This window comes from Curcuma longa, chromosome 3 (assembly GCF_044706935.1).
Source record: "Curcuma longa cultivar G26 ecotype Majalengka, Jawa Barat chromosome 3, ITB_CL_G26_1.1, whole genome shotgun sequence".
Lineage (NCBI taxonomy): Eukaryota > Viridiplantae > Streptophyta > Magnoliopsida > Zingiberales > Zingiberaceae > Curcuma > Curcuma longa.
In genome coordinates this window covers 2,875,679-3,017,013 of record NC_133863.1, presented here as the reverse complement: position 1 = coordinate 3,017,013, position 141,335 = coordinate 2,875,679, and the positions used below count along the sequence as shown (strand labels likewise).

The 141,335-nt window shown below is 37.4% G+C and overlaps 16 protein-coding genes, 1 long non-coding RNA gene, 1 other non-coding gene and 3 pseudogenes across 19 annotated transcripts; 9 read left to right on the top strand and 12 right to left on the bottom strand.

Moving 5' to 3' along the window:
• The first annotated feature begins 534 nt into the window (after positions 1-534).
• Positions 535-4,704, top strand: LOC141823038 (putative WRKY transcription factor 13). The gene is given in 4 exon segments (XM_074710316.1): positions 535-779; positions 782-852; positions 1,006-1,284; positions 4,408-4,704. Coding segments are annotated over 4 exon segments (666 nt in total). The 5' UTR covers positions 535-635; the 3' UTR covers positions 4,580-4,704.
• A 6,698-nt stretch (positions 4,705-11,402) lies between these two features.
• Positions 11,403-14,609, top strand: LOC141823952 (aldehyde dehydrogenase family 2 member C4-like). The gene is made up of 10 exons (XM_074711161.1): positions 11,403-11,591; positions 11,709-11,851; positions 11,963-12,346; positions 12,453-12,542; positions 12,699-12,872; positions 12,968-13,105; positions 13,182-13,319; positions 13,405-13,466; positions 13,605-13,898; positions 14,402-14,609. The coding sequence occupies exons 1-9, from the start codon at positions 11,513-11,515 to the stop codon at positions 13,876-13,878; spliced, it is 1,482 nt and encodes a 493-aa protein (XP_074567262.1). The 5' UTR covers positions 11,403-11,512; the 3' UTR covers positions 13,879-13,898; positions 14,402-14,609.
• A 458-nt stretch (positions 14,610-15,067) lies between these two features.
• LOC141825672 (DDT domain-containing protein DDR4-like) lies at positions 15,068-19,253 on the bottom strand. The gene is made up of 11 exons (XM_074713057.1): positions 19,095-19,253; positions 18,869-18,979; positions 18,005-18,091; positions 17,874-17,911; positions 17,678-17,759; positions 17,264-17,370; positions 17,008-17,155; positions 16,842-16,934; positions 16,608-16,731; positions 15,907-15,952; positions 15,068-15,666 (listed from the first exon to the last, which is right to left on the bottom strand). Exons 1-11 carry the CDS (start codon positions 19,251-19,253, stop codon positions 15,270-15,272), a joined length of 1,392 nt encoding a protein of 463 aa, XP_074569158.1. The 3' UTR covers positions 15,068-15,269.
• A 2,517-nt stretch (positions 19,254-21,770) lies between these two features.
• Positions 21,771-24,124, top strand: LOC141825464 (FCS-Like Zinc finger 10-like). Of its 2 annotated transcripts, none has more exons than XM_074712849.1 (3): positions 21,771-21,825; positions 22,512-23,592; positions 23,683-24,124. In XM_074712849.1, exons 2-3 carry the CDS (start codon positions 22,568-22,570, stop codon positions 23,843-23,845), a joined length of 1,188 nt encoding a protein of 395 aa, XP_074568950.1. In that variant the 5' UTR covers positions 21,771-21,825; positions 22,512-22,567; the 3' UTR covers positions 23,846-24,124. The 2 variants fall into 2 exon arrangements, with proteins under 2 accessions (XP_074568950.1, XP_074568951.1); XM_074712850.1 differs by lacking the exon at positions 21,771-21,825 and adding an exon at positions 22,258-22,329.
• Positions 24,125-27,922: 3,798 nt separating this feature from the next.
• LOC141824560 (3-hydroxyisobutyryl-CoA hydrolase-like protein 3, mitochondrial) lies at positions 27,923-36,270 on the top strand. Its single transcript, XM_074711868.1, has 10 exons — positions 27,923-28,266; positions 28,524-28,625; positions 29,717-29,769; positions 30,504-30,638; positions 30,738-30,834; positions 31,651-31,780; positions 32,343-32,518; positions 34,380-34,507; positions 34,601-34,702; positions 35,951-36,270. Exons 1-10 carry the CDS (start codon positions 28,008-28,010, stop codon positions 36,050-36,052), a joined length of 1,284 nt encoding a protein of 427 aa, XP_074567969.1. The 5' UTR covers positions 27,923-28,007; the 3' UTR covers positions 36,053-36,270.
• An 839-nt stretch (positions 36,271-37,109) lies between these two features.
• LOC141825669 (F-box/kelch-repeat protein At1g15670-like) lies at positions 37,110-38,217 on the bottom strand. The gene has a single exon (XM_074713054.1). The coding sequence runs from the start codon at positions 38,215-38,217 to the stop codon at positions 37,135-37,137; it is 1,083 nt and encodes a 360-aa protein (XP_074569155.1). The 3' UTR covers positions 37,110-37,134.
• A 2,830-nt stretch (positions 38,218-41,047) lies between these two features.
• Positions 41,048-41,120, bottom strand: TRNAK-UUU (transfer RNA lysine (anticodon UUU)). Its single transcript has one exon. It is a non-coding gene; the product is annotated as a tRNA-Lys (tRNA).
• Positions 41,121-43,955: 2,835 nt separating this feature from the next.
• Positions 43,956-55,931, bottom strand: LOC141824614 (threonine--tRNA ligase, mitochondrial 1). The gene is made up of 21 exons (XM_074711931.1): positions 55,584-55,931; positions 55,047-55,158; positions 54,145-54,270; positions 53,979-54,038; positions 53,756-53,845; positions 53,180-53,254; positions 52,824-52,952; positions 52,646-52,735; positions 51,769-51,857; positions 51,583-51,679; positions 51,409-51,495; positions 51,208-51,292; positions 50,313-50,407; positions 50,172-50,204; positions 48,807-48,893; positions 47,387-47,479; positions 46,818-46,910; positions 46,509-46,730; positions 45,786-45,857; positions 44,386-44,457; positions 43,956-44,242 (listed from the first exon to the last, which is right to left on the bottom strand). The coding sequence occupies exons 1-21, from the start codon at positions 55,883-55,885 to the stop codon at positions 44,147-44,149; spliced, it is 2,205 nt and encodes a 734-aa protein (XP_074568032.1). The 5' UTR covers positions 55,886-55,931; the 3' UTR covers positions 43,956-44,146.
• A 1,124-nt stretch (positions 55,932-57,055) lies between these two features.
• LOC141825693 (uncharacterized) lies at positions 57,056-59,378 on the top strand. The gene is made up of 4 exons (XM_074713079.1): positions 57,056-57,252; positions 57,821-57,889; positions 57,982-58,088; positions 59,013-59,378. Exons 1-4 carry the CDS (start codon positions 57,123-57,125, stop codon positions 59,133-59,135), a joined length of 429 nt encoding a protein of 142 aa, XP_074569180.1. The 5' UTR covers positions 57,056-57,122; the 3' UTR covers positions 59,136-59,378.
• A 2,507-nt stretch (positions 59,379-61,885) lies between these two features.
• LOC141823076 (polygalacturonase QRT3-like) lies at positions 61,886-63,731 on the bottom strand. Its single transcript, XM_074710347.1, has 3 exons — positions 63,483-63,731; positions 63,036-63,266; positions 61,886-62,959 (listed from the first exon to the last, which is right to left on the bottom strand). Exons 1-3 carry the CDS (start codon positions 63,729-63,731, stop codon positions 61,904-61,906), a joined length of 1,536 nt encoding a protein of 511 aa, XP_074566448.1. The 3' UTR covers positions 61,886-61,903.
• A 1,899-nt stretch (positions 63,732-65,630) lies between these two features.
• Positions 65,631-67,033, bottom strand: LOC141823077 (thiol protease SEN102-like). The gene is made up of 4 exons (XM_074710348.1): positions 66,583-67,033; positions 66,281-66,510; positions 66,060-66,200; positions 65,631-65,955 (listed from the first exon to the last, which is right to left on the bottom strand). Exons 1-4 carry the CDS (start codon positions 67,031-67,033, stop codon positions 65,695-65,697), a joined length of 1,083 nt encoding a protein of 360 aa, XP_074566449.1. The 3' UTR covers positions 65,631-65,694.
• Positions 67,034-70,682: 3,649 nt separating this feature from the next.
• On the top strand, positions 70,683-80,735 carry LOC141823032 (uncharacterized). The gene is made up of 7 exons (XM_074710310.1): positions 70,683-71,960; positions 72,027-72,119; positions 73,056-74,209; positions 79,672-79,780; positions 80,243-80,452; positions 80,533-80,628; positions 80,703-80,735. The coding sequence occupies exons 1-7, from the start codon at positions 70,683-70,685 to the stop codon at positions 80,733-80,735; spliced, it is 2,973 nt and encodes a 990-aa protein (XP_074566411.1).
• Positions 80,736-82,091: 1,356 nt separating this feature from the next.
• LOC141823031 (protein ELF4-LIKE 3-like) lies at positions 82,092-82,421 on the bottom strand. Its single transcript, XM_074710308.1, has one exon. It carries the CDS (start codon positions 82,419-82,421, stop codon positions 82,092-82,094), a length of 330 nt encoding a protein of 109 aa, XP_074566409.1.
• A 4-nt stretch (positions 82,422-82,425) lies between these two features.
• On the bottom strand, positions 82,426-83,076 carry LOC141824751 (uncharacterized). The gene is made up of 3 exons (XR_012601455.1): positions 83,025-83,076; positions 82,892-82,952; positions 82,426-82,443 (listed from the first exon to the last, which is right to left on the bottom strand). It is a non-coding gene; the product is annotated as an uncharacterized LOC141824751 (long non-coding RNA).
• A 2,235-nt stretch (positions 83,077-85,311) lies between these two features.
• Positions 85,312-89,391, bottom strand: LOC141823029 (putative adenylate kinase 7, mitochondrial; annotated as a pseudogene).
• A 253-nt stretch (positions 89,392-89,644) lies between these two features.
• On the bottom strand, positions 89,645-95,974 carry LOC141824519 (uncharacterized; annotated as a pseudogene).
• Positions 95,975-97,116: 1,142 nt separating this feature from the next.
• On the bottom strand, positions 97,117-98,036 carry LOC141824096 (uncharacterized). The gene is made up of 2 exons (XM_074711331.1): positions 97,514-98,036; positions 97,117-97,196 (listed from the first exon to the last, which is right to left on the bottom strand). Exons 1-2 carry the CDS (start codon positions 98,034-98,036, stop codon positions 97,117-97,119), a joined length of 603 nt encoding a protein of 200 aa, XP_074567432.1.
• A 7,750-nt stretch (positions 98,037-105,786) lies between these two features.
• Positions 105,787-106,708, top strand: LOC141824095 (uncharacterized; annotated as a pseudogene).
• Positions 106,709-107,962: 1,254 nt separating this feature from the next.
• On the top strand, positions 107,963-112,948 carry LOC141825245 (uncharacterized). Its single transcript, XM_074712630.1, has 6 exons — positions 107,963-108,053; positions 108,146-108,182; positions 108,520-108,560; positions 111,193-111,348; positions 111,924-112,064; positions 112,230-112,948. Exons 1-6 carry the CDS (start codon positions 108,051-108,053, stop codon positions 112,398-112,400), a joined length of 549 nt encoding a protein of 182 aa, XP_074568731.1. The 5' UTR covers positions 107,963-108,050; the 3' UTR covers positions 112,401-112,948.
• Positions 112,949-116,973: 4,025 nt separating this feature from the next.
• On the top strand, positions 116,974-119,228 carry LOC141825580 (karrikin insensitive 2 receptor CA-like). The gene is made up of 2 exons (XM_074712959.1): positions 116,974-117,368; positions 118,693-119,228. Exons 1-2 carry the CDS (start codon positions 116,974-116,976, stop codon positions 119,135-119,137), a joined length of 840 nt encoding a protein of 279 aa, XP_074569060.1. The 3' UTR covers positions 119,138-119,228.
• A 7,471-nt stretch (positions 119,229-126,699) lies between these two features.
• On the bottom strand, positions 126,700-127,790 carry LOC141823028 (uncharacterized). Its single transcript, XM_074710306.1, has 3 exons — positions 127,529-127,790; positions 127,021-127,449; positions 126,700-126,932 (listed from the first exon to the last, which is right to left on the bottom strand). Exons 1-3 carry the CDS (start codon positions 127,788-127,790, stop codon positions 126,700-126,702), a joined length of 924 nt encoding a protein of 307 aa, XP_074566407.1.
• Between the last annotated feature and the right edge of the window lie 13,545 nt (positions 127,791-141,335).

Below are 141,335 nucleotides of genomic sequence, written 5' to 3'. Positions count from 1 at the left end.
ATAGCTAGATTCGCATGAGATCGCATCTAAAACTGTGCATGTACTGAACCAAGCAAGTACCTCCAGCCAACATAATTAACTAGTGTTGATGTCAAATTGATTGTTTAAGTGCAAGTAATTAATTGAAATTGTGAATTGTGATTATGTTTAAGATTTTAATTCCAAAAAAAAATATCTGAAACGAAATAAAGGTGGAGTTGGTGTAGTTGATTACAAGTGGAATAGCTAAGTATGGGCAGCATGCAAGAGCCAAAAAGAGGAGGAATATAATCATCATCATATATATATATAAGCATATGCATGCCACATAATTTTATTCCCTTCCATATATAAATCTATTTCATATAGAAAATAACCAAGTGCTAACTGACATACAGCCATAACACAGTAGACAAAGGCGTAAAGAAGGATAAGGACTAATTACAACTGTTGGTAACACTGAAAACAGTACCAGATGCGTACTATAACTATTGGGTGATTGCTGTATAACTTCTTTTTCTCATTGACTTGGGTCTTCAGGCACCTTTCGCCAAATTCCTGTCCTTAGTTTGAGAGACACAAGTGACAGAGATCGAGCTAGAAAGAGAGAGGTGAAGCATATATCAAATTTGTGATTAATAAGGGAGAGAATCGATATGTTTCCTTCCACTTCAAGTGCAACGAAGATGAACCGGCAAATAGGTTTGGTGGAAGATCCTCCGATCAGAAGCTTCAACTTCCAACCTTCTCTTGTTCCTTTAAGCTCTTCTGCCTACGCTACGGTTGGAGGAGGAGGAGGAGAGATCTTGTTCCCATACATGGAGAAGATGATGGTCACCACTTTATTAGGTCTTCGAACAATACTGATTTACGGTAAAAAAAAACATTTTTCCTTTGTCATGAGTCTATGATTCTTTTTTTTTCCCTTCTTATACCTGTATATATAAAATCCCTACAAATACCAAAACTAATAAGATCAACTAAGCATTTTTAGTGTGTGTGTGTGTGATTCATAATTATAATTAGGTCAGAAGGTAGGTCATCAAAGGACAAGCTGGGATCATCGGAAGTTGGAATTGTGCAGATTCATGGCATGATGAGTAGCAAGAATGATAAGGTTAATAGCAGTTTGGGGGTCGGTTCGATGTCGATGAGGATGATGAAGAAGAAGGTAAAGGGGATGAGAAGGAAGATGAGGGCACCAAGGTTTAGCTTCAAGACGATGAGCGAGGTAGATGTGCTAGATGATGGCTACAAGTGGAGGAAGTATGGCCAGAAGGTTGTCAAGAACACACAACATCCAAGGTAACTACTGATTTATTTCCTGCAAGTAATTCTTTCTTTGAATCCTGTTAGCAAAGATCGAATTAGCTATAAATAGATTCACTCAGAAACCTGTGAGGAAATTGAAAAAGGAAGAGAGAGCAAAAGACACAAGTTAAGTATGATTAAGATAAATAATCACCCTAATTAATGATAAGATACTTCAACAGTCTTCTCGTATGAATTATAATGATCCTCTTACAATATTATGTCTTATTCAAATTGGTATTTGGACTAAAGCTATTTCTTTTTGGAACTCAACAAATCTAGAACGCGACAAACCATTAACTAAATTTATTTTGATGTACAATAAAACACTGAACTATGTATCCATAAAAAATACCAGCATGATTTAGCGGAATTCTCAAAATAACAGTACTTAGACACTTCACTTTCACTTTCATAATTACATTTCGTATATAATCAACTGCAGAATATTAACTTGCCTAGCTATCATTCTTTTTTTTCTCAAGAAAATGAGAAAGAGTAAGCAACAACATATGAAAATTAGTAACATTCTCATTTTAAGGGGCGGTAGATGAATGATTAAGCAATCACATGTGCCAAACAGAAAGGAATAAAGGTAAACTGTTAAGTGGTATGAAGTTTGAAGTGCTAGGGCAGGGATACCAGCAAATTGCATCAACCATCAGGATGTTACAATTAGAATGGAGTTCAGGTTTTTGGAAAGAGCTTCAAGTGTTTTGATCATTGCAAGCCAGAAAAGCTGGGTGGTAGGGCCCCCTTTGGATTGGGCAAGATCATGAGGAATGATGAGGATTGGAGACCCACAGTCAGAGACAAGTGAAACACCATTATTTACCTCTCAAAAAATTAGATTTTCCTTTGAGCCTTTGATTCAAGGGATTACATTTGCAACTAGATTAATAAACAGATAGATAGAGTCATGATATTGTGTGAGATAATGCTGCCAATATAATTAACCAGTAGATCATGATTTAATAGGTAGAGTTATATTACGAACTATTTAAATATATGCTAGCTTGGTCTTAATTTATGTTTAACTTGGCTCAAGAGGCATGCATGAGTTAATCAATTTATCTTTATTACATTGATCATGCTTTTTTTATTCTTCTATATTTTTTTTATTCTTTTCAATCACCTCTAATAATTTTAATATAACTATAAAATTGATTGTTTGTGTATGAATATAAACGTGCTAAATCTTTTTTTGTTCTTTCATATTTGTCATCTCTTGAGTTAGACGTACCAGCTTGATGAACAAATTAACTAAATCAATAAATTTGAGAAATATGCTACTTATGTGAAAATAACAAGCAATAAAAGAAAAGATCAAATAATCGGGTTTGATTAGATGGACATGACATTTGGTAGGTATACATATCTCATTTTTGATTTCCAGACTTTATTTTGATTTGAAATATAATGAAATTAGTATGGGCATAAACGCTAAGATTAAATTTCTCCAAAGAATATCGTTACATAGTTTGTTTGGCTTCACTTACTATTCTACTAAGTAATTTTTGATATATACTATGAACTTAAATTAAGGGCATATATATGGAAGATATATATATGTGTTTCTCTAATTTTTTCACGTGGTCAAATTTTTGACATAAATGATATTGTGTTTTTTTCTTAATATTAATGATCTCTTTTAAAATAATTTTATTCTTCTCATGTATCTCACATGTTTCAACTTGTTTTCTCTTATAATTAAATCTATAGAATGTTCTTCTCGATATGGTTTTTCTTTGTTAGTTCTATATACTAGACTGTAAACTTATTATCAACTAAAAACATATTTTTCTAAAATCATATTATCTCTTTTTTTATAAGTTTCAAAAGAAATTACTAATTCAGTCAACTACTCATATCAATTAAATCTATTGTTTCTTAATTATGAAAACAATGTTATTGTACTTTCAAAGAATGCAACTAAAATCTTATGAACAATTTCTTATATGAAATATCTCTTATTAACATTTCTACCCTTAAAACTTCAAATATTTCTTGTTTAAGAATCCACAGTTTCACAGAATATATCTTTGTTATCACTTGTAGTTTTTAGGATAATTGAAAAAATAGTGTTTTCCAAAGCTCATCACTGCTTGTTCATTCTTTTGCTATTATTGATCCCCTTCTTTATTAAACAAGAGATAGTAGTTGAGCCCTAGGGTTAAGAGATGTGAGACGGACTTTCTAGACAATGAAGGTTCAAATCTCATCCAAAACTTGTGACATTGAGTAGTCCGCTAGGAGAATATCATAGTTGAATGGAGAAACACTTGGTAAATTAAATTTGCTAGGCACTAGTGTCACTTTTTTTATATACAACAGATGTGGAAATAATTAGAAGAGTAGAAAAAAAATTTAATGTGGAGAAATGAATATTATTCACTGCTCTTATTAGCAAACACTTACCATGGTTACTCTAGGAAAAGTTCCTGAGAATCGATTCCATTTCTCTAGATGTCCTCAATCTTATTTTTCAATATATAATTTTCTAAGAAGTGCTTCTTGAGTATTTCTTTATACTTTCTAAAAAGTTTTTTTACACTCAATAACAAATAACACTTCTTTCTGATAGACCCACATGTTTTTTTTGGGTTTATCAAAACCTTACATTATTGATATGAACTGTCATTGTTGTTGAACCTCACATTTGATTTTCAGTTTATGTTCACACTTAATTTATAATTAAGGTGGTGGACCAAATATTGGATTGTGTTAACAGACGTCTGTGTGTAGCTTGATAGTGAGAAGCAAGCACAATTGTGTCAGCAAATAGGTTGTCCTAATCTGGTCTGCTCACTGACTGCTATTGCATGAGATTCCCACTCAGCCCCAGTTGTTCTCTTCCTCTCTCTCTCTCTCTCTCTCTCTCTCTCATTCCTCAGCTAGCTTGCACTGCTGCCAGTACTAATTCATGATCAAAAAGAACGATGATTGAAATTGCAATCATTCTCTTTTTCTCTGATGGTCGTGAGGCTGAATGCTTTGCCCTTTATGGCTTTGCCCTTTATGAATTAATATTGTATTATATATATATATATAGGTGGATTAATATCTATATATTATTTGAATAAAAACTAGTTACTGTATGTTGAAATTAATGTACAGGAGCTACTATAGATGCACACAGGAGAATTGCCGGGTGAAGAAGCGGATCGAACGGCTGGCCGAGGATCCGCGGATGGTGATCACGACGTACGAAGGCCGACACGTGCATTCTCCATCGCACGACGAGGAGGATTCGCAGGCCCCGTCGTTCAAAATCACACACTTTTGGTAGCTACGTACTTAAACATGGACCACCATCGTAATTAATTAATTACTTACAAAGTCTTGTGCGTCTGCGTGACAGATTATATATAATATATAATCTCTCTGTGATGTACCAGTATAAACATCTCAGTATGTGATCAAAATTTTTAATAATTATTAATCTAAATTAAAATTTGTTTTTTATGAAGGTATTGTTTTATATAAGATTATGTATCATGAATCATCGTGCATGTCGTCCATGACCATTCATTCCCACAATGCATGGTATGAAGCCATGCCAAGTAGCCCAACACTTCAATTACTCTCTCACCTCGCGGCCTCGCAGAAAGATTCGCTCCGAGAAGGGAGCCACCGCCTCGTTGCTTGCTTTTAACTTAAAATTTATTTTCACCCATATAAAATATGGAACCGAAATTTAATTAAAACCCATATAATGTTTGAAAATCGATAAAACAATTGGAACTATAATTTTTCTGGTTTGGTTGAGAAATAAAAACAAACAAAAATAAATTGAAAACAAAACTTTTAAAATTATCTAAATATAACAGTATAATGATATGTGTTCCAAGGCAAAGTTAGTACAGTAACAAGATGGATTTAGATTGTTTTTCTAACATTGGAAAACTAATATTAAATTTAATAATAAAATTTTCCATTAACCGTAGAAATGTGTAGTGTAGTGTAGTGATACGAGCCTAGCGTGGCATGTTATTTCCATTAACCGTTATATTCGCTGTTTTTCCTCAATCTGCCTCCCGTGCTCCATAGAGATGTTAATTTGAGTTAAGTCTGTCGTATTAGTATGCTCCATCGAACAATTTAAATAGGTTGTATTAAAATTTTATCAATTCATTTTAAGATGAGTTCAAGTGTCAGTCCGCGACCCGCGTGGATTGATCCGCGAGTTGAGAAATTTTTTTTTTTTTTAAATTTAACATTAAAAGAGAAAATTCAATAAATTAGTGGAGCTGATCCGTCTAAATCGCAATTCAAATTTAAAAATTTCAATTTGACGTGTTTAAATTATAATTCAAACTTAACAATTTTAATATTTTTTATATTTTTTTAATTTTTTGACAGGCTTATGGGTTAGTCCGCCTAACTTACAACCTACTTTAAATTGGATTGGATTAGAAATTTTTCAATTTGTTAAATTGGTGGGACAGTCCGACTCACTTCATTATATGATAAATTTATGATAGATTGATTACCCCGTCATAAGTTGATCCATTTGACATCTTAGTCCTCCATGTCTGTGTACATGTTCGCTGCCTTGAAATCAGAAGGAAGAGGCGGTTCGACAAAAAAAATAATAATAAGATGATGCTGAAATAATTATGTGGCCATTCATTGAGTACAAGCTATAGCTAGTTTGAAAATTTGAATTAGGGCGTTTGATGCGATTTTCATAAGCCTGCTTGAAACGTACGTTACTTCAATTGATGTTGTCAGAAATAAATTTCTATCAACTTCATTAATTTAAACCAAGGATTACAGCCATATATATAGATAGTTAGGATGGACCGGTTCATATGACCAGGTCTCATAATAATATTAATATATATTATATTAATATTCTAACACCCCCCCTCAAACTCAAGGTGGTAGAGTAGAGATCAACTTGAGTTTGCTTAATAACATAGAGAAGCGGCCCGGCAAGAGAGACTTGGTGAAGACATCTGCAATTTGATGTTCGGTAGACACAGACCGCAATTGCACAGTGCCAGCACTAACATGCTGCCGTACAAAATGACAATCGATCTCGATGTGCTTAGTGCGCTCATGAAACACATCATTTCGAGAAATCTGAATGGCACTCTGACTATCACAATGAAGATCGGTGGCAGGTGGTTGAGGAATGCCAAGATCAGAAAGAAGTCGTCGAATCCAAAGAAGCTCAGAAGTAGAATCAGCAAGCGCACGATACTCTGACTCAGCGCTGGAACGAGAAACGACAGTCTGTTTCTTGCTTCGCCAGGAAATAAGAGATTCACCCAAGAAGAAACAATAACCAGTGATGGAGCGTCGGTCAGTGGGATCGCCTGCCCAATCAGCATCAGAGTAACCAGTGAGTACCAATGATGAATCAGCAGAGAAGTGAAGACCATGTAGGAGAGTGCCCTTAACATAGCGGAGAATACGTAATACAGCAGAGTGATGAGCTGTACAGGGACTAGTCATGAACTGACTAACGATGTGAACTGCATAAGCTATGTCAGGACGAGTGACTGTCAAATAATAATCCTCGGATGAGGAGCGACGAATGAATAAAGCAGAGTCATAGCCTGGGACAAGTAGAGGCAGTAAACCCATACTGAATAAAATGCTGATGAAGATAGGTCTGAACTTGGCATCATCTCCAGTGATCACCATATCATCAACATATAATAATAGAATAATAATCCCGGATGAGGAGCGACGAATGAATAAAGCAGAGTCATAGTGCCTGCTTCAGACCATAAAGAGCACGACGTAGCTTACATACCTTCCCCGAAATGTCTGAACCCGGCGGCGGACTCATATAAACCTCCTCAGAAAGATCTCCATGAAGAAAAGCATTCTTCACATCCAACTGGTGAAGAGACCATCGACGAGCAGCAGCAATAGCCAAAAGACAACGTAGAGAAGTCAAACGGGCAACAGGAGCAAATGTCTCTTCATAGTCAATGCCATACTCCTGTAAGAAACCTCTGGCCACGAGACGAGCTTTGTAGCGCTCAACAGATCCATCAGAATTTGTTTTGATCTTGTAAACCCATTTGCAGTTAATAGGTTTCTTGCCAGGTGGTAGATCAACGATATCCCAAGTCTCAGTCTTCTCAAGAGCCTGCAGTTCCTCAGACATAGCCTCACGCCACAATGGATCACAGTTTGCCTCACGAAAGGTCCTAGGCTCATGATTAGATAGAATGGCAGAGAAACAATGGTAATCAAGGAGATGAGAAGGAGGACGACTTACACGGGTTGAACGTCGACCAGTGGCAGTAGGGACTTGAGATACTTGTTCAGGAGACGCAGATGAGTGACAGCATTGAGGTGACGGGGCAGAAGAAGGAGATGGATCCAAAACAAAGAAGGGGGAATCAGTTGGTGACAGGGAAGTCGATAGTGTCAACAGGAATCTGTGTGAGCTCGGGACCTGCAGAAGAAGGAGATGGATCCAAAACAAAGAAAGGAGAATCAGTCTGAAAAGGAATGGTAAACTTGGACTCAGAAGAGAACATCTTATGTTCCCAAAAGGTGACATGACGAGAAATACGAATTCGATTTGACACAGGATCCCAACAACGATAGCCCTTATGTTCTACCCCATATCCCAACAAACAACACAGACGATTCTGAGGCTCCAATTTGTTTCGTTCATGTGGGGGAAGGTGGACGAAACTGACACAGCCAAACGGACGAAGAATGGAGTAATCTGGTGGCTGACCAAAGAGCTTCTCGTAAGGAATGGCATCCTGAAGTACAGAAGAAGGCATCCGGTTGATTGTATAGACAGCAGTAAGGGCAGCTTCTCCCCAAAACCTATCAGGATACGAAGCAGAAAGGAGCATGGCACGAACAGTATCTAGAATGTGCCTATGTTTACGTTCAGCCCTACCATTTTGTTGTGAAGTGTAAGGACATGAGCGCTGAACAACAGTGCCCTGGACAGAAAGAAAATTGAGAAAGGTAGAATCATTATATTCCAAAGCATTGTCAGTGCGGAGTGTTTTAATAGAACATGAGAATTGTGTTTGAATCATTTTTGCAAAAGTGGAGTAAGTAGAGGCAAGTTCAGAGCGATTTTTCAAAAAATAAATCCAAGTAAATCGGGAATAATCATCAATAAAGATTACAAAATATCGATAATCTTTAAATGTACCAACAGGAGAGGGCCCTCAAATATCTGAGTGAACTAGGGAAAAAGGTTTATCAGCAATAGAATGATTATTTGAGAAAGAAAGTGCTGGCTGTTTGCCAAGCTTGCAATGTACACAATCAAAGGATTCAAATTTAATAGAACCAAAAAAGCCTTTAGCAGCAAGAGATCGGAGGTTATGTGATGAAGCATGCCCAAGTCTGAGATGCCACTGATAGATGGAAGAAGGAGAAACGACAGCAGAGATAGCTGGAAAAGGTTGAAGGGAGCAAAGCTCAAACAGGCGACCCGTCTTGCGCCCCGTCCCTAGAATCTGGCCTGTCTGCGAATCCTGAACCTGTACACCAGAAGACGTGAAAACAACAGTAAGTCCCTGCTCAACCAACTGACCAATAGAAACAAGATTTAATGTTAAATGGGGAATGTAGTAGACATCTTGGAGAGATGGTGAAGTGGCATGACCAGTGTGTGTGATGTGCATGGAGGCACCATTTGCAGTGTGAATGGGAGGCGAGGTGGTGAGAGGTTTTAGAGAATGTAACAGATTAATGTTAGAAGTCATATGGTTGCAACAAGCAGAATCTAAAAACCATTGTTGGTTACCTGATGTGGTGGCTAATGAAGGATTGACAGATAAAACCTGAGTGAGTAGTTTATGGATATCCATAAGGGTGGGAGTGGTGGACTGAGGCGACTGCAAAACATTTGTGACTGCGGCCATGGAGGAGGAAGAGCCAGCTGTAGTAGATGTGCGACCCAGTTTTGGGCAGTTCTGACGAACATGACCCTTTTGGTGACAATAACGACACTCAATATTGGGGCAATGAGTGTAAGCATGATCAGCATTCGGACAACGGCGACATCTAGCAGACTTATCTGATCGAGCATCCTTGCGAACATCCTTGCGAGGAAATGTGGGCACAGATGATGGAACAGCCAGAGCAGAATCAGTAGTAGAAGACCGAAGCATGGCAAAGCGAGTAGCCTCAAATGAGATCTCCTTCATAGCTGTATCTAACGAAGGAAGTGGATCACGATGGAGCAATGATCCACGAACAGATTCGTACTCAGGGCCGAGCTTCATCAGTAGCTGAATGACCCTAAGTTGTTCCTCATCAATGTTGGCTTCATCAATGCGATCCCAAAGTGACTGGATAGTAGAGAAGAAATCATCTATGGATTGTCCTGACTCATGTTTCAGTGCATATAGTGAACTCAACAACTGATAGTGGTGCATGCCTCCGGTAGCCTGGAAACGATTCTCCAGATAATCCCAGGCCTTCTTGGCGGTATCCATTCGCCGGAGCTGGATCTGAATATTCCTAGATGACGTGTTTCGAATCCAGGTAAGGATAGTATGATTCTTACTATCCCAATCATCAATAGCCATACGATAATCATCAATTTCCTTTGTAGTAGGCGGAGTAGTGGGAGTTCCAACAGGTCGTACTGGCACTGTGAAGTCACCAGTGACATATCTCCACAGCTTCTTACCAATTAGAAAACTCTTCATAGATTCGGACCATAAATCATAGTTGTCTCCTGACAACATAATAGTAATACCAGATGCTTCCACACGATCCATATTGTCCAAGAGAAGGAATCTAATGAACTGATTCAGATCCGAATATAGGAGGGCTGCACATAGGAGGGCTGCACAGTAACGAGAGTAATTGCTCTCTTCTGAGCGTCGACGCCGATGGACGCTAGCACGTGGGAGTACGGAGTGGTGCTGCAGTACGGCGCGATAGGGACGCCCGTGGCGGAGGACGCCGTGACTGCGGAGGCGTGCGCGGCCTGCGAGCCTCTGGTTTCTTCACGCGGCGGCGCGTGAAATGAGCAGAAGGGGCTTCGCCTCTACTGCTTTGCCTCTTCTCTCACCTCCACGTTGGGAAAAAGGAGATGAATGGATTGAAGAAGCTTTGCCTCTTCTCTCACCTCCACGTTGGGGAAAACAAGATGAGTGGATTGAAGAAGTCGACGAGCCTTTCGATGACGTCGACGTCGAAGCAGAACTCCAATATGTCACAGATTTCGAAGGTTGCGGTAAGTGGCAATAGGAGCGGCTGATCGCGGCGAAGAAGGATCGAGGCGCCGCCAGCTGCGCGAAAAAGAAAATCCACCCTAGGCCTCTGATACCATGTCAGAAATAAATTTCTATCAACTTCATTAATTTAAACCAAGGATTACAGCCATATATATAGATAGTTAGGATGGACCGGTTCATATGACCAGGTCTCATAATAATATTAATATATATTATATTAATATTCTAACAGATGTCACCCAACTTTCAGAAGCTACTACTTCACGAAAACCTTCAACTTTATACTAGTTACGTTCTTCTTGAATATAAACAATTTCGGGATAAAACTTCGGTTTAACTTCATAAACAAGATTGACCCTGTTATCTGAAAGGAAGGGATCGATGAAGCAGCTATTGTTAGGAGAAAATGGCCTATTGTGACCGACCGAGGAAAGCTTCGCTAGCTGCCGTTGAATGCAGCGCGATTCAATAATTCCATGCTTCTAGAATTAAACCTTATCCTTGACCCTGACCCGTCTAATATATATATAATTCACGTGGTTTGTTCGTGGAAAGAAAGAGCTGCATTTTAATTTTTTTTCCATATGATTGTCATTACATCATCCAATTGGTTGTCAATGAAGAAAGGATAAGGATAAAGAAAGGCAAGGGAGTGAACAAATAATTAAGCACTCTTCAAGCCACGATGCCATGGAAATTTCGAGCACAGAAGAAATTGAGATCGGCAAAAAGCGAATCCAAGAGGAAAATATCAATTATCTCTATCATCAATTATATTGCTTGAAGATCGATCGCTACAATTATATTGCTCTAGATCTAGAACGTCGTGATTGACCAACCACTTACGTAATTGACAATTATTTCCTGGCAGAGTCGATCTTGCATGGCGCATGGTCGCCTCGTCCATCGAAACCCATTCCGTCCCAGTTCCCACCTAGTTATTTAAGCAGGGAACTTGTACAAGCCGATCGACGGGCACTCTCCTTCCCACACTTGCTGCTCTGGACGGCCTTGTGCTCAGCGAATATACAATGGGCAGTGAACTCAAGAAGCCAGAGATAAAGTTTACGAAGCTCTTCATCAATGGCAACTTCGTCGATGCCGTCTCAGGTAATGAAGCTGGGAATACTGCAACATGCTCTAGCTCCGTATATCCTCCAAATTTGGTCATGGTAGTTTACATATGCAAGTATTTGAAATTGGACGTGAGATAGTCTCTGGATTCAGGGAGGACGTTTGAGACGATCGATCCACGCACAGGGGATGTGATAACCATGGTGGCCGAGGGTGACAAAGAGGACGTGGATTTAGCAGTGGATGCTGCAAGAGAAGCGTTTGACCACGGAAAGTGGCCTCGCCTCACTGGATTTGTAAGCAAATCTACAGACACATCCGAACAATTGCTGTTCCGGTTTTCTCACTACCAAGCAAATATTGGTTTACTGATCCAATCATTCAAACCTGAATCTTTTTCTTCTTAGGAACGAGGAAAGATTATGATGAAGTTTGCAGACCTGATCGAACAACACGTAGAGGAAATAGCGACGCTAGACGCCTTGGAGGTGGGGAAGTTGTTCCTCCTCAACAAGCTTTACGATGTTCCAGCTGCTGCCGATATGCTTCGCTACTTCGCCGGCGCTGCCGATAAGATCCACGGTCAAACGCTGAAGATGTCTGGTGCGATGCACGGATACACCCTCAAGGAGCCCATTGGGGTGGTCGGGCTCATAATTCCTTGGAATTTTCCGGCCGCCATATTCTTCTTCAAGGTCGCACCTGCTCTGGCTGCAGGTTGCACCATGGTCGTCAAGCCATCGGAGCAAAGCTCGCTATCTGCGCTCTACATCGCTCACTTAGCTAAACAGGTTAATAAACGTTTAACAGAGATTCATATTTCATCATATGAAGAAAAGACTAGGAAATTTTCGTTTAACAAAACTGAAATATATAATTCACATTTGACTATCACAGGCAGGAATTCCAGATGGTGTTCTGAACGTTGTGAGTGGTTTTGGCTCAACTGCGGGAGCTGCCATCGCTTCTCACATGGACATCAACCATGTAAGTTCCATGCAAATTAACTAGGAATGTAAAATTCTAGAGTGTCATATCTTCATTGATAGTAGAAAAGATATTAATAGTCAGCCCAATTTTTCCACCTTCCTGCAATAGCAGCCAGCATAGTTTTAATGGGAATAACATTCTCAATGATCGCAGGTTAGCTTCACAGGATCCACCGAAGTAGGACGTTCGATCATGGAAGCCGCAGCGCGAAGCAATTTGAAACCCGTATCACTTGAATTGGCAGGAAAATCGCCATTGATCATCTTTGACGACGCAGATATTAACAAGGCTGTTGAACTTGCCATGGGGGCAATATTCTACAACAAGGCAATTCCAGAATCTTCATAGTTTTTAGTTTTCAAAATTGTTCATTCAAGGAAATATCTACAAGCCAGTAACCATCGGTGTTCTGATGATTGTAGGGCGAAGTATGTGTAGCGGCATCGCGAGTCTATGTACAAGAAGGAATTTACGATGAGTTTGTGGAGAAGGCAGTGGCGAGTGCTAAATACTGGAAGATCGGCGACCCTTTTGATCCAGAGGTTCATCAAGGACCTCAGGTACCTTTTATAACTGTCATTCATAATCTCTTTTCCCCCCTTCAATTCATGCTAACCCAAGTATTCCTCTGCGAAGGCCGATAAGAAGCAATTTGAAAGGATCCTTGGCTCCATTGAGAAAGGTAAGAAAGAAGGAGCAACCATTCTTACAGGTGGCAAGGCCTGGGGTGAAAAAGGTTACTATATAGAACCCACAATATTTGCAGATGTCACGGTAAAACTCTCTTCTTGTGCCATCTACTTGACACTTTGTTAACCAGTGTATCTATCAAATTAAATGTGCCTCGACATGTTGACAGGAGGACATGGTGATCGCCAAGGAGGAAATATTTGGACCAGTCATGTCCCTCATGAAGTTCAAGTAAGTGTCGTCCAGTTAGCATGAGAAGCTTGCACAGATCTAAGTGATAAAGAATTGAGTGAAGTTGGATTTGTTGAATTGCATTGCATAAAGAAAGATGACAATTCCTGACAACATCGCTATACTTTTATGCATTAGGACGATTGAGGAGGCGATCCAGAAGGCGAATAATACACAATATGGATTGGCAGCGGGCGTCGTGACGAAGAACTTGGACATAGCAAACAGGATGTCGAGGTCAGTTCGTGCAGGCAACATCTGGATCAACTGCTATTCTGCTTTGGATAGGAACCTCCCTTTTGGTGGCTTCAAAATGAGTGGGTTTGGGAAGGACCTGGGAGTCGATTCAGTTGAGAAGTACATGCAAGTCAAGTCTGTTGTCACTCCCCTCTATGATTCCCCTTGGCTGTGAGATTAGCGTATGGACTCCTGGTATGTGTCATTCCTTCTATTGATCCATCATTCTATAAATTCAATTTGATAGAAATACAGTTTTAAAATATTTTGTTTGTGGAGAATATATACAACATCTCCTAAGTAAATACACTTAAATTTATCTTTCTAAGTATTGATAGATTGGTTAATTAGTAGATCTTAGTGTCTTAATCAGAAAACAGTTTGCCACAATTGGTTAGAATTATGCAACAAGAATAATAGATTGCTAACAGTGGGAAATTGAAGACGACTACTGTTATGTTAGCTGTAACTAATTAATAGCTTTGATATTAACATTAGATTAGGCGTTGAAATTATGAAATTTATAACAATTTTGTCCTCACAAGAACTATGATGAACTTGTTGCGACATGGGTGTGTGTGGAAAACTCATGAGTTTTCCAAATCAACCATTAGTTAATTTGTCTCAAGTGTACAATTATGCCATCCTCTTTAATTGCCTCTCTCAGTTAAATTTATTGGTGATTGTCATTTTTTCAGATTCAAATAAGCAGGCCCAAAGAACCGGTTGCCAAGAAGAATAATTATAATTGGAAGCCAGATCGTTCGTCTAATAAATTTTGTAGTCAGAATAGTTACGATATTGCAATTGGTTTATCATATTCTGTAATCGATGGCTGCGTTTAAAGGATTGGTTCAATGTGGAATGCAATCTTCGTTGCCGATTGCCATTGTGTTCATAATCCACATGTCTCGTGATATTTCCACATCCCTCAATCTTTCAGGAACTATTGTCCATCGTATATAAACCAACTAGCTATTACATGTCTCGTGATATTCTCACATTCGGTGATTAATTAATGCGGGAATTATCAAAAGAAGCCATAATTAATTGTAAATAAATTTATGATCGACTCTACAAACTAATTTGCCGGATGAAAAAGAATTTGGAGAGACCATACTTTTCAGAGGGTAATCTTAGAAGAAAAATAGGATTAAGGGATGGATGATTTAGTAAAAACAAATATACAAAAGCATGATTAGTTATCCGTGAGTTATTAAATACACCTTGCATAATTTATAAATATGATCGTATGGTATTTTAGTATTCAAATAATCAGTGACATGTCACAGATCCAAAGAAATCACTTGCAGGAAAACTGGCAAATAGCAACACTACAGAAGCAACGCAGTTCACTAGATCTTTGTTAGGTGCTATAAACAACTAAGCTAAATTCTAACTTGCCGTGGCAAAGAAGAGTATATGGTGGCCAAAACTAAACTCTTAAAAGCTGGCTGATGATGAAAACATTCAACCATTGCCAAAATGAGTTACTGGGTCATAAAGTTCCACCTATGATTAATCGCTATAACATGAAGCCTCCATGAAAGTTGGCACATGCTTTGCTCAGCTAAAATCTGCCACGTCATCATCAGAATCAGGAACAACAGCAGAACTGTAATCAGTATTAGCTGTAGGTCTTTGTCTCAATCTTTTCCTCATTTTTGCATGAGCCTTCTCTACTCTTTGATTAAGATTACCACGAGAACCTATTTTTCCACTGTCAAATTTTTCTCTGTCACCTATTTGTATCTGGATTGGAAGACTGCTTTCTTGCTCAGCATTGTCATTATCTAAATTGCTATTGACAAACTCATTATCCGTGGCATCGTAATCAGTTTCGTCAGTTCTCTTATCATCTCCTTGGTTCTCAACATCATTTTTTTCCTTGCTCGTATCACATGAAACAATCGCATCTTGCTTGCCACCATCACCACGCTCCCTTTGGGTGGTGGGCAATTTCCTGATCATAATTGATGTATAGGGCAAGTCAGTAAGAAATATAATGCTAGATTTGGATCAGAATTTGGTGAAGGCAATTGACATATTCTAGAAAAAAAAATCAGAATAAGTTAATTAGAGGGAGAAATTGTGGCCTTCTTAGATAAATTTTTTTAAAGCTATTCCTACCCACGTACAGTAACAAGCGTAAGCTTAAAATTTCACATGAATACCTCAGTAACAAGAAAACCATTTGACTTACTTTGACATTTGGACTATAGCCTCAGATATTGACCGATCGAAGTCGTCTGTAAAAGAAGCTCAAGTTACATGTAAAAGAATTCTTGAAGTAATAATATTTTTAGCCATATCAGCCCAAAGGCATAATGCTTTCCAGGGAACCACATAATAGCATCAGTAATATCACTAGTTAGCACTCGGAATATGCACCCTATACATGCTTTTGAAAAAACAATTAAACATTTTTAAACTTCTGGATCATTGTTGAACCTGAACTTAATGGATATTCGATTTTCAACCTACACAAGCTAGAGCATGGAGAAGGCTCAAGGTTGGTTGACTAAACTTCTACTATAGTACAGCAGGATAAACATCAGAAAGAAAAGAACATAAACGAAATTTCTGGTCAATAAAACATAGCAAAAATAATAAAACATGGTTTAATGACTACTAGTATAGAAGTAGTGGAGGTTGAGGTTTCACTTGCGCTGTTCTACTCTAAGATAAATGGTTTCCAATCAAATCATGATGTTATACAAGTGTCATTATCAAACCCGTCGACAATATAACAAATTTAATTATGCAATAGTCCCTTGAAACAGATCAGAAAATTAAAAGCAAGATAAAATACAAAATAGACTGCTAATATAGGAGATGTATAAAAATAACTAATTTAAATTCTTGCAAAGCTCATCAATGGCAAAACCAGGACCAGTACAATACCATAAGTGTAGTTAACTGGCTTTCGCTGCCTGCAGATACGATTACTCCCAATTCTAGAAATAGCTTGAAAATTATCTAAAGATGCAGCATGTCTTTGCTTCCTTTTGATTATCCTCTCTTTTTTCTGTGCCCACAACCAAATGTTTGCAAAAAGAACTAATTAAAGAGCATGAATGTGAAAAGAGCATGTGCAAGATTCAGACATTAATAGCAAAGAAACAAAAAAAGTCTAACCTTCTGAATCTCCTCAAGTACAGGAAGGATGTCTTCCCTTAATTTCTTGCCAACAAAAGCTTCTGTTTTAGATATGCTAGAAGATAGTTTCTCCTGCAGATGAAGGCATCACTTGTAGATTCCTTAAATTCTTCAACTAAAAGACTAGTATAGAGATTAGCCTTACTGATGTTTCACGAAATTCTTTAAGATTAGTTGCTATAGTTTCCCATTCAGATAGCATAAAACTGCATTTTCCTGTCAACTTGGCTTTTGAGTCAAATTGAACTACTTCTTTGTATAACCTATGACCAATCTTAGGATCCCCATCATACCTTCAAATTAGGAAAAGAAAAATAGCTGTTATAACTGAGTTACAAAAGATTAAAAGCTGCTATACAAAGTCAATAAGCACCAAAATAAAATTGTTCAGAGATTTGTACCAATAAGTGATTCCATTCTCATCACTGCCAATTTTCTCTTTCCGGAAAGTGGTAAGTTGCTCTCCTGCTTTCAACGCATCAGTTATGTGCCTAATTACATCATCTTGCTGCACATTAAAAACTCTATCATGTTTTCTTGCTGCACATTAAAAACTCTATCATGTTTTCTTGCTGCACATTAAAAACTCTATCATGTTTTGAAATAATTAAGAATGAGAAATGAACATAATCAATGTTATGATAAGGAACAAAACAACATTGTCAATGAGATAATAATTTTTATATAGTAGGGGATGCTATACAAGTTCTTTCTTATGAAACAAGCCTAGCAAAGTACTATATTGAGCATAACATAAAGGGAATGCATAACATTGAAAAACAAAATGTCCTCTATTAATCAGTATTCAAATATACCTCAGCCCGAACTTCACACAGTGCTCTCAATATCACCAAGCGGGTTGATGGATCAAGTCCTTTGTATTTATTTATCTCCTCCCTAGACAAACAAAGATGGTATCATTCAATTGTCTTCACCAGCAAGCCTCACCGCATCAATGAAAAATAATTGGAAAGAAAGAGAGAGAGAGAGAGAGTTGATGATCAAGCACACCCATGATTGTGCTTAAGTGGATTTTCTCCTTCAGAAACCTAAAAAAGCAATATTACCAAGTGATATTTATTCTCATAGAATGGTAGCTAGGTAATTGTGCAATGAGACAAAAGGAAATCACTTTAACCCACCCATGGCCACCAGGGATCAAGCTTCTTGCAGACTATTGTTATCCATGCGTCATTGTCTTTGAGATTTTTGCTTACAGGTGGTATCCCCTGCAATTTCAATCACAAGAATATAAGTCCAGCTCATAAGCATAATTAAATTACAAGAAATTGATTCCATTAAATATCATAAATAAAAACAAAGTATAATCATACAGAGAACAAGACGAGAGTATTCATGTCTAATGTCTGACAAACTCTTCTCCTATCCCTTCGAATGTGCTTGGGATATACACATTCTACCAGCTGAGCTAAGTACAAAACAAGTTTAGAAGTACCACCTCTCTATCATCATCTTCTGGTAAAGAATTAGTTATGACCTCGTTTAAAACATTAACAAACCATGTCGTTCCCCACTATTGGGGATCATCCACATGTATTTTAATACGTTTAAGTACGTGAAGCCTATTTCAGGAGTACTATTAAGCTCTATGTCACGAGTAATACTCAAATAAAATTTTCCTATATACATTAATGGTAGCCAGGATAAGGAGAGGTCACTGTTGCTCTACCTTCACACGTTTTCTGATGCCCAAGTCAGTTGGGTCTTTGTAATAAGCAAAATACAAAGCTTAGACAATTGAGCCCAGAAAACAAATGGAAAAACTTACAGATTTTGCATAGAGCAATCACACCTATACCAGCCACAATTTGTCACCTAATTTGAATGAGTAGAATACATAGAATATAACCATCCATCCGAGGAAAGGGTTACTGGTGTGAATATTCCTTCCTAGTGAAGGCTTGATGAATTGTTCGTTGGAGGGTTTCCACATAGAACAAATGTCGGGCACAACACATTTTAAATACGTAAAGAAGAATGCAAACCTTCAGAAGAGAGGCGTGTATCCGACCCAGGTCGGCATTCACTGAGATCAAAGCGGTTTCAATCTCTTCCGCAGAAATGTTCAAGTCGCTTTGAATGACCGGCTCGAAAACCTTTAACCCACACCGATGAGTAAGCAACCCCGAAAACAAGGATATCATATCAAAGAAAAATATTTCACTCGAAGTAAAAGGACAGAGCAACCAAAAAAGGCGATAGAAACCATACATGCAAGAAGTTTAACACAGAGGCCAGCTCCCACCGCTGCCGAAGCCGGAGCCGTTCAAGCTGATGATTCTCCGACTCCGGGTCATACACGATCACCTCATCTTCCTCCGACGAGGTGCTCCCGGTCGAACCGGCCCGTCTTCTTCGCTTCGCGGCCATTGCGAAAGGAAAACGAAGGACCGCCAAAGGTGAAGTGAAAGAGAGAGGAGGAATGCGTGATGGCGGCTTCTTGTCGACCGAGGAGCTCGATGCGGCTTCGAGAGAGATTGACAGAGAGATCCTTGAGTAGATGGATGGAGAGGGAGAGGGAAAAAGCAACAAATCTCCCGCCCGAGACCGCTCGGATTTCCCTCTCTTTTTTTGTTCGGCGGACGCGGTGCCTCAGGTCTCTGATATTCGGAAGGCCTCTACTAATCGCAAATATCAAAACGATGCCCTTTTTTTTTGTCTACGACACTTTCTCTTGATCCGAATTTACTGGAAACGGGTGCGAAGTGTGAAAATGGACTTATCGGATTTCTTGCACCAGAGAGTCCCTCCGCAGGCCCGGCCCATCCAACGCCTCGGCCCGCTTCTACGCTTGCCAGACAGATATCTTTTATTTTTAAATAACAGCAACAGAGACCATGACGAAGACTCATTTACAGCAAACACCTGGATATCTAATCAATCGACTGGATTTGCTCATAAACACTTGAGTATCTATGACTAATTTCAATTAACTGGGCCCGATATCTAATCGACTAGATTTACTAATTATTAGTATCGTTCAATGGCGCCCACCTAAAGTTTATGTCAGACAAATAAAGTCATCCGGGCAACTATATAATTAGTCACATTGTTTAATGGCAGCACAATTAAGCATATGTTCTGCAAAAAAGGTGGATCCGTCACTTTATTCTGTATAAATCGAGAAAGTGCAGTCTTGTCATGATAATCATCACACGGCATTTAACATATGCGTGGAATCCAAGTGGTTGAGCATGATTAAGATCTTCAGGGCTTCGGAAATGCATTGTATGCACTGTGATCTATTACATGAGAGACCGCACCCGCATAGTGTTGGAAGCTCAAAGAAGACTTCGATGATATCCTATTCCCCAAATGATTCTAATGGAACTGATATTTTATTCAAGGACCCGTCTTATGCGACTCGAGTGAGGGTGCAATGACTAGAACTTTATTTTTGTTTTTATTTTGATATTAAAACAGAGAATCCCATTTTGTTTTTATTCAGTTTAATATTAAGGATGCAAGTGTGAGGAGTAATTAGGAATAATTGAAATCACAAATAAAGAGTACTAAATAGGAACATACTCATCTGAATTGCCCTTCGTTGCCATCCACCTTCTTTCTACAGTCTGCGATCCAATCAAATAATAACAAAATCGATACGCACGTAAATATGCGGGAATATCTCGTCGCCCGTGAAGCGGGGGCATCTCGCATAGTTTTTTTCCCTGAAAAGTACATAACAAAGAAAATTAATTTGATGATCTAGGCCGTCGATTTAATTCCTTTAACTAGATCTGTGCTCGAGGTACGTACGACCTTCGACGCAAACCACGATCCACAGGTGCTGCGCACGTGCGGGTTGGGCCCGACAGCCCCTGCGGCAGCGACATTGCCTTTTGAGTCAGCAGATCCAGGCCGTCCATATGCCGAGAACAGTAGGGAATCTACGACAGAGGACGTTGGATTTGCCTCGTATTTCGGGTCGTTGTTGGTTGTCCTCTCCTGGGGAGAGAAACGGAAACCGCGGAAGTCGCGAGTCACGCAAAGCGACAAAAAGTAGAGAAATCGCAGCGAGAAAAATATAAAGAGAGGCGATGAAATTATAAAAGTAAATTGAAAAAAAAACAAAAAAAAACTGCGGCATGGCTGAATGCCGATGGACTAAAGACTGGGAGCACTCACATGTCCGTGTGAAGAAATGATAAAGATCATGCCATATGATTGTGCAACTTCTCTTTCTTCCTTTTATCTTCTGAATTTCTTATCGGGGCAAAGATTAATTAGGTCCAGTTGAGAGCCATTAGGAAGCGCATGAAAAATGGGTAATCGACTGGTTAAATGCTTCTGAACTCATTTAATCTGTAGTTTTTTCAATTGAGATGGCAGCTTAGAGATTTTATTGGCCTATTATGATGTTTCGTGCTTTATTAGGATGCCCCATTGGCCAGTGGTACGTATTGCTCATTGGGGTTGGTTAAGGTGAATGATGGAGTCGTCCTATTTACAAACTTGGGTACAATTAAAAGGGGGAAAGCCGCTTTTCTATTGTCTAATTTCTTATAAACGTCCTTTTACTTATTTATTATTTCCTTAAGCGCCTGCTTTTTCTAGGACCTACGGAAAAGCAGTAAATCCACTCAGGGCTGGCAAATTTATTTATTTTTATTCATATGTGATTAATTTAAATTCATTTAATAATATTATTACGAAGGTTTAATCTTGTTAATCCAGCTTAGCTTACGTTTTCGTAAGCAATCTGTATTGAAATACGACATTAACATATAACAACTCTACTGCTTTGATTTGATACATGCAGACAAATCAATACGAGAGAGAAGAGGAGTACAGTGGAAGCTAGCATTGATGCCTTTGGTTCTGCCTATTTTTATTGGCTTCTCCTCGCTGCACTCTCCTCCATCGCCATGTCCGTCTGATGGTCTGAGAATAGACCTCTCCCTGTGAGGAAGGAAGCTTAAGGAGGGAGCTGGAAACAAAGGTGGGTGAGTTGTTACCCCTACTCTCCGATTTGAACTCGCGCACTGTTTACTCATTTGCTTCTCATTTCAATCGGTGCATTTCTTGAAGTATTTGCGATCAATAAATTTTGCCTCGAAATGTTTCCCCCCTAAATGTTTGGTCTTGCTGGGAAGATGGACTAGTTTCTATTGTTCCTGCTATTAATTTGACGATTTGTTTTCTTGTTTATGAGCGTGATGAATATGTTCTCTCTTAGCTTCTCTGGAATGTCGTCGAGATATCTTATTCTTTCTTCTTCTTCTTTTCCTTATTTGTTTGCAGTCAAGGTGGAGCTCTAAATTGGCTTGATCTTGTTAATTGATCAAGGGTTTGCTTTCTTCTTTACGTAATTACTACATGGTCTGTTTTCCCCATTCGGCGACGCAATCCTTGAAATCCTCGTTCATTTTCTATCACGTTGAAAGATTTTGGTGTAAATTTAAAGGATCTTTGTTGCTGCTGAAGTTTGCTGGTTGTCCTTCATGTGAGTTCCATTTTTTTTACAAAAAAAAAAGAAAGAAAATTCAACTTTCACTACTCCAGAAAAAATAGGATAAACAAAAGTGAGGATGTTTCTTTTCCGTCGTCTCTGAAGACTTGCACCTGTTCATTATGCCTTGTTAAATGACTTGCTGAACTAGCTTTCCCTGATTAATTTGTTTTCAGGATCGTTGTCTTGAACTCAAGAGCTGGGAAGAGTAAGAGAGCAGAGCCTTCCAGACATGCTGAGGGCAATGAACAAGGTCCATAAAGATCAAAGCACGGGGCAGCTATCATCTGATTCGTTTTCAGATTTTCGGTTCTCCTCTAATGGCCTGATTCAGAAGGCCAGGAACACCTCACTCTTCAGTGTTACTGGCATCTTTATGGGCTCCAATTCCAAAGGCATATCAGATTGTGAATCAGGCAGGAGTCCTACTTCCCCTTTAGACTACAAGAACTGCTCCAACCCTGGACACTCTTTTCTTGGTTTCCCTAAATCGTCCAGCCTTGACTGGAAGCCCAAATGCTGGGACTGTAACAAGGTAGGCCTGAGTCTGGTGGATGTTCTGAGCGATGAGAACAAGTCTTCAGGGGAGTTCTTGGGAATGTCTGGAAGTGGGAACATCTTGTTTGGTCCACAAATGAGAATCAACATCGCATGCTCCAAATCTCACACCCATCCCTCTGGTGAAGCCCCCAAATCTTTGCCGAAAGACTATGGGATTTATTCACAGTTCCACAATAAATCAGCTGATCTCCGAAGGAGCTCGAGGATGAGTCTTGAATCCAAAGGAGCTGAATCAGAATCGAAAGATTTTGGGTTGTTGAGATCTTGCTCTGCAGAGATAAGTGGATCATCCTCTCCGCTGTCCAATTCTAAAGTCTTTCCATTAGATTCGAAGAGCGCAATGCGGAGCATAAATTTTGACACATATGCTAGGTTCATCCCTACATCGATCGGCTCGTCTTCCGGAGTCATCACGTCACTTTCTGCAAACGAAATGGAGCGATCCGAGGACTACACTTGCATTATATCCCATGGTCCAAATCCTAAAACAACTCACATTTTTGGAGATTTTATAATCGAAAGCCCCAGCTTTCCTCCAGAAAATTATAAGAATAAGAACGGTGATGACCAAGAACCTTACGCCTGGCTTTTGAAGCCCTCTGAACATTCTCTTCCTCGTTCTTCCAATGACTTTCTTAGCCTCTGCTTCTACTGCAACAAGAAGCTGGAAGAGGGGAAAGATATATACATGTATAGGTCAGTTTCATTTCCATATGTCAATTAATTTCTTGTCATGCTCTGAGAAGCAATCGAACTTTCTAAATGCCACACTGTATGATGTTTCAGGGGTGATAGAGCTTTCTGCAGCAGTGACTGCCGTGACATAGAAATTTTGAACGACGAAGAGTTGGAGAAGGCTACTACTATTGCTTCGTATTATCCTCCTGGTCCATCCTACTATGAGGCAATCCTTTTCGAGGACACAGCCATGGCTCCACATGCTAGTTGATTTTCAATTCGCAACTTGCATTTGATATGCGACGCTGAGATTGCTACGGTAAACAGTAACAGTCTTTGATCATTTGTCTATCGAGAGCTGTCCGTGTGAATCTTTACAGCCATGGATGATCACCCTGTACATTCATGTGTTTGCTAATTTGATCTCAGCGTGCATGCCGTTATTGATGCATGAGAAATATCTTTTGCAATAATTTTGATCAGAAAAGGTGTAAGCCAATAGTATGATGGCTCGCCATTTTTTTCAGCTTTTTTATTAGCTGAATTGATGTACAACCAATTCAGACCTCTAATGAGTATATTTGAGCAAAACATTGCTTGCTCATGAACTGTCCCTTTAGAATGTCAACACAGCCTCGAAGCTGCATGTTATTATTGTCAATAGAGTTCGACGCAATTATAGATGTAAATCTTACTCCAACAGTGAGTTGCATTATGGTGCACTCACTAAGCCTGCATGACAATAGCTTTTTCTTCAATCAATCGTGGTTGTAACCTAATTTATGTATGGGGCGAAGTTATCGATCAGATCAAATAACGTACAGAAACCCAAATGATTTTCAGTTTCCTGCCACATTCTGCTCATTGGATGAGACTAGCATATAAAAAACTTATATTCGAAATCGTTCTGAAAGCTCAATGAGATGCGGTTCGCTCATTATTGATGAAAAAATATTTGTTTAGTCGCATCAGTTGATGCTCCTACGGAAACAATATCTTGGAAACTTTATTCAATTTTCTGATACAAAGCGGGCAGTTGAAAGGACGCTTGAATGGAGCAACTATCAATTCAACTGATTGATTGTTGTCTTGTGGATAGATCACATCGCTCTGACTTTGGTAACCACTTGTCTATCGTATTTCTTTTTTAGGTTCCTCTTCTTTTTATATATATATATTTTATGATGTTGATCTGAAATAGGTGTCAGCATTTGGTTGGATTGGATTTCTCAGAATCAATAATTTTGAAAACTCATTAAACCGTCTGGAGGTGTGTTTATCACTGGGAATTATGACACTGTAATTCATGCGTTTATGCATGCTCAGGAGAACCCTGAGCCAGGAAGGCAATGAAGCCGCTGTCATATTGTCACGATGAGCTCATGATGTGCTCCAGTTTGCCACACATTTGCTGCAGCGATTGCAGGCGCTGATTAAGGAGTTGGCGAATAGTTAACACACTGTCCCAAGTGTACGTCGAAATGAAAATAAAGGCCAAGTTCTTTTTTTTTTTTTAAGTCTGCAAAATGACACTTATAAGGTACGAAAAACAGAGGCCTCCAGAAACACATTACCTGATTGAAATATTTCACAACTATTATAGTCAAGCCATAGGTAAATAAGAACCTATTATTTATTTATTTATTTCATTAAATTTATATTTTAAAATTTGATATATATAATGGAAATTTTCTCTTATGCCTTAAAAAGTCTAAATTGTACTAGATATTAGGTCGATCCACCAAACAACATTATTTCTTTATATCGTGTTGTCTGTTGAAATAATAGCAAATTTGGTTTTTTAAAAAAAAAGACAGGTCTGACTTTAACATCCGAATAATGTATAAGCATAAGAATTTGTCCCTAGAGGTATCTAAAATATTTTGTAAGATGGTATTTTGTGGTGTAATTTTATCTAAAAAATAAATTTAGTTTGCATCTAAAATAATCTCTTAGTCTAAATATAAAAACGAAGCTTTGTCAACAATGTAAAATTATCATTTTTTAGTCTCACAATATATACAAGATTCGCCAATGTAAATTGATTGCTGACTTAGCTCACAACTTCACATAGGCTTCGGCTACGGGTAAAATATTATAATTTTATATACTTTGGTTAATTATTGCTGCATAATTCGATTAAAAAATAAAACAAGTGCAAATTAAGGCCATGCTTTCAATTGGAAGTTTGCCCAAAATATAGAACAGGTACATTCTCACGTCAAAGACTAAAACAAGAGACTTGGCGCAGGAACTCGTTGCTTTTTTTGCAAATCCCGCGACGGAACGAAGCCCACGCATATCGCGATCGACGAGAGGGGGCCGGCAGGGAATCCAATGTCGCACGGCGGTGATCCGGGGACAGACAAATTTGTAAACGGTACGAACATGTGGTCGCGCGTGCGTGCTGTGCATGCCTGTGCACTGTACAGTGCTGTCCCATGCGCGCGCAGGCGCAGGCGCAGGCGCAGCTGCAGTTGAATAATGCCAATCCTCGTGTCGTCACGGCCACGCTATGTGCCTCTGTTTCTTCACGTAGAACATCACCTCCATCAGACCATTCAATGGGAACCGCCCGAGCGGACGCAACGCTTCTTTTTTATCTAATTTTAGGTTTAGCCAGGCTCTGTTCGACTTCACTTCTTTTCCTTGCGAAAGCTAATTATCTCAAAATCGAACAGCATTTGTTTGAAATTAGAGAATCTCTTTTTCATAGTAGAATCCGTCACCTTAGTATTTCCATCGATCTGATGATCATTTGGGAGAAGATAAATCGAGAGGTTGTAATTGTTCATGTCGAGAGATGACATTGTCTCAATTTTACAGAAATTCGATTCTTGTCGATTTTAATAAGTCTGTTCCACGGTAATTAACTCAACTATAAATCAGAGGACTAAAATTAGAGAATGAAGCCTACTCCTTTTACTCAAAAATATTTGATGGGCTTAAATTTGAAAGAAAAAAATAATACGAACAAAACAATTTTATAAGGCTTAAAGTTTGAAAAAAAATAGACATACATAATTAGTGAAAACTCCTAAAGTGTTTTTTTTTTACAAAAATTGCTTGATGGTCACAAAATACTCACTGAAGAAGAAAAATAAACATGAACTTGGAAAAATTTTGAAAGCCAACAGACATGAATTTGACGTCTCTAAATCTATCAAATAATTTTGGAGAAAAAATAGTTTATAATCATAGAGGATGGAAAATAAATGAATACGTGTCAAAAAGAATTTTAGGAGTACGATAATATCTATTTGGCATTAGCTTAAGGTTATAAGGCCTAAAATATTTGATAATCCGAATAATTCAAAATTAGAGAAAATATATGAATAGATTATAGAGTTAGTGTTTATTTGATATATATGAGATTAAATTTCTATGAGCCTCTATTATATATTTTCTTTCAATCAAAAGTGTTTATGGACAATCAACTGACTAAAATTATATCAAATTAATGGAAGAAAAAGTGTTTATTTGACATGTTTATGAGACATACGTTCAAAATTTGAAAAACCAAATATGGATGAACTCATGAAAATCCTATAAGTGTAAAAAAATTTATTTGCCACAAAATTTAAAGACTTTAAGACCATTAGGGATGACAAATAGGTCTTATTGTGATTAAATTTTATATCCTCATTTAATTTCATACTTATCGGAGGATCAAATATCCTCTGTATTAATAATTTATTTTTTAATTTCATATAATCGTTAACTTGTTTCTCATTCGTTAATCAATTTTGATTGTCAATCAATACCGCTGTGATATTGGAAAATACCATTGTGATCTTTAATTTTAAAAAATAGCACTATTAATAAGTATTCAAGTTGAATATGAGTAGGATTTTATCAGATCCATCTTTATATCTGAACTCGAAAGTCCTCTTATTCAATTATTTAATCAGATTTAAAAAAAAATCCATCCATTTCCTTTTTCATTTGGGTCGGTTATCAAATTCATACGATGATTTGGAGGAAATTATCAATCCTAAAGACCATCTATCACTTGTAACTAAAAAAATATTTAATAATAACTAATAGAATCACGAAATCATTTTTAATCAACTCTGATAGTTTAAGCAGTAATAGATCTGAAGAAAATGGGTCCAAACACATATTGAAAAATAGATACACTTGGTAAATTATAAAAACTTAAATACTTTTCAAAAAACAATTAAACATTAAAATTTACTCTTAAATAGCATAAAAACGGTTTAAGGATACCTTGGCCAGAAAATAGCGAATCATTTTCCTCCTCTCAGAAGAAAAGGAGAGCGAGTAAAACTAGTAGAAAAGAGGGCCGTACGCGCAACCCATCCCCTTCTAGGCTCCAAGCCCGCCAGCAAACGCCGCCCTCTCTGTCTCTCTCCCCACTTCGTCGCCGTATCTCGCCTCCTGTCCAGAACAATAACTCCGCGATCGCAACAATGCGTGCTTTGCTCCCCCGGTGTCGCTTCCTCCTCGACACCTCTTTTGTCTCTCGTTCCTCGATCGCTTGCTCACACTCCGAATCGGCCGGACACCATAATCTCCAGCGCCTTTTAACCATCCAAGCTCCCATTTATCGCCGTTGCACGACAGTCACCTCCAGCGCAACGGAGGATTTCGTTAAGGGTAGCGTCTTCCCCAACGGGGTCGGCGTGATCACCCTAGATCGGCCCAAAGCCCTCAACGCCATGAACCTCGGTAGTTGTTCCCCCCTACTATTTCATGTGCGAGTATCTCTTTCAGTTCTCTTTTGTTACATCTGCAGAACTTTTTCGATAACATCTGCATCTTGCTAATGAGCTGCTACGCACTGAAAATTCAGCGTGCTGTTGATTCCTCAAGGAAATATGCTCTTGCTTAATAATGAATTTCGTGATTCTATATCTTGATGTTGTTGTTTGATCGAAGCTTCGATGAATGATGAGGGTTGCAACACAATATTTTTGCGAATGCAGAGATGGACTTAAAATACACTAATTTTCTCGACGAGTGGGAAGCTGATCCCAGAATCAAATGTGTTATTGTGGAGAGCAGTTCGTCTCGAGCCTTTTCTTCAGGTCATTTCCCTCCTGTTAGTTCTGTTGCCAACATAGCTGAAATTCTTTTTCTTCTCAACTACTGGTTGAGGTCCCAATTTTATTATCTGACGTGGAATCTGTTGGAGCTTGCCTGCTTTTTTTGTCAGAATATTGTTGCCATGCTTCATGTCCAGAAGTAAGGGTGGCAATTAGGGTAGTGTTCATGGAAAGCTATGATAGCCCATCCTAATTCTCTCTGATGATGTTCATATTCGATCGTCCAATGTAGGAATTGCATCGGGTCTTTGTTAGATGATCAATGGCGCACACATTGATTTTGAGTAAATTTTTTGAAGAAAGATGAGGATTCAGATTTGTTTCTTATTTCAGTCACGCTTGAAAAAAAAATGGTGACACTGAACAATACACTGTGAGAATAACAAAGTTATTTTTAGTGATTGTGTATCTTCCATAACCTGTTGGGATGTGAGCCCTCTTTGTATCTATAGTAATCAGCGAAATTGAATGATACCTATCTATGGGTTATTTGTTGCTTTCCCATGTTCTATAAATTTGGATAGCTCATGCTGGTTATGATCTAGTCATGTGTTGCTTAATGGAGATAGGTGGGGGAATCACTTGTATAAATGGTGAGAAGGATTTGAATATTTGAGTGGGCGAACTTGGGATTGTGTTAAGCAACCATTAGCAGGGAACATGGTCCTTGACCGAGGTGGATACTAGGTAGGTGTTGAGCTGTTCCTGAGGAGCCTGTTGATGATTGGGCCCTTTTGAATCAAACACAGGCCTTTCAGAGGAGTTTGACCATGTAGAAGGCAGCTGGAGGTGAGTACATTTTGGGGAACAGCTTTTAGGCTTCTGCATAAATCATTTCCCTCTCCATTCTGTTGATTTTGTGTTAGTGTTTGTGCACCCCGAAGCATTGGTGTGAGTTGTAAATAGTTCATGGATAAGGATAGGATGAAAGTTTCTTACATGGAAATATCAAGACTGAAGCATTGTATCTACTTCAGATGCATATTGCTTTACTTCTAGATATGATTAACTCTGAGTAACTTTTTGTGTTTTTGGCAATTTACAGAGTAATAACTGAGGTAACCTAAATGCAGGTGGTGATGTGAAGCAGATTGCTACCAAATACAATTTGTCAGAAAGAACTAAGGTCCACTCATTTACACGATTCTATACAGCATAGTCGCTGTCCTTAATTTTCATTCAATTGGCAGTGCTAAAAATGTAGACTGTGATTAAACCTGCTTGTTTTTTTTTCTTATCGCTCTATCTGGATGTATATTTGTTTATGTTGTTGATATGTCTTCAATTATGTCCAACTGTCTTCAGGATTATTATTCTCTTACAGAATCATTTATGTCTTATGCACCTGTTTCTTGTATCATTACTGGTTTACCTTAAATAGAAACACTTTAGAAGTGGTCTCATTAAGAGGTCAGCAGCTTATATATTTCTGTTTGTTCCATTTGCCACCGGATAACATTCTTGATTATTGTAAGTAGGACAGCAGTTTTATTTGCTCATAATATGTTATCTAACAGTCTATCTGGTTAGCATGCATTATTCAGTCGAATATCTTCTCCTAAACTTAATGAATGGGGTCCTTGGCTTCTCCAGAATGTTTTGAGTTTGTTGACTTTCTCTTCAAAGCTTTACAAAGATGAAAGTCAATGTCCATCAGAAAATTTATACACAATAAAGAAATTACAGCAATATTTAGAATGTGTTGAAACCACAGGAAAGTGCTAGATGAGTTACAATCTGGTATCTTATGATTTATGAACCTAATTTGCAAGATTAGCTCTATGATTGTCAATGTTCTCTGTTGTTGAAACTTCTATAACACTGATATGCAGTCTTGCTCTAAAAGTTGATTATTTTCAGGTATTTGCTGCAGAATATTCACTGATATGTAAAATTTCTGACTATAGAAAGCCTTATATATGCTTCATGGATGGTGTGACCATGGGGTTTGGGATTGGTTTGTCGGGCCATGGTCGGTTTCGTGTTATAACAGAGGTATATTTTGTTAGATACATTGAAGTTGCCAACACAATTTTTGTTGGCACCATGTCTGAGTCTTATTCTGTTTGATCATGACATTGATATTCATCACAGAGAACTATTCTTGCTATGCCGGAAAATGGAATTGGTTTGTTTCCAGATGTTGGCTTTGCTTATATATCAGCACGTGGTCCAGGAAGAGGGGCAGTAGGTTAGTTTCTGAAATCTTGTGAATGCATGCTGTTGATATTCAACTTCTCCTGCATGCTGTAGTTCAATTCCTTGTGTAATTCACATCAGTGCAAGAAATGAGATCCATATAATTTTGTTGAAATGATGTTCATCAAAATCTGCGTATCCCACTTCAGATAACCCTTCTGTGTTTCATACCCTAAAGAATTAAACCTGGAAAATAAACAAGGTCATTTTGATTGTGAAAAATATAATCCAGAAATCTGTTATGTTATCTTTTAAAACAGTGATTCAGAGATTACTCATGTGAATTTTGAAGTATGATTGAGGCTTTAATTGTGTATATCATCTTATTTCCAATTTTTCTGTGTCCACACATAATTTTGCATGTCAAAGTAGTAAATGGTAAGTGCCTAGTGATTTATAAGTTCCAAGCAATGTCACTTGTATCAATCCACACAATACCCTTGCCTTTGCCAAATGAATACTTGTGATCTACCATTGTTATTGAATATAAGTTAAAAGTTATGTAGTGATAAATCGTCTGAGTTCTGGAAAGTTTAACCACGCATGCTGCATTACAGACAATAGAAATAACTAAACTTTTGTTTAGTTTCCATGCCATTTAATCTCCATTTTTAATATTTACCATGTTGGGGAATGTCTCTGTCTGTCAGCTAGATAGGTAAATTAAGATTAGTCATGTATTTATCAAACTTTTATAGTATTTTAAGTTTTATAAACTTGGTTAAATTACTTACATGAATGATGACAAAGAAGACCTGGCTAATTTACCTTTATCAGTAATCTACTCTTTTCATAATGTTATATTCAGGTGCTTATCTTGGAATGACTGGGAAGAAAATTTCGACCCCTGCTGATGCTTTGTATATGGGTCTTGGAACACATTATGTGCCATCTCGAAGCATGGCCATGCTGAAGGAAGCCCTCTTATGCACTAATTTGTATGTAATCAATGAGGATTCTATATTTTAAAAAGGCACGGGAAAAAAAATATCCACATGTATGCTTTACATGAAACTTGATTCTCTCAAGTTAGTTATTCAAGAACTATGATTTTCCACCAGAAAGTTGGGCTTATTATTGAAATTCTTCAAAGCAATTTCACCTTTCGGATGTCTATTTTCTTGTGCCATTCAGAATGTGTAAACTCAGCCAGTATAGTGAGTTTTTGCAGTTAATTATAAAAGTAAAAAAAAAAACTATTTATTTGTCATAAAGCATTGAATTTTAGAAATGGTCATGTTTTCTTCAAATTACAAATACACATACAAGAATGATTTTGTTTTATCTTATTCTGTTTCTCGATATGAGAGTGAGAGAGCAATTTTAACTGCTACTGCAACTATTTTATTTAGTATTTTATGTTTTATGATATGGAACCATTACTTGTTGTTTGAATAATACCCCAAGAGTGAAATTTCCATCTATGCTCGTGCCATGTTATTGTTATTTGCAGTTTTTCAGACAAGCTATTGAAAATCTAATGTAAATTTCTGCTTCCAGCTCTAATGACCCTGACAAAGATGTCCTGGACCTTTTGGATTATTACAGAAGAGAACCTGAATCAGATTCCCTACTGAAAATGCTTTTGCCTCAGATTGTTTCTTGTTTTACAAATAAATCTGTCCACGAAACAATAAAAGAGTTGAAAAGGCACCAACAAAGTTCTGATTCTCCAGGTATGCACTAAAGTGAATCACTACTTGTTAAATGTTAACTGGAGGTGTTCATCAACTACATGTTAAATGCACTAACTGAAGTGTTGATTATATCTCTTTACCTTTCTATTCTGGAAACCTTGGTGCTAACTTCTCATTAGACTGAATCTTCAGTCTAATGTAGCACTTAGAATGCTGAAACTTAACCGACTTTGTTTAGTTGATTGATCTTATTCTCCTACCTAAGAAAATAATCTTTTCCATGTTTACTATTTCTTATAAATGATATTTGTATTTCTCCTTTTTGATTATTTTGATTGGCACATTAAGAGAGGAGGACTTATTTATTTCATGGTTTATCTACTATAGTTTCCCATTTTCCTCTTAGTATTTGGAGGATGCATTAGAGGATACCAAGGTACAACATATTTTCAGTCATTTTATCTGGTTTGCTTTTTTGAAGTAGGTCAATTGTCTTCTTATTTGAAAGAGCAGAGATCCAATATTTAGTTTCTTGTGTATATAAGTTAGTTAATGCATAAAAATTATAAATGCTCATGATAGAAAAACTACTCGTTCACTTAGTCTGTATTTACTTGGATGGAAATTCAGGAGGGCAGAGAAAAAGATTCACAAAATTAGAGATGGAGCTCTATCATCATGTGTATGTTTTGTAGACTTTCCATCCTCCCTCTGATACCTTTCATCCAAGTAAATGCAGCCTTAGGGAGTAAAATTTTCATGTAGCACAAGAAACATGAAAGGAGCTTTATGAAAATGAAAGCATAACTTGCATTCAATTGCAAAAACAATGCTGCTGAGTTTTTTTATAAGCAAATTTGGTGAAAATTTTAACTCATTTAGGTAGATTAAGGAAACTGAAATGCGGAGCCATCATAAATTGGAGGGAATGAAAAAACAAAAAAGAAAATTAAGGAGAGAAAGAGTAGAAGAATATTGTTAATTCATAGGAAAACTCTTCCCTTGCATTTAATCACTTATCCAAGTATGATTGATTTACACATGTTATCAGTCATATGATGAATCTAGATTATATAAAACATGACCCTTTGCGCTTTAAGGGCACTTACTAATCCTAGCTATAACATAATGCAGCTAGAATAAGGTCAATTCAAGTACTAAGCTCGAACGAGAAAAAAGTGAAGATGGGCGCTTCTGTTCTTCACCAACTACAAAAAATTATGTCAATTATGTTGTGAATATTGATCTTTATTGTTTCTGTTTATTATCAAAATTTGTCTATGTACACGCACTGGAGGAAATTACAACAAACAAGTCTTTTTAATGCTAACTGTTTTAGGTCAACTATGTGAATCGTATCCATCCATTGAACTTTGTGCAAGCAATATTACTAGATGCTTGATTCCTTAAATCATTTTTTATTTTCTTTAAGTAGAGTTTTCACTCAAATTGTCAAATGATAACATCCATTGATCATTTTTTGAGTAGGTCCATACCCTTTAAATTTATTTATTTTCTCATTTTTTCATCTACAAGTGCTATGCCTGTATGCCAAAGTGTTTCATAATATTAGCATTTCTTGATCTTATCTTTTATGTATTCTCACACATACATCTTAGATTCTTCTTTTTTTCTACACTAATGGACCAACACTTTAGTAAAATTCTTAACAGAAGGAAAAAAACTCCGAACTCAGTTTTGTACTGATACAAGCACCATTGCAGACTCGTTCAGATGCTTGCTCCTTCAGTTTTGAAATTGAGTTCTGCCATGTGTACCATTTATGTTTTCTTTACAAAGACATCACCTTTGCACTCCATATGTGTGAAAAATGATTTGATTTCCTTTTTTAAATATTTCACTACTCAAATTCACTTTCTCTGTTGATATTTTCGGTCAGTGGCAGACTGGGCCAATGATGCTCTTGTGGGACTTGGTAAAGGTGCTCCCTTTTCTCTTTGCATAACTCAAAGGCATTTTTCTAAAGTTGCACATGCATTTGAAAACAAGGACAGTTATTTATCAAAAGTAAGTCCTTGGTGAAAATTTGCATTCATTTGGGTAATTATATAATTTGGCCAAATGTATGCATCTCAGTTAAAACTGATATTTCTAATCCAGTTAAAGGGTGTAATGAGGGATGAATTTCGAATTGCTACAAGAACCTCAGTTCGGCACGATTTTGCTGAAGGTGTTCGAGCAGTCTTGGTGGACAAGGACCAGGTAGCTAAAGATATATGAATGAAATTTATTCCTTATAAAATATTCAGAATATGATTTTAATACTGTATTGCTTGTATTGTCTTTTCCTAATTTGTTCTCATTAGGGATTGCAGAACTCACATGAATTAGTGAAGAATTTTCTAATTTATTCTTTTGGCTAATTGCTAAAAAAGTTGTATTCATCGCTCCTTGGAATGTTCTGAGGAATTGCACAGATCAGTGTTTATTTTGTCATATGTTAGTGTCTTTCACAATTCATCCTTAGGTGAGCTCAGGTTTTTCTGGATGGAGAGCAATTCATAGTAGGTTCAGGGCAACGATTATGTTGGCATTCTTAATTCATTAGCAAATACCGATTAAAGTTAGGAAATCATGGCTAATATTCATACAGTAGGTATGTGCTGCTATAATCCAGTAGCCACCATGGCCGCTGCATTGAAATTGTTCTAAAGAAAACAATGTCGACCTTGCTAAAAATTTGAGTTTGTTGGCTTTTTGCTTGGTGTAAGAGCATACCTTTTGCTTTGTCTACTTGATATTTGATCAAACAGTTATAATACTCATCGAGAGTGTAGGAGTCTACACTTTGTTCCAACCTCATAGAGAGCAGGGTTATATTGCTCTTAGTTTTATACAGTTAGATGCAGTTGTCTTGGATACCAATGACCTCCATCTGATGCAACATCAATCATCAGAGTTCATGGTGTGCGATGCAGTGAGTGCCATTAGGGATAGGTGGTATGGCTTACCACTAATTTTACTGTAACGTAGCCATCAGGTCACTGGCAATACATGTGAAGGTTAAGGTAACAGATGGGTCATAGGTTAACAACCTAGGCGATGTTTCAGGTCTTTCAATAGTAGTATTTGATACTTCACAAACCTTGAAGGGTTATTTTGAAAAAGGAGCTGAGGTTTGGGGTGCGTTTTGAAATTTCTCTAATCTTACATGGTTTTGATGACACGTAAGATCTATAGTAGATTCCAAAATTAGGACTATGGTAGTTTTAATTGAAGATATGCTGATATGGTCTTATTCAATGTAATCTATCTTTCTACTGCGTAAGTATTCATTGTTATCTTTTCTTTGTAACCACTTGAGTTTCACCTCTATGCAAAGATTACAATTTATTTCACAATTTGTTGCTGAATGATGGATTCATCCAGATGTATCTAACTTCGAATTAGTTATTTCTAGTTAGAATAGATCTTATATTATCAATGCAATTGCTGATATGATATTTGCAGAATCCAAAGTGGTGCCCCTCGAGTTTGGAGAATGTCGACATGGCTGAATTGGAATCAATCTTCGAGCCTCTACCTCCCGGAAATGAACTAAATGTATCATAACTTGCAAATTATAAAGACAAGGCTAACTGGAGATGAGCATGATATACTCTTCCATTCTCTTATACCAGATAAGATTATGAAGTGTCTGGCAGTGACCTGTCGAACTTAGTCCATCTTTGTCCGATTATGTCTGAAGTCAGTTGATCAGTCTGAAGAGCAAAGTGACTGACATACGCATAAATATGATGGGGTTTTCTTTTTAGTAATTGATTAGCTAATTGTTATGCAGTACTCCAGGATGCTTGTGCGCAGTAGCCGGATAGTTCCAATTGGTGAGGGTACTTACAGGCTTTTAGCAAAACTATCTTTTTCATGCCTGGCAGTAAAAGGATTTTTTTAAAAAAAAAATTAAGAAGAAAAACAAATTGGTATTTAAGAATGTTCTCCTTGGACAATAGAAGAGAAATTTTGTCACAGAGAGTTACTATTCTCCTCCCTTTCTTCTGGTTTATAGACATCTTGATCTTGTAGATACTGAAAATTCTTCAGAGATGAAGCAAACTAGAAAACATAGAAAACCCACCTAATGACCAGTTCTAATAATCTTGGCTTTGCCTAATGAAACGAATCTAGAAGCAGCATAAATATTATCCTTGTCCTCAATTGTTGTATTTCTCCGGGGCTCCAGGGGCTCTAGAAGCAGACAATATTAGAAGGCTCCAGGGGCTCCTGTTAATGGAAGGCCATTGAACAACTAATTGCACTGCCAAAACCGTAAGAGAAACATTATACAGTATGCAATGGCCATTTGGAAATGATCTTAAGAGAAGCATTCGCGTTAAATATAGTTCACAAATTGAGAACTTAAATTTGGGCTGGAAATTTCAACCTTTCCAAACTGCCAAACGTTTCCTAATTTTAGAAGTATAGATAGCAGTGGTTGAATTGTGCATGCCAAATCAAAAGCCTTTTTTTCCCTCTCATTCTAAGTTAGGAATCCTTTTGTGATTGCTAGTTGGAATCGATTCATCTATAGCTGTGCTTTTACCAATTATTTATGATCGTTGAAGTTTTAATCATCGCTAGAAATTGATTGAGAAAACCAAAGCACAGGAAACAACAGAGCACGGAAGAAGGCGAATCTAAATACGAAAGGAGCACGCAGCTTGAACATGGCCGGAGAACTCACGCGGTAAGTCCAACCTCCGCCACTTGCCCGGTTTTTTGCCCGTCTTCAGGTCCAGCACATAGACGACCTGGTCCCTGGACTTGTTGCCGGAGCCCAACACAATGAGCCCCCTTTGCCACGCCACCATCTGCAGCGCCACCCGCATGTCGTCGGGCAGCTCCGCCACCGTCTGCCACCCTTCCCCCTCCTTCAGCGCTGCCACCCCCCTCGACTTCAGGCACATGTACATCCTGCCGTCCCCGCCCACCACGCGCGTGCGCGGGCATACCGCTTCGTCCAGCTTCTCCTCCTCCACCGGACCCCACCGCCAAGCATTCACGTCGAACGACTCCGCGTTCCGCATGAACTGCGCCTGCGCCTCCGTCGAGTACCCGTCCAACACCTGGAAGGCGTCCCGGGCGAGCACTCCGCAGCACTCGTCTCGCGCCCGCGCCATGTCGGGCAGCCGCACCCACGCGTCGGAGGTCACGTCGTAGGCTAGCGCAGACCTCAGCGCGTTCTTGCTCTCGTCGTGGCCGCCGGCCACGAACACCATTCGGCGCTCCGGTGACCCTGCGCACGCGAAGAAGGAGCGCGCCGGGCCGGGCATGGGGGCCCCAGTGCGCCATGAGTTTCTCGCCAAGTCGTAGATGTGGACCTCGTCGGACGCGGCCCAGGTGCGGGAGTTCCACCCGCCGACGACCACCAGCTCGCAGCCGACGGATACGATCTGGCAGAACCGCGGGAGGGAGCGGTGGCCGCCAGGGACGGGAGGCGCGCAACTCCAGGCGCCGGTGGCGGGGTCGAGGAAAGATAAGCGGTAGAGGGACGGGGAGGGATGCACGGGCTCATTCTCTGGTATCTGGGCCTGGGAAACGGCGACGACAGAGTCGGCGACGCCGGTGGACTTGCGGAGGCCATGGAAAGGGGCGGACTCGATGCTTCTCTTCCAAAGCTTGGAGACGGCGCGGGCGGCACCTAAGTTGACGAAGGGGACGCGGGCGAGGCATTCCCACGCGATCTCCTCCGGCAATCCCGGGATCAATTCAGCTTCCATCCCCACCAAATCAGCGCAAGCAGTGCGAAGAGTTACGCTGTGCGTTGAATTTATAGTAAATTCTTTATTAAAATCTTTTCAACAATTTACTGAACTTGCACCTAAATTTTCTAGATATTATCTGATACACCCCCATCTATTTTTAGGATTAATAACTCATCTACCAAACATTTAAAATTAATAACCAAATCCATTCCCAAAATACCATTTCCATATCCACCACTGCTGCCTTCTGGCTGACAGGCAGATGCTTAGCAGGCAGCTGAGGCGGATACTAAATTGCGGCCGGGCTGATTCAGCAGCCATTTAGCTGTAAATTTTGCCTTGATCACAAAACTATAATCGAGCTGATCGTAAAATCACGATTCAACTGGTCATAAAATTGATTTGTAGTTTTATTTTGATATATTAAGGCAGAGTATGTTCGGTCGGACAAAGGGCGGATGAACTCAGACGATAAATTAGACCTTTTTAAATTTCGTTTACTTTTCACTATATTAAAGAACTATTTACGTGAAAAATTGATTGTTGCGCAAGAAACTGTAATGCTCCTAAAGCATACTAAAACAAGCAAGTACGTGAAAAATTGATTGTTGCGCAAGAAACTGTAATGCTCCTGAAGCTTACTAAAACAAGCAAGTAATAAATAGTGTTTCTTAAAAAGGTCCATCTTATTACTGTTAAACAGATTTTGTTTTTTTAAAGAAAATAGTCATTACTAATAAAAACAATATCATAAAGTCTTGTTCGTGATATTATCGTTTTTGTTTCGTACTCTGGCCTTTCACTCGTTGTCTTTTTTATCTTTTTTTTTTATTCGAAGGTTTAGGAAGGATAATTAGAATAGTTATGTGAAGTAAATGTGTAGAAAGGAAGGCTCCATTAGAGTTAGAGACAAACCGTCGTGAGAAACTGCACGCTCCGCCGCTGGTTTGGGCGATGCATTCATTGGAATTTTATTTTTCATTATCATTTAACTATAACATTCTAAATGTTGGCGAGTCAACGCGGTGGCTAATTTAAGGCTTTGTTTACTTTTATGTAAAAGATGAAATTTGTTATCTTAGCGGTTTTATATAGTCGGTCTTATGATCATATGTGAGAGGAGTTAAATCGAAAAATTATAGTTAGTCACGACAGAAGAGGATATTGCTCGATTTCTCTGAGATTCGAACCTTTGCCCTCTTCTTGTGGAGATTCGAATCTTTATCATCTTCTACAAGTATGCTCCGTCGTAATCAACTTAGTTATACCCCAGGGGCAAGACTTTGTTTACTTAGAAAGATCGAAAGGGGAAGGAAAGAAATTGATGGTGGAAAACAAATTCTATTATTTTTTCTGTAATTTAGGTAAAGGATTTTTTTTCACTTCAAAATTGAAAAAAACTTGGATATTATTTTTCTTTTCACCTTGTGAGATGTGTATAGAAGTTCGTATGCATGTAGCTTTATTAAAGAAACACTTTATTTATATTGGCAACAGCTGAATCCTTTCTGCCTTTACCTGGATTGTCTAGGATTTATACCAGAATTGGGCACACCTTTATTACATGAAACAGATATGTGCATACCTCTAATTTTTGCTGGATAGGTTAATGTGATTACTCAATGTTCAGTGCAAATAGCTTAAAAATGAAAGCCCGAAGTTGTGTTCCTGATACGTGATTTAGATCCTGCATATATTTCACTGTTATTTTCAGTTATTTCGCAGGGAGATCATTAGAAGTTATATTTAGAATCTGCCTTTATCTTGAAATGGTTCTTTCTATAGTTGGAGACATTCAAGAAGCACCTGATGAACTGGGTGTAGATATATGAACATCCAGAAATTATACTTGGTTCCTCTTTAAAAACAAATTAGCACTTAATAAGAAAATCACTGAAAGTTTAGTGACTTTCACTTAGCAACTCTTAGAAACAGTTCATACTGAAATGTATCAGCAACCAATTGCCAGAGTCATTTCATGGATTGATAAGTTTGCATCCGAAATCCTCTTTTTACCTGGTACCAATTTTCATTATATTTAATAGTTATTGGCATTTTCTGCCTAACAAACATAATGTAGTGATGGGAGACGCAACAAATTATACATTGAGAACATAATGGATAACCTCTTAAGCATAACTGAGTTGGTTACGATGAAGTAGAATTGCAAAAAAGAATGTAATAACAGACAATAGTGATCTTCCCATAAATGTTTTGCCCACGTGTTTGGAGGCTGTGGGTATCTTCGGCTAGAGAAATACCTCAACATAAGATGAGGTTCATGGGTGGTCTTATGATGGTATATCTTAATTTATTTGTAATGATTGGTTTTTTTTTTGTGTTAGAAATGACTTGAGCTTTTTGAGATAAAATCTTAATTGTTGAATAAGTGCATTGTTGTATTTGAATCGCTTATGCAATTTATATCTCCAAATAATTGTATTATCTACTTATAGTTTTTGATCTAACATTTTTTTGCACATTGGATAGTAATCAAAATAACGTTGTTTTATTGACAATTTAAATTCCATTGTGATTTCATCTTAGACTATTTTTCAACGATTGTGATTTCAAGTTGAACACAAATGTACCAGGATAATTGTTTTAAGAGAATCCAATTTATTGTTATAATATAACAAATGGTCATATATAAGTTGTATATGAAAATATTTATTGTTTTTGTTAGATTGATAATGATAGCGTGTGCATATGATTTTAAATTATTATTATAAAGAATGATATATTATAATTATTTACATAAATTTCTAATAAATTTTTTTTGGAAAGGTTATTTTGATGTCGTTACAATAGTATTTCCACAAAATATACTGACATTACAAAAAAACGCCGTCTGTGGGAATCGAACCCACGACCACGTGGTTAAAAGCCACGCGCTCTACCAGCTGAGCTAAGACGGCTAGATGCTATTGCTTTTGTTATAAAATAGAATAATAATAACTAATCTATGCCATTTCCAATGCCCAGCTTCGCTGCGACTGCTGCTGCTTCTTCGTTTGCCTGTTTCAAGCTTTCTTACTCTTTTTCTGCAAAAAAAAAAAAAAAAAAAAAAAAAAACAAGAGTAAGAACCGGGCAGCCAGATTTTGCTTGGATCTTGCGGCCGAACAAATGCTTCGTCAACTGTTATGTAAATTTGATATTCAGCTTGCCATTCAATATACACAAAACTAATTATATAAACAAATTTACCAACTCATTTATAAAGATAGATTGTAAATTATTCGGTATTTTAGGAACTGCTTAAGCAGATTTCAATATTATTCAAATCACGTACCAAGTTTATTCTAAATTAAAATTAATGTATTATTGGAAACCTTCTTAATTAATATAATATGTCTTCGGATCTAAATTTATTAGTGTAAATTGATAACAATGAATTATATTCAGAGTACATTTTTAAATTTTTATTCTACTAATTCAAAAATAAACTACTATCAATTTATGTTATCGAATTTAAATATGAGTGCATAAATATATAAAGAAAGTCAGTCCTAAGAATCCATTAGTGATGTTGATTAATGAGTATTAGTATCATAAATCTTATAATAAACTTGTAATAACTTTTATCGAGGTTTTACAAATTTAAAAATTCATTGCTACTCAATTTATATTCGATAGCATACATACATTAAAAAAGTTTCTAATAGTATATTAATTTCAATTTAAAATAATTTAGAGTTTTTATATGTCCATTAATTAATTTCAGATGAAACTGATTAATTGACCAAGGGAGAAAGAGGGATATTTCGGGAATATGATATGTGATTTGGATATTATAAAAGTTGGATACGTTATTTAAATAATACCAAAACACATAAATTATTCAAGATAAATTTTATTATCACTTTTATAAATAAATAAAACATTAACTTCATTAATTATTTCAAACAATCAAATAAATACTAAAGTCAAATCAAACTTAAATTAAAAATAAATTAAATTAAAATTAATTAATCATTTTAACAATTTAAATTTGAAGAGTATAAAATTTAACTTAGCTCCACTCAATTTGCCACCCTAAACTCAACTTATTCACTCTTATCCTGCTTCCACGTACTCCTCTTTAAACTTCAAATTTGAGTTTCTATGAGCCTTTATGTACCATGCAACAGTAAAATGCTCAGTAGAATACTTAATATCTAAGACGTTAATAGTTAAGATGAGAAATCATACACTTTCAAATTTATCTGATAAATAAATTAAGAAAAAGTTATCCACGTCAGACTAATTGAGTTAAAGATTCAGAGATACCTGAATGAAAAAAAAAAAAAAAAAAATCTACAATCAGCAGCAGGCACCTCAAGGTATTCGATCTTCTTGTACTACCTGAATCATAATTTATAATGTGTTTGCTATATATCTCTGATTTCTCTTATCAACCTAATGCCCGTATCCCCCCTACCGGACGGTTTATGCGGCGCCACCTGTTGCCACCTATCCAAATCCAAATCAAGTCCCGTTCGAGACAAAGAGCTGCATATGCGGCGACGAAATTGGGAAGGAACGGTAAGTGATTGCGAGAGGACCTAATCAGTAGTTCGCTGTATTCTCTTATCAAACTAATTAATGCCAGTATTTCCTTTAATTTAATTTAATTCAATTCAATTAATTTTAGCTGACATATATCAATTTTGATTTCTCTTATCGACCATTGATCATGTATCTTTAATTGGGTTGCAAAAACAGTTCGAGTAAACCTCTCGCCGCTGGTACGAAAATCCTCACGCCCTCGCTGTCGCCGCCCGCGCACCATCGCCCTCAGCGGCGTACGCTCCACTTTCCCTCCCGAGGTCGCGACAAAGGTTAGAGAGGAGAGATTCCACCACCTATTTCGCGGAGAGGAACAGCCTCCGCACGGTTTGTTTGACAGTCAGACAGAGTGCGTCGCCAGCCCCTCTCCGTTCGTTATCCACCAGGATAAGCGAGGGAGAGTTCCTCGAAACTGGAGCTTTCCTCTCCTCTCCTCTCCTATCCTTCAGTTCTCTACCCGGGTAAATGTAGCGCAGAGTTGGCAGTACTTCCGTCAGTCGGCGAGATGCATTTCTCATCCTCTTCCACATCTTCCACACTCTTCTCCCCTACAACACAATCCTATCTTTTCCCGTGAAATTCTTCTCATCGTCTTCTCCGTTTTCCCTTTTTCGTTTTTGGTTGATATTTAGTTATTTACCTCTGTTTAATCAATAGTTGTGCCCTTCTCTGCAGAGGATTTGGTACTTGAGTAAGAGTATTATACCTACTGTGTCATCTAAAAGCATAAAAAAAAACATTTTAATTTTGTCATACTTCTAAAAAAACAAATGTTATCTTTTTTTTTTTTTTGAGGTTTGTTAATCTATTTAACAATTATAGTCAAAATTAGTAATTAGATTAGAATATTTTAAAATAAAAAGAACAAAAAAAAAATCAAAATTTAATTCATTTAGGCAAAATCAATATCATCCTTGAACCTTTGTTCAATCATTATGCATATATTTGTAAGAGGGTCAAAGAGTTGGCGAAAAGGGATGAGTAGAAAAATATAACTTTATGAAAATTATATTTTTCGAATTTATTTTCAATAAGAATAAAACACCCAATCAAACAAAGCAAGCATACAATCAAGATGGAGTCGACGAAGAAATAAAAAATCAATATATCTCAAAAGAATTGAGGAAAAATAAAGACTAGCAAATTTGAATTTCGAGTGAACGAACTTTCGAAATGCCTCGCTCGTATAACAAGACTTCAAATATTGCCAAAACCATTAAGTCAATTTCACCACCAACTAACGTAATGTGTAACAATGTCAAAATTACACTTTCGAATTTGTGCTAGAATTATCACCAAAAACACACTATAATTTAATTCTTCAACGACATGGAAATAAGTATGAAACAAAATGGAATGATGAGAACAAATGTTCGGTTTTTTTTTCAAATTAATTTAATGATAGGCTTCAACTTCCTTTTGGAAATGTTCAAGTAGAGCGTCCAAACTCATTACAGAATGATCTGAACCATCTCTCACGCGGACGCTTACCTGCACACATGTCGAATGTATCATACGGATAATATTTTATTTGATACAAAAAAATATATACTTGCACCTATATCGTGAATCTCAAATTCTATGAACGAGTGAAATAAACGTAACAAAAATACAACTCAAAATTGCAAGTAGACCTGTCCAGTTTTTGCTTCCTCCTCTCCAACCACCAAAATAAAGTTGTACTGTGCCAATTGAGCCTCTCGTACCTGTCACAGCAAACCATAATGCTTTAGTGAATGTTAAAAAATCATTAATTCGTGCCTATATGTGCACGATTATATTGGTTGTTGAACATACCGTTGGCTATAACTAGCTAAAGAATAACAGCAAAGAGTTGAAATTCCAGCTCACCGAGAAGCCAATCCATGTATATTTACTCAAACAGATAAAAAATCTACGTGGTGCAGTATCGTCACTGCAAAAGCAGTGATGAAGGATCTATCCAAAGGGATCAAAATTGTACTAGTGTCGTTAAGTGAGGCATGGTTTTAATTTTTAGAGCCATGGTCAGGCATACTGAAATCAATGTAAACATTTTTTTCTGACGATTTAAAGATGAATCTTGCTATCAGAACACACTATCTCACACTTTGTCTAACCTCTAAAACAGGCAGTCCTCTATATGCTATCAATTAGGATGCAAGAGTTAATGATGTCAAGACTTACTTTACCTTGATTACAAGTTTTACAGAAGGTATGATAGCAAAAATTGCCGTGGGCTACAAAAAGAATAAGCAGTGTTTATCTCATGACTAAAAGGCTATACACACTTTCCGGTGACTAAAAGATCTGAGCATTGAACCACAGTGAGTGTTTACCATGCAATAGAACTGAAACACACCATTAGTGATGCACCTAATCATAGGAAGGGGAAAACAACTTGCATGACTATGAGTTAGATATCATAGTGAATCGGTGATCAAATAGAATGACAGTGTTACTATATTGTTTGTATGATGGTACCACCAAACGGATGAAGCATCTTATGGAGATTGACCAGACTGTAATACACATCTGTTCATTCCCCACTAGGTGACCATGCCGTACACTCCCCCCACCAGGCGGCCATTCAAGCCATGACAATGATGTCATTCAGACATATTGTTGGACTTTAATCAATGTCTAGCATGAGTAGTATCATATCCCTTTGAAGAATTTAAGAATCACTAAATCAGCCTTTTACCATTATAATAGCCGAACAAGATTACTTCTTAAAAGATGCCTATGATGCAATTGTAGATAAATAGTTATTATAAGTGCAATATTCGAACTAGTGATGTATATCAGACTGAGCCACATCAGCCTGGCACAGTTTGGCTTATCCTCAGCATGACTTGCAGGCTTGTACCAACTGCAATTTTCTCGGCCTGCAAGTTGTGCCCAACTGGGTAGTAAGTTGGCAGCTCAAAGGCCAGCCCACTAACCAAAAATTCCCACATTCTTTTAGAATTTTTATATATAAAATATATTATCTCTAAGTGACTTCAAAATTTTAGAATCCAACTACATGTAGCATTTAAGAACAAGAACATACCTTCTTCTGTATCTTTCTGTCCGTTAGGTCAGCATCAACATAATAACCAGCTTGGTGTATCTTATCTCGTACCTGCAGTAACATAATCAGCAACAAACATGTAATGATAAACAAGTACCCAAATCTGCTAATATAGGAACAGCTAAGTATAATGAAAAAGGTGTAGAATATTTAGAATTCAGAAAAGAAATAACAAGTAGGTCAAAGAAAGAATAACAAATTATGAACAAACTTATTATTTCTAGGTAAAGTGGGCAAGGAAAAAATAATAATTTGCAATCATAAAAAGTATTAGAGCAGCTTGATAGTCTGGTATCGTGAATCAACACAAGTTCAGCTAAACTTTAAAACTTGAGGATTCTACCAAAAAAGAATCTGCTAAAATTGCAATGGATAGAAGCTAAGTCAATTACAACTCAAAATGTTGTCTTGATGGTGTTTAGCACCTCAGTGGGCCCCAAACACATGTAAGAACAGTAATACAGCAGTCTACTTAGATAAATGCTCTGATAATAAACAACTTATCCACAAGTATAATGAGTGAAAAGTGGAAACTGGAAACGATTTTATAAATGCTAATATAAATATTAATCTAAAAACATGATCATTTTAAGAGAAGCAATAGCTGATTCCATCAGCAAGAAATATCATTTTAACTAAACATGTGTATGTGAGTATCAAAATTGCAAACACAAATAAAAGGTATATTTGGAATCTAGTTACCTGCTCTGCGTAACTTTGTGATTTTTCAGATACAGGGCAAACAATGGCTTGACGAGGGCTGATCCAGAAAGGCCATTTTCCTTTATAGTGTTCTAAAAGGATGGCAAACATTCGTTCAACAGAGCCTAAGATGGCTCTGTGAATCATCACAGGTCTTTCTAGTTTAGCTTCATCTTCTGCAGAATAACTTAATTTGAAGCGAAGAGGAAGCTGAAAGTCCAACTGTAGCAACATATCCATAGGTTAGATTTGATGATTTTGTTTGTCCAAAAAAAAAAAAAACATGATGCATGCGTTTGGGTGCATCACCTGTAGAGTTGCACATTGAAATTTTCTCTTCAATGCATCAAAAACACCAATATCAATCTTTGGCCCATAGAATGCACCATCCCCTTCATTGATCTGTATGAAATATTTGCTCATCTATTCAATTGATTCTCCTAAAGAAACAAGAATGTAGAGGAAAACTGCATGCAGACACATATACTTGCAAGAAGGAACACCAAGAGCAAAGCTGAGGGCAGTAGTAGTTTACAGCTAATACTTGAAACATGTAGTCTGCAAAGTGTAAACCATAATCCCAAGAAGTTGTATACAGCAAAGTTTTACCCTTGCCTATACCAGACGTCATCAAGCTATGAATGGTGTAAATTGAAAGCATAAAAGTACTACTGATCTCCATATTTATGCAGGGAAAGAAACACATTTCCATGCAATGTATGTCCATGAACGTAAAACATTAATTCAACAGCAGTTTCTGCATAATCTGCAAGCTGCAACTTCAAGATTCTGTTCATTTTGGCTGCTTTCTATTGGATTTCGGAAGCAAGCATTAAGAACCCAAAAAGTAATTGATGATAGACAGCAAAGGTAAGTACCTGCCACGGCCTCCCAAATTCATTTAAAGCTTCTGTAAGAGCGGCCTCAGCTTTATCCCATACCTCTATTTCTCCCAAGTACTTTTCCGGCCGCTGTACTTTCCATACATCAATATAATTAAAAGTGGTGGCAATAAAAACAACTAATGTAATAGATATTGCATTTCATTTGTTTACATGTAAATCAACAGAATAGAAGGGCCATTCATTTGATGTATATATTTTATTTAATCACTCATGTGAATGATTACATACATCAGGACAACTAAGACGATTGTGAATCAAACTAAAGTTAACAATTATAGAGGTGTTGTTTTCTTGATTCAGGAAACATCCAGTCATTTAATGCCTTGTCAAAAACATCATGCAACAAGCACACCCAAGAAAAGGAAAAAAGAAATGGAGAGAAGAAAAAAATGGTAAATGATTTCTCACTGATATTCACTTAAATAACAGTAATTTAATGCTGAGAAGCTCAAACAGCTTAGAGTTATCCTAACAATAAAAACGAAATTTTACTAAATACACAATGATAGATCATTTTGAATGTGCAATATGTTTAGCGTTTTTGCTATATCTTCTTCCCCTTAGGCACCTTCAATTTTTTTATATCCAACTCTGCTTCTGATCTCACCACTGCCCTCACTATTTCCTTCAAAAATACAATTTATAGTAAAATATTGTTGTATTGCTAAGAAACAAGCTGAAACTTCAGATAAATTGAACAAGGCTGTAGAAAATGCAACCTATTATGCCTCTAGAAATGCATGTATCTCTTCTACCTTAATCAGTTTTATCTTCAACCCCAATGAACCTTTATTGGTTGCTTTATATTGTCATATCATGCATAGCTCGGCTGAAAGATCAATAGAATCAGGAAATGACTACACTTATCAATCATGCCTTCGAAGATGCCTAAGGTCGTTCCAGATTGCCTTGACTGAGCATTTTCTTGATTGGAATATTCTGTAAAGGATCTAGTATCTTAAAATTAGTAGGCTAATAGTATTGCCTTACTGACTAGCATATGGGAACAGTTTTTGCTACTGGTATGATGGATGCAACCCGATGGTCATATATGCTACATGAAAACACCTTGTCATTCATCAATCTTCTTCAAAAGCTAGCCATTGTTAATCTTTTACATGTTCCCCTACTAAGATATTTTGCAAGATAGCATTTGGATTAGCTTTATTCTCCAACATATTATCAACAAAGTATAAAAAAAATTAGATAAATAAAAATAAAAATGCAATAAATGGTTGTAATATTATAAAAATTTACTATCAAGTGACAATGAACTTGATGAGGAGAATATAGAATAGAAAAAAATGTGCACTTAAACCACCAGCTACAGGAAATGCATGGTACAGAAGACCATGATATTGGACAATAACAAAGCTAAGGCAAAGTACTGTACCGTTGACAACTCCAACTCAAAGGTAAACCCAAATACACCATAGGTATAACTAATGAAATCCAATACATTCTTGACCTCCTCCTTTATCTGTAGTAAAGAAAAAAAAGGTGTAACAATGTTAGGATGCCGATAAGCGATAACATAGCGCCATTATTATCCTATTGATATTATAAATATGAGTGGACCGGCAAGAATAAACAAGATTTGGCAACAAAGAATGTCAATTTAGCTTCTGCAATTTTACCTCTTAAACAATCTACCTTAATCTTAAAGACGACTAAAAATACTAAATATACATGTTAAGAAATCTTTTGTTTCAGAGAAAAAATTACAATCATCAAGTAAATAAAAACATAAAATTGAGAGATAGGAGGAAAAAAAAAAGAGAGCATGTACAGATATACAATTAAATGTTTGGTCAATTAAATAATCGATGCAACATAAAAGCATCAAAAGGGTCATGCCAAAGAAACTCAGGTAAGGTATGGAAATGATATCTACATGGAATAATTTAATACAATATTCACCATGGCTGTGTATCAGGAAGAAGAATATGCAGTCTTTTAGATATTATAATACAAGATCGTGATGTAACAGAACTTAGAGATGCAACTAAAAGCAATCACTTTGCAATAACTTCTAACTCACTGTACATGTATAATCATGGCTTAAAATCTCGTACCCATACCGTACTAGGTGAAACGATCAAAACGTATCATTTTGCTAAATCACCAAAACTCAATATCGCTTGGCACCAAAGTTCGAAATCTCGAGCCGTGCCGTAGTTTCCGTCTTTGACCGGAAAGGTACTGTTCCAGTATCGTGTCAACGTTATGATGCATGGTGTCGGTGACAAATTGGTGGTTGAAGGAGGAAGAGGATGAAGTAAAGGAAGGAGATATTGTATGTGCTGAGTGATATTAAGTTTCAATAATTTATCGAAATAATATATTTCGATTATTTTTGCTCGGCATGGAACAAGATTTAAAACAGGCAATGTCTCCTTGTACTTCATGTGCTTCCTTTTTCAACTCTAATCCATTACGGACAACATGCATCAAAACATCAACACAATACCAAAATAGTATCATTCCAATCAAAGATCGAAACTTTGACACAACTCGAGGTTTTGAACCTTGTGTATAACATTAGGAAAAATAAGGAATCAAAGAGAGTAGTTATCAAATTCAAAAATTTTCACTCTTTAGTTTTTAAAAAACTACAACATTTATAATGTACTTCAATATGTGGGATGAATAAAAATAAGTTAGTGCAACTAGAAACTAAGACCATAATGCTTGCTCAACGAGTTAGAAATTGTGAAACATCTAGTTATAAAATCACATGAATCATTCTAAAACATACCTGGCTCTCCCTGCAAAATATGTGAGCGTCATCCTGCATGAATGAATGCCATAATCAAATAAGAAAAATACGCACCGGCGTGTTGGATAAAACATACAATAAGTTAGTCTGTTGAGGTATACAAGTAGTAATGATCATTACCTGTTGAAACCTTCTCACACGTGTTAAACCAGTAAGTGCACCACTGAGCTCGTTCCTATGTAACACTCCAAAATCAGCTAGGCGTAGAGGTAATTCTGCAAAAGCATTTGAATGGTCAAAGAGGATATCAAGCAACTGGCAAAGACCACGAATTTCTTGACAATATGCAAGTAACCCCAAGTGTTAAGCAGTCCTTAACCAAATGAGCTTAGTTTATCCTCTTTGCTGCATAAAAGCATTCCCCCAACATACATATAAGGACTGATTTTTCAAAACCCATGCATCTCTGTCATAATCTGAGACAACCACCTTGTCTCGGAAAGCACAATAATACTTGCCTAGACTCTATAGACATGACAATCTGCTACCCATTCACATAGACTAGAGTGCTTTAAATACATTGGCAGTGCCTAGATAATATCTTTGATGGAGCCATCTTGTGAATAAACAAAGCAAATTTTCTTTGTTTCTAAAATGCTATATGATCCTCGAATTAAATGTGAGTTGGAAGGATGACATGAAGAAATAATAACAGATAGAAGATTCAACATAATACCCACACCCAACGTGGGACCAATAACATAATATTTCTAACCAGTACAATTTTTATTGCATTGTAATTTATATACTTGCCTGAAGAGTTCTGAAATTTCTTAGCAATTCAAATGGTTGGGTAGCCACAAGATGGTTTAGTAACAGATCAACACCTATAAATAAGGAATCGATTGCATCCATCTAAATGATTATGCAAGATAAGAATTTGTGTTTGCTTTGGGCATGAGATGTAGCAATCAACAGTTTTCGGTGAGCGAACTGCCTAACTATTGATCTTTAGCACAACAGAACAGGTAATGACTAGGTATACAAAATGCATTTCAAATAACTGTTAGCTCACCTCTATATGAACGCACTCGGTGCTCAAACATTAAACAATGACCAGGACAATTCATTGGTTTAAGTCCAAATTCTTGCTTCTCTATCTGAGACCAAATAATTACAGTAACAACAAGGTATGGTTATACAAAGTATAGAGCATGTGAAGTCAGCATATTAAAATGCAAACTATCAGTTCAACTAAAAATTTCCACAAAATCACCTCAAAAACAAACATGTTTTCCTTGTAATTTGCAGCATGACCTGAAGTTTCCCACAGTTGCATATTGAACATATTTGGTGTCAGGACCTACAGATTAAAACAAGAAACAATCAATAAAGAAGGAATCTCTAGTATTATCCAGGAATGGGTTGCTTTTTCAGAAAAGAGAGTAACCTCTTGATACCCTCTATCTCTGTATTGGGCTCTCAAGAACTCAATTAACTTGTTGTAAATTCTGGTTCCATGTGGAAGGAAGAAGCAGCTCCCAGGACTGAATATTACAGAAAAAGAAAGGATTCATATTCCCCAGCAAGTGGCTTTTTTTGTTTAAAAAAATAGACAAAGGCACTCTCAAAAAACCTAAGTTGGTGGAAAAAGAAAAGGTCTTGATTCTGTCCAAGTATCCTGTGGTCACGTTTCTTTGCTTCCTCTATCTGGTTCAGATATTCCTGAAAACACAATTGTTAAAATGGATATAAAAACTCATTATGTGTGGTTCACCTTAAGGTTAATGTAAGAAACCAAAACCACATTGTTGTGGAGATTCCAATGCATTTGCAATAATGAAATTGCAAACAGATACATGAAACATGTAAAAGTATCCTTGGGATAAATGCATTTGCAATAGAGAAAAAGAAGTGCCGAGAAATCATTGGCTTGCCTAACCTTTTGGCAGAACATCCTATACTCAAGAAACACAGCTGATAATTGATAGATTGTGGTGTGTCTCATTATGGACTTGACTGATCAAGTAACTTAAGCTACCGTAGAAATATGATCAAAATGAATCAAGTAGAAACTTAACATTCCAACCTATATCTATAAGTACCAAGTTTGGCAACTACAGTATTAGATTTCACAATCCTTGATGCACGACTAAGAATAAGATCATAACACTCCCAGCCTGGAGAGAGGCAGAAAATGCCAAAAGGATTCAACAAACCAAACCTACAGGAAAAACATTACTAGCTATAGCAAAAGGAGAATGTGTTCACGGATTCAAGCATTAGGCACAGTTAATCTTGAGAGGATTTTGCTGGAAAAAACACTTTGTGAGATCCACTATTATGCATCTACTGTAGTTGATAGTTTGACATATTATCCAAGTATAGGCAAGTTACACGACAATTGTAGATCACTAAAAATGCAAATTCATAGCATGAATACGACATGAATTATCAAGTCAAATGAATGAAACAATGGCAAGGTACCAAATTAATCAAGTAAACTCAGTTACCTTGAGACGTTTTGAATCTGGAAATGATATACCATAGACTCTCTGTAGGCTCTCTCGATCAGATTTCCCTCTCCAATATGAAGCGGATGCCTAAAATTATAGAATATAAAGGAAATGTAATAATAGTAAATGCAACTGTTGCATCACTGGTGAATCAGTAACAAAGAACAAACATCACCTTCAGACAAGCAAATGCTTTGACAAAAGATGTGTTGGGGATATGAGGCCCACGACAAAGATCAACTAGAGGGCCACATCTATATACAGTGATTGTCTTATCCTCAGGTAATTCATTGATGATTTCCACCTGCATGCATCACCAAATCTTAATATACAAATTACAAATCACCAATGTTGCAAATAAAATGACACAAGATCACAAAAACATTTTTTTATAATTATGATTAATTAGCTATCCAAATTTTACACGGTGTGTTTTCTTTCAGTAAAAGAAACCATTAAACACATCCTCAAACCATCATGTTATCAACGAGTAGTAACATGTACCTTGTTCCAAAGGAATTACTCAATTACCTTGAATTTGTTTTCAGCAAATATTTCAAGCGCTTGATCCCTTGTCACCTCAATTCTCTCAAATGGTTGTTTTTCCTGGAACAAAATATGAAACAGAACATTCAGGGTTGTCGTACATTTTCCACATAAGGTAAATATTTAGCATTCCTTTTAACAGAATATACAAAAAAATCATTCAGTGTTGTATTATATTTTACACATAAGGTAAATATATAGTATTTATTTTAATCAATCAATATTAAAGGTAAATATCTAGCATTACTTTTATTCAAACTACATTACAGTGAAAAGCCTCTGGATTAGATAATTAAACGTGCTTGTATCAAAATATAAAGTAAATTTTTTACTTGAAAATGATTTTAAAAAAAAACTTCACTCTGTCAATAGTTGAAACATTTGGAAATATGAAAACAGAACCTTTAGTAGGGATAACTTTTTCTCAGCCTATATATCTTAAGAATATTAAACAATGTTGGTTAGAAAAGGATTCAAATGCCAAAAAATAGAGAAAACAAGAGAAATTACCAATTATGTAAAACATTGTCAGGCAACATATAATAGTTAAATAAATCATACCCCAACAGCTTTGCTTGCCCGAGACTGAATTTGGTTAAAATTCTCCTCGTTCAATGTCAAGTCATGATAGAAAGCATCATAGTAGAAACCCTGCAAAATTGTGAGCCAAGATGTCTTTAAATATTATCCAGACAAGGTGAAGGACAAGAAAAAAAAGGAAAAGTAGCAATTAGTGGCAGAGAAAGTGCTTCAAAATTAGAAGACAACCAAACATTGTAATCACCTCTCCTCTTGTAGTACATGGTCCAATGCATAGCTTGCATCCATACTCCATCTCAAGGGACTATAATGACACCATATGATAGTTAATTTCATTTATCATGTGTAACTTTGCTAATTTCACATTTTTTTAAAACAGAACTAAGAAACGAGACTCAATACAATATTACCTGTCCTAGAATGTGAGCACTAGAATGCCAAAAGGTGTCACGCCCCTCATTGTCATCAAATTTAAACAACCTAAGGTCTGAGTCACCTTCAAGAGGTCTTGTCATGTCCCAGAGAGTTCCATTTACCTTAATGCCGACATAAGAAAGGGAATATTATAGACAATGTCGAAGAAGATTTTGCTAGTAATAGTCAACCACAGAATAATTTGCCTTGATCGTCAGAATTAACTAATGAAAAAAGAAGGGAGCTAGCGTGTGCTCCTGCTGTTTTTCCTTTTTAATACAGGTGTCATGTCAGTATTTACGGACCAATGGACTGAATAATACAAGACCACTTAATTAAAGATTTTCTTCTAAACGAAAGCATCTACTGTAATGTAGGTGAAAATTATTCAAAGGGAAATTCCAAAGTATAAGTTTTAGTGATGAGTCGCAAAGGCAACAAGCTTAAACGTGTTAGTAGCTAAAAGAGAAAACAAGATAAGTTTAAACAGAAGTTGGTGTTAACAGTTGATCTCAGACCTCTGTTCAGCCAATGTTTAGTTTGGCAAAGCTCTGTGATGGCTTCTGAGAAAATAGATGCATGATGAAACCAAAGAAACCGAACAAACTTGAAAAGCTTTGGGACATAAAAAGAAGCGACATTCGACTCTATGTATGTCAAAAGATAGCTAAATTGTGAAAGAGAGAAGAAAGACAAAACCACATTAACACTCAGCCTAACAAAATAATAGAATAATGAATAAAATAACATAATCCTGCAAGACGGTTGATCACAAAAAAACTTATGTTTTACCTTTCACTTGGATAGAAATGGTATAGATAGGAAAAATAACACAGCATTAGGGATGCATATCATGAAAGATGTTGTTAAGTAAAGATGCTTATGAAAAAATAGTTACTTGAGCTATTAATGCACTTGCAGCCAATCCAGCTGATATTTCCTTAGCAATATCCATTGGTGATGTTAACCACTTCTTCCCTTCTTTGACTGTCCCATCAGGCAATTTTATTCTAGAAAGCAGAAACTTACAGAATAAAATAATAATAATTAATTAATTAAAACACAACAATTTAGAGAAGAAATGTACACATGAAAATAATCTACAGTATGAATGTTAAGCATTAAAACCAGAATTCACTGGCTTCATCTATTGGATTTAATAAATGATATGAACATTCAAAATTTTAGAATACTACTACTACTACTTAAAAGAGATGTGTGCAAGCAAGGTTGTAAAACTACGATTTTAAACCCAGCAGTATTTTACACGAGGTATGTTTCTAATTCTTATCTAAAACCCGATGCATAGCATCAATCTTGTTCTATAATCTAAACATGGTCAGCTATTTCAAGGATGTCTTGTGCGACCAACAAAGATTATAAGACCAGTATCCTCTGTAAACTAAAAATGTAAGACGAGACAAAATAGTCGTACTTGATGGGTTCTCCGTCGAGCTTGAGGCGCTCCGCCTTCTGTTGGGCTTGAATGGTCTCGAATAGCGTGACTCTCTTCTGGATGACGGCGTCGAGGTAGGCTTGGTCTTTGTCGGCGGAGGCCGGTGAGGGGGGATGTTTGGATTTGGGGCCTTTTGCCTCAGCAGAACCACCGCGGCCTGCGCTCTCACCCATAGCGGCAACCGGAGGATGAGGGAGGTCGGATAAAAGGCGAGGAAAACGACAGAAGGACGACGGAGGAGCTGAAGGCGAGAGCCACCGGCAGCCGAGGCAACGAAGCATGCACCTACGAAATGTGACGGCGGAAGCGTTGTTCGAGGAAGAGGAAGGGCGTTGTTCGAAAGAGGAAGGGCGAAGACCCGACGGTCGAGATTCTGCGTTGCGGAGAAGCAATGGTCCTGATCCCACGAGAATCAGGTTTCCTTATGCATTGTTACGGAACACATTTCCAGTTCTTGGTGGCTTCGCTAATTAAATAATTCCTAATTATCAGAAAATTGTTTTATTGACTTCGCTAAAGAATTTTCAGATAACAATTCAATTCTAATGTGCAATAATACTGTGAAATTGAAATGTGACCTTGAATCAGTTATTTATCTTGTGATTCAGTGTAAGACATGGCCAAGTCGGACTTGCTGCTGCAATGAAGACCAAGGATGGACAGCTCAACCGTATAATTAAGGTGCACCGAGGGAAGACTCAAATGGAATCACATTTCAATTTAATTTGATAAAATAAGTAAGCGACCATAAAAGTCGATCTCGCGTAAGAGTTATGATTTTATTCGACATGTAAGAAAATAACTCTTTGAGAAAGTAGAATTTACGATCGATTTTATGATGAAGAAATAAATTAAAAAATTATAATTCTATTATATATATATTTAATTATTTAATTAATATAGTACTTTTATTATTTGAAGTTATTCATATGATAACTCATTTAGTCAAGTCATGACATGTTAAATAATTATTTAATTAAAATCGTCAGATTGGATCATTATATATAAATTTAAAATTTTGATTTATATATAAAATTGGATTAATTTGCTTATAAAAGGATCATATATGAACCATAGAATTTGATTTATATATTAAAAATAGATTAATGTACTTATTAATAGGTCGTCTATAAATTATAGATTTTGACTTGTATATGAAAATTTTATATATGTCACGAATCAACATTTATTATGATTAACCAATTTACACTGCCGCAACGAGTTAACAAGGGTCTGTAAAGGGCATCATGACACGATTCAACGATGACGGACAATACAATACCATCAAAAAAGAAAACAAAAATAAATTTTAAATATAGAATAATTCTTTAATGAAATATAAAATAAAATACTCTTTTCGTATTTAAATAAAAATGGTGTTCTCCTTAATTTTTTTTTCAGTATACTTGATTAAATAAAAGTATTTTATGGTTCTGTTACGCGCTTGGAATTGTATTCTTACCCGAACGAAACAACGGTGGGAGTTGGGAGTCCGAGTCCGGACTCCGGGCGTGAATCATGATCTCCGCAAGCTCACTGTCCTCCTCGAATCTCCTTTCTTCTTCTTCTTCTTCGTTGCGGCCGATAGGAAGTGCTTCCAAGGATTCCCCATGCCATCTCCCTCTCGCCAGTAGAATATTCGTCAGAAGTAAGTACCTTTTGCTTTCTTCAATTCGGGTTCGCTCTGGATTTTTGCCTTCTGATGCCCATTCCGAGTCGTTGAACACTCTGGTGACGTTTACGTCATGTTTGAAGTGCCAATCGCGTCTATATATATTTTGCTTTTTTTCGTCTAACATGTGTTTGTAGAAATTCCTGTTCCGCTATGATCTGTTCAGCTTCACAATTTTGCCTTTAGATTAAACTTTTAAATTTCGTTCTCTTGATTTTGGGAAAATTGGAAAAAGGTTGTTTGTTTAGGTTTAAGGAGAGGAATTTCCTGTCTTGCAACAGCAATAGTTTGTGTTTGGTATAGACTTTCTCCTCCTATATTTACTGATGAGTCGCAAAACATAACAATAATAAGCGATCATTCTCAATGACCTATCTGAAGAGCATAGTTATAACTTATAAGTAGGTTGATCGAAGAAACTGGAAATTATTTGTGAGCAGGATTTGAGCATGTCAAATGACAAGGAAGTAATTATTGTTCAATTGCAAGTGATAAGGAGGCACTTTTTGTTTTTTCATACTAACATCATGTTTGGTTTCTGCAGATCTTCCATACTCAACTGGTGAAGCCACTCTCATAAAATTATTCTCAAAATTTGGTCAAATTGTAGAAAGTAAGTTTTTGATCGATGCCTTTGATGGGTAAGTTAGCTATTTTGGAATTAGGTTTAATTGCATTGAGCTGAGAATTCACATTCTTTGACAGTTAAACTTGCTAGAGAAGAGGAGACGTGGAGGTCAAAGGGGTATGCTTTTATTCAATATTCTAGTCAAGAGCAAGCTGTTCTAGCCTTGGAAGAGATGGATCGAAAGGTCTTGCTCCTACTGCCTTTTTCTTCAGTTTTTCCTCCTGGAAATTCATGTTATTATCTTGATGCTTTACTTCTCACTGATTAGTGCAATATGTCGCAGTAATAAAGAATCTCTAATCCTGAACATCCAGACTAGTAGCAACTCTTTTAAGTATGGGGTTATTGAGAGAAAATATGTTTATTAACAAGCCATTATATGGGTCTCAGGCTTGGATGAATAGTAAAATCAGTTATTTTTGTAAAGGGAGGCCACTCCCATTACAGTTAGTTAGTAATAGATAGATGAAAACATGAGAACCAGAAATCAAATTCCTGTGGTTTGTGATCTTCGAATTGAAAGCAAGTTGTTAGGCATGGGTCCTTGGCTTGAAATTACATATCATATTCTACTTTATCTACCTGACTTAGCATTTAAATTCCATTATTGTCAGTGTTTGGAAAACCAAACTGAACCATCTGGTTGAATCGTTAGAACTTGGAACCCAAGGCTTGCCCAGTCCTTTCATTTGTTGCACTCTTTTTTTAGTTGAACTGCATTTTTCCCCCAATTTAACTTAAGAAACTGTAACTCAATTTGTTGGCTGATTCACTCACTGGATTATGTTTCCACAATACTGCCTGCTAATTCAATTTGCAAAGGCTTCAGATGTGGCCAATTTGCTAATGGGTCACTGGGGCAAATCCAATATGCTTGCTTAACATCTTTCTAGCTTTATCTCTGTGTGTGTGTGTATTGTTTTTCTCTCTTCGTCATGGATGAACCCGTCATAACTGGGAAACAGCAACCCAATTTGCTTGCTTAATATCTTTCCAGCTCATCTCTGTGTGTTTTGTGTACTGTTTTTTTTTTTTTTTTTTTTTAATCTCTTCATCATCTATATGGACCCGTCATGACCGGGAATCAGTCCTGTGATGCCGTTTGCAGAGATTTGAAGGTAGGATTATCTATGCTGAAATTGCAAAGCCCTTGAGAAATGAATTCGGCGAGTACCCGATAGGCTCGGGGCCCCCTAAACAGCCACATGTAGTAATTCCTTCAGCAATATAAGAGCAGTTTGCTGTTTATGGATGTTCTACGACTAGATAACTCATGATCCATTTTCTGAATTCGCTGCAATTCTTTGTTACTCCAACTCCAAAATTGTAGAACAACTACTTTATGTAGCCTTGAAACTGGATCTAGTAAATCCCATGTTGCACTCCCTGCTGTCTATTCCTTGGTAACATGTGAGTGTCCTTGTTTGTTTGTGCTACAGAACACAGATGATTTGTCATATATTTTTTAGTTAAACCCCTCTCTCTATTTATATTATAGGGTAAATTGTTGAATTTATTCTGAAGTTTACAATTTTTGAAGAATTTATTATAACTTTTTTTTAAATTAATAAATCTATCATTAATTTATATATGTTTATATAGGTGAATTATTAAATTATCGTGAAGTTTACATTTAAAAAAAAATATTAAACATTTAAAATTAACAGATCTACGATGATGAACTTTCTAAAATCATATCAAATTTATTATAATATAATTTATGTTAATTTACCGCTAAGTGATAACGCGGCACCTTTTTCTAATCAGCAATCCCAAATAAATCTAACTAAATAATTATATATGATTCAAAAAATAAATAAATCATAAATTTCAATAGGAGCCCCACTCCCAACTCTTCGTTCGTCTCCCGCTCTCTGCCACGCGTTAATCGCCAAGCGCCACCCTGCCGTCTTCTGTCTGCCGTTCAAACAGATTTGTTATTGTTTGAAATTTCACCCGATTCTACTTTCTGGCGATAAATTATTTATTTTCATGAGGTTTCAACTTTCACCAACAAGTTTTTAGAAAATATATATATATATATTTTTGGATCTTTCAGTAACAATAACTTTCATGTAAGTTTATCGCCGTTGACATTAACATGGATTCGTGTTAGCCAGAAAAAAAAATGAAAAGAGGAAGAATATGAGTTAGAAGGGCAGCTAATGAAATGCACTTGAACGAAAGAAAGGCAGGGCAAGGATCTTGCAGTTTAAGAAGCTATGTCAGCAAAAGATGATTCCTTATCAAGAATATGATACAAGAACCTAATATCTTTTGTTTTTGGTTGGATCAATTAATGGTAGCTTATTTGATTGAAATTCTCGGTCTACGAATTTGTTAGCCATTAAATAATTGTTCCATCTTACTTTACTCTGTCCACTCAATTCATCAATTTTATATCGTTAGCAAGGAATTTTATTTAAAAAATTTCGTGCTAATAGAGATATTTTTGATTTTATAAATTCATGATTTTTATCATATATTTTTAATGTAGAATTTTGATTATATCCCAACATTTCAACCTCTAATCTCATAATGAGGATAATTAAAGATTACACCATATACAAGGAACCAACGAGGTCGCCAGCCTTCTCTTGTTACATTGAATCTCATGTTTGGCTGAATTGATCCTGCAACAGAGGTCACAACAACAATAAAAGATACTTGTTACTGATTATCAGTGTCCAAAATCTTGTACGGTTTTGCACTTTCCTATGTTGCTACGCATTTCTGAAATTACATTAGCAGTCATGTAACTCATGTGAATCAATATCTGAAAACTATGCAGAATATTGCTTTGGTGAAAATTATTAAATTAATAGAACCTGAAAGTTTTATGGTAAATGTATATATATAATCATCTCTTACTACTTCATCTTTGGCTTTTGGCAAGCCCCTACCAAGTACAATCACAAGTTGCTCTTACAAGGAACCATTTAAAGTTGCTGATATATTTTCTCCAATGGAAACAACGTGGTGTGTTCTTGAGAACCTTCCAATGCTAGTTTGAATGAAACAACTCTTTCGAACAAATAAAGCTATCTGCTGTACATGAACTAGAGGTTCCAACTACTCCTGACAATTGTTAGCCTTTTTGCTAAATTCAGAGAAGAAATTCATCTGGTTAGTTGTATTAGCTTCATCAGTATTACTGAATAATGGATTCTTATAGTTTGGCTCTTTAATTTGTCAAGTAGTAAAAAGGTGTTTCCAAAGTCGAAAAAGTTGCTGTTATATTTGATTTGATAGCGAGAAACACTACTTCTGCAACGGCTTTGCAACAAGAATAGGTATGCTCGTCATCTGACAATTGGCTCTATCAGTTTGTGATATTGTTTACAATTGTCTTGCTTGTTACGTTCACTAGCCATGAAAGTGATGAAGTGACATTTGGATATGCTTAATTCTTTGTTAGACTAAAAGAAACCACATTTAATTTCTTCTGCGTTCTTTCTACGTTATTCTCATCTTTGACGTTAAAAAAGCTCGGCTCCAAAATCATAATTTAACATTTCTTCTACTTTGTCAGTCTATAGTTTTAATTTTTCTAAATCATTACAGTGGAGCAGTTGTTTGAATTTTTCATCGACGACCATCCATTTTTCTTCTTATGTTTTCAACAAAAATAAAAGGAAAGAACATCGTAACTGATCTTATTCATCACAGAGTCAGTGGAATTTGGTGCCTGTCCCAAGCAATTTCAAGTCAATTACCTCTTCCATCATGAACCCTAATTATTCCTCATTCCTGCCAATTTTGTTTTCTCCTTTTATGTAGGTGGGCAGATCACCCAACTCACCTTCTGCCTAAATAACAACACCTACTTCATCATTGGGACTTCATGCTTCTTTATGATTATGAAATGTATACATCTACTGCAATCGCATGAAGTTTGATCGCTTTAACTCCTTGCCTAACTTTTCAAATAATTTATGCCTGCGAAGAAACTAAAATCTGAAGAACGTTTCGTAGGACAAATCCAAAGCCTGCCCGCCGTTAGACACCGATCACGCCGTTCGCCGGAGCCTGATCCACCTCCACGTGGACCGTACCCTGGACCGCGACGTCGCTCTCGATCACCACGGCGTTGCCCGACACAGTCCTCAAAGCGTGCCTACAGAACGCTGTGTCCGACTGCAGTGCGTACTGCACGTGCCCGATCCGATTTGGGAACAGCAGAACGGGCGAGAAGTCAACCTCCCACCTCGTCCCGTTGCCGGCCACAGTTGCCCTCGCCGCCGTCCCGCGAACCGTCATCCCGTTGGCCGTGTTCCGGTCCACATTCACCTGGTCGACGTCGGTGAAATTCCCTTCCAATGCCACGATGTCGATACCGCTACCTCCGCCGGCGAACATGTTGTCGACAATGTCGACGCCCTTGGCCAGGCCGTTTACCGACTTGAGCACCACATTGGCGTCGCCGAGGAAGAACGAGCTGGAGATGAGCAGTTGGACCGGGTCCTCGGCCACGATGCCCGTGTAATCCAAGTAGCAATTGGTGATCCGAGTCTGAGTTAGACCGGGCAATTTCAGATAAATCCCAGTCCCGCCGAACCCGGTCGCCTTGTTGTAGCAGTGGACGCCGGTGAGAATGTTGGCCTGGCCGGACACGAGGATGCCGACACTGGCGGAGAAGATGATCACGTCGGTGACGATATTGTCGTTGCCGGCGAGGCTGATGCCCGTGCCAGAAAAGTTCTTCTCGCCGGGGTCGGCTCCTGCGGTGATGTGCTGGCCGATGAAGGAGGCGCGGATAAGTGTCTCATGGCCGGAGTGGACAGAAACAGCTTCGGAGGCAAAGTGGACTATGTAGCAGTCATCAATGACTGTGCGGAGGCCGTCGACGACGGTGATACCGCCGCCGCGGTAGTTGGCGTCGAGCAAGAGGCCGCACAGGGTGACGTACTCGTAATTGTAACTGGAGGAGGCGGCGACGTCTCCAATGGTGGTGGTGGTGTTGGTCTGGCTGCTGACATTTTGAGATGCCGAGAGTTCGATCAGGTAACGGTCCGTGGGGAAATCGTCAGACGCTCGGAGGCTGCCGCCATGAATCTGCTTGGATCAACAATTGGTTAACCATATCGCAAATATTGGATTATATTGGCAGAATAAGGGAAGATGCATGTACCTTGATATTTCCACTGCCAGAAGGTAAAGTAATGGGCGCGTCGACCAAGTACACGCCGCCGTCCAAGTGCACCTCGGTGCCGCCGAGATTATTGACTCCGGCAATAAGCCATTGGTCAGTCGTAGCGGCGCAAGCGTCGGCGACGGCTTTCCTGATTGCTTCGGTAGAATCCGCTTTTCCGGTCGGATCCGCGCCATACTCGGTCACATGGTATATTCGCGGTGTAGATTTCTGCATTTTTATTATTTTTTTATTAAAAAAAACTTCCTCGCTAGAAATATTTGGAAATAAAACAATGAAAAAGGCATCTCGAAGAGTCCAACCCAAAACGTTCGAATTTCAAAGGAAATGAAGCGGAAGAGGAAAAAAGGAGGAAAAGCAGTAAGGAAATAAACAAAGCAGAAGGAAAAGCAAAAAAAAAAAACGAAAATAAGAACAATGACTCACCGAAGGAAGAGGAGAAGAAGGAGAAGGCGCAGAACTAACGTCGGTGGAGGACGAAACGAGCTCCGCTGCGCGGCGGCGAGCCAAGGCATCCACTGCCCACTGCCGCTGCGTGTAGTAATTTTTGATGGAACCATCTCCAGAGATATCGATCCGCCCAGCAGCGGCCAGCATCGGAGGCCCCTTCGGGAAGACGACGACATGGACCACGGTCCATAGAATTAAACTCGCTGCGAACTCAGATTTAATCATCATAGAAATATAATGCCCTCCTCGATCCCTTCCGACCTATCGGTTATATTTATACAGGAAGAGTGAGATTATGACCTAAGAAAATAATTAATCAATTAGATATCTCATAAATGATCTCCTACGAAGAAGCAAGCCACTTTGAATGTCAAGAGAGAAAAAGAGCAGCTTCTTCTTTGATGAGGGGTGGTCCAAGATTAATAGGCTTTGTTTGCATGCTCGTTCAGGCGCTTTAAATGGTCATGCTATGGAAAAGTTGCTTTGCGTTGTGGCATTCAGTATTCTCATTTAACCTTTCTTGTAAGGCTCTTCTATAATTGTTCTTGTATGGTTGCTCAAACTTAAAATCTTTCCTCTCGAGGAGAAACAGATTTTATCAAGCATTTATATTGATGGAAGAAAGTAAAATCAGTAAAAATATATATATAATTAAAAATTAAAAAGACACCCTTATTAGAATTGTAAAAAAGATATCCCTCTTTATACTATAGAACTTTCATATTTATCTTTTGAAGAAATGTGTTTATCTCCTTTTACTTGATCCATTACCTTGCACTCGTTTCCCGTAAAATCCTCATGATTATCTATCTAACTCTTCATAGTCAACCACTAATCCCTCATAACTTTCTACCCCTCATTTATCGCATTCACGTCAAACTTTTTTAATTATTGAAGAAAACAAGAGAGAAGGTAATTAACTTTTTTCTTGATTACACAATTAAGGCAAGAATATTAATTGTTAAGATATGATGTAATAAATGTAATACTCAATTACCGAACGAGCTCATATTATTATCACACTGTAATTAACCGATCGTTTCTCAAGTATCGGCATATGACAGTGACTTGATGGGAGGTATTTTTTTTAATGAAAATTAGCTGATGAATATCTTCTTATATATACTAGCTTTATGCGGGTTGAAATATTGAACAAGAAATGATTTCTTCGTATATTCTTTCTTATAGGTATCATTTAACATTAACAATTCTCATTTTTGGCAGTGATAAACTAAATTATTTAGAAGTTAATGATGGTTAATCTTTCTACATTCAATAAATCTAAGTGAAAATAATAAAATGTCAATTAATTGTCAAAAAAATTGAATGTTGAATTAAATTTGGTAATTTGAATGCCACTGCATATTTATTTATAGATTTCAATCAGTTAAAGAAATATATATTTATGCATTTATCCATTCCGAGAAATGACGTTCACACTAGCATAACTTAGTTAGAGGGATACAAGGTACTTAAACATTATTTGCAACATTACATACATGAATAGAATATTCAAGAAAACATGCAACAAGGTCACTTAATCTTAGACATCAACATCAATTATATTTGATTAGTTATAGTCGCCATTAAAACATCCTAATTGTTGGCTCACACATCCTTATAGCGATTGATTGTCACTATATAAATGAATTCTTCTATGAAATAAGATGTGTTTATTCACCTACCTTAAATAGCAAAATGAATGTATGAATTGTTGCAAAATATATCTTTGAATTCTAAGTTGCCTTGAAAAAAATATATTTTTTACATTTTTGGCTATATTAGTGATTTAAAAAATATATTAATTAGTGATTTTTTTTATCAAGTCAGATGAAAATAAAAATGATTGATCATGAACAGTTCGTCCATAAACCACATTTGTGACCTTATAGCTTATTTATTGCGAATAGTTCAACTAACCATTGACCACACAATATCAGTCTGCTCTGCTTTGTCTAATTCTCAATTTGTTTGATGCAAGAACGGAACCAGTCCACCACTATCAATATTTATTTGCAATTCTCAATTAGTCGAAGAAATGCATTTATTTATTTATCCATTTATTTTCACTGAAGTGAAATGCAGACGCATCAGTTTAACACATTAAAGAAACACTACCACAAGTTTAACCACCATTATGATCTGCATCCTTCCAGGCGTGAATATAATTCAATCAAGTATCATCATCTCAGAGTTCATCCTTGGAAGATCCCGTAGTCTCCTTAGGGTTGGGGGATGTTTTGATAGGATAAGATGCCTCCATCGCGATACCACACAGCCCATTCTTGGCCGAAACTCCCCTCTTCATCCTAACGTACCCACTCTCGCCCCACTCTGTTCCCCATGAGTTCTTCACTATCCAGTACTTAGTCCCGTCCTTCGTTGCGCCGTACCCGACGATTGCGACGCCATGATCCAAGTCAGTGCCACAGGGCCCCGTGAAGACTCCCTGCGATATCGAAATACATATACGTTTGGATCGGCAAAGAGTTTTTGATCGACATAAATTGCATGTAGAATTAATAGCTAAAATGAGCATGAGCTCTGGCAAACCTCCGAGTAGAATTGGAAGCTCGAGCCACCTGCATCAATGGCAACTGACACCGGTTGGTTGGCTACGGCCGCCATCAAAGCATTCTCGTTGTTGGCCGGCACATCCTTGTAGCCATCGATTGTAACCGCCGGTGAATTCTCCTGCATGCGAAGAAAGTCACATTTATCCACCCATGCACATAACTACCAAGATTAACATTAATCGTTGCAAAATGTATAACCTTCGAGCACGTTCCATCTTCAGCCGTGTAAGGATAGTTTTCTTCTGTGGTGAGGCCTCCATTTTCCTTGATGTACTCAAATGCGTAGTCCATGAGACCTCCATTGCATCCATTGTTGTACTTCGTATCACAATCTACGAGTTGTTGCTCTGACAAGGAGATCAATTGGTTGGTCTTGATTTGGTTTATGCCTTCCACAGAAGCCACGGTAGAGAATGCCCAGCAACTCCCTGATCATATTTTAGAACATATTATTTTTTTTCTTTTACAAAAGCATATTGAAAACAAATGAGCTTGATTACCACACTGGCCCTGGTTCTTGATGGCTGTAACTGCACCCTTCGTCCTCCAGTCGACCGACGTCGGAAGCCCACAGACGCTAGAGCAGCTCCCGCCGCCTTCTTCCTCTTGTCGTTCGCCACGTAGAGAGCGGTGGTGCGCCACCTTGGAACCGGCGTAGACCGCACGAAACTCTTGGTTAGTCATGTCGCCGAACTCGTTGAGGCGAAGCTTGTAAGGCACGTCCTTCTGTTGATTGAATTCATGTATAAATTTGACGTTCTCTTTGAACACATTGAACCGTTTCTGCTTCTCGTCGAGGTCCCGCGTCACCGTGTGGTGGCTGCGCCACCGTCCGTACAGGTTCCACAGACTCTCCTCTGTCGCCAAGTCCTTCTCCTCGAAAGGAATGGCTTCGGTGGCCACCAAGAGCACAACCACTACCAACAACACCAGCATGGCCAACTTCTTCATCTCCATCACTGCCTAGGCCTACTATTTGGCGAATGAATTGCAGACTGGGTTCGAGACTTCAATTATTTATAGAGGAGCAGGGGCAGGGGTTTACGGTTGCTTGTGGGGAACGTCTCGGCGCTTAAATTATTGGCGACTTGCTAGCGATGATGCAGGGTTTCAGATATATGATTGATGAAGATGACAACATAATGGAGAGACTGAAGGAAGAGCGTGATAATTTGCAGTCGTCGATCGAGGAATTGAAATGATTGGTGCGGTGGTTTATTGCGTTCGATCGGTTTTATTAAATATGTGGAGTGGATCTGGCTCGTAGCACATCATTCACGCTACAGAAAAGTATCAAAAGGCGGCACGCTGTTCTTGCTGATATAAACCAATGAACGCCACAATTATGGATGTTCAAGTACGATGTCATGCTGGAAAGATATTTGAAAGCGATGAATGCCTAACTAGCTGATGCGGTCTGAAAGCAGTCAGAACGTAACATAATTAGCAATTAGAGATTTACATCTTGATTCTCAAAATGCGTAGTTAATCAGTTGGGAGAGGATTGAAATGGCCAAATTTATCTATGAAAACGGAGTCGTTAACTTTGGGAACCTGAAAAGACTCGTGCCTAAGGCTCTACGAATCTCTTCGGCCAAAAAAAAATTATTCCAGTTAGATAAAACTATTAATAGGAGAACAAAAGACACCATCAGTCTCCCCCACAATATCTCTATGGGGCTAGGGTATAAACTTAATCGACTAATCCTTTCTCTCCCTCCATTCAGATCTGAAACTCTTTGCTAAAGAGAAGAAAGAAACAATACTGGTTAAAATAGAAGGAAACAACTCACACTGCCTTGAATAGAAATAAATTCTTAAGTGAGAAACTCAAAGCCATGTTTTCACTCCATAAAAACCTTCACCGAATACAAAGTAGCGTAATCTAAAAAGAGAAATAAATGATCAACGATTGCACGCAGAGCCAAATTAACCAACGATTGCATAATGAAATTACAAGTATTCATTTGCTTTCACAACTTTCTGAAACCTTAGTAATTTGCCGAATTAACCAACGATTACACGCAGAGCCAACAATAAATTACAGTGTAATGACACGGCATATTTTGAAACAGAGAGGAAAGGATGGAATTGTAAAACATAATCGGGGGAGGTGTAAAACACAGATCGATTCTTTATCGATCTTGTTCTTCATATTTATCGTCAAAAGTGTGTTATGGATTGAACAATCCTTCGGTATTGACAAACCAAATCCTTATTAACAATAGATGTTCTTCCTCTGGAGAGATTTTAGCAAGACGTACAACTTTCCAAAAAAAATTCTACAGCCCTTTCCTTGGAACTTGGACGCATGGGGTAAGTGATGAGGTGACAAGTGGGTAGTTTGGTAACTATCCACTACTCCCACTACCAACATATATAACTCCAGCCTTTTGTAACTGGCACCTCCTTATTTTACACTCATTTGTAATCAATATCTCCTTTCCTACACCTGTAACAATTGCTCATTGATGAAAACAAACCTTAACATCTACTCCACAACTAATGCATCTCCCTTTGCTGAACTCAATTGACCCTCATTTAATAGCTGCCCAATGGACGTACCTTAATGATTTGGATTTAAACTTATTGAACTCGGCTGAAGAGCTAAAAATACTGCCAAGCTTCTATGAACATCGTCGAGCTCTTAATGAATATTGTTGAGCTTTCACTTAGTTGGCCGAAGAACTCAAAATACAGCCAAGCTCCTTACGAACACTACCAAGCTCTTGACAAGCATTACCGAGCTCTCAATGAATATTGTCGAGCTCCCGTCAAATATTATCGAGCTCTCATTGAGTCACGTTGAGTCCGACCTGCCTTAAGTATTATTTTGGGATTCTATCTAACTCAAGTCTCTGTTGACTGAGTCACAAGTGTACCATGTGGAACATGTGTTTATCAAGTCAAGAAGGTTTGACAGAGTCAAAGGTGTACCATGTAGAACCTATATTGATCAAGTCAAAAGGTATTATGTGAAGTCTATGTTGACCGGATCAAGATTATGTCACCTAGGAGACTTCTACCAATATCAATTTGGAAAGACAAGCCATTGACAATCTTATGGGGTTTTTGACGTTGTTCTCCTTCCTATATGTTGAGGCCCTTATAAATTAAGTTCTATGATTCTTTGGAAAGTCATCGAATAGTCAATTACTGTCGAAAGTAGGGAAATTAAGTGAAATATCAAAGCTCCAAAATGATTTCTGTCATATAAACTGAAGGTTTGTCTCTTGTGCATTTTCTAGATTCAAACTGCTCGTCATCTTAATCAATTTTTTCTTCCCATACGATTGAATCTCCTCATCTCTATTGCAAGGCTGATATATACTTATTACCTGAATATTTTGCTACTTCAAATAATCTATATGTTAACTCTGTTTATTGGATTATTTATCAATCCACTGTAACTAATTAAATTTCCATAATAGTTGCTAGAAAAGAAGACTCTATAATTTGATTAAGTTGTAGAAGAGTCTAACTTTCTTGTTATTGCTCCTTGTTTTTTATCTATCAGCATGCAATTCTCTAATGTTCATCAAGTTGTTGCAAGTCATAAATCAAGACGAAGTAGGCAACATCAACGAAACAAATTACTCTTTGTCCTGGTACATTCGTTCATTACATGTTTGCCAAATCATAGCCGCACCTGCCTGTGCTCACGTGCCAAGATCACGGCAGAGGCCTGGCTCAGGTTGTCTGGAGATAAGACTCCCTGAAGAAGGCCCAAGCCAGCCAAAAGAATAAGCCAGCTCTACCTCGTAAAATCATAAACAACAACAACCTTATTGCTACCCTGTTGGCGATCATAGGTTAGTGGAGTCAGAAATTATAATATTGAAAAACAATAAAAAAAATCCCGGATTAATAGCAAAATTTGATTATATTAATATTATTTCATCACTCTTTTTTTTTTTTCATTTTGAACTTCCCACCCTCTCTCTGGACTGGCGGTGGAGCAACTGCCTACCCACAACACAGGAAGAAAGAGAAGACGCAAGGAAACAATAACACCTTCCAAAGTGCTCTTATCTAATACTAATGTTTCAGGTGAAGATTGATGGGGGCAACCCTTGTTTTGCACTGGTTCTGGTACCTAATTCAGAGTACAATTTTTAACAATCAAGATGGAAAATATTTCAACCCTCCACTTCATTTTGAAACACCATCCTTTTGCTGGGTGTCAATAATTTGTGGGCACAAAACAAAAGAAAATATGCCAAATACAAAAACTAAAATAGTAATTAAGCTTGCCATTCATGATGGTGAAAGAGTTGCCTGAGCGTCCTACCCATTATCCATTCCATATCGGCCGATGACAAGGGTATATGGTTTATGTTGGAAACTAATCATTAATTGATTACAGAATCATTGATTGATTACAGAATCATTTACCATTAATTCCTTGATTGAGTCATAATTACAGAATCATTCTGTAAATAGAAATCTTTAATTAGCTTTAATTAGTTTCCGTCTTCATTAGTTTTCCTTTTTCTCTATTGTATCTCTCTATAAAACAAGAACCATGTACCTATTCTTTTGTGTGAAGAAATAATTATTTTTTCCATATTTTCTAAGTTGGTATCAGAGCAGAGTAGCCATGTCAGAAGTCACGTCCAAAGCCACTACAATCCCTGCCACTACCACGGTAACACCTTCTGAAACCCTACGACACCTTTCCAACCCTCATTCAGTCCAAATCACCACTATTCGCTTGAATGGGGATAATTTTCTCCGGTGGTCGCAATCCGTCCGAATGTATATCCGTGGGCAAGGAAAAATCGGCTATATCACTGGTGACAAGAAGGCTCCTGCAGTTAATGATCCGCTGCATGCCGTATGGGATGCTGAAAACTCCATGGTTATGACATGGCTAGTCAACTCCATGGAGGAGGATATAAGTACCAATTACATGTGCTATCCTACTGCAAAAGAGCTGTGGGATAATGTTAGTCAGATGTATTCTGACCTGGGTAACCAATCTCAAGTCTTTGAATTGACTTTAAAGTTGGGAGAAATTCGTCAAGGAGAGGATTCAGTCACAAAATACTTCAATTCGTTGAAAAGATTGTGGCAAGATCTTGATCTCTTTAGCACATACGAATGGAAATCTGTTGATGATTGCAACCACCACAAGAAAACCATGGAAGACGACCGTATTTACAAATTTCTTGCCGGTCTCAACATCGAGTTTGATGAAGTACGAGGAAGGATCATTGGGAGACCCCCTCTCCCATCCATTGGTGAAGTGTTTGCCGAAGTCAGAAGAGAAGAAAGCCGAAGGAGTGTTATGCTGGGAAAAAAGAGTATCGGTGAGTCAATTGAAACTTCGGCCTTATTTACTGATGCTACCTCCAAGGCTGCAAATTACCAGCGCAGATCCGATGATAAGCCACGGGTTTGGTGCGATTTCTGCAACAAGCCTCGCCATACACGTGAGACATGTTGGAAAATTCATGGCAAACCTGCCAACTGGAAAAACAGCAAGCCAGGAGAAAAGAATCGCGGACTTCCTATGGCTAATGAAGCCAACTCAGGCTCCTTCAACAAAGAGCAACTTGATCAACTCTTAAAGCTGATAAAATCCAACTTCTCATCTGGTATTCCTAGTGTTTCCTTGGCACAAACAGGTAGCAATCCTAAAGCTCTCTCTTGCTTAAACTCTTCTCCATGGATCATAGATTCTGGAGCCTCAGATCACATGTCTAGTTGCTCTCACTTATTCAATACTTATTCTCCTTGTTCTGGAAGTGAGAAAATTAGAATTGCCGACGGTAGTTTTTCGCCTATTGTAGGAAAAGGACACATTAAACTGACCGAGAAAATTAATCTCAATTCTGTTCTTCATGTTCCTAAATTAGCCTGCAATCTTTTATCTGTGAGTAAATTATCTAAAGATTCTAATTGTCGTATTATATTTCTTGAATCACACTGTGAATTTCAGGACCAGAACTCGGGGATGATGATTGGGCGTGCTAGGATGATTGAAGGTCTTTACTACTTGGATGAAATACCTGTTAGTACTAAAAAGGCTCAGGTTTTTAATAGTATCAGTTCAAACTCAGTTCGAGAGAAAATAATGCTATGGCACTATAGGCTTGGACATCCTAGTTTTCTCTATCTAAAAAAATTATTTCCAGAGTTATTTAAAGGTATTGATTGCTCTTCTTTATATTGTGAAACTTGTTTTTTTGCAAAATTTCATCGTGCAACATATTTACCAAAGAGTTATCAGCCCTCCAAACCTTTTTATTTAATTCATAGTGATGTTTGGGGTCCATCTAAAATTACTACTCTTTCTGGAAAAAAATGGTTTGTAACATTTATTGACGACCATACACGTTTATGTTGGATTTATCTGATGGATAAAAAATCTGACGTGAGAAATTTGTTTAAAAATTTTTACACTCTAATTGAAAATCAATTTCAAACCAAAATTTGTATTTTACATTCTGACAATGGAACAGAATATTTTAATGAGCACTTGGGTGATTTTTTGAAAGAAAAAGGCATTTTTCATCAATCTACTTGTCGGGATACCCCTCAACAAAATGGCATTGCAGAACGAAAAAATAAACATTTACTTGAAGTAGCACGTGCCATAATGTTTTATATGCATGTTCCTAAATATTTGTGGGGTGAAGCAATTTTGACAGTCTCTTATTTGATAAATAGGATGCCTACTAAGGTGTTGGAATACAAAACACCTCTTGATTGTCTTAAAAAATGTTTTCCTAAAATAAGACTGTTTTCTGATTTACCTGTCAAAGTTTTTGGGTGCACTGTCTATGTTCATGTTCCGTGTCAATTTCGTTCAAAACTTGAACCACGTGCTATAAAATGTGTATTTTTGGGATATTCGTCAAATAAAAAGGGGTACAAGTGTTTCGATCCTCAAACAAAAAAATTCTTTATGAGCATGGATGTGTCTTTTTTGGAAACACACCCCTATTTTATCAAAAATTCTCTTCAGGGGGAGACAAGTGAAAGAAAAGATAATTTTTGGGAAATTTCTATCCCACTTCCTAATATTAGTTTTCCAGAAAATAGTCACTTACCTCTAGTGCCTAGTATTGGAGACTCTCGATCAGGGGGAGAAATACTACACACTGATCACCGCGATCTGAGTTCTGAGCTTCAGGTTTATACTAGGAAGAGATTTCATCTAAGGGATAAAGACTCGAATGTCAATCCTGCACAACATCAGTCTGAAAACCCAAGCTCTGGCACCGAAATTCCAGGTAACTCTATCCCTAATCCAACTTCAATTTCTCCCATTGTGTCTGATTCTTCACCTACTATTTCTGATCTTGATGTTCCTATAGCAATTAGGAAAGGTGCCCGAAACTGCACCAATCATCCTATTGCAAATTATCTTTCCTATCAAAGACTGTCAAAAAATCATAAAGCTTTCATCTCTAGGATTTCACACTTGTTTGTTCCAAGGAATATACAGGAGGCTTTGGATGATCCAAGTTGGAAATTAGCAGTTATGGAAGAGATGAATGCCTTACGGAGAAGTGGTACTTGGGAGATACTTGATCTACCCAAGGGCAAGAAACCAGTTGGGTGTAAATGGGTATTTACAATAAAATGTAAAGCTGATGGAAGCATTGAAAGATACAAGGCGAGACTAGTGGCTAAAGGCTTCACTCAGACGTATGGGATTGACTATCAAGAGACGTTTGCTCCAGTTGCTAAGATAAACTCTATCAGAATCCTGTTATCCCTTGCAGTAAATTCAGATTGGCCTCTACATCAACTTGATGTTAGAAATGCATTTCTCAATGGTGATCTCGAAGAAGAGGTGTTTATGAGCCTACCGCCAGGATTTGAAAAAGGACTTGACAGTAAAAAGGTGTGCAAATTAAACAAGGCATTATATGGACTCAAACAGTCACCAAGAGCGTGGTTTGAACGCTTTGGAAAGACTGTTATCAGTTATGGCTTCTTGCAGAGTCAAGCAGATCATACAATATTTTATAAACACTCAGAAAAGGGTAAAGTAGCCATCTTGATTGTTTATGTTGATGATATTATCTTAACTGGTGATGATGAAACAGAATTAGCAGTTCTAAAGAAGAATCTCGCAAAGGAGTTTCAAATCAAGGACCTGGGAGTCCTCAAGTAAATTATATTTTATATCTCATAATCTTAGTTATGTGATTATCAGGTAATCACAATGCTAAAATTATATATAATAACTTAAACTAAATACACTGTAAAGATTCAACATATTAACTGAGGACCACGGTTAGAATTGTAATTACGATGCATTATATGAAGAGCCCGCTTTCTTGTTATTGTTCCTTGTTTTTATCTATCAGCATGCAATTCTCTAATGTGATGCAGGGTGATTTAACATTTTCATCAAGTTGTTGCAAGTCATAAATCAAGACGAAGTAGGCAACATCAACGATACAAATTACTCTTTGTCCTGTTACATTCGTTCATTACATGTTTGCCAAATCATAGCCGCACCTGTCTGTGCTCATGTGCCAAGATCACGGCTGAAGCCTGGCTCATGTTGTCCACGACCAGCAGACAATTTCTGGAGATAAGACTCCTTGAAGAAGCCCCAAGCCTGCCAAAAGAATAAGCCAGCTGTACCTCGTAAAATCATAAACAACAACAAAGCTGAATCTAGATAAAGGAGTAAAAATATCCACCAGGAAAATTATGCCCTTGATCTTGATGGATTTATCAAGATCCTGTGTTTTAAAACAGAGTTGGCGAACTCCAGATATTCAAACCTACCCAATGATTTAGTAGCTCTTGCAGTTAATTGGCAGATCGTGCCATGCTCACACCTCTGGTTCATTCAGTAAACTCTACTTAAACCTGAGAGAATTTCCACAGAATTTCAAAGATTAAAACATGTGAGCAAGTCGGGATGCCAAACGACCTTTGCCTATTTACATGCACCAGCAAGAGGGAGAGAGACAAAGAGAAGAAAGATCAGAAACCGAAGATGCATGGAAGGAGGTGAAGGAGGAATAGAGTTGAAGGCGAGGAGTAGTGGAATAGAAGCACTCAGTCTGGAGTCAGGCCAAGTTCCTGAACAAAGCCAGGACCAGCGGCGTGTCATCACTTCAGCTCATACTGTTGATAAAGGTCATCATACCTCTTATTCATCATCTTTTCCTCTCGTTCTTTTGATTACATCTCACTTAGTAAAAAGCAATTACTTCTATTTCTCTTCCCTTTTGTGTTTTTTCCCTTCTAATGTGGTAGGAATCTACAGCTCCCACATATCTCATGTGAGTGAACTATCAGTTAAAGTCAAGATGGATCCCTGAAAAAAATCTAACTCTGCTTATAAGGGATTCGAGTTTACTTGAACTTACTCAGCACACTCATGCCAAGATATCTCAGTCAAAATATCCTGGCCTAGACAACTCGGTCAAGACATTTTAGCCTCGACAACTCGGCCAAGACATCTCGGCCTTGACAATTCAATTAAGATATCTTGATGTAGAGCATTCAACAACACAATTAGTTTATGTTTTCTGATACAGCTTATTCCCCTTTTCGAGCTGTGATGAAAAAAAATTGAGGCTACTATTCTTCTTTTTAGGCTTTGAAGAAGTACGATCGAGACTAGCGATAAGGAAGATGATCAATTTGTGGCTTTCTGATGCGGTTGACACGGTTGGATTGTAACACTATGATTTACTTGAATTGAATCGTCAAAAATCTAGATTTGATTTTTATTTGTTTAAAATTTTTAATTTATTTTTTTAAAATTAGTTTAGATTTTATCTTTTTAGTTTTATTATTTTTTCTTTCTAAACGTGGATTTAGATTTTATCTTTTAAATTATTTTATTTTATTTTTGGTTTAACTTTTTTTTTATTTCTTAGACTATTTAAACAGAGTTAAAGTTCTTAGAAGAGAAGACGAGACCGAGTTATCAGGGTTAAGATGTCTTGGTTGAGTCGTCGAGAGGCTATGATATCTTGGTTTAATAATATTTTTTGACAGTGTCATTTATTTCTCTATCTCTTATTATTCTTCCGAATCAACAAGTTTTAAAAAATTAATTTTTGACATTCGTAGTCAATTAATGAAATCAATATTGCTCGCAAGATAATCGCTATCATATTCGACGTTAGTTGGTATCAGAGCTCTTAGATCACATGGATGGTCGTTATAATCATGATAGATAGGTTCCGGCTGAGGAAGTATCAAACCATAATCGTACGTAGCACTCATGACGAGATACTTCAAGATCTACAGAGACAAGCTACAAAGTTATTCTAGAGTCTAGTGACGCAAGATCATAAAGGTTGTAAGTTCCTTTATTTCTCTTTTGAAAAATTATTATTCCAATCGAGGAGAGATGTCGATGTACAAGTTTGATTTTGAGAGATTCGAGATCAATATCGCCCCGCCATCTACAACAACTCGAGAGAATGCCAACTTTGTAGCGCCTCTACACCCCCTTCCTCATACAGTAGCAAAGACAACCATGAAAATACGAACCTTGACAGTATCGAGTATGACCAATCCTACTCTCTAGATTGTTCGAACACAGGAGGCGACGGAGATGGCGACAATATCAAAATATTTGGTGTTCCAGTTTATGACGATGCTAACGAAGAGGAGAGACTTAGATGAAGTGTCGATCGAAGATCAAAAATTCACTTTGTCTGACGGGAATAAGTAATCTCGTTTATTAAAGATCTGATCGTCCTAATCTCCATTGTCTTGCCTTACATTGACTCGACATCCCAATCTATTCAGCATGACAAAGATGAGACCGAGTAACTGGTGAGCCAGTATATAATTAGGTATTTTATGGTGATGATTGTGAGATTTTGGTTATTCATGAAATTCTAGATGGCAGATATTATCTAAGGTTACAGTATAGTTTTCATTAGAAGTACAATAACCGCTTAAAGATATGACTGAGTTAATATAAGAGGATCTTCCTCCCATTCTACCACTTACGAGATGACTTTTGATTCATCATCACTTAAGAATTTTTAATCTTGAAGACACCACCCTGAACTCGACGATGAGTTCTTTTTAACCCGAGGTGTCTAATGCAAGAGCATCTAACAACACAATTAATTTGTCCTCCGATACATTTATATTTCCCTCCGACTGTGACAAAAAGAAATTGAGGCTATCAGCCTTCCTTTTGGACCTTGAAGAAAGACGATTGAGACTATCGACAAGGAAGATGACCAACTCATGGCCTCCTAACATAGTTGATATGGTTGGATTGCAATACTATGATCCACTCGAATTGGATTATCAAAACTTTAAATTTAATCTTTTATTTGTTTAAAATTTTTAGGATTAATTTTCTTTTCTAAAAATTAGGTTAGATTTTATCTTTTTAGTTTTATTATTTTTTTCTTTCGTGAGTTTAGATTTTATCTTTTTTATCTTTTTTATGTTTTATGTTTTTCTTTTTTCTTAAGCTATTTAAATAAGATTAGAGTTCTTATAAGAAAATTTTTTGATTTAATAATATTTTTCAATAGTGTCATTTATTTTTCTATCTCTTGTTATTCTTCTGAATCAACAGATTTTAAAAGATTGATTTTTAAGTTCGTAGTCAATCAATGGAATCAATATTGCTCACAGAATAATTGTTATCCCGCCCGATGTCACATATCGACCTCGGTAATTCGACTAAGACATTTCAGTCTCGATAACTCAACCAAGATGCACTACAAAAATACAATTATTTTGTGACAAAAATATTTTACGACAAATTTACGATTAAAATTTTTTCGTTGGTAATAGCTCATCACAAAATTCTACGACAAAAAACTATTTATTCATTGCCAGTATAGCGACAAAAATAATTTTCGTCGTCAAATTTGGCGATGAAAATAATTTTCGTCATCAAATTTGGCGACGAAACCACGATTGGCGACGAATGCCCGATTTGTCGCTAAATTGGCAACGAATAGAGGATTCATAGCAAACTTTTGGCGACGAACGTCCGATTCGTCGCCAATTTGGCGATGATTTTTGCGACGACTTGTAATTTTGCGATAATTTTGGCAACGAAAAATTTTCCATCGCAACTTCTACAACTAAAATATATTCGTCATAAATTTCGTTGCAAATTTGCGATGAATCATTGATTCGTCACAAATTTTGTCCCAAATTTGCGATGAAATATTTTTATCGTAAAATTTTGTTGCGAATAGTCTGTGTTTTTGTAGTGATGTTCTAGCCTTGATAATTCGACCAAGACATCTCGATCTCGGCAACTCGGCCAAGACATCTCGAACTCGGCAACTTGGCCAAGAAATCTCGAACTCGACAACTCGGCCAAGACATCTCGGACTCGACAACTCGACTAAGACATCTCGATCTTGACAACTGGATCAAGACATCTCGACCTTGGCAACTTGGCCAAGACATCTCATTCTTGACAACTCGACGAAGACATCTTGATCTCGGTGACTCGATTAAGACATCTCGATGTCAACAACTCTTCCAAGACATCTCAGCCTCAACAACTCAACTATGATCTCGCAGCCTCTACAACTCGATCAAGACATCTCGACCTTAGCAACTCGGTCAAGACATCTCGACCTTAATAACTCGGTTAAGACATCTCGATCTTAACAACTTGGTCAAGATATCCCAACCTCGACAACTCGACCAAGATATCTCGATCTCAATAACTCGGATAAGACATCTCGATATTAATCTCAGATCCCGACATCATCTCTGCTTCAGCCTTAGTACGCTGACATCCTCTTTGTCTCTTCAGTTGTCAACTTCATCTATCTTTCTAGCCACTCCACATCGACTTTATTCCTCATCCACAGATAAACCCACACCCTACGTCGACCCATTGACAACAACTATAAATATTCCGAACACGTAGCACCGAGTGAATGGAGAAGGGATTATGTGGTTGTCAGATCTGATCTCTTATATACCCTCCTTTAAACACGTGGCGTATAACAAATAAAGAAATAGCTAATGACTATTAGATCTGGTCCCTTCATTGACATTAATATGGAGATGCTCTTCTAGCAGATATATAAATTAAACTCTAGAGAAGGTACGTACAAATGAGTCGAATTCTACGCTTACACACTCTTTTTTCGGCTTCATCAGGCTCTCGTTTACTTCTTTTTCCTGTTTTATTTTTCATACCTCAAGCAATCCTAACTTGAGCATCACGGTAATCTGTCGAGGTTCTTTGGTACCAATCTAATTCTTTGTTAATTAAAATGCATTTTAGGTTCTGTCATCCTCTTCATTGACGATCTCAAGAGAATGTGCACATCAGATCATTCATTGATAGGTGATTTTGACCCTCCATGGTATTTGATTGGAACATTTAAAAAAATGAAAAAAAAACAATCAACTGTTCACAAACTTCGAGCTCTTAATCAAACTAAGGATTCGTTCCATCCTTAGCTTGATCATGGTTGCATGAAGCATAGTTTGTACCAACTGCCGATGTTGATGATAAAGGTGGGCATGGATCTGCCCTTCTTGTCTTCATGCACGCAAGAGTTTTTGCACAAACCAAAATAACGCTGTCAACCTAACAACCTTAATTAATCATTACTGATGGATTAGTTGATAATTACGCATTGCAGACTCGCGGCAACAGGTGGGGGTGATGCTGGCGACGTGCCGACGTCATTCAACTGCGCCTACGTATTGAGCTTCTCCAACCTAATGCTGGTGCCACTGGGATCGGCATGGGTGATGACATGTCCCGTCCCGCCCCGTTGTTGTTGCATCCTTTACCTACTACGCTAACTGGCTCCTTGCTGGATGCCACGTCATTGACCTAATTACTGGCTACACCTTCGGTACTTTTTCTTCTGTAAAAAGGTGGAATCGGCCCCACACGATCGATCCCACGCATTTGTGAGAAGGTAAATCGAGAAACTGCATTTGATCACGACCAGATACAGGGATCTCATGGGCCAACTACACCTTCGGTACTTTCTCCAATTATATATCTGTCTCAACTATTGACGATCAAAATTGCAATTTCCTTCATTAAGTTTTATGTAGAATTATATATATTATTATAACGTTAATACGGTGGTGTATATTTATGATGCGTGACCTGTGAAATAGTTGAAATTTAGTCATTGCTCATGCATATATCTGGTTTCCTGTCCACGATTTCAGATGTTCTGTGCACCAATTCATTAGGCTCTTGACACCAAGTTTCAAAAACTAGATGAAGGGATCGATGTTCTCCAGAACCAACCTCCAACTGCGATTCTATCAGCGAGCATTAATCTTTGGGCTAAACACATTTGCCACTTCTTTGTTTCCATTCATGGGAGACTTTGTCAACGTCTTCGGCTCTTTTACGCTTTCCCGCTTACTTTCGTGTTTGCTAGCATGGTTTCCCTCAAGGTACGTAGATCAGATTATTGTTAGCTACTCCTTTCTTGTGTTTTTTGAAGAGACATTCTAAAGGAGTATTCATGTGGCAGGTTAGAGCAAAATCTGCTAAAATAGAAGAGAAGGCATGGCATTGGAGCAACATCATTTTGTTTTCGCTTCTGTCGATTGTGACAACAGCTGCTGCTGTACGCTTGATCATACACAATACTAGAGTCTATCATTTCTTTAAAACTATACCTCATACATAAAAAATATACAGGAATTCTCTGCCTTAGGAAAAAGAGAGGAATAAAGAAATTGATTTTGTCTACTTCATGCATGTCTTAATGAGTGAGCTAGGGCGATTGACATGATTCCATCAAGACGTAACTTCATGATCCGGATAGTGCATCAAATTGACAGGAAGCTAACGATAGTGTGATTCTTACAATACCCCCATCTACTTAATCTTGTTGCCGAAAAGCTCAATGCATAAATATAGATAAAGAGATTCTTCTACTGCCAACTTTATTTCTGGTGGTTTAGCTGATTTCTTCGGTAGCTATGTGGAACTGAATGGGGGAAATGCCTTTTTGCTGCTGAAGGAACTCAAAGATTCCCTTTAAAGTTGATTATTAAAGAAAAGAATTGAAGAAGAAGAAGAGGATCTCATGGAATTTTAGGTACGTCTATGGATGTACGCACTTGGAGATGGTCAGACCTAGAATAATTATCCCTTTTCTCAATCCAAAAGGAGTGAGATTATTCTGTAGAAATTGACTATGTAGAAAAATTCTAACTCATTAAGTACCATTTTTCATATCTCAACATTTGCACAAAGCTTGCTAATTCCATATGATTAACCATTGTTTCAAAATGTTTAAATTAAATGATCCTCACTCAATTGAGATGTTCCACGAGTTGGCATCCTCATCAAGACCTAGACACTATGTTTAAATCATAATCTATCATAGTATGTCGCTATAAGCATTAATTTTCAATTATAACACAAGAAGGGATGTTTCACCATAACAACTGGCCTAAATGAGAAATCAAATTTAGATTCGCGTTAGTGATATTCATTCATTTCTATGGATACTGAAATAGTAAAGTGGTTGGAAAAGGTAGAAAAGCAATCGGCATTGAAAGAGCTACCAATGGAAGTCAGAAATCAGTCTCCTCGAGTTAGTTCCTTCACACAGTACTAGAAAACAAAAATAATAAATAAATAAATCCAGATAGAGATGATAAGGTCCGCTGCACCTTCCACCATCCAAAGGAAGCTTTATGTTGTTTGTCTTCTTCTGTGACACCACTTTGCTTAGATCTGTCTCCTCCAGTAGCCATCTGCTGCTTTATTCCTGATACCTCCTCTTACTTTTCCCTTAAACTAAACAACAAAAGAGTTGCCATAAACTAGCACAGAAGTTGTGGTTCCTCATCTACTCTAAACTAAGATTCCTCATCTCATGTCTTGATTGCATGCAAGTGTGTAGTAAGAAAAGCAAAAGGCGAAAAAAAATAGCCAAAGTTGTTTTTTCCTCCCTTCAGTAATAGGAGGACACTGATTCATCATATGAGCAAGATGTAAACTTGTTCACTCCGAAGAAACAATAACAATAATTAGAGGATTTCTGCATCGCATGATGATTAAACAGCTTGCTGATTGTTAACCAGGCCTAAGTCTCTTGGGGCCAAGCTTGCCTTGTGAGTTGCCTTCAGGGGAAGCCTCCATTGGCCTGGAGAAGGAGAGGGAGAGTTCAGAGTAAACGTCGACCACGCGGCGGATGTTGTTGTTGAGCTCCCTGATCAATCCCACATTGCGGCCGAGGTTTTCGGGGATCTTCGACTCATGGTTTTGGTTGATCTCATTGATGAGCAGCCTGTTCTGGTCCAAGAGGCTTTGCACTTGCACAAAGCTCCTCTGGAAGCTCTGCATCACTCTATTATCCACTTGTTTTCCATTTCCAAGAAGTGAGAATGCGTCCCTTCCATCCATTTTGTGCTGGTCCTATCGAACACTAGAAATTCATGATGCCCTGTTAATATTGAGAGAGATGGGACATGAGGAGAACAAAATCTTCATATGATTGACTGGGAAGTGGAAGTGTAAAGCTGGTCCATTTCAGAAATAAAAAACAGATATGAAAACAACACAGAGAAAGGTTATGAAAAGAGAACAAAAAACGTACTGCAAAAAGGAAGGCCATGAAGATTAAAATTTTAAGATCAAGATAGCAAACAGGAAAGCTGAACTCCTTGTTGTGTTGGTTTATTAGCATAAGCAAGCGAAATCAGAAACTGAAAGAAAAAAATCACTGAAAGAAAGGTGAGACTTCAAGTCAGACTCTTCATAATCTCAACAAGCTACAGGATAAAAGAGAAAAGACATCAGCAAGCAACAACAGCAAAAATTCAAGGAATCAGAAGGAAAAATATGAAGTCTGATTTCTCTTTTATCAAGCATACCTTGGAAACGGGAAATTCCAACCAGAGAAGGGAAAAAGATTGGATATGGGATTGAGGAAATCTGGGAGATAGTATGTATTGGTTAGAGAGAATCTACATTTATGTGATTATATATAGCAGAGGGTCCACATACTAAAGAAAGAACACATGAGCTTGATGCATGCACAGTTGTGCCATGGAGAAGCCTTAGATTTTGTTTGCTTGGTCAAGTCACCTTCGTACACCTAAACATTCCACCTCACAAAAACATTATATTATCCTCATTTAACACAATTTCCTTTCTTTTTTTTTTTTCTTTTTCTTTTGAAAAAAACAGCTTCTCGAACATGAATTCTAGTGCTAAAATCTGTTAAACTAGAACAATAAAATTAAGTTTCTATAAAGATAAGGAATATCTATGTATTTGAGGCTTGGATAATTACAAAAATAAATAAATAATGACCAAAGATTCTGATGACATCATGCACTCTTAGTTGCCCCAAATAAGAGCAGTCCATGTGCATTCCATGATCTGATTTCAACGGAGAGTAAGATATCAAAATTTTATTTGTTTTGGCCTTCACTTTATACCACCTCGCGTGATTCGCAAAACCCCCAAAGTCTTCCAGTTTAAGGTTCCTTGTTGTTGTTGCTGCTTAGATCTGTACATGGACTTAAACAAAGAAGGGGCCAGCAAATATAGCCATTAATTTATCAAGGTAGGTAGGTCATAGAAAGCATAATAAAGTGGAGCAGGAGGTGCTTGGATTCAGCTAAAAATATTGTTCATGCCATGTCTTGGTCTTATCCTGCTGTTTAAGTCACTAGGCTTGATACATGGGGATGGGGGTTAAGATAATAATGTATATATAAGCCCTCTTTTTCTTGTTGTTCTTTTTTCTTTTTCTTCTTTATTTTTATTAGGGACTGGAATGGGATCGAAAAAGAGAGGGTGGTGTACTTGAGCCCAGTGATCCTGATCGACTTTGGAATAAATGCACAGCTTTTGTTTGACAGATTGGACCCCACTGGGTATCAGTTAGTTTGAAGCAATTATATACCTGAGGAAAAATTCAACAGGAAATTAGTGAGTCTCAAAATAAAGTGAACAGGAACAAGTTGATTGGAATTTTTTTTTAAAAAATGTGAAAAATCTTAATTAAGGATTATTTAAGTTTGAATTAAGCGTGCTTGTTGAAATTAATTAAGTTAAACAACAATTTCATAAAATACAATGGATCTAAAAAAAGTAGCAAATAAATGGGATGCATTAAAGTTGATAAAAGACAAATATCAAAAATGATAATGAGTTAGGTAACATGTTTTTTTTTTTCCGTGGGACCGGATCTCTAAGCCTAGCTAATTACGAAGAGAAATAAGTGTAATTCAGTTATTTTGTGACATTTTAATTTAGTTGTGAATGGAGAGTCGCGTAGCATTATTTTTTTAGGACACCTTATAGTGTCATTTAGGCATTGTAATTTAGTTTCACATTAAGAGGGTTTTTTGGTTTAGATGAGTTATTACTAATAAATTTGCAATGAAGTATTTAAAAAATAAAAAAAGAATTAAGAATCTTCTGCTGTTGATATCTGATCCAATCTCATGAAAATTTCCTAATGAGCATCGAAGTAAATCAGGAAGCACAGATAAATTCTGAACGTAGATGGTCCTAATGATAGACCCAACCTCAAGTCGGATCCGAACTGGACCCAAGCCCGTAATTGAGTCATCAAGTCGAGTACCTATTGACCTGATTGCCAAATCAAAATCGTAACCGGTCCAACAAGATGCCAACTCAAATTGTTTTTATAATTATTATATGAAAATTTATTTTAAAAAAATTATATAGACGAAACTTGAATCCAAATCTCCTCTGTTGAGTATCTTAACCAAATAAACTACAAATATTCATTTTTATATATTAATAATTAATTAATAATTTTTACTATATTATTATTCTTAATAATTGAAAAAAATAAACAATTTCTTTCGATCGTTGAATTTTTTTAAACAATTAAAATTATTTAATATTTTTTTATCAATAATTATAATTTAATCATCATTTTTCACACTATTTCTTCTATTAACATCTCTCAATTTTAAAATCCTCATCATTTTCAATTTCAATTCTTCGGATAAGCTTTAATTCTTCTATACACTAAGGGTAAATATAAATTCTTTTTTATTTTTATTTTTTATAAATTTATAATTTTAATTTTTTTAAAAAATAATAATATTAAACTGTAACAAACTATGTCAAATCATGAATGGATAATGTCAAACTGTGAACTATAACTATTTTTAACAGTTAAAATTAAAGATCAATTTATTAGAAATCGTCGATTGAAATCGAAGTTGGATCTATGATTCAATGTCATAAAATTTTAAAATTCTTCGAGTGTAATGTGGTTGAGTGAAATTTGAATCCGGAGTCCATCTCATTTCTTAGCCTCGCACTCTGACTCTGGCATGATACGGTTTAGATTGTACGATAATTGATGTGCCTGATTTGACATCTCTAGTTCTGTTTGTACAATTTGCTTCCTCCCCTTCTCTGTTTGCACCTAAGAAAACAAAGGGGAAAAAAACAATCGAAATCGGTAATGATTTGGGGCAAGAAACAGCTTATAAACCAGTAGGTAAACCATCAATGTGTATTGATAAATTAGGCATTGAAATGTCTTTCTTTTTTTTATTTGTACTAACTGACCCTGTATCATCATCAAACTGTATCAATTCGAGTACATGAACTATCTTTGCTAAATTGTATCTAATTTAAGTACGAGTGTCCATCTTGAAGTGAACACATAAATCTCTGTGGTTTGCACCTTACACCATAAAATTTGATTTCTAATACGACAGAATCGGTGCAATCATTGTTAAAGCTGCATTTCGTGTGTTAACATCAACTCATATAGCTTTGTCTATATCGAGTGTTTGTCGTCTGCATAAATGTGCAGGGTGACCACAGGGGGCCAGCGTTAGATGGCCATCAGATTGAATCAGGTCACAAGATTTGTTTCAGCTTCATACACAAACAAGAGACCACATCAAAGCATTCTGAGAGCAACCGATTGCACAGGAAATCTCATGGGATACAGAAACAGACTAATCACTTATTTTGAAGTCTCGAAGAATCTCGTTTCCTTCACATATTCAATTGGTAACAACCGCAGGAAGTACAAAGGTATAGACAATAACATACGGTAGAAGAGAAAATAAGAAAGTCTGGCTTTCTCAGGAGAGACTACCTCTCCTAAGGTAACATAACAATGCATGTATCTACAAAACTGCATATTTATGAGTAGAGAAGGACAACAATTTTTCAATGTTACTATCTGATAAAAACTCAAGTTTCTTGGGTTTCTGGAATTTTGGTTACCCTAATAGGAAGGAAGAGATGTGGAAACTAGAAAAAAGGAGCTAAAAAGCAGTGGATCTTTTGTTTATCTTCATATGTTGAAGTAATAGCAGGTTTTTAAAAAAATTAAACTTATTTAGCAGAAAATATCTGTCACTGTAACTCTGAAGTCTGCAAATGAAAATACTGGATTGGGAACCTAATCTGGCCCAACATGTGGGGTATAGCCATAGATCAGCAAATTTGCCTCATGGCTTAATCTCAGTCAAAGGATCAAACAAGTTATGATAGGCGGTTTCTGAAACAGTCACAATCACAATAACAACTACTAAAAGTTTTTGAAAGAAATTATCTACCGAACAGGTTATGCAACCATGGAAGGCTGTCAAAAGAAATGTTTGCCATATCCATAACTGTGAATGACGACGACCGACTATTAGATAGGAGATACAATCTTGTATTGTCATCCATGGTTCATATGCTTTCAATAATTTGAGCCATGGAGCACCCTTGGTGGCAACTTCCTAGCCACTCATTCCTTTATGGAGAGAAAAAAGAACCACCGTCTAGCAATAAAAAATATGAAGTATTTGTCTAACATGCAAATGTAGAGACATAGAAATAATTTTTTTGGTATTCTACAAAGCACTTGTTCAATGACATCAAAGAAAATCATTAACTAATCAAATAAAACCTATTTAGCTGCACAAAAATTTAATGGTATTAGTTTGAGAACAAATTATCAATTTTATTGGTCATGAAAGAGAACGGATGAAGTAAGCACAAGGGATAATTCCATGAAAAATGAACAATATAGCACCATCATCAAGACGGTGCAGCAGTAGAGGCACTCTAGTAGTTCCCAAGCACCCATGATTTGATTCCCAACTATTAATGCACGGTAGGGTATTTTCTTCCGGTGAGGCCGGACCGATCTCCAAGATTAGTATTCACTCTAGCTCAGAATCTTTGATGAAAGTCCAATTATTTTTTCTGGACTTCAAAAGAAATTCAAGGGAATATCAAACAAATTGCCGACTTCTCCTTAAGGACTAAGAGAAACAAAACCTAAAAGTCCCATTGGAACCAAATATCACACTTCCATGCTGTTTCTGAAATAAGGAAATTCTAATAAATAGCATAAAAAAAAGATGATAGCAAAGTTCTACCCCAAAGATCAACACATATTCATACATACACACAAGATAAATAATTAAAAGTGACACAGAACTCTGACTTATAGTTGGCAAAGAGAGAGAACTATCTCTTATTTAACACTCTAGATAAGTTTGGAAATACCTGTTGAGTGTAGACAGGATAATATTTCTCCATTCTGTGATTATTCATATCTCCTGCAGATGACGATTTAAGTGGAGGATGACATCTGCAGGTGAAGAAGCATGAATTTTTGCTTGTCGACTCTGATTTGCTAGCATCAAATGACTTCCCATAACATGAACTAATATCAGTAGCAAAGTTTTTTTTTTAACAAAACCGTCATCAAAATATTGCAAGTTCACCACCAGATCAATATCAGCTATTTGATCAAGGATCTCCTGCCAAAGAACATCAAATGCCACTTTAAAGTATTTACAAGACAGTACCAAAGAGATACATGTATTGTCAGTCGTAAGTTCTACTAGTAATCATAACAACTTCACCAGAGACAACAAATAGTTTGACAACGATCTAGAAGATTCCGTGTATATATATACACATAATAACTAAAAATGGGGGAAACATTTTGGCCAAGTCTTCCACGATTTGATATTGAAAAAAAAACATGGTGCAGACAACTCAAGTTTACAAAATAAAAACAAAAGAAATAAGATAAGAAAAATAAATTCACCTTTTCACACTAATCTATAGCATAATTATACATGGATGTATTTTAGTACATCCATGTATAATAACCCCATAAAGGGCAAAAAATTGAGAGACATAATCAAAGATGATAGAAAAAGAAACTTAAGATAATGCAGGATGAAAAGCGACTTTGACTTACAGCTTGCAACCTTGTTCAAGGGATTCCATCAAGAATGAATCCAGGATCACATTTTAGGTATCCCTCCTCGAGTCTTTTTGATAGTAAGCGAAATATAATCTCCTGGAGCACTGGTTTGCCCTCGTTCACAGCATTGACGAGCTTCAGAACATCAAAATGAATAATTAAGATCATAAATCTCAAACACTGAAAAAATGGAACCAAATATTCCATTCGAACACTCTAATCAGCAAATTCCAGAGTCGCTGCCTTGTTTTGTTAATAAATCAAAGATTCTGGCCTCGAAGGAATGTTAGGAACATTTAGTCAGATATAAGGAAATAGCAATACGAATGCAGGAAAAAACCAGGGAAACTGCTCAGTCTATTTTACAAACCCTAGAGCAGAAATGTAGACAAGATGCTAAAAGTACCCTGAGTGGCAATTAGTCAGACACTGGAACAAGTCGTGACCGCTACAATCGGTACATCTTCCTAGGTTCAAGAACAAGAAAATGAAGGCAACAACAAGAATACCAGCAAATAGGCGCTACAGACTCGACAGATATCCGATAAACTTTGTCTTTCAAGTTTAAAGACAAAATATGATCATTTGAAAATGAATGGGAAGAAAAGAAACAAGAATTGAACAAAAGCGCACGTTCCTTCCTAGACTGAAAACGAAGAGTGAAAAAACTGAAGATTTAGAGCAAAACAGACCTAAAAAACTAATTAGACCAAGTGATACCATTTTGTAGAGGGAGGAATTAGGATCCAGCTCCTGGCCAACAAGTGAATCCATGGAGATATACGGTACGTCGAGGAGCTTCGCCACGCGCGTAGCGTGCCCTCGCCTCTGCACCCAGGGGCTCCCCAGGAGGCAGGAACACCCAATGCAACACCCTCCACCTCGTCTCCCTCTCCCTACAAGTCCCCGCTGCTGCTACCGCCGACGGACCAGTCTCCTTCGCCCACACCGTCCAGTAGTCTACCTCCGCCAACACCGTGGTGGCAAAGAATCGGCGCTGAGGCGGGACCGAGAAGATCTTTCGAGCGAGGGATCCTACAGTGACACCCGAGCGATGAATTCCCACCATGATCGAAGCCGAGATGATCGGCGTAAGCGGGCAGAATGTTCTACAGAATTGCCACGGGAGCAGGCGACGCACCTGCTCGCTTTAATGATCTGCATCTCCGAGAGAGAAAAGTTACCCATTGCCACTGAGAAAAAAACAAAGTGGAGAAAAAGTGTTTAGAAATTTCTACTTGTTGATCAATGACATTTTATTCAGATGCTAATATTCCTATGAACCAATTGTAAATAGGATCAGCCTCGATGGTACTGATTTCTCATTTACCTTCTGATCATAGAGATAAACCGCCAATAAAGTGGCGGATTCTACCTTTACAGAAAAAAAAAATGTTGTAATAGGTCATGAAATCAATTTGCAATATGTGCAGAATGGCTTATAGGTTCACTGACCCCATACAAAGGGCTATTGTACTGGATAAAGTTCTCCATGATTTATTTTCGCATGGAACAATCTTGGAGAGGCCCGGGGTGAGGGTAGGATAGGAGAAGATAGAACGCTCATAGCCTTCAGATGCACTTTATAAAATTAGCAGCCCGCTGTTAATTTTAGGAGTATAATGACTGTGATATTGACAATTGTGAAAATTTCGCAGAAAAGTGATTGCTGATATTTGAGTTGCAATGCTACATGCATTCATTCCACGAACACTTGAATCCTGTCTCCAATGGCATCGTTGAAATCTAGCAATATTTTACCGCTTTCAGCGCCACCATCAACAGAAGCATCCTCCAACATTTGCATGATATCAATACCTCCCAAGCCTACCGAATGGAACACAAATTTCACTAGTAACTTCTGGTCTATCTGAAAACTTTGCGACGTAAGAAGTCAAGATTACAGTACCTGGTATCACTCTTGCCATACCTTCCAAGAAACCTGCCTGTAACCAGATGACAAAGTATTTGATCAGAGATAATCTGTAACGATTTGATAAAATATATTTGACGCGTCTTTCTCTTGTAAAATATAAACTTGTTCATAAGCATTAAACACAACGGTTTGGTAGTGGAAATGGATATGTAAAATGTTTGTTTATGTGCAATTTTGTGCATGTTGTGCTTGCAGTTAAGCCACTAACTTCTTAAAGTCAATACCTAGTGAGACAGAAATGAGCAAGAATCATCCACTTAAAATATTTACTAATGCATGTTTTAGCCAATTAGAAATGGAACAAGCAGTTTGCATGTAGTGGAAGTTAGATAATAATGATAAAAAAAAATACCGGTATTCTGACATCAAGCCTCTCGAGTCCATCCCTCCCCGTAATCTTCAATCTAAGTGTACGGGACCATATTCCAGATTGACGACTCCTTGAATAGCCTAAACTGTAATTATCATAAACATTTGGAGTTACCACTTCAACAACTGGTTCATTCAAGTTGTCTGTTCTTTCATTTCTCTGAGGTCCTTCTTGAGTTGTCAGCTTTGTACTGTAACCAGTAGTAGTTCGAGGGGAATATTCTGTGCCTAAAAAAACAGTCAGAGGGTTCTTATGAAAAATACGTTGATATATGAATTTGAAATTCAGTGATGACCTATTTGATAGGATGGCTGAACAGGATTGATACTATATCTCTTTTCTTCTTCATAGTAGTTGTTGAAGCCTAGTGTATCTTTAATTTCATCGAATGATGGCAAGCTTACAGGGGGTGGGACACGGCCACTTTTTATAGCAGTAAGTGCATCCTGCAAATTCACTTGCTGAATGCTTCGGTTGAAAAATAGAAAACAGCTTCGTGGCTAATTGACAGTTCAAATTGATTAATTATGTTTGAGCAAACTTTTCTGAATGATTATGAAGACATAATTTAGAAGCAAATAATTGAATTTTGGCAACAACCACATACTAAGCAGCCAGAACAATGGTAAATTAGCAACACTTATCAAATGGACAATGCATCAACTCCCCAGTGCAACATGAGAAGGAAAATGAAGCCAGAATAAGAACAAGGTGTCAAAGTAAAAACTTATTGAAAGGAAATTGTGTAAAGACCAAAATAACTGATCAAGCATTCATTATGCCTTATCAGCATACCATCCTTTGCTGGTATCTTTACCTGTCTGTGATTGAGTTAAACACAAATGTTCTATTTGTTAAAACAAATTAGTCCTAAACCCTGTAGTAATTAGTTTTAATAGAAAAAAATCAGGAGAAAAAATTGGTAATCTTAACCTTTATCTATTTGTTCATAAAATTCTACTGATTGAGAATAAAACTTCAAAGGAAAAAAACATAGGAGCGTGGCTAGCAGCTAATGGAGTACATGTTTACATGAAGGGCTAGCTTTATGTCCTTTTAACACCGATATATGATGCTAATAACTCTTGGTTAGATCATTTGACATTCTATTGTGAACTTGGTGTTTGAAGCAACTCTTAAAATCTAACCAGAGTTTTTATTGGTAACAATAAGAAATTCATAGGCATAATGATCATGGAATGAAGTAATTAAATAGCGACAGACTTTCCATCTTAACATGTTTCTTCATTTGTAGTGATGTATTTTATTTTAACCCTTTCAAATAATCTTACACATCCATTTATAGTTTGTTGTGCCAAATCTTATAAAACTCTCTTCTAGCCTAAGGGCACATGATGGTTTTACAAAAGACTCCAGAATCTCATATAAATTAATTATTAGAGAGGAAAGAGGAAAAAGAACACTTAAACACAATTAGAAAATATCTAAATGACCATAGTTCTATTTGACATTAAAGGGATGTAAGTAGATTCATGTTGCTAATGCAGAAGAAAGGATGATGAAGGTTAGGGGAGGAAGATAGCATTGAATTCACGAGAATATTGTGGAAGGAAGAAGGGATGCTAGAAGCGACAAACATAAGTAATGTTCTTGTGAAATCATATAAGACAAAAGGGATGCTTATTATGAAAAGGGCCATATTATTAGAAAGATGCTTATTATTAGCAAATTTAGAAATACCAGAAAGAAAACAACATTAGACTATTCACATCTTTAAAAAGTACCTCCATTGCTCGGATTGATACACCAATCAAAGATAATGGGTAGATCACGATTCTGAAACCAAGTTGTTCAAGTTCAACAGGATTCAATATAGGAGTTTTCCCCCACCTTCAAGCATGCTGGCCTGAGAATTGGGGAAGATAATTTTATCTAACCATTTCTGTGCTCCTAAAGAAGATTCAAGTTTACTAGAAAGTAGAAACTAGTAGCAATTCATTTGCCTTTTAACAAAGACTAGAAAATTACTATAAATTTAACTTCAAGCTACATCAACGGTTCTCCTGTACAAAATTCAGTACTAATCCTGCAAACCAAACAGGGGAGGAATGTGCTGGATTGTCCTGAAAATCCTAGTATTTATATAGTAATATTTACAAAATCAATTAAGTTTCAAATGAAATCATAGAAACAGGGACAATAAATCACATGAGGGTGCAAGGACAATGTTTCTTTATTAATTACCCTTTTGCGTCTCATTGTGTTAGAGACAGTCAAGAACAAATAAAGGTTCATAAATTGTATCAGCAGTAATGACATTTTCGGATGTACGCTCGGAAAAACAAAAGAAAAAAGAGAAGTGAAGAATATTGGTAGATACGAAGTAACATTATAACAATAAAATATCATATTTCATAAAAGTCACCATTGATTTCAGAGCTGTTGATCATTGTTGTCAAGGTTACATGAAGAAAATCTAAGTGAATGAGTTAGATTCAATTCATCACTACAACATCTGAGACTTCTATGAGGTAGTTATTCTACTACATTAATAGAAAGAATTTCCAAGATAATTCAGGATTCAATAGTTGGCTCTTAGTGACTACATAATTAAGCATACTTTGGTTAGCTTCACTCCTAGTCATTAGATTTAGGATAAAGTACTGTATGCAAGTCTGGTAATTAAGATATCAAAGGCATTTGAAAGAAAGACAAAATAAGTTATAATACAGTAACCACTTCTATTATACTCACAAGACAGATTTAACTATGCTTCTCAGCCTGATGAAGCACCAGGATTTTTTTTTTCACAAGCAAAAAGAAACAGTATGGAATAAGATAAAGATAAGCTACAAGAAAAATCCCATCAAAATGTAACAAAAACAAACCAAGCGATGCCACAATGATCAAAATTAATTCCTATTAAGATAAAGTCTTCATGCTAGGGGTAAAAGTATTTTAACTTTCTGCAAACAAGTGGACAATTAGATGAAGATATAATCTAACATTCTGGAAAGGTACCTTAGTGTTCTCTCATAAATAAGCCCACATGCACATGCAACATACCTTGTGATACGAGCATGTCATTTTTTTTCTAGATGAATGACCATGAGTTTCTCATACTCAAATGTTATTGTAGACATTGCACAAAGTTTAATACCATTTTTGGAAGCAAAGGAGATATGTCGCACAAAGCCTTCATCTCCTCCCTAGAAGCCAGTGCATCAATGAACAACACATCAGCTCCAACATCAGCAAAGGCTCTTGACCTCCTTAGTGATTCCTCTAAAGATACAGCTTGGCGAGAATCAGTCCGTGCTACTATAACAATATCAGATCCACACTCTCTCCGTGCATCAATAGCTGCTTTTATGCGCATAACTGCTTCCTCCCTGGATACTACCTTCCTTCCACGAGTATGGCCACAGGCTTTTGGTGATACCTTAAAAATAACAAATATCAGCAGATGGCAAGACAATATTATATCACTAACTTATTTAACTATTGGAAATCCTCATTTTCGTGGAATCCCAAAGAAGTAACTGACAACAGAAACAAGATTTCAGAGATTATAACAACCTAGTTGAAAATGGATGAGAACTATCAAAATTGAACAATAATTTGGTAATACAAAGGTATCTGATATAATTAACTGAATGACACTACTTCATGTGTCATTGACATATTTTGGTTTGATTTACTTCAACTATTACTGCCATCAGAATAACTAACAATTTTTCATTTTTTATGGGAGATTCCTGAAAAAAATAGTCTCTAATCACTATAAGATTATATTCATCAAATATACCTGGTCTTCAATCATTATTCCTGCAAAGCCAGCTTGAATAAACCCTTTTACTGTTCTTTTAACATTCATAGTGTTCCCATAACCATTGTCTCCATCGCCAATCACAGGAATTGATACGGCTTGAGTGATTTGCCGTCCTTGATCAACCATTTCCCCATAAGATATAAGACCAACATCAGGCAACCCCAAACGAGCAGCTGAAACTGAAAAACCTGGAAAATGCACCGTAAACAATGGAACACTGCAATGAATAACTGAAAAACCTGGAAAATGCACAGCATACAATGAAACACTGCAGCTAATAGCAATGATGTTAGAGTGCATATTCAATTCCACAAAAAACTGTTGGGCAAACAATGTTTCCTTGTGGTTGGCCATAACCACACACTGTTTTGATGTATTGGCAATATTGTTTAAGTTAGGAGCATTTTCTAGTTTGATATGTGCGTCTAATATGCAGATAGTTGTGACATTCAACTAAAGATTACACATGGAGTTCGTGGAGCTTGATGACTTGATGAAACTGAGTTGTTGATGCAGCAATCAACTGACTTGAGCAAACACAATAATTTTGTTCAAGTAACAACATCTAGTTAGACTATCAATCAACTGAAGATTTAAGTAATTGATTAGAGGCAATTTCAGATCAACTAGCGATATAGTGTTGTCATCCAAGGGTTGCATTTGAATATCCAGTCGACTGGATGTGACCAGAAGTGATTTGTTGAAGGGCTTATATATAAGCTCTCTTAAAGAGATTTTGAGTGTTAAAATTGCACGAAAACAATCTTGAATCTCTTGTACTTATAGTGCTCAAGTGCCTAAATGAATTCAAGAACTTAGACAAAGGTTGAAGGCTTCAACATCTCAAGTTCTAAGTAAATTGCACTCTCCCTTTGCTTTCATTTCATTACTTTGGGGAGTTGTGAGAATCCTTGCGAGTGAAATCTTGTATAATGTCAGGCAGGCTCGCTAAGCTTGTAAAATCTCATTGGTTGAGTCAAGCAGTGATCCTTGGATTGTAAAGGTGTATACCACTTGAGCTACATAAAAGGATTCTCTACCACTTGAGCTAGCAGAAGGCGAACTCTAACACTTTAAAGAGCTTCATCCAAGATAACATGTTTTATAACGATACAGGTTCGGCAACAATGATTCTAACACACCAAAGCAGAGAAGTTGAACAGTAATCAATATCCAGAAATCCTTCATTGCCATACAATGAGCTTCGAACTGGAAAGGGGCCAACGAAGCGCGGGATGAGACACATACCGCTCATGAAAGAAAATTGGAAACCTGCTCTCTCCACGAGCCTAGCGCTGAGGGCATCGAAGCAGGCTGGGCCCTGGTGGATTCCGGGAGTCTCAAGGATCTTCCGGAGCGCCTTCGCCGCGGAGTCTCCGGCGGAGGCGAGTGCGACCACGGCGGTGCGCACCGTGGGCTTGCGAACGGAAGGCCCACGGCGTGGAGGCAACACGAACGGTAAGGGATGCTGTGGGGTTAGAGACCTCGAGCTCAGCCATGGAGAAGGGAACCAGAGGAAGGAGCGGCGAGAGTGGATCGAGGAACAAAGCAGAGTAGCTGGAGGAGGCTGGGAAGGGAGCAGGGAAGAGAGTCCCATGGGCGAGTTCATGTGCTGGGTGCCTTCGATCCAATTTGGAAAGATTCGCGTCGCCAGACAGGGCACGAGTCCTCCTCGCCTTGGAATCATCCCGAACCATGTAACGACCACAAAACCAGGGGAAATTAAAATAATTACATTCGAATTTTCATTTCGTTATTCATTATCTCTAGATCGGGCCGAGTCACTCTTGACACGCCCCAGTTTAGATTGTTCCTAGTATGATGTGATCTTTAAAAAATTACACTGTATTATATTGGGCCTAGCCCGAACTGTGGGTTGGCTGGGCCAATCCAGACCAGGCTGACTCAAGCATTGTCCGATCTAGGGTGGGTATAATTTGGATTATGTCAGGCATGGTCTGAATTGTACCGAGTATAGTCCACGGTCAAGTCTAATAAAAAAATATTTTTATTTTTATATATTCTAAATTTATTTTATATATTTTAAAAATAAGCTTAGTAGGTCTAACCAATCCATGGTGAGCAGCATAGTTTAATGCAATCACTGGATCACGGATTACATGTCGCCGTCCTTCACATTCATTGTGACGGTGATCAACGACATGATAAATACCAATACCATCTCAATCGATTCCAAAAAACTCCAAATAAACGCTACTTGAGCAGTTCGATACTATTTTTCCCTTTATTTGCAAGCATGCATGGTGAGTGAATGAAGGAAAACGATGATCAGTGCTCTTTCTTTCCCTTTTCGTTGTATTTGTATAATTGTACTGAAAATAAGAGTAAAGCTGATGCATTTCAAAATCAAATAATGCACTTAAGTTGCACAAGTCTAATAAATGGGAACAAGAAGACTTTTATTCTCATCTAATGCATTATCATACACAAATTTGTTCTTTTCATGGAAACTGCAGTCGAATATGGTGTTAGCCTGGGGATCAAACCTCATAACATTCATCTCAGTTACCAGTTCTGCTCCCCGTCTCAGTCTTTCTGCCTTCTATGCCATTTTTCTTTTTCTCTTTTTGTGATTTTGACAGCTCTCTCTCTCTATCTCTCTCCCCGGCAAGTTTTCAGGCAATCCTACGGCTTCGAGATGGAAAATGGCAACACAGAACTCACTTCAGCATAGAAGACTCGCAATCGCCTCCAATTTGATGGTTAGTTCTTCAGATAACCAGAAGTAGCGGAAAAAAGATGGAGTCTTCCTTAGTTGCATAATCTGATAGTGCACGCTACTGTTTGTGCCCAATACTTGAGTCTAGCTTTAACTTCATCTGGATCGTCTCCTGATAACAGAAATAAAAACTGGAATAGATGAGGTTGAGCAATGGCTAATGAATCAAATTCGCAGCTGACTTTACATTCATGTCGAAACAAAAAAAGAAGAAGAAATTTTTAGGATAAGCAAAAGCTTCCCAGATACTTTTAAAGCCAAAAGAATATGAAGCAGCAGAAGTTATTTCTTTCCTATTGTCATTTCGCAACCCGGAGCAAAATCAAGTAGCTATGGCAATTAAGCACTGTTCCTTTTCATAACAGGGGAAACCAAAATCAAGTTATTGGCTCATTTAGGCGATGGAGTGGCACAAGAACGAAGTTCTACCTGGGCTGGATATCTTCCAGTTGGCTATGGGAGGAGGCGTTGCCGATGGACAAAGATCCATGGACTCGCCCGACGACGAGCGATCCAGCGAGCGGTTCTGCTGCTGCTCGTCCAAGAACCTCTGGCTCATGGAGTAGCAGAGCTCCAGCGCCGGAAGCGTGTTGTAGAGCTCGGGAATCTCCTCGTAGTTGAACCCGAACCCCAGGTCGAGGCACCCCTTGAGCTCCTCCAAGTCCTCGTCCGTCAGGCTCTTCGTCCTCAAAACGCCGTCGGCCCCCTCGCCACCGTCCCCGGCGTCCAAGTATCCCTCGAGCGTCACCCCTCCGCCGGACCTCCGAGGCCACGGCTCCTCCTCCCTCCAACCACACCCCCATTGGACATCCTCCCCCTCTTCGACTTCTTCCGGGGCCTCAACCGACGACTGTTCCGCCTCCTCCCCCATTCTCGCTTCCTCGGAACTAGGACTCGGTAAGATCCAAAACGGGCTCTGATCTGTCGCTCTCTCAAATGAATAGCTGCCCATCCATCTCTCTCACTCTCTCTCGCTTTGTTCTTCCTCTTTGTCTAATGGCGATATCAATGCGCTTTTAAATCGTCTCTTATCTCCATCATCGTGATGACGACGGCCATAAGAAGCGATGCATGTGATTGTGCTGCAACTTGGAATCACCAAACAGATGATTAATTAGATCACCCTCTGGCTTACCCATCCGCGTAACCGTCCTACTACTGGTAAAATGCAGAAAAGTTGACCGGCCAAATCCTCCACTAATTAGAAGGCAGGTTGTTCCAGCCAAGCCAAATTCACCTTAATGTCCACGCAGAAAGATCTAACGATAGCCTTAAGTGCAGAAAAGAAAAATAGAATCAGCTATTTCAAGGTCCTATGCAATCCCACAATAAAAAATAAATTTATCTTCAATTATGTCTCAAGGTGGACAATAAAAATTATGTTATCAACAATAAATCTGCTTCACAGTCACCAATCGATGATGTCAAGGACGACATTATGTATGTTCTGGGAACACAAGCAATTCAAGCTTCAACGCTATCGGAAACGATTAAATGCGGCAGCAAGGAGTTCAGTGAGGACGACAAACAGTCTCAGTTTCTTACTCTTAAAACCATTAAAAATTTTATATGTGACGACATTTTACTCTCGTTTTCTGATAATTTGCTCAAGAAATAATCAGGAAAGGCTTTTTGGTTTTAATGGAATACAATTCAGTTCATTATTAGGGAGTTCTATTGTAGGTTAATCTAACACACCAAAATATATAAAAGAATATAACCTTCAAAACTGAAAAGCTGTCAAGCATAATAATATAATATGATAATTGAACAGAAATTAAGTCCTCGCTTGTGTTCCTTCTTTTCCTGCTAATCTTTTTCTGATTCTACCAACCACATTGCAGCACTAAACTACTGGATCAAATGATCTGGACATTCATTCATTTTGACAAAAGCAGTGGTGTGGCTTTTTGTGACTATATATTACCTTCACAATTAATGATTTTCTTTCTTTTTTGCTACAATAAACTTATTTAATCGTAGCTGTTAGATGATTCAAGGAATATAATTAATGCTTGTGAGTAGAAGAAATGCTTGTGCTACTTTATGATGTGTGGGGACAGATTCTCTTAATTCATTGCCTCAAGCATGCCTGGACTCCAGCTTCTTTGCTCGATTGCTATCCATATATGGCTAATCATTAAATTCAAGTAGCTGTTTACCAGCCCAATCATTCTGCTAGTGGAATTGTTGAATTTGATTGGATTTTACCTTAGGATTTATTTATTAATTTGCAAAATTAGTTTTTTTTTCAATTTTAAAAGTTTAGTGCGATATATAGAGAATTATAATCAATAGATGAGTGATCAAATCATCTATCATGTTTGAGTATAATAACTCTCTCCCTCTCGTCCACTAGTGTCTTGAGGAAAAGGAAAAGGAAATGGAAAAAAATTATTATAGATACAGCTAAAAATCCAAGGACTATATATTTTGACAACCAAATAAAACAGGAGTGTGTTAGAGTTAGATCAACAATATTCCAAAGAGCAAGTGTGCTCTTGAAGTTAATTTTTTTTATTGAAAAGAAAATTAGAGATGTTAATTTTTTTATATGCTTACTCAACGTACAAATATAATTTGATTTGTAACAAAAGAAATATTAAAATCCTACTAGGAGGGGAAAATGTTAATTAAATCTGATTATTGGTTAACCGAGTAATTAAAGAATTCCTTAGGTGATTGAAGTCAAGTCGATGCCCTTCTTCCTTGGGTACTTGATACATTAACTACATAGACTAAGATGCAACAAAGTGCTTAATGATTTGCCCAAATCATTCTCCACATGATTTTGACTAATTGGAAGATATTAATTTGCATCTATAATTCTAGGCCTTCTTAAAAAAATTATTTGAAGGATATTAATTTGAATTGGAATAATTAAAAATAGATTAGGACGAGTATCCTTTTAAATTAAAAAAAATCAAGGAAATAATAAAGACACTTTTTTATATAGGACGATCGCGGAGGCCTGCAAACACAGACACCGTGAATATGACGGTCGGTGGGACCGACGACATGATCGACGCTTAAGTCAGCGGTAGCAGAAGAGAAAACGAGAATCTAAGAAGTGAGGAACTGTGAGCGTACCTGGCCCCTTCACAGGGGCTCGCCTTATATAAGGGAGAGTCGGGCCGTACCACGGGCAAAGCAAGGTGAACCTTACCTTGAAGGTACTCTCCGTACCTGAGAGGGGTGCTGTCTTTAATGAGGAAGTACACTGCTGACAGTGGAGTACGTCTAGACGGCGCGTGGCCATACCCAGCGGCGTGTTTGTCAGATGGAGTGGTCAGTAGGACAAGAGAGGGAGTGGTCAGTGACAGAAGGTACGATTCGGCCCCGACTCCTTGGGTCGAGTCGGGTGCTCTGCTCGAGTCGGGTATGCTGCTCAGTCGGATTATCTGGGCGTCGGTGAGTCGGGTATGCCACCCACTCGGATCATCTGGGAGTCGGCCCGGTGAGATTATTCGTCTCCTCGGCGGGCCCACCGGGCCGTCGGGTTTGGATGGAGACCTTCTGGGCGGTTACCCCGGGACCTGGATCCGGGCCCTAATGTTCCAGCCGACTGTCCCCGGATGGTTGACTCGACTCGGCCGTGTCTCGGTCGACTCACGACTGTAACATGTGTATATCTAAATTAAAATTAAAAATTATATTTATTTATGAGTGAATTTAAATTGATTAAATTAAAATTTTCGTTGGAACTGATTTTTCGATTTTGGTTATTAATGTCCGTCCTGACAGATGTCGGCTATGGGATGGCCATGTCCTGTCCTGGTTCACGTGGGACACACCTGGTGGCGGGTAACTGACAGGCAACAATCACTGGCACCCACCCACGTGGCAGGTTGTTATCGCCCAATAATTGCGGGAGGAGTGCCATTCGCCGCACCACCACCACCACATAAACTTCTTTATTTACTTATTTATACATCAACGCCACCGCGATTCCTGCGGAAGCAGAGTGATTTGTCTTGTTATGGATCCCTGTTAAGAAAAAAAAAACATATTTGAAATCTGCATGATCTTACCTAATTGATCTCAAGATCATCTATAAAAAAAATAAATTAAAAAATTATAATTAATCATTACAAAAATGATATTGCATTGACTTCATCGATATTTGACCTTTGCCACTATAATGAGTAACAAATTTCATGGACGCCCAAAGCTTTATTGTAAATCCCTCACGTTGCTAAGATGAGGCCATGTCATCATTTTTCCACTGTCTAAATGTATTGTTCGGCCGGGTTGACACGATGGTAAATGGATGGAAGAATTTTTCAAATAATGAAGGTTCATGCTCAAATAATAAATTTTGATGAGATTTATATATTATTGGACAATGAGATCTTAACTACAAGTAACGTAACTAAAGTTTATAGAGGATATGAAGATTCAAAGGAAAGAAATCACATTCAAACAGAGAAACTTATATATTTATCATTGACTTTTGAGTATAATTCAAGAATGATAATATATTCAAAGAAAAAGATGTTAGATTTCTTGGTCTTAAGCTTAAAATTTTGCCTTCAAAGAAAATAATGAGTTAGATCGTTAACCTTGTGATATTATGTAAAACAGTGAAACTAATGTGAAAAAGATTAATGAGAAATCAAAATCACAGTCAAAAGTCAATTAGGGTTTTAATTTCAATCATGAATGTGTGAGAGAAAGTAAAGGACTACATTAGGAAAGATCATATTCCTATAATACTCCTAATGTAGTCCTTTACTTTCTCTCACACATTCATGATTGAAATTAAAACCCTAATTGACTTTTGACTGTGATTTTGATTTCTCATTAATCTTTTTACATTAGTTTCACTGTTTTACATAATATCACAAGGTTAACGATCTAACTCATTATTTTCTTTGAAGGCAAAATTTTTAAGCTTAAATTGTTAGAAATCTAACATCTTTTTTCTTTGATATTATTATCATTACTGAATTATTACTCAAAAGTCAATGATAAACATATAAGTTTCTCTGTTTGAATGTGATTTCTTTCCTTTGAATCTTCATATCCTTTATAAACTTTAGTTACGTTACTTGTAGTTAAGATCTCATTGTCCAATAATATATAAATCTCATCAAAATTTATTATTTGAACATGAACCTTCATTATTTGAAAAATTCATCCATCCATTTACCATCGTGTCAACCCGGCCGAACAATACATTTAGACAGTGGAAAAATGATGACATGGCCTCATCTTAGTTTGTTACTATGGAACAGACTCATTATAGTGGCAAAGGTCAAATATCAATGAAGTCAATGCAATATCATTTTTGTAATGATTAATTATAATTTTTTAATTTATTTTTTTTATAGATGATCATGAGATCAATTAGGTGAGATCATGCAGATTTCAAATATGTTTTTTTTTTCTTAACAGGGATCCATAACAAGACAAAATCACTCTGCTTCCGCAGGATTACGCGGTGGCGTTGATGTATAAATAAGTAAATAAAGAAGTTTATGTGGTGGTGGTGGTGCGGCGAATGGCACTCCTCCCGCAATTATTGGGCGATAACAACCTGCCACGTGGGTGGGTGCCAGTGATTGTTGCCTGTCAGTTACCCGCCACCAGGTGTGTCCCACGTGAACCAGGACAGGACATGGCCATCGATCCCATAGCCGACATCTGTCAGGACGGACATTAATAACCAAAATCGAAAAATCAGTTCCAACGAAAATTTTAATTTAATCAATTTAAATTCACTCATAAATAAATATAATTTTTAATTTTAATTTAGATATACACATGTTACGGTGGAAGGATACGGGCACGGATCCGACCGAGAGACACGGCCGAGCTCGAGCCAACCATCCGGGGACAGTCGGCTGGAACATTAGGGCCCGGATCCAGAACCGGGGTATCTAAGGTCTCCATCCAAACCCAACGTCCGGTGGGCCCGCCGAGGAGACGAATAATCTCACCGGGCCGACTCCCAGATAGATCCGAGATGGGGGTGGCATGCCCGACTCACCGACGCCCAGATAATCTGACTGAGCAGCATACCCGACTCGGGGCAGAGCACCCGACGCTCGACCCGAGGAGTCGGGGCCGAAATCGTACCTTCTGTCACTGACCACTCGCTCTCTATGTCCTACTGACCACTCCATCTGACAAACGCGCCGCTGGGACATGGCCGCGCGCCGTCTAGAGCGGACTCCCACTGTCGGCGGTGTACTTCCTCGTTAAAGACAGCACCCCTATCGAGGTACGGAGAGTACCTTCAAGGTAAGGTTGACCCTGCTACTTTGCCCGTGCGTACGGCCCGACTCTTGCCCTTTACATAAGGCGAGCCCCTGTGAAGGGGCCAGGTAGGGCTCACAGTTCCTTACTTCTTCCATTCTCGTTTTCTCTTCTGCTCCCGCTGACTTAAGCATCGAGAGTGGTCTCGCCGGTCCCGCCAGCCGTCACATCTCACGGTGTCTGTGTTTGCAGGCCTCCGGCGATCGTCAGCCAGCTGCTCGCTTCCCGCACAGTACCCCTGAGGAAGTGTCGTGTGCGCCCAGAAGAGGTTCTTGACGGGAACAACACAAATTGTTAAAATCAACCGTAAGTATTATCGTGCAAATATATGTTGTCATCGATCACTAAGTTGATTTATTATTTTCTGCATTCTTTTGTCCTTATTGATTTATTGTGTTTATTATTTGGATGGATATATATAAAAAAGTGTCTTTATTATTTCCTTGATTTTTTTTAATTTAAAAGGATACTCGTCCTAATCTATTTTTAATTATTCCTATTCAAATTAATATCCTTCAAATAATTTTTTTAAGAAGGCCTAGAATTATAGATGCAAATTAATATCTTCCAATTAGTCAAAATCATGTGGAGAATGATTTGGGCAAATCATTAAGCACTTTGTTGCATCTTAGTCTATGTAGTTAATGTATCAAGTACCCAAGGAAGAAGGGCATCGACTTGACTTCAATCACCTAAGGAATTCTTTAATTACTCGGTTAACCAATAATCAGATTTAATTAACATTTTCCCCTCCTAGTAGGATTTTAATATTTCTTTTGTTACAAATCAAATTATATTTGTACGTTGAGTAAGCATATAAAAAAATTAACATCTCTAATTTTCTTTTCAATAAAAAAAATTAACTTCAAGAGCACACTTGCTCTTTGGAATGTTGATCTAACTCTAACACACTCCTGTTTTATTTGGTTGTCAAAATATATAGTCCTTGGATTTTTAGCTGTATCTATAATAATTTTTTTCCATTTCCTTTTCCTTTTCCTCAAGACACTAGTGGACGAGAGGGAGAGAGTTATTATACTCAAACATGATAGATGATTTGATCACTCATCTATTGATTATAATTCTCTATATATCGCACTAAACTTTTAAAATTGAAAAAAAAACTAATTTTGCAAATTAATAAATAAATCCTAAGGTAAAATCCAATCAAATTCAACAATTCCACTAGCAGAATGATTGGGCTGGTAAACAGCTACTTGAATTTAATGATTAGCCATATATGGATAGCAATCGAGCAAAGAAGCTGGAGTCCAGGCATGCTTGAGGCAATGAATTAAGAGAATCTGTCCCCACACATCATAAAGTAGCACAAGCATTTCTTCTACTCACAAGCATTAATTATATTCCTTGAATCATCTAACAGCTACGATTAAATAAGTTTATTGTAGCAAAAAAGAAAGAAAATCATTAATTGTGAAGGTAATATATAGTCACAAAAAGCCACACCACTGCTTTTGTCAAAATGAATGAATGTCCAGATCATTTGATCCAGTAGTTTAGTGCTGCAATGTGGTTGGTAGAATCAGAAAAAGATTAGCAGGAAAAGAAGGAACACAAGCGAGGACTTAATTTCTGTTCAATTATCATATTATATTATTATGCTTGACAGCTTTTCAGTTTTGAAGGTTATATTCTTTTATATATTTTGGTGTGTTAGATTAACCTACAATAGAACTCCCTAATAATGAACTGAATTGTATTCCATTAAAACCAAAAAGCCTTTCCTGATTATTTCTTGAGCAAATTATCAGAAAACGAGAGTAAAATGTCGTCACATATAAAATTTTTAATGGTTTTAAGAGTAAGAAACTGAGACTGTTTGTCGTCCTCACTAACTCCTTGCTGCAGCATTTAATCGTTTCCGATAGCGTTGAAGCTTGAATTGCTTGTGTTCCCAGAACATATATAATGTCGTCCTTGGGACATAATTGAATTGGTGACTGTGAAGCAGATTTATTGTTGATAAAATTAAATTTTTATGAAGCCGAAACAATCTCTTCTTCTGTGATGGTAAACTGTAACTTTTTAATTTATTTTTTATTATGAGATTGCGTAGGACCGTTGAAATAGCGGATTCTTTTTTTTTTTTTCCCGCACTTAAGGCTATCGTTAGATCTTTCTGCGTGGACATTAAGGTGAATTTGGCTTGGCTGGAACTACCTGCCTTCTAATTAGTGGAGGATTTGGCCGGTCAACTTTTCTGCATTTTACCAGTAGTAGGACGGTTACGCGGATGGGTAAGCCAGAGGGTGATCTAATTAATCATCTGTTTGGTGATTCCAAGTTGCAGCACAATCACATGCATCGCTTCTTATGGCCGTCGTCATCACGATGATGGAGATAAGAGACGATTTAAAAGCGCATTGATATCGCCATTAGACAAAGAGGAAGAACAAAGCGAGAGAGAGTGAGAGAGATGGATGGGCAGCTATTCATTTGAGAGAGCGACAGATCAGAGCCCGTTTTGGATCTTACCGAGTCCTAGTTCCGAGGAAGCGAGAATGGGGGAGGAGGCGGAACAGTCGTCGGTTGAGGCCCCGGAAGAAGTCGAAGAGGGGGAGGATGTCCAATGGGGGTGTGGTTGGAGGGAGGAGGAGCCGTGGCCTCGGAGGTCCGGCGGAGGGGTGACGCTCGAGGGATACTTGGACGCCGGGGACGGTGGGGCGAGGGGGCCGACGGCGTTTTGAGGACGAAGAGCCTGACGGACGAGGACTTGGAGGAGCTCAAGGGGTGCCTCGACCTGGGGTTCGGGTTCAACTACGAGGAGATTCCCGAGCTCTACAACACGCTTCCGGCGCTGGAGCTCTGCTACTCCATGAGCCAGAGGTTCTTGGACGAGCAGCAGCAGAACCGCTCGCTGGATCGCTCGTCGTCGGGCGAGTCCATGGATCTTTGTCCATCGCCAACGCCTCCTCCCATAGCCAACTGGAAGATATCCAGCCCAGGTAGAACTTCGTTCTTGTGCCACTCCATCGCCTAAATGAGCCAATAACTTGATTTTGGTTTCCCCTGTTATGAAAGGAACAGTGCTTAATTGCCATAGCTACTTGATTTTGCTCCGGGTTGCGAAATGACAATAGGAAAGAAATAACTTCTGCTGCTTCATATTCTTTTGGTTTTAAAAGTATCTGGGAAGCTTTTGCTTATCCTAAAAATTTCTTCTTCTTTTTTTGTTTCGACATGAATGTAAAGTCAGCTGCGAATTTGATTCATTAGCAGTTCTTCAGACCTCATCTATTCCAGTTTTTATTTCTGTTATCAGGAGACGATCCAGATGAAGTTAAAGCTAGACTCAAGTATTGGGCCCAAACAGTAGCGTGCACTATCAGATTATGCAACTAAGGAAGACTCCATCTTTTTTCCGCTACTTCTGGTTATCTGAAGAACTAACCATCAAATTGGAGGCGATTGCCAGTCTTCTATGCTGAAGTGAGTTCTGTGTTGCCATTTTCCATCTCGAAGCCGTAGGTTTGCCTGAAAACTTGCTCTGGGAGAGAGAGAGAGAGAGCTGTCAAAATCACAAAAAGAGAAAAAGAAAAATGGCATAGAAGGCAGAAAGACTCAGACGGGGAGCAGAACTGGTAACTGAGATGAATGTTGTGAGGTTTGATCCCCCAGGCTAACACCATATTCGACTGCAGTTTCCATGAAAAGAACAAATTTGTGTATGATAATGCATTAGATGAGAATAAAAGTCTTCTTGTTTCCATTTTTTAGATTTGTGCAACTTAAGTGCATTATTTGATTTTGAAATGCATCAGCTTTACTCTTATTTTCAGTACAATTATACAAATACAACGAAAAGGGAAAGAAAGAGCACTGATCATCGTTTTCCTTCATTCACTCACCATGCATGCTTGCAAATAAAGGGAAAAATAGTATCGAACTGCTCTTGTAGCGTTTATTTGGAATCGATTGAGATGGTATTGGTATTTATCATGTCGTTGATCACCGTCACAATGAATGTGAAGGACGGCGACATGTAATCCGTGCTCCAGTGATTGCATTAAACTATGCTGCTCACCATGGATTGGTTAGACCTACTAAGCTTATTTTTAAAATATATAAAATAAATTTAGAATATATAAAAATAAAAATAATTTTTTATTAGACTTGACCATGGACGATACTCGTCTATTTTTACTATGCCTGACATAATCCAATCATACCTATAATATGTTGGGAGATAGATAGTTTTTATAGTTTATGTACATTTAAAAGTCGATTTTTAGAATATTCATATCATTTGTAAAATGAGTTATTTGCATGTACCTTTTGTTGTTACAATTTTGAATAGAATATATTAGTTGTATTTACAAATAAGGGTAAAAGAAAAAAAAATCTTTACCAGAAATAATTCTTCTTTTTTCTTTTTATAAGTAAATGCAGCTTGGTTTACTAACTGTTTTTTTTTAAAAAAAATTATTATTAATGTAAAAAAAATCAACGAGAAATATTTGTTTATATTTTATTTTTCTTATAGAAAAAAATCCATATTAAGAATTTTCGGAAAACAAACAGGCCCATTAGGATTTCTTTAGAAACCCACTTAAGCCTTAGTTTCGGCTCATCCCAATCGTGTATTTAAACAGTCGCAGGGTTCCATTCAGCAGCCTAAGCCGCCACTTTACATCCCGCCGGCTGCACTGGGAGAGTCAAGGATACTGAAGAATCATTTGCAGTCATGGTGAGACCTATCATTCCCGTTACTTTGAGAAGGAAGGTTTGGTGGTAATCCGATGCTAATGTGTTTTTTTGTGTTCCAATCTTTTCAATCAGGTGAAGCATTCGAGGGACCCTTCCAATCCAACCAAGTGTAAGTTTCCTCCTACTTGAGTCTTATTCGCATAAGTTTCGATTTTGGTCGATCTCTGCTGTTTTCCTTTGAATCATGCTTTTGAGTTGGTTTTGCCCTCTTATTTATCTATTCAGTTGGCGTGACTTGTTTTTCTAATATGGTTTCTATGATTTAGTTTTTTCTCGTGACATGAGCGGGCCTGGACTTGTGATTATGACCATAGTTTTGTGTTGCTTGAGGGGGAACGTTCTTCCTTTACCTTTACCGTTGTCATATACTACTATAATTTCCCGATTATGTTGTTTAAATCACTTGTTATTCTTCTTACTCTTTTTTTTTTTTTTGGTTCATGCAGCTGCTAAGGCTATGGGTCATGACTTGAGGGTTCACTTCAAGGTACATTGTAGCTATTTGTTATTATTCTTAAAAAGTTTTTTGGACAAAATTTACTTGCTAAAAATTCTAAGACAATGCATCTCAACTCCCCTTTCTGGGAATGGTGTCAGTGTGATTGATCAAAGACCTATGATACTAAAAAATGATTGCTTTGTTGGCAGTATGCTTCAAATCTTATGTCCAATTGGGATTGGTAAAGATTAATCATGTTTCTGATTAATGAACAGGTTTCATGATTTTAATTGTCTAATAGAGTTTAATTTTTTATATAAGACATTAGTGCGCACATGGTAAATTGTTATTGTATCTAGAAATTATTTTATTGATTGTTTTTATGATAATGAATGACCATCAGGCAACGAATGCATATTTGTATATGTGCATTGCTGCTTGTTGATTTATGCCCATTGCATGCATAAATAATAAGCATCTTTTTGTTGAGCTTATTGATTAACATATAAAAAAATTAACATTTAATTAAAATCAATATTTAAACATATCTAAATTACCCCTTTGCTTCTTATTTCTAATATATTTTCAATGGACATTTTTATGAATTTAGTTATTATGTTTACTTGTATCAATATTTTAAATAAACCATCTGCATTGCTAGAGCATATTAATAGTTGTACTTGCTTATTTATTGTACCTCCATTCTTGACTCATATGCCTAAGTTATTGATCACGTCAGGTTCTTCCTGTCTTGTCACTCTCAATTATGTTACAACATCTTTTTCTCGGATTACCTTTACCTTTCCTTCCACTACTTTCCTCCCTTCCAAATTTAGCTTCTGCTTCTGCACGAGCCTCTACCTCCTCTTCGCGACTTAGGGCTCTCCCTCCACCTATCCGCCAAGTAGATAGCCAAAGTTAATGCCCTTCTTTCAGAATTGAGATTTTAGAGCATGGAGCTGCAATGAGATGGACAGGAGTTATGGAACCTCTAGGAAAATCAAGGTCATCATCTTCCATGACAACGGAGGACGGCGTCTTCGAGGGAGAGGGAAGGCTGTTGTATGTCCCTTTCCCTGCCTTTTTGAACTTTCTGAAAGGTTCTCCCGTCGACGCTTTCTTTCTCCCCAGCATGCTTTCTCTTTCTAGCCGCCATCGTCTAAAAAAGGGGCAAAAGGCCGAAAGAATGTTAAGTTTTTGTGAAGGGTTGGATTAAGAGTAAAATTGGTTGCTTAGACTACCAAATAAGGAGCAGCACTTGCTTCCGCTTTTAATCTCAGGAGAGGTGGAACGACTGTTTTCAGTCACCCCATCACCTGCCGATAGTGACGGATGAAAGTCGGAGCTCACGGGGAAGAGAATCACGAGATTGTGGCTGTATGGTGGGATAAAAAAGACGAGACGGCGGCAGCGGCGGCGGTTCTTAGAGAAACCCTCTAAGAAACCCTGGTAAACCAGATTTTCCATTTAACTGATCGGTAATTTAAAAGTTGGTATGACAACCCGAATTTGATCTCATACAAAAATAATATTAATAATAATGATGAATAAATAATGGGTGGTTTTTTTAGCATGTTGGGCCGTAGCCCGGTTTGTTTTAGACCTACCAAGTTGATTTTGAATTAGACCCGCTAATTCTTTATTTAGATGTAACTAAGATGCTGTTAGTAGGTTTGCCATTTCAAACTCTACAATTAGAAAGTAGTGATTGGAATGGTTAGCATTAGAAAATAAAAAAAATTCAAGACAAGTTTCACAATAATAAAAGTAGTTAAAACTCAAAACGCTATATTCTATAGGAAATTCAATCTTGTAAGTTTTTTTCATTATTCAAAAGATTCTAAATGGTCCATTCGCTCAAGGGTTAAGTTTGCCAAAATGGCCATAAAGAAAGCATTTTTTGGGTAGTAGTAATGAATTTATATTAAGTGTCCTTTAAAAAGTTAAAAACTTGTAGTGTTTGTTAATATTAGGGAGGGTTTGAAATGACCATAAAGAAAGCACTTTTTAAAGGCATCACTGGGTTTTCTTTCCGGAAATGGCATCACTGGGAAGCTTCCCAGGTTTGCTAATCGAATAACACTAAAGGTCGGTTCTAACAATTTGTTTTTGATTGACATATGTTACATAAATTTTATGCCTACAACATTACATCTTTGTGTCCTTTACTGGGGGTTTAGTTCCTAACGAAATAAGAAGATAAAAACATCTTTTCTAGCATGAAATCTACAATTTTTGTCAACAGGAAATGTTCATTTTGTTCTTACTTAAAATGAATCCTGTAATTTTTTTGTCATGCCAATCTCATTGTTTGGATTTACCATCTTCATCCTTGCCGATTAGTGGGATAAGGCTTGGTTGTTGTTGTTGTTGTTGTTGTTGTTGTTGTATCCTTGCCATACATTGATTAACAATTGGTTGTTAGGAAAGCACTAAATCCTGGTAAAACTCAAAATCACACCAAAGTTAAAAGTGGAGCTGAAAACAACTGTTTAATGAGTGACATTATGCTTTTTTTAAATCTTGGTATTACTTTGTTTTTGTATGCATATAAAGAATACATGCGATGCAAAATTTTTTGGTGAGGATTGTACAAAATGTATACCTTAACTTCTTATGGAACAGTTTGAAGCTTTGCACAAAGTGATTTTCTGTTTAAAGAATACTATTTGTTGCACAGACATGCGGGGGATCATTAAAAAGGAAGGGTAAAGGTAATCCGAGAAAGAAGGGGCTGAGGGGATCACTAACAATCACGCAAGATGACTTAGGTTTTCTTTCCGGAAATGGCATCATTGGGAAGCTCCCCAGGTTTGCTAATCGAATAACACTAAAGGTCGGTTCTAACAATTTGTTTTTGATTGACATATGTTACATAAATTTTATGCCTACAACATTACATCTTTGTGTCCTTTACTGGGGGTTTAGTTCCTAACGAAACATGAAGATAAAAACATCTTTTCTAGCATGAAATATACAATTTTTGTCAACAGGAAATGTTCATTTTGTTCTTACTTAAAATGAATCCTGTAATTTTTTTGTCATGCCAATCTCATTGTTTGGATTTACCATCTTCATCCTTGCCATACATTGATTAACAGTTGGTTGTTAGGAAAGCTCTAAATTCTGGTAAAACTCAAAATCACACCAAAGTTAAAAGTGGAGCTGAAAACAACTGTTTAATAACTGACATTCTGTTTTTTTTTTAAATCTTGGTGTTACTTTTTTTTTTGTTTGCATATAAAGAATACATGCGATGCAAAAATTTTTTGGTGAGAGGATTGTACAAAATGTATACCTTAACTTCTTTTGGAACAGTTTGAAGCTATGCACAAAGTGATTTTCTGTTTAAAGAATACTATTTATTGCATAGACATGCAGGTCATAATATGATTTTACTTCTCTGTCCAGAATATTTCTCCTGGAATGAAGCTATGGGGTGTTGTTGTTGAAGTAAATAAAAAGGACCTTGCAATTAGTCTTCCTGGGGGACTGAGAGGGTTTGTTCGGGCAGAACAAACAACAGATGTGCTTGCAGCTTCTGAACCCAAGGTATTGAAAATGCATATTTTGTGTGTTACACATTTTTCGATGAATGCTACAGTCAGGTGTGACTTCCTTTGGTTTGTTTGTAGTAATTGCTTAAGTTGGTTACTTGGTTTTGTTGATAGATAATAATTCCACACTTAATATGTTCTGATTTTTTTTACTCTGAAGGTTGTATGCTGTCCAGCAATAGTGTTAGGTCAATTTCACCGCCGTTGCTGCCATTCTAATAGAACCTCCTTAGTACATATTCAATGTGATTACAAAATACCTCGATCAGAAATTGTAGATCCTCTGGGCCGACAAGGTTGTCGGCGAACTGCACTATCATGCTTTGTGTAATGTTTTCTCGATCCGTTCTGGATTCTTGCCGCATGCTAGCAAAAGACAGTCTAAGAAAAATTTCATTGGCGCAAGCAGAGGCGTTGGGAGACAACTAAGGTGGGTCAATAAGATCACGGTCGACGACAGGTTGTGTCGCACGATGACTCTCAGTACAACAATGGAGCCCGACGGCAACAGTAGCATCATCTCCATCAGACTTATGAAGAGTATGAATAGATGTTTCAAAAGAAGAGAACATTGTGGACATGAATAGATGCTTTAAAAGAAAATTTGATTAAAATACAAAATCTAAATCAGGAAAATAGGAAAAGTTCAAGAAAGATTCGATTGATATATTTACCGATCAAAAGTCAATGAGATCACCTCCGTCTCCGATGTCGCTAAGAAAATGATCTCTCTAAATCATCGGTAGCTCATCGGTAGAGGGCGGCTCTTGTGTGCGTTGGAGAAGAGGAGAAGAAAATTGTTGGCAACTCATCGGCAGAGGGCGGCTCGCGTTGGAGAAGAAAAGGGGAAGAATATCGTGGCTGTAAAGAATCCATGTAAGGGAAAGCCCTTTGTCGATATTCTTTGTAGCTGTGATATTCTTTTCCCTTTTCTTCTCCAACGCGAGCTGTCCTCTGTTGGTGAGCTGTCGGCGGTTTTCTTCTCCTCTTCTCTAATGCACACGGCAGCCGCCCTTTGTCGGTGAGCTGTCGGCGATTTAGAGAGATCGTTTTTTGGCTACTCCGAAGACGAAGGTGATCCCATCGGCTTTTGATTGGTAAGTAGATCAATCGAATCTTTCTTGAACTTTTCCTATTTCCCTGACTTAGATTTTACATTTTTAATCAATCTTTCTTTTGAAACATCTATTCATGTCCATAATGTTCTCCTCTTTTGAAATATCTATTCATACTGTTCATAGGTCTTGACTGATGGAGATGATGTTATTATTGTTGTCAAGCTCCATTGTTGTACTGGGAGTCATCATGCGGCACAACCTATCGCCGACCCTGATCTTGTTGGTCCACCTTAGCTGCCTCTCAACGTCTCTGCCTGCACCAATGAAATTTTTCTTAAGCATGCTTTTCGCCAGCGTGCGACAAGAATCTAGAGCGGATCAGGAAAATATTGCGCGAAACATGATAGTATAGTTCGCCGACAACTTTGTCAGCCCGAAGGATCTACAATTTCTGATTCATGTATTTTGTAATCACATTAAATATGTACTAAGGAGGTTCTATTTGGATGGCAGCGGTGAAATTGACATAACACTATTGCTGAAGATCCCAGCGCCGTCGCCAATTCCGTGGCCACTACTGTCGTCGCCGTGGCTATGCCACCACCGCTCATGCTGCGGTCATCGCAGCCGTCGTTGCTAATGCCACAACCAACGCCGCTAATGTTGCGATCACCACAGCCGCCTCCACATAGCTCTTAGTCTGATGAACTGTCGGGATTGTGACAGATCAAGCAATATTTTTTTTTTCAAATATCACAAATTGATGAGCAAATTATTTTTCAAATTAATATAACTACAGATTTGTCTATTTTTGTTTGGTTTCACTAGATCATAACCTCAAAGAATGCACATGAATGTTTGGTTTCACTAGATCCTTACCATAAACTGTTCATATTTTGTCTATTTATGCCATAAAATTCCTAATTACAGTACATCAATTATGTCTACAACATAATTCTTGACAAGGTATATATGATACCAACAAACAAATATGCATTGTCATCAAAACATAAACTACACTAAAAGGTGTTCGTATTCAACTATTGCTGTAGCTTTGCTGATTTGCTACTGCTTCAATGCAACTTGGAAAACATGGATGACAAAAATTAATGCAGGAGATTACAATGTCACTCCCCAATTTGTTCCTTCATGCCATCACAAACATTAGCATATAAGACAATAATCTTCACAGTTTGTCGTTCTACTGGATACTAGTTGGAAGGAGTGTCACAGATGCAATTTTGTTAATCTCTCATTGACAGCCTTTGAATGATGTTCACTTGAAGTGGAGGTGTAGACATCTAGACCTCCTAGGTACAGAATGTATCCTTTCCTTATCAGGTCTGTTCATCAGCAGCGTTTTCTGAATTAATCTGAGGGAAAGTGAGGCAACCATCACAGTATGATCATTGGCAGGGATTTTTACCTATAAAAACACAACTTTTCTTCATAATCCCTCTCCAAATGTTTGAACAACAGTGGGAGGAATTTAACATGTTTATAAATCATATCAGACTTCCTACGAATTTGTCTTCTTTTGATAATTTTTCCATCCTCCCTTGTATAAATTGTCACCAATAGCTTCTCAAAAACTGAGGGTTTCTCACTTTGCCATATCAAAAAAACACGATAGAAAACTATGTTTAAATGAAGGTGTATAAGCAATATAACTACTCTGGTATGCAATTAGAAAATGACATACCAAAATCTTATAAACTTATGTTTGACTTCTGGGACATATTGCCCTACCCCTTTTCCTGGATAATTTTTTGGGGTTAGAGATTCTCCATTTCCCACGTTTGTCAAGAAATCCTCACTAATTTCTGCCCCATCAGAAATGTTTGGATGCTTACATCCTTGTCTTTCTTTTTTGTTGAGACCAACTATTTTGAATCTTGATTTTGCAAACAAACTGTATGGAATAGCCTCAATGGTAGACCTACAAATTTCTATTTTGGTTACATCAACAACGTTCATTAGGTTCAATGCCAAATATCTAATCTCTCTCAAACTAATATAATCGAACAAATTTTCAGTGAGTGAGTCCATGTCTACTGAAATAATAAAACAACCAAATAAATAGACAGCTTCATAGAATACAATACATCCACTTCTATTGGGGTGACTCCTAGCGGGTTTGCCTTCCATTAACTTTTAATGAGTCAACTGCTCTCGGGTCAGCCTCTTCAATCGAGTCAACTTCTATTGGGGTGACTCCTAGCGGGTTTGCCTTTAGCTAACTAGCATTGAGCAGACAGAATACTAGCGAACTGACTCTTTTGAAAGAGATTAACAAAAGGATAGAAGGGGTGGGATCAAGGAGCACATTGGCGTAATCCATCTGACACTCAAGTTAGATGACTATCTTATATGAAGAAAGGAAAAGATGTTTTGCTCCCGTTACAATTGCACTCCTTCCCTTTATTTGGCATCTTCATTCCAAGTGGTTGCATAACCTCTTGTGTTTGTAATTGTCACAACCCTCCAATCAATGCTTATTACTATTGACAAGATAACTATCAAACCTTTTAACTTGAAGCCTTCCCCATAATTGATGCACCTCTTTTCTCCACTTTAGCTCAACCTTGTTAATTCATCGTGCAAAACCTTCTATTGACTTCACCCCAACCTTGCCGAACTGAACAAAGTTATTCTAAGTATTGTAGAGCTCCTCATAAGTAATATTGATCTTTTATGAAGTTAGCATGGACTAATCCAACCCAAACCAAGTGCAATTGAGACTTCAAGTGATTCGGATCTATGTTGACCGAATCAAGAACATACCACATAGAGTCCCTGTTGACTAAGTCAGGGGCATGCCAGATAATTTCCCTATTGACTAAGTTAAGGAAACTCCAAGTAGAACCTTTATAATGGAATGCTTAATCAAGGAGGTATATTCCTTTACTCCCATTCCATTTCAACTCTTTGGCTTCTTCCTCCCCCTTTCTTTCTGTTTTTTATTTGCACATAGAGTTTGTTTTGGGTTGAGCGAATTAATTCGACGGCTGACAAAGTGTACCTATCCTCACCATGATCATTAATTATATTCACTTTTCTAATCCATTATACCATCTTCTCTCTCTCTCTCTCTCTCTCTCTCTCTCTCTCTCTCTATATATATATATATATATATATATATATATATTAAAGGGAAGAATTAATAATCATAGTCAACTTAATGTTGTCGACAAACTACGCATTTGATGCAAGTTTTAAAAATAATAAGAGTATGAATACTTACCTGTAAATGCTAATTTATTACGACAATATATGCATGAAGACAAATCTTTGCTTTTAGTGATGTAAGCTTTTGTGGTTGCGCTTGTGTGCATATTCTTAATCTTTTCCAATTGGAGAAAACGAAAGAAACCTAACGCAACTCATTTAATTGTAAAATGGACCATCATGTACATAATGAATTAAATTTTTTACTCGAGGGTTTATTTTTCTGGGTCTTGATTATAAGATAAGATGATTTTTCATTTGAGTGCGAATGACAATATTTTGTCAATCTTGATAATATTACAGTTTAAAACATCAACCTTAGGCTCGGATTCTAACTCGTAAACACTATTAGTAATTGTGAACTTATTTTATATAGATTTCAAATGTTACGCAATCAATAAATAGCGATCCATTTAGTTCAAATAATTAGATCAAAATAAAATTTTAATATTCATTTTCAAAAATTAAATTGAACCGAATCAAAATAAATAAATTCATAAACTGCATTTAAGTTTAACCAAAATATTTTTTTTTAAAAAAAAATCCAGGTATCCAGCTCAACACCCACCCGCTTAATTCTATAAATAAGAGTACAATATGCCTGGATAGCAGTTGATTATGCAGATGGCCGATTTGATCGCTAACGTACGGTTGATTGGCGAGGGGGAGCCAACGGTGGTTCTGGCGCATGGTTACGGCGTCAACCAGTCGACGTGGGACCTCCTTCTGCCTCACCTCTCCCGGAGCCACCGTCTCCTGCTCTTCGACTGGAACTTCGCAGCCGCCGGCGCAGACGCATATGATCGTGATAGTACTGATACTGATCAAGGCTTGTCGTCGTCGTGGTCTTCGTTGTCGGCGCTGGCGGAGGCTGTGGTGGCGCTGATGGAGAGGTTGCAGGTGCGAGGGGCGATGTTAGCGGGACACTCCATGTCAGCCATGATCGGTTGCATTGCTTCCACCCGAAACCCTTGCCTCTTCTCTCATCTCCTCCTCCTCTCTGCTTCACCAAGGTAAGTTTCCTCCCCTCCCTCCCTCTCTTTTCCAATAACTAATATCTTTAAACATTTCTTACCATGCACGCATAATTTAATCTAGTCTTCTTGCGTAATTCTCAAAAATTAAAGATGTAACCGAAAATTCATTTATTTGCACAAACATACTTGAAGTTTAACAATCATCCTTATATATTGTCGCCTTAGGGTATGTAATTAACACTAAATATAAATATATAAAATTCAACCTCCTAGTTATTAATTTTCATATGGATGGACAGATAGTCAAACCTGGTAGACAGAATTAGATACGTTCATCAATTCATGTGGTCGCTGTAGTAATCGTGGCAAAGCCATAACCAATAATACATAGTATTATTTTGATTGCATGAGCGTTATCCATAATTTCTTCTATCCACACATTATGAAAGACATCATCCATTGACTTGTATGTTTCTGCTGACCTGTTTGTTCTTTTTTTCTGTAAAAACAGAATATATATTTTATCCCAATCATTAGCTTAATTTTAGGTTGTTTATTGTAAATTAATTAAGCTCGTTGAAAACCTAAATTAGGCTAGTCTTCTTTTGCGAGGTGAGGGGTGAAACCGACTGCATAATCAAATTTATTTATTTTGTTTTTGGTTATGGTGGTTTCATATATTTTATAATTAATGTCGTTTAATTTGAAAGTGTTGATTATACACGTGTAGCAATTTTATAATTAATGTCGTTTAATTTGCAAGTGTTGAGTTTGGACGAGATTAATTTAAGTTGTTCAAGGTGGATATAGTTTCGATCGGTGAGATGGTCAATGCTCATTAAGTCGAATCTGACTTAGGTCGAGTGCAATGGTTTATCTTCGTTGAGTTGGATAATTGTCGTTTGCTACAATTTTCAAGGCACAATGTATTCACAGCTGTCCATGGTGAAGTGACTGTTTTCAGGAGGGATGTGGACGGTCACAATATCTATGTTAGCTTCATTAAGGAGGCGTCACGTGACTCCTCAGTGTCTTCACTACAAACTGCTTACGCAACGAAACTAGAACAAGTAGAAAAACAAATTCTAGATGACACCACAATTATCTCATGGACTGTCTATTGTGCATTAATCATACTATGCGTCGTATACCAGAAATCCATTTGACAATAATGTTGTCGCCTATAGTTAATATCATTTGGATTTATTTTTTTAGTTTTCCGAGGGAGAGAGGAAGAGAGGGAGAGGGAGAGGGAGAGGGAGAGGGAGGGAGAGGGAGAGGGAGAGGGAGAGGGAGAGAGGGGAGACCTAAAATTTAAATTAAAGCTTTGCTTAATATATTTAATTAGTTGTGTGTGTAGGTATTTGAACAGCAGTGACGGCTATGAAGGCGGGTTTGAGATCAACAATGTCGAGCAATTACTCTCCCACATCAAGTCCGACTTTCACTCATGGATCGACAACTTCATCCCGCTTATCGTTGGCATAACTGACACGACCACAACGGCGGACAAGTTAAAGGTAAGCTTCAGGAGCATGAAACCAACGATTGCATACACCCTAGCGAGTACTGTCTTCCTAAGCGATTTGAGGGACATCATGGACAAAGTGGAGGTACCGACAACCATCATCCAGATGAGCAATGACTTCGTGGTGCCAGTCGCCGTGGGGCGATACTTGCAAAGAAGGATCAACAAAGGGCAAGCGACACTGGAGATCATCAATGGCAACGGCCACTTCCCGCAGCTCGTCGCGGTACCAGAGTTGCTCCAGATACTTGATCGAGTCCTCCAGCTTGTTGTCTGACGATGATATTTGGATTTCACGTTTATTTGTATGCAGTGTGGATGTTTGCATTTTAAGGTCGCGCAACCAGTCGCTGTAGTGTTTTTGTCAAATAGCACAGTTGACGTTCCATTTTATTATCGTCTCTTCAATTGTGATCTCTCTTTTGATTGCTTAATCTTTTACACAGTTGATATTCTTTAGTGTTGATACTTTAACTTCATGTTATATAACTTTTACTTATGGAATATCTAAATGAATTAATATGATTCATATTAAATATTAATTTAAATTGATCATTTAGACTAATCGATAAGATATAAATTCAAAATTAAACGATTATGATAAAAAAAATTAAAGTAAAATAATAAAAAATAAATTTAGTTTACTAAAAAATGGAAATTTCGAATCTAATATTATACTAGATTACCTAATCATATCCATAGTGTTGGTATGGTAGCGAATGATCACTTGCACTTATGATTTATTTGTGTGTTGGTGTTATATTATTGTATTCCACTAGTGGAGTATTTTAGCTCGTATGTTAAATGATGTGCGATATTACTATAAAATATTAATTTTAATGATTCACTTCTTATGAATTGATTGATAGATGATTTACCCGATTAGTATCATTGGTAACATTTATACATGTCGATACTTTTATCAATAAAATATACTTATACATGTTATTATTAATATCATTGATGTTATTTATACCTAATGATTAAGTTATCATAATTGAGAGTTATCTTAATTAATAATAACAGATGATGATAATTTAAGAATGATAATAATAACTCTAAATATTGACAAACAATTAAAATAAAGTATAGATGATTATAAATATATTTATATATATAGATATGTATAAATAAAAAAATTTAAAGGATAATTTAAAATTGTGACTTATTTTAGTTTCTTGATCTTCTAATTAAATTATTGATATTTTTCCTGATTACCTATTTAACAATTTAACTTTATGGTTTCGTGACCTTCAATTTTACAAGTATAGAAACTCTTTTGATATTATAATTGATTTCAACTTGTATATAGAGTTGTTTAGAGATCTCAATATGTCGATTTCTAATTTGGTTTTTATTGTATTTTTATTTGCTTATCATATATTTTATATGTATAACTTTTTAATACTTGTAGAAATAAAATATTTATATGAATATAGAAAATTTATGAAATATCTTGGTTGTCCTATTCATATAGCTTTTAATATCCTTTTATAATGCTAGCTATCATTTAGTTGGGTACCTCCTGATGAGTGAGAATGACAACAGAGGGGAATGACACATGTTTTATCTAGTTTTAGTGTCATGAGAAGTTGTTATGTGATGTTGCCAACAGAGAAATTGATGAACAAAATAAGATTCAGATTATGAACTTCTATGTCATGTCGACTATGTTACTCACAATGATCATTTAGTTTTTTCATGGGTCTTTTTATCATCAATTTTATAGCCTGTAGACGACTGATGAGCTTAGGTGAAAATACAACCCTTGCATTTGCTAATGCATTGAGGTATTTTAGATAGTAAGGATCTTTTGGTTTGTAATATTGTTATCATTGTCATCCGTGACTGAATTCAGCATGCTAATTAATTGATGAAGTGGATATCCTATTTTCAATGTTATCATCAACAAATGGGTTATCTTTTAGTATTTCTTCATCTCGTCATATATTGGCTTGCCAGTTAACTCAGTCTCATCTTCATTATACTGAATAAATTGGGGCACCGAGTCAATGCAAGGCGAGATAATGGAGATTGGGGCTTCATCGATCGATAGATAAACTAGATTGCTAATTGTCGTTGGACAAAGTGTATTTTTGGTCTTCGATCAACACTTCCTCTAGGTCTATCTCCTCTTCGTCAGAATCACATAAATTGGATTACCAAATATTTCGATTTTGTCGTTGTCTCCGCCGCCTATCCGACAATCAAGAGAGTAGGACTGATCGTACTCAATGTTGTCAAGGTTCACATCTTCATGGTTGTCTTCGCTATCGTAGGAGGAAGGGGGATGTAGAGGCGTTGCGAAGTCAGCATTCTCTTGAAGTTGTAGGTGGTAAGGCAGTTGATCCTGAATCCCTCAAAACTAAACTTACACTTTGACATCTCTCCTCGATTATTAGAAATTAATAATTTTTAAAAAGGGGAATAAAGGAATTTACAACCTTTAAGATCTTGCACCGCTAGACGCTGAAATAACTTTGTGACTTGTCTTTGTAGATCTTGAAGTATCTTGTCACAGGTGCTACGATCATGGTGCAAAGCTTCCTCAGTCGGAATCTACCTGTCATGACCACGATGATGATTCATCGGATCTGAGAACTCTGATACCAACTTACGCCGAGCGAGATAGCGATTACCCTACATGTTGTATTGATTTTATTGATCGATTACGAACGTCAAAAATCAATCTTCTAAAACTTGTTGATTCAAAAGAATACCAGGAGATTGAAAAATAAATGACACTATCGAAAATATTATTAAATCAAAATTTCTTTTTAAATATCAACTAACAAGCGACTTATTGGGGATCGACCGATAATATTGGGGAAGATTGTAGAACAATAGACTCGACTGACTAAGGAGAGGGCTGAGTAGAGTGAATATGGCATGACCCATAGTCATTCACGAGTTACTGGGGATCGACCTAAATATTAGGGAGATTGTAGAATGATAGACTCGACTAACTAAGGAGAGGGGTGTTGGGATCGACCTATAATAATAGGGAGATAGTAGAGTGATCAATGTGGAAAGATGAACGACACTCTTGTTGCGAGTGATAAAATATTTGAGCGCTCGATGGGAATCAAAATTCAGTGTTAGTAGATCTTTCGTAGTTTTGAATGGATAGTCTCCATTTGCTCCAAAACCAAAAGGGTAGTCTCCAATTTACCCAAAATCTTAATTTGTAAAGAAATGAAAGAAATCCTAATAAAAAGGAAAAAATTTTAACAGATTCGAAATCTTAAAAATCCTAAATAGATTTAAAATTTTCAAATATAAAAAAATAAAATTTTTTAAAACTAACCTAAATACTAAAAAGTTTAAAAATTATTAAAAATAAAAATTATCAAAAAATTATAATAAAAATCTTCGGATCCTTTTACATCTGAAATAGATTATAGTAGCAAAGTGAAAATTATAAAAATGTCAATATCACAGTGTACCAATGATACAACATTACCTTATATAGAGAGTAAAAAGGTATACATGATCCTCGAGGAAAGTATCTCTTTCTTCACCAAAGGGTGTGACCTTTCTATAATTGATACTATTATAACTACTGTGTCACGTATAAGCTATGACTGATTGGACTTAACTTGGTTGTGATTCAGACTAACTCGGGTTGAGCTCGACCATGAGTCAGCTGACTAGGGATGATAATTTTCTCCTAACCCGATAGAGGATCTGATACCCGACCCTAATATGGAGGAGGGAATGGAGGGATTTTTTGAATCCGATTAAATAATTAGGTAATGGAGTATGAGGATTTTCGAATTCGGATACGAAGACAAATTTGATAAAATCCGACAACCAATTAAAAAGAAAAAAATAAATTTGATTTTCTCCTTCTCGGCTTCTCCCCTCATAGTATATAGATGTTTATTCTATTTTTTTGAATTATATTTTATGGATATGATGTTAATTTTATTATATATATTTTTGTTGAATGATGAAAGTCAGATGGAATTAAGAAAATTATTAGTATAGAGGATATCCACTCTAATGGATATGAGGATGGGGATAGATATCGATCCTCTGATGGATATAAGATGAGGATGAAAGTTGAATACCTGATAGAGATGAGGATGTAGATGAATATAATAAATGGAGATGAGGATAAGGATATATATAATAAATGAGGATGGGGATGGGGATGGAGCTGGGGGTGGCGATGAAAGATATGAAATCTGATCTAATCCATTGTCATCCCTATGACTAACTGGACCCGAGCTTGATCATGAGTTGGTTGTGCGTTGACCAAGTTCTAGACCTGATTGATTGGAGCCGAACTCGGAAGAGTGGTTCAATTGGACTTGAGTTTGTCTTAACTGGACTGATTGGGATCTGCATCGACTGCTTAGTCACATGGCCCCCAATATCTTCGTCACATCAGCCTCGAAAATTCGAGGTTATGTGAATCAAGTCAAATCAATTAATTTGGTTCAATTATAACTTATCCAATTTAATTTTAATTTGAATTCAGTATAATTATAAATAAAATTTAATCACTTCGTAAGGTTTCTCGATCAATTTCCTATCAGCACCCTCCAAACCTGACCTGTTCAACCGAATTATCTCAAGAACCTTAATCATAATTTTTTATTAGGAGATACGATTTTACAGGTATTTCTTATTTCCAGGTAGTATGTCTTTTGCAGTAAGTCAACATATACAAAAGCTTAAATATCATAGAAAACAGTGTTAATAACCTTGTAATCTATTCAATATCTCAAGGACAACATCGTCTTCATCAGAAACATAGGCATCTAAATATTAATAAATGTTAATTTTTTTATTATACTAATTTCGCTATGTCTACGGTTGATTGAAGCCTATAGGCTAGTGTGAAAATGCATTAAATAAACTACTGTAGCACAGTCCAACGCTGAAACAAAATATAGGGCAATGGCAAACAATTTATGAGATGCATGAGATGGATCAGGTCTTGCAAGTAATCAACCAATAAATATTCATTATGACAATCAGATGGCTTTTCAGATTGCGAATGATCCTGTGTTCCATGAACACGTTGAACAAATTGAGCTTGATTGTCATTTTGTCCAAGATGTCCTTACGTCTAAGAAGATCATACACCATATACTTTTACTAGGGAGAAATATTTAATTCATGCGTTTTGCTGATTGATTTATGTGTATATGTAACAAGTTACATAATATACACACTTTAGTTTGAGCAGACGTGTTAGATTAAGGAGCTTACAAACGGATAACCTAGTCTAATGCCTTAATTCAAGATAAAATTGGTTATCCCATCATTAAGCTGTATTTATCGGAACTATAAATTTAGTTCTACAAAAAAAAACATGAATTGTAACCTTGTTTCTTTACCACAATAATTTTGTACCTGAAGTAGTCCTGGGATGTTTGCAACTTTGATAGTGTCATCAGCAGCGCATCTTGCAGGTTCCTGTTTCTGAAATGAGTGGGCAACTTGCTGATTTTAATGTTTTCCCTCTTCAAGCTAACAAATTGCGGTCCAACAACTATCAACAGATCTAACATTAAAGCCTGATAGACCTTTCATTCTTCCAACTGATGAGCAGTTTAGTGATAGAATAATATTAATTATAACAAAGGACCCTTCATCTTACTAAGACTCCCTGTCACTGTTTCTTTCTTGAACATAAACATTAAATGTAGCCAAATTTTTGTGAAACGTAAACATATTGAAGGTCCTAAAAAATGGAACCAACCTAATAGGAAGCAGGGAACAGTGCGGATTCTTTTTTCTCGCCCAACTACTTTTTTATCAATAATTTTGTTGAGGTGACATTGCCGAAGTCATTTTCTTCTTTTGTTCGGCAATAATTGATAGTTATTACACTTTGAAAAATCTAGTTTGTAATGAAAGAGACGGACACTTAAATTGAATAGTTTTGAACCATAATGACAGAAAACAAACGTGACCTCTGATGGTCTCTTGACTTAATTACTATGATGTTTATGCTTCTTCTGAGGAATTTGATTAGTCTCTGTTGGCTCTCGCTAATCTCGGAAAAAAAAGGCTGAAAACCTACAGTTTGTTAGATTTATTGTGTTGTTTTTTTTAGTTAAACGCGATTTGCAGTTTTTTCATTATCATTTCAACGTTTATGCTTGCATTGTCTTCCTCTGGATCCTCCTCGAAGCCCCCAAAGCTATATACTAATGTGCTTGTAGATAAGATATACTTAAATATTTTACTGATGTGTTACCAAAAAAAATGATAATCCCAGTAGCCACATCTCTGGGGTGGTCGGCCCGGTCCCACGGAAGTTTCCCACCGACCACCAGGGTAAATCGGGAAGCACATACGGCGGCCAATCCAGATGTCCAGCATCCTTTGATTGCGTTCCCCATTTAGAGGAAAATTTCTGCAAATACGCCGTAGCTGGGGATCGAATCGCGGGTCCCTGAGTTACAACCCGAATGTCCTACCGTTGCACCATTGCCCCGGGGACTACTGATGTGTTACCAAGTATCTTAAGATTGTAGAGTATCTTAGGACCAAGATTGATTAAAATTAAGAAAAGTGTATACACAAAACTTACTCTTGAGGAATCCTGTATGGGTCATCTGCTAATTACGTACTAAAATATGATTTTTAGTCCCATCATCCTTCTAGCTAGTTTGCTGACCTAGTAAGAATTCTTATGAAATTTTTGTTCGAAGTCCCTCTTAATATCCCATACAACATCGTATTATTAATTATTTAGTTCACTCAACAAGAATTTGTTTGATAGCGAGAAAATAACTTTCCAAGCATGAGTAGTCCCACAGCAAGGTCCTGAGAGTGACTTTCTACAATCCATGTCTGTTTGCATTAGGAATCTGAATAATTGAAATTAATTTGCACATAGCATATATCATGTTCACCTTATCTTTAATCTTTCCCCCACCAAGTGACAGGTTGACATACTTGGAACACACTGGGTGTTCTTTGAGATCCAGCGCCATTGCCGTTGCTTATCCACATCCACCTCTCATTCTTAAAATGCAAAACCAAATGTATACTTTTTTATGTTTGAATCAGTTGAGTATCATGGCTGCTGGGTCTCAAAAGCACACCACATTCGTTGTATTCCCTTCTACTTGCTAAACAAGGCTTTATAATGTTTGAAAACCATGCAAGCAAGATCTAACTTAATAAGACTTTTATGTGATCTAACTTAAACTACGACTGCCCAGGTATCACGCGTTTATATAACTAAATATTTTTTCTTAAAGAAAAGAGAGAGAGAGAAAAACAGAGAACCTAGTTATTAGTTACCAGAGGACATGGTCATATTACAGTGACAAACTGTGTTTTTTTTTTTCTGAGACAGTTACTTTAGGAAAACCAAAGATCAGCAAGAGTAGGCCTATACTTTGACATATATATCACCCAATCTCTTGTTCAGGAATAACTATGATAGCTTAGAGTACCCACAACAAGAAATAGTGGCTGATTTGAAACCACATACAGACTCTTATTGGTACCATCATGCATCGAAATATAATGATAAATATGGAACTATAAACAAAGGTCAAACAATATGTTAATGAAGATCTAAAAGAACGAAATAGTTGCAGCAAAGGTTTCACTCCCCATTCATCATGTTTCTCGACGCTTCCAAATAAAATATTCTCATTGGTATCATCATAATGCGCCATAGATGTAACAAGAAAATATTATAACTATGAAAAATAAGTCAAACGGTATAAATAAAGATAAAAAAGAACAAAATAGTTGCACTGCATCAAAAGTTTCGGTTCCCATTCCCCATTCATCATCCATCTTGTCACTTTTGGAATCTCTCTATCTCTCCATTGATTTCTGTACATTGAACCCATTTTCCTATGTTGCACCGACGCCAAGAAAATCAATGAAGGGTAAGTTCATTTCATCCATTGAGCAACTCGTTTCACCATGCAATCGAGCACTGTTCTCATTTGCTGAACTGGTCTCAGGATTTGCAGAGCAAGCAGCAGACTGAACCAAGCCAGGAAGCAAGCCGATGAGGCTCCTGCCACAGTCTGCACTCTCCTGGTTGCATTGATTCCCTGCACCCAACACCCTTTTCCCATATCCTATACAGATACAAGGTAATCCAGAGAATACATCAGACTTAAACTATGAAAAATTAAGAGTGAACGAGTGAAATGGAAACATTTTTACCATTTTGGAGAGCATGGAGATGTGTGTGATGACAGCCGCATCTGAAGTGGAAGGAACCGGCGGTGAAGGTGGGCTCACCACTGCATGAGTTGTAGTTGCAGGTGTTGGACATCACCAGCTCCTTGTTCTTCTTGGTGATGGCTTGAGTCTGGTGACATGATGATGAGGAAGAAAGATCGAAGATGAGGAGCTTCCTCCTCCTGTAGCAGCCATTGGAGGAGTTATCCCTTCGCTTCCTGGCCATGATGACGTGCCAGTGATTCTTGACTGCATTGTCTGTTCTTCCAGGGAAGAGCTTGGCAATCAGTGCCCATTTGTTGCCATACACCCTGTGGGCTGCAAGAAGCCTCTCCTCTTCTTCGTCACTGAACGCCCTTCTGTTGATTCTCGGGTCCAGTTGGTTGAACCATCTTAGCCTGCAACTCTTTCCTGCCAAATGCAACAATATACATCAAAATTCAATGAGACAAAAAAAAAAGAGAAATCTTTTTGTTGTTGGAGCACGCACCTGATCTGCCTTGCAGCTCCTCAGCTATGAGGTTCCAGTTTTGTGGTCCATATTGGTAGACCAACTGCTTCAGCTTGGCATCCTCAGCTGGTCTCCAATGACCCCTAATAATACACACCCTCTGCTGCTGCTGCTGCTGCTGCTGTAAATTCTCATGATGCTTTTCTCCCTCCTTTGGGCTCTGAAACCCCCAACCCTGCTCAACACTTGCAGCCCTGCATATCTCATTCTCATCTAAGGTTTTCACTTCCTCTCTACCCATTTCTTTCTCTTCGATCCAAGGACTTTACAGTTAGAAGTGCTAAAGGATCTTTCTGCCAAACACTAGCTGACGATGAGTATTAGTTTGGAAGAGAAAGTTGAGGAGGAATGGTGTTATATAAAGCAGCAGGAAGACGATAGCTATAGAGAACCCAAAGAAAGAAAACAACCTTGGAGTAGGAAAACCACACCCCTCTCTACCTCTTCATGTAATTGTAAATTAATATGCGAGTTTATGGTTCAATTAGTCTGAGACAGTCAGACATGGAGCTGTGGCAAGTGCGTTTGGGGTGCGTAAGAATTTCAAAAATGGAACCCGCTCGTGTGCGTTTGGCAGTTTGAGTCAACTACAAATAGTTTTTACGAGAGAAAGAGAGCAGCTCGTGTTGTGCTGTGTGTATGTCACTTTGAGCCTTGACAATATCACCAGCGTTCTCTTGTCTGCCTAGAAGAATTCCAAGCTTGGCCTCACTCCCTGCACCTTGGCGTTTTCAATGCAAATAAACAACTTGTAAAACAATGTCGAGTTTGACCATCGTCAAGGTAACTGCACATTATTTTGGCGTTACCGAGTAAAAAGAGGGGGCGCTATAACATGCACATCTAAGGCATACCAATTTATCTTATATTGCAAGTGATGATTAATAATCTTTGATGAAGTGTCTCCCCAAGTGAGAATTATGTTAACATTGTTTGTGTTGAACTAGCGTGGAAAGACACATCAACTTTCATATCAAAGAGCCCCAAGTTATCTTCAACGACCACTACTACATGCTCAAGCGCCACTGCAAAACGTTCACTTTCATCAATTGGAGCAGCTCATGCTATATGGTGATGTTTAATGAGTATACTTCATAAAGATAAAGAGAATCTCGACGACTTGCTGTTGTGAGCAAGGATTGAATCTCGATGAAGTCGAGGTAATACCCTCCCTGTAGTAGTCAACTATAGCTTTTCAATTTACCTTCTCACAGATGATCGTGGGACTGACCATGTAGAACTGCTAGAGTGACGGATTCTATCTTTTACTATAATGAAAGAGAATTAGAATATTTTTTTTCCAAATAATTAGGGTTTAAAATTCATACAACGTGTACATGCGATGTTTAAACAATTAGTGATGTTATGTTGGAAAGTCATGTTAAGAATCATCTGGCTTTCTATATTTATTTGATAAACGAATTATATGAGATCGGATTGTATATCTTAAAATTAATGGGTATAAATTTAATATCTGATTTAAAAAATTAAAAACTTTAGACATGTTCGGCTGATGGGTGTGGCATTGTCAATGTTGTCATTTTCTCTTATTCACTTTTTTTTTGTCAAGCCGATAAAATAAAGAAAGTTAACTCTACCCTTAATTAGTTTCTTTTTCTCCTCGTTCTTTTCCCCTCTTCTTCCGCTCAAGTAAACACTCCTTCAAACAAATTCTTTAGATTATTACCACTTGGTCAAGAATTGACGCTGCTCCTCGATTCATTCATATTACTCCCCATAAATTTGTGTATTTTTAATCGCTTAGCTTGCCCCCATTAAGTTGACTAGTTGCATATTTTACTCAATGGGTCACGTTAATTAATTTGTCCAGGTCTAATGAGTCAACCGTCTTTATTATGTAGGTTTAGGAAGACGATAGACGAGGGAGTGGAGGAGGATGAATATACTGCTTTTAAAATCTTCTTTTCAAAATCCGTTAGAAATTAGAAATGCAGCAGCAAAATAAATGCACAAAGACAAGAGGTGACTTAGTTCACGCTACTTTAAAGTCTATAATTTTTTATATCGTTTTTGAACATGCAATCAATTATAAGTTTCCTACTTTCGGGGAAAGAAAAAAACTCATACAAATACAAATGTGAAATGAGAATAGTAACGCACTACTATCTAATTTAAATATAAATATAAATAATAAAATTTATCGAGAATTAAAGAATGGAATTTTATCGTAAAAGGCCTTCTTGGAAAATCTCTTTTCGGCGTGTCAATAGCAGTACTTACACGAACAGAACAATGGTGAAAGAGATGGATCAATGATAATTAAATTGTTGTTTAGAGCGTCAGATGTTGGTTCAAACCACATGGTTAGATCTGGATCATGGCTCACTGGTTAGTCGAAGCTCCCTATTCGATCAATCGAACTTTGAAAATTTTATTTTCTACAAAACAAAGTTAGTACAATAATAATAATAATAATCCTACTTGCACGAACAGAACAGTGGTGAAAATAGAGTTAGAAATAATTATATATGCACATGAATTATTTTGATAATTATATAATTATATTCGTTTGATCTCGATTTGTGAGAATTTTGAGTTGGTTTCTAAGTTGGACCATCTCTTAATCGGTTTGTCCTAAATGGGATACGCCCTCACTGTCTTTCAAACTAAAAGGTCTCTCTAGGATTACCTTACTTACCTATCAAACATTCGATCATGTTTGGATTTCTTTTGTTTAGCGTATGATCGATCCAATCCATTAAGACTTTCCTGCAACACCAAAATAATACAATATATAAAAGTAGTAATGCAAAACAGTGTTAGCAACACTGTACTTCTATTGACCAAATAAGTTGGTCTGGTAAATTGAGTGTGGTCAACTAAAAATCTTATTTTGATCCCTTGAACCTACTGATCTCATTTACTTAGAGTTCACTCCTCTAAGATTTTCATTACCTAATGTTTATTCCTTTAGATTTTTCTCTTTGCCAAGTATTTGATCACCTTTAATTTGCTTGGGTTTATCTCTTTTCAGACATCCGGTTATCCTTGACTTGCTTGGACTTTCTTTTTGTCAGATATCCGATTAACCTTGACATGCCTGAACTTTTTCTTTGTCAGACATCCGATCAACCTTGATCTGTTTGAATTTTTCTTTATCAAGCATTTGATCAACTTTGACTTCATTCCTTGAACTTTTTCCTTTGCTAGTCATCCGGTCAACCTTAACTTGACTAAACTTTTCCTTTGCCAATCGGTCAACCTGGACGCTTGGACTTTTTCCTTTACTAGTCATCCAGTCAACCTTAACTCGATTGTACTTTTCCTTTTCCTAGGTTAGCTTCCTTTGACTTGTCATGACTTCTTATTAATTTGATCAACTTTGATTAAATTACTTGACAAATCTTGATCAGATCTTATTAAACATATTGTCAATTAAAATATCAAAATTTGAAGGTCGATTGTACCAAAACGTAATGTCAAATTTAACTGCAAAACTTATTCTTGAAGAAGTAGCTAGCTAATTGAGAAACTTCATTGTCCAAAGACTATATTGTACAAAAAAATTCTCCTAGGTTGCTTGTTCTAATGTTAAAATATGCCTTTCACCAGGTTCTTAAAAATATAGATCATTTTAAAAATATTCAATATTGGATTCTAAATATGGAGCCAGTTCTTCTTAAGATTTGGAATTCAATCCCAAACTAAGTGACTAAAAGTTTCATATCTAGTTACTTAGTTAAAAATTAGGTAAGCGGTGTTGGCCTTGGTAACTATGTTAATTTATCATTTAATTCGGTCATCCATGTTCTGTGGATCGATCGTTTTCATATGCATGCATATGGATTCCCAAGCTATTTTAGCTTTTAATTAATGAAAATATTTTGTCGAATTAATTAATGAAAATATTTTAGCTTTTAAAGTTTGACTGCCGACATAATTATACATGAGATTATGATCAGAACCCAAGCTAAAAGAAAAGAAAAACACTAGAGAAATAAACAACGCGTTGTATTATTCAGGAGATATTCTTCATCATTCGCATAATTAATTTGATATCTTTCTCTGTCATCCTCCTCTTCTTTGTTCTTATTGATTATCATGGATAATCCTTTCAGATTCAGAAATATTAAATTGGTTCAGCCGTTCAGCAACTGAACAGATCTAATGGGCCCATGAATAAATAATAAAAAAGACAGTGGAATATTATTAATTATGTCAAATGAGTTGGTGGAAGTCTATTCCGATCTATAATTTTCTTCCATTAATTTTTCTTTTTCTTTTCGAATGAATTTTACTTGTATTTTCAGATACATTCGGAGCTTATGAGCAAGTTTATGTAAAGGAAAGGAAGGATGAAATGGAAGCATTTTAATTGCTTGGAATGTTTGAGGCATAGTTAATAAAAATACATGCATAGTGTAGATCTGGTAGTTGCAGCGCGAGGTCGCCGCCTCGCGCAGGGCTATCGATTGTATATATTAGATCCGATGGAATCCATATATATATATATTTAAAATGGTATTATATTGTCTACTTAGGATCCATGCCTTCATAATTTTATTTTTGAATTTTACCGAAAAGGTATCATATCTGAGCCCCCTTTATTGGTATGGATCCTAACGGATCCGTCCTTTAACGATCCCAATGAACCCCTTACTAGAAGCTCTGATATCATTGTTAAATACAGATGGAATCCATATATATCTACATAATGGTATGATATTGTCCACTTTGGGTCCACACCCTTATGCTTTTGTTTTTGAGATTTATCCAAAAGACTTCATACCAATATAGATATTTCCATGCATCTTATAACCCCAAGATCTTTTTTATGTATTTTCAATATGGGACTTTGATTATATCCCAACAATCTACTCCTCAAATAAATGACCACTAGGAGTCTCTCCTAACGGTCTCAACGGACCCTTTTACTGGTCCGGGCCCCAACGAATCTGCCCTCTTAACGGTCCCAAACAACCCCTTACTCGGACCCCTTTACTGGTCCGGGTCCCAACGAACTTGCCTCTTTAACGGTCCCAACGGACCCCTTACTATAAGCCCCCAATCATTCCTTTGTGAGGATCCCCACATGGCACCACATAGACCTAGTTCTGATATCACTGTTAGATCCGATGGAATCCATATATCTCTCTAAAATGATATGATATTATCCACTTTGGGCTCACACCCTTATGGTTTTATTTTTGGGCTATACCCAAAAAGTCTTATACCAATAAGATATTTCCATCTTATAACCTTAGGCTCTTTTCTATTATTTCCAACGTGGGACTTTGATTGTATCCCAACAATTTGTGAGGGTCGACGCCCTCATAATTTTATTTTTGGATTTTACATAAAAGGTCTTATACAATGTGATATCTGAGCCCCCCTTAACGGTCCCAACGGACCCCTTATTGGTATGGATCCCAATGGATCCGTCCCCTTAATAGTCCCAACAGACCCTTTACTAGGAGTTCTGATACCACCATTAAATACAGATGTAATTCATATATATCTACATAATGATATGATATTGTCCACTTTGGGCTCATGCCCTCATTGTCACGCCTCGGGAGACGGCTGTTCGAAGAATTTCGGCAGCATCTCCCCTGTAACAATTGCAATTCCCTGAATACACATATGTCATAAGACCTACCAGGCCACAAATAAGCCTACACGGCCACAATCCATAAACATAACATGTCAAAAGTACATAACAAGCACAATATAAAGCCCACAAGGCCACAAACTGTAAATATAACAAAAACACTAAAACCGAACATATATAAGAAGATCCGTACTATATAGAACCAGTACCGACACAAATACTGAAAACATAGTGAAAACCAAATGGTCGAGGTCATCTCGACAGGGGACTAGCAGCGCGGCTCTCCAGACAAACGTCAACCTGAAAAGAATAAAGCCAACGAAATGAGTTCAAGAAACTCAGCGGATATCTAGCAGACATGTATAGTAAACTATCCCTAGCAGTAATACTCATACCAGTACAGTCTCCTGAAAGGATAGTAAGAAATGCAAAACTGGAAGAATGGAAGAGCTGTACATACCAGAATCACCTACCAAAATGCATCAGGCCTCCTGTATGTGCATGTCAAACATATGCAACAACCAAAATACAGCAAGCATAAATAAATGCAATCCATGTAGTATGCACATGATACAATGACATGGTCACCTCTGACGTCAGTCAGCCACCGTCACCACAATGGTGAGGTCGAGTGGGTAGGGCTATGACAACTGTGCACTCTGCCATCACTGCTCCTGAGTGACCGAGTGGACAGGATGCTGTCGGAGTACACCTATCCTCGTACCCCAAGTCATATGGGGGAGCAATGCTCTCATCTCCTCGTCTCATAATGCGAAAGAGGGATCCCTGTCATGCTACCACGCTGCGGAACCACTACCCCTGAGCGGCCGAGCGGAGCCCTGACAGAGCAACTGCACACACCCTCCTGATGTACCACTAACCCATGAGTGGTAGTGTGTGCAGATCATGTAACTGGCGACGGGCTCAGACTACAAAGGAGCCGATGATCGCCAGCATGCAATCATGCAAAATGGTGCATAACACTAATGTATGCAAGATACATCTAGTAGATAATCAATGCCCAGTAAAGAACTGTATATCACACTTTGATGAACCTATATACACATGGCAAGTATCAAAATGCTAAAGAACTAAATAGGTATCAGGTAAAAATGGTATACAACATGGCAAGTAGTGACATACCAAGGCATATATAAAAGCATAACAAGAATTACTACCAGCTATAGCAAAACTATACATGTCAAACAACTTATCTAAAAAGATAAGACAAGATACACGCCTTTTGAAAGTGGTCCCTAGTCCTGTTGAAGATCGGGAGATGGCTAGAGAGGGGGGGGGGGAGTGAATAGCCTCCCTTTGAAACTCGATTTTCTCCTACAAAAGGTTAGTGCGCAGCGGAAAATAGCTAACAAAATGAAATCAATGCAAACACCAAGATATACGAGGTTCGGAGATAACTTGCCCCTACTCCTCGGCGTGTCCGTAAAGTGGACGATCCCTTGATCTTCGGTAGATCAAACTTCGGATGAATCCGGCTAGATGAAGTCTCCTTCTCGGTGGAGTGACCTCTCCACAGCCAATCTCAAAGATAATTGTTAAGTACAGAGATTATAGAAGGAAAACTCAAGATTGAGGCAAACAAATAGAACTTACAGCACAGCCCCAATCACACAGAACAAAACCTCAAGCAGAGCTTCCCGAGAGCAAGGCACCAACTCCTTGCACCACCTTAGGCAGAGAGCTTCAAGGAAGAGCAATGATCACGAGCAAGCAGAGAACACACACAGCAAGCACAAGCACACAACACAGCCTTGTTTGTTGTTCGTTAGAGTTGTTCTCTCTTCTCCTTCATCTCTTCTTTTAGCCTCCTTGTATCTGCTCGTTCAACGGTCTCTGAGTCCACTGCAACCTTGCTGAGCCATTTGAGCTCTCCAGCACCACACTGAGGTCTCTCCTCTATGCTGGACCACGCTCCTCTCAGCACACTCACTGACCATCTTCCTGTGCAGCTCAGAGTCCCCGCTGTGTCCTTTACCTGAAAACCAAAGGTCGACAAACTGCGATGATAGAAAGTCACCCCTTGACTCATCTTGTTCTTCATTCGAGTTCAAACTCCATCTGCAAACCTCAGAGATGGATTAGCATAGCATTATCAGAAGCAACAGAAATCAGAAATGAGCAGAGCAGAAGTCTGAACACGATCAGAAATGGTTTAATCGATCAGACCATCGATTAAACGTCGTAATTCTTTCCTCTATAAATCGTGTAATCGATCAAGCCTAAGCAACAATCGATTACCACATACCTTAATCGATCAGTTGGTCGATTAAGGTATGGTAATCGATCACCGATCGCCAACTGGTTTCTTACTAAGCTTGTAATCGATCACTTGATCGATTACCGTCGACCATAATCGATTGCCCAATTGATTATGATGTATTCTGTGGATTTTTCAAAATCTTACAGAATGCTCTGTAATCGATCATCAGATCGACTAACCAACTAACCCTTGGACTTACAAAATGCTCTGTAATCGATCACCAGATCGACTAACCAACTAACCCTTGGTTAATCGATTCACCCATCGAGTAAACCAAAGTGAAATCAAAACTCATGTAATCTGATCACTTGGTTAACTTGGGTCTCACCCGAGCTAACCGCATTGGATCATGTATTCAGAGAACAGACTCCCAAGCCTTCTTTGACAATGATCCAGTCCGAAGACAGACTATCATGCATTCTCCGACCATAGTCCGGTACAAAGAACGAGCTACCGAGCCCTCTCTGACCTAATCTGGAGAACGAGCTACCGAGCCCTCTCCCACTTCATCCGATCCAGAGAACGAGCTACCGAGCCCTCTCTGACCTAGTCTGGAGAACGAGCTACCGAGCCCTCTCCGACTCCATCCGGTCCAGAGAACGAGCTACCGAGCCCTCTCTGACCTAGTCCGGAGAACGAGCTACCGAGCCCTCTCCGATTCCATCCGGTCCAGAGAACGAGCTACCGAGCCCTCTCTGACCTAGTCCGGAGAACGAGCTACCGAGCCCTCTCCGATCTCATCCGTCATTGGTCAATCTGAATATATTGAACTTAATTCTTATCCAACTAAAATGAACTTAAATCTGTGTCAACATCAAAACAACAATCGGGATAAACTGCATCAACACCTCCGTCCAGAAATCCGATTCAATGTCCTGAAATTAAAATAAATAACAATTCTAAATACAACGATATATAAATTTTTCCATCAAGTAAAACCTTAGCCGATTTTAAGATTTGTTTAACCTCATCCGAATTAACCTAACCCAGAATTAAATTAATCCAACCATGATTCGATCAACACTTAAATCCAATTGGATTCAAATAACACCACTTATCCAATTAACTGATTAGTTATATAAATCAATTAATATAACTAACCTCAACTCATATTTAACCAATTCACCAGACAAATCTAACCATTTCTGAATCAAGAACAGATCCATCAAAACCAAGTGATTCAAGCACCAATCCAACTCTTGCTTTCTCAAATTAGAATCCTGGTCAAACCCCTATTTTTCTCAAGACCGGACTCAACCACAACCGAATCCATTCCCTATTAAGAATCCAAATCCGAACCCTAATACCGTGATGGAAGAAAAAGAACTCAAGTTCTGTGGCTTACCTTGTCGCTCCGGCTCCGGTGACCCAGATCCGATCAGAAACCCATCGGCTGCCCCGATCCATGATTCCTAACAAATCCGTACACAATCCCAGCCCTAAACTCCTAAGAACATGGAATCAGGCTCCAGAAACTCACATAAATCGAGAGCTAGGCCGATACCTTACCTATTCCGCCCGATCGAGCGTTGATCGCACGTGATCCCAGTTCATGATCGGTGCTGTTGCGCGGCCACAATTTCTACCGGCATGGCCTCGAAGCTCCTCCCTTCGCCGGCATCCTTAGATCTCACGTAGACACCATTGCTCGCCACGATCGGAGGGAAACAGAGAGGAGACGCGAACCAGGGAGTTATCGCAGTTAGGGGAAAAAGATGCGAGGGTTCCCTTGCGCGAGCCCCGATCATGAGCAATTTTCGACCAATGGCAACAGGAGATTCCGCCCCACTGGCGGCTGACTTCCCTGGCTGTAGGCGACAAAGCCGCGGCAGTGGGAAGAAGAGGATGGGTGGCGACAGGGAAAGAAGATGAGCAATTTTCGAAGCAGAAACGGAGTATGGCAAGCAGGAGATTGGCTTTTGGATGGGTATTTCGGGGTTTAAACCCGAATCCTTTAACCCTATTATATATATATATATATATATATATATATATATATATATATTATTACCATATTTTACACTCATGGTTTTATTTTGAGTTTTATCCAAAAGACCTAATACCAATATAGATATTTCCATTTTATAACCCCTTGATCTTTTCTGTTTTCTATTGATTCTTTTCCATCTTTCTTTTCCTTTTGGTTTGTTTCATCGTCTGAGATGTATGTATGAATCCATGTGTCTATATAGATCCTACTCATGGATTAACGAAAATGTGCAAAAGCTCTATTTGCCTCTGCCATTCTATGAGTCTCCTCCTTTTGTGTATGGCATCACCACTTCCTTTGGCAGCATCTACTAATTCGGAACTTAATTTGAAAGCCATATTTCAACCCGGATGTTTTCAGGATGCGACCTCATAGTTTTATTTTTCGATTTTACCCAAAAGGTCTCATACAATGTGATATCTGAGCCCCCTTAACGGTCCTAACGGACCCCTTATTAGTACAGATCCCTACGGATCCACCCCCTTAACGGTCCCAATTAACGGACCCCTTAGTAGGAGCTCTGATGCCACTGTTAAATACAGATGGAATCCACATATATCTACATAATGGTATGATATTGTCCACTTTGAGCTCACGCCCTCATGGTTTTATTTTTGAGCTTTACCCAAAAAATCTCATATCAATATAGATATTTCCATCTTATAACCTTAAGATCTTTTCAATGTATTTCCAATGTGAGACTTTGATTGTATCCTAACAGTGTGAGGTCTTAGCCTTGTGCAAGGACATTTGTCACGAGAGTCGCCTCGCACGAGGCCGCCAATGGTGCGAGGTCGCCACCTCACAGGGCTCGCAGTGGCACTGCGTTGCCATGCAAGAAACTTAGTTAGTTGTGTGTCTTGTGAGTTGGATTGGAGAAATTCAATTACGTAGCGAGTTGGGAGAGAGAGAGGTGATTGTTAAGACTAATGCAAGCTACGGGAGGTTGAATAACTTCGATCGCTTTAATTCAATTTCGTATGCTCGTTTATAATTCGTTAGTATGCAGTGAAAACAAAATTATAATTCGCAAGCTACAGGAGGTTGATATATGTGTTTGGATGTGTATTTATGTTTCATATATGTGTTTGGATGTATATATGTGTTTGATAGCCTAGTTGTGGATATTGTATTGTAAACAGGTTTCATATTTCAAAGAAACAAATACAAAGTGTGAATTTTTTTTTTAATTTGTGACGAAATTTGCGACGAATCGAGGTTTCGTTGCAAAAATACGAAATTGCACTGTTGTATCGTAAAAATGGCGACGAATTAGTATTTTTCGTCGCCAAATTGGCGACGAAATCATGGATTAAATCGTCATGATTCGTCGCCAATTTGGCAACGAAAAGCGTGTTCGTCGCCATTTGGCGACGAATCTGACTTTTTCATCGCCAATTTGGCGACGAATCTGTCTTTTTCGTCACCAATTTAGCGACGAAAAATACCAATTCGTCGCCAAATTGGCGACAAAAATATTTATTCGTCGCAAAATTTGTGAAGCAGCCAAAATCTCTCAGCGAAATTGGCGATAAAAATTGATTTTTCGTCGCCAATTTGACCGTCGACTTCTCCATTTACTCCGTACTGTTTCCCGAAAGTTAGCGACAAATTAGTTTTTTTCGTCACAAAATTTGCGATGAACTTTTATTTTTGTCGCCATCTTTTGGAACGAAAATACTATTTCGTATCAAAATTTAGCGACGAATTTAAATTTCGTCGTAAAATTTGCGACGAATTTCAAAAATTTCATCGCCACAAGTTGCGACAGGCTTTTGGCAACGAAAAATGTTTCGTTGCAACTTTCATTGCAAAATGGTTTTGCGACAAAAATTTTTTATTTTTTCATCGTCAAATTCGTCGCAAAAATCTTATTTTTTTTATTGACACCTATTTTAGTTTCACCAAAGTCGTATTCTCGTATTGCCTGGTATCCAATCCATGATCAACCTACTAATACTTCTTTTGTTCAACATCTAATCAACTTTGCATGTTAGGATTTTTTTGTTGTCCAACCTCTAGTCAACTTTGACTTGACCACAATGGCTATTTCAAGAGATCGTGGCTAATTTCTGTTGCATTCAAGCATCAATCGCTGAGTTTGTGTGATTTGATTAGATGAAAAATTAAAGGATCTTTTAGAAAATCTTATAAAGGATTTCTTTATATAAATATAATTTGTGTTTCAATTAACCAAGTTCAGGGATGATAATAATAAAAATATTTTGTCCAACTCTCATCACGTAGTTTGGTTAGTCTAATAAATAAATATATAGCAGCTAATACTTTAAAAAAAAAATTGATCAAGTGTCGCTTTGAAACTTTTTAAGTAGGGATTTGCTACACATGGGGGCAAAGGAATCAACCTTTGATTTCCCCCCAAACTCCACAACCAAGACAAACTCTAGTCCTTATCACCTATTTTATAAATCTCTGTTTAATTACTTGATTAATTAGGCTTATTGGTTAGCTAACAAACTTGCCTTTTGTCCATTTGACCATTGCTCTTACAAAATTACATTTCCAAGAATTATAGATATACAAACTCCTTTTCTGCAAAAAGGAGTTTATAGATATACAAACTCCAAGTCCTCTGCTAGAATGGACAAAGCTAGCAACCTAATTAAGTTTGACATTAAGCATGCATGCCAAGGTGTGATAACTTAATCCCAGCATTGATCATTTCCCAAATGACAACTTATGGCTCTCTAATGGCAGATGTTAGCGAAGAATTCCTAAATAGAGACTCAATTGCATGCAAAGAAAGTGGCATCTCTAGATATCTATCGACAAAGTAACTTGGTGCCCGATGAATCCAAATCGAAATTGTCTTTGCTACTTCAACTCAATGGGGAATAATTCTTGACAATTGTTGCTATGCCATCAACATCTGCTTGCATGCGTGGATTATTTATTAAGAAAATGAACTCATGGTAATGCCGTGGGGTTACTGTGTCATTGTCAAAGGCTGCGAGGGGGAATAGGAGTTGGGACCATCTGTGCGTCAAATTTGGAACAGGGCTAAATGTTAACTTGGACAAAGCTTGTGCATCTAATTTAATTTGGACTCTCTCGATCGAGCTGGTCCTTCCTCCTGCAATCAAGGAGATAGACTTAAAGGCCATCCAAATTTAAACACGTCCTCAATTCTTCAATCATCTTTTTAAGTCATACAACTTGTGGGGTTTGCTCCCACTGTTTGTGTCGTCGCGTCCTTGAATGCTGTGTCAGCTTAGCATGGTGTTTGACTTAATTAAATCTGCATTACTTGAGGTTTCCTATACAAGCTTCTACATGTAAGAAAAATAATAGAAATGGCAAGAAGGTTTCCTTAATTCACGTACAATCATATTCATAATGATGCGCGCGTGAAGAAGGCCTCCAGGCTATAATTCTATCCTTAATATATGATTTGAGGTTTTAACGTAATATAGGATGGGCTATGCTAACTGGGCTCAACAATATTGGGTTTTTAGAGGCTCCATTGAAAATTGAAAAAGGCAGCTGGAATTGTTGCTCGATGATGGTAGCATGTCAACTAGATCTCTTTTACTCTTGAAGACTGACTGAAGATGACAATTGAACTATAATCTTGAAGGTTTTTTTTTATGATGACAATTCAATTTTCTAAGTCTCTGTTGTATTGCCAAATGTAATGTCAATTAATAACACTTTAGCAAAAGGTGAAATCCGTCATCCCAACAGTCTCACACGGTCGGTCCTACAACTATATATGAAGAGGTAAATCGAGAAGCTGTAGTTGGTCACGACGGGGAGGGCATTGCCTAGAGATTCGACTCTTGCCTACTTCAGCAATTCTGCCCCGTCGTAATCAACTCAGCTATATATGCCCAAGAGCAATTATTAACACTACCAAATGATGCATGCAGTATTGACTCAATTATCATTTAATTTAATCTTGAAGGATCGCATTTCAATTTCC

Coding starts and splice junctions, on each gene's coding strand:
- LOC141825672 (XM_074713057.1), bottom strand. CDS start 19,253: ATGGCCGCGAAGCGAAGAAGACGGGCCGGTTCGACCGGGAGCACCTCG. Junction 18,980..19,094: donor CTGTGTTAAACTTCTTGCAT/GTATGGTTTCTA, acceptor TGTGGGTTAAAG/GTTTTCGAGCCGGTCATTCA. Junction 17,912..18,004: donor TTGATCCCTGGTGGCCATGG/GTGGGTTAAAGT, acceptor TTGCTTTTTTAG/GTTTCTGAAGGAGAAAATCC.
- LOC141823077 (XM_074710348.1), bottom strand. CDS start 67,033: ATGAAGAAGTTGGCCATGCTGGTGTTGTTGGTAGTGGTTGTGCTCTTG. Junction 66,201..66,280: donor AAGATGGAACGTGCTCGAAG/GTTATACATTTT, acceptor CTTCGCATGCAG/GAGAATTCACCGGCGGTTAC. Junction 65,956..66,059: donor GCTTCCAATTCTACTCGGAG/GTTTGCCAGAGC, acceptor TCGATATCGCAG/GGAGTCTTCACGGGGCCCTG.
- LOC141825464 (XM_074712849.1), top strand. CDS start 22,568: ATGCTGAGGGCAATGAACAAGGTCCATAAAGATCAAAGCACGGGGCAG. Junction 23,593..23,682: donor AAAGATATATACATGTATAG/GTCAGTTTCATT, acceptor ATGATGTTTCAG/GGGTGATAGAGCTTTCTGCA.
- LOC141825669 (XM_074713054.1), bottom strand. CDS start 38,217: ATGGAAGCTGAATTGATCCCGGGATTGCCGGAGGAGATCGCGTGGGAA.
- LOC141823031 (XM_074710308.1), bottom strand. CDS start 82,421: ATGGATGGAAGGGACGCATTCTCACTTCTTGGAAATGGAAAACAAGTG.
- LOC141825245 (XM_074712630.1), top strand. Junction 111,349..111,923: donor CTAATCGAATAACACTAAAG/GTCGGTTCTAAC, acceptor TTCTCTGTCCAG/AATATTTCTCCTGGAATGAA. Junction 112,065..112,229: donor TTGCAGCTTCTGAACCCAAG/GTATTGAAAATG, acceptor TTTACTCTGAAG/GTTGTATGCTGTCCAGCAAT.
- LOC141825580 (XM_074712959.1), top strand. CDS start 116,974: ATGCAGATGGCCGATTTGATCGCTAACGTACGGTTGATTGGCGAGGGG. Junction 117,369..118,692: donor CTCCTCTCTGCTTCACCAAG/GTAAGTTTCCTC, acceptor TTGTGTGTGTAG/GTATTTGAACAGCAGTGACG.
- LOC141824096 (XM_074711331.1), bottom strand. CDS start 98,036: ATGGGCAGCTATTCATTTGAGAGAGCGACAGATCAGAGCCCGTTTTGG. Junction 97,197..97,513: donor CTGGAAGATATCCAGCCCAG/GTAGAACTTCGT, acceptor TTCTGTTATCAG/GAGACGATCCAGATGAAGTT.
- LOC141823952 (XM_074711161.1), top strand. CDS start 11,513: ATGGGCAGTGAACTCAAGAAGCCAGAGATAAAGTTTACGAAGCTCTTC. Junction 11,852..11,962: donor GGCCTCGCCTCACTGGATTT/GTAAGCAAATCT, acceptor TTTTCTTCTTAG/GAACGAGGAAAGATTATGAT. Junction 12,543..12,698: donor CTCACATGGACATCAACCAT/GTAAGTTCCATG, acceptor CAATGATCGCAG/GTTAGCTTCACAGGATCCAC.
- LOC141824560 (XM_074711868.1), top strand. CDS start 28,008: ATGCGTGCTTTGCTCCCCCGGTGTCGCTTCCTCCTCGACACCTCTTTT. Junction 28,626..29,716: donor GTCTCGAGCCTTTTCTTCAG/GTCATTTCCCTC, acceptor ACCTAAATGCAG/GTGGTGATGTGAAGCAGATT. Junction 30,639..30,737: donor GGTTTCGTGTTATAACAGAG/GTATATTTTGTT, acceptor TATTCATCACAG/AGAACTATTCTTGCTATGCC.
- LOC141823032 (XM_074710310.1), top strand. CDS start 70,683: ATGTCAGAAGTCACGTCCAAAGCCACTACAATCCCTGCCACTACCACG. Junction 79,781..80,242: donor TGCCACTGGGATCGGCATGG/GTGATGACATGT, acceptor CCAATTCATTAG/GCTCTTGACACCAAGTTTCA. Junction 80,453..80,532: donor CTAGCATGGTTTCCCTCAAG/GTACGTAGATCA, acceptor TTCATGTGGCAG/GTTAGAGCAAAATCTGCTAA.
- LOC141823028 (XM_074710306.1), bottom strand. CDS start 127,790: ATGGGTAGAGAGGAAGTGAAAACCTTAGATGAGAATGAGATATGCAGG. Junction 127,450..127,528: donor GGAGCTGCAAGGCAGATCAG/GTGCGTGCTCCA, acceptor TGCATTTGGCAG/GAAAGAGTTGCAGGCTAAGA. Junction 126,933..127,020: donor TCTCCATGCTCTCCAAAATG/GTAAAAATGTTT, acceptor GTATCTGTATAG/GATATGGGAAAAGGGTGTTG.
- LOC141823076 (XM_074710347.1), bottom strand. CDS start 63,731: ATGATTAAATCTGAGTTCGCAGCGAGTTTAATTCTATGGACCGTGGTC. Junction 63,267..63,482: donor CTTCTTCTCCTCTTCCTTCG/GTGAGTCATTGT, acceptor ATAAAAATGCAG/AAATCTACACCGCGAATATA. Junction 62,960..63,035: donor CTGGCAGTGGAAATATCAAG/GTACATGCATCT, acceptor TGATCCAAGCAG/ATTCATGGCGGCAGCCTCCG.
- LOC141825693 (XM_074713079.1), top strand. CDS start 57,123: ATGATCTCCGCAAGCTCACTGTCCTCCTCGAATCTCCTTTCTTCTTCT. Junction 57,890..57,981: donor ATTTGGTCAAATTGTAGAAA/GTAAGTTTTTGA, acceptor ATTCTTTGACAG/TTAAACTTGCTAGAGAAGAG. Junction 58,089..59,012: donor TGGAAGAGATGGATCGAAAG/GTCTTGCTCCTA, acceptor TGCCGTTTGCAG/AGATTTGAAGGTAGGATTAT.
- LOC141824614 (XM_074711931.1), bottom strand. CDS start 55,885: ATGCTTCGTTGCCTCGGCTGCCGGTGGCTCTCGCCTTCAGCTCCTCCG. Junction 53,846..53,978: donor CATGTACTACAAGAGGAGAG/GTGATTACAATG, acceptor ACAATTTTGCAG/GGTTTCTACTATGATGCTTT. Junction 51,680..51,768: donor TTCTTTTTCCACCAACTTAG/GTTTTTTGAGAG, acceptor TGTAATATTCAG/TCCTGGGAGCTGCTTCTTCC.